The sequence below is a fragment of the Podarcis bocagei genome (genome assembly GCF_964188305.1).
Source record: "Podarcis bocagei genome assembly, chromosome: 10".
Classification (NCBI taxonomy): domain Eukaryota; kingdom Metazoa; phylum Chordata; class Lepidosauria; order Squamata; family Lacertidae; genus Podarcis; species Podarcis bocagei.
In genome coordinates, this window is record NC_138135.1 from 45,763,892 (window position 1) to 45,904,892 (window position 141,001).

Consider the following 141,001-nt stretch of genomic DNA (forward strand, 5'->3'; position numbering starts at 1 on the left):
TCCTCCCCAAAGAGGCAACTTTAGCATAGCTTTTTCAGTGGAAAAGGCGAACAGGGGGATTATGTATGTATTTGTTGCCAGTCAAAAGCATATTTTCCCCACTTTTAAGGAAATCTGTTACAGTGGTGCCTCGCAAGACAAAATTAATTCGTTCCGCGAGTTTTTCGTCTAGCGAATTTTTCGTCTTGCGAAGCAAGCCCATAGGGAAATTCGTCTTGCGAAGCAACTCAAAAACGGAAAACTCTTTCGTCTAGCGAGTTTTTCGTTTTGCGAGGCATTCGTCTTGCGGGGCACCACTGTATTTATATTGTGTAGGTCTATTTGTTTCATGGATTGACTAATAAGGTGGTTTCCAGCTGTATTTCTAAGTAGTTGTGGCTGCTGGTTGTCTTCTTCCCACTGATCCTCTCCACAAAATCTAACTACTTTGAAAAATTCTATGTATTAGACTTCGACATTTCAGGATCTGAAAGGCTGAGGTTCTTGACTTCTCAGTTCTGTGTTGCCAGGGACTATAAATGAATTAATTATATTGTGTTTTTGTTAGAAGTGTAACTCATGCTGATGAAATAAAGAGATGAAATCACACCACTAAGGTCTGATGTGATTTCTTTATTAAGTCATGTGAACTAAATTTTGCTCTTCCTTCATTATGAGTAATTGTTTTAACAGTTGCTCTAAGACTCATGTTTTTTAATCCACTCAACCCAGCAATGTTAAGAGAATGGAATCTACTTTGTGATAGAATAAATGAATGTGCCCAACTCAGCAACAGTCCCTTCTACTTTTGTTAATCAATCTTATACAGTACTGAAGATCTGTTGGCTGAGAGATTACAGCTGGAACACTCAGCTGGCAGAAAATGGACTCATGAGTGTGTCATGATGAAGTAGCAGGCCTCTTAAACACAACTGTCATTTAGTGCTATAAAATGAGACTGCGAAAAGGGCCTCACCTTGGAGCTCTGAGGCTTGCAAAGCACAGGAGCTAAAGAGATTCAAAAAGCATTACAATGAAACACAGGATCCCCTGGCATACATAACACCGAGTGGCACAAGGGAGGAGTACACTAACATGGGACCCACAAACGTTCAGTCTTCAGCCACACCCTCATCAAAAGTATGACTTTACATTAGCCCCAGACCTAGGAGAAAAAAATTCAATTCCAAATCATTGCATTCAGTGCATTGGGAGATATTCCTCTCTTTTTCTCTTTTGCTCCAAAGTTGTGATTGTGAGAAGCATGAAGAAGATTGGAATACTTGTAAGGGTGCTTTGGAATTGGAAGCAATATTGTTGGCATTGCCACTAGGGTTGATGAATTGTGGGTGCTCTGGCAATATTTGCTTGCTGTGTGTTATGACAAAGGGGACATGTTCCCACTGTTAAGAGTTCGTTTCAGTGTTGCATGTGGGCTATGTTGCTGGAACAGTCCCTGACTGGTGGGCTGTGGAAATGTTTGATTTTCTGGTTGATGTGTTTTTATCCTCCTCTCCCAGACTTAGCATGCATTGAATGTAAGAGCTGCTCATCTGGCATTGTGCTTAGTGTATGTCTGGTTCTGGTGCAACGTTAGAAGAGAATTGCTCTGTCTGATTTCTTGCTTGCTTTTGTTCTGATCGGTTTCACTTAAGTAGTATGCTTAAGTATTTAGGTCTCCAATGAAGTTTCATAAACATTATTATTCTCAATTAGAAGATTAGCATTGCATCACTTGAGCTACTAGATGAGAGCAGAACACCCATGCAGATGTTTGTCAGCAACTCCTCTACAATTTACTTACCAGTAAATGTAAATAGATTAGCCAAAGCTAAACACCATGGAACTATTTTTAACAGCTTTTTAATTTCAAAATATATGTACAATTTATGTTAAAACTTGCTTGTAGTGTCTCCTATGGAACAGGATCTGAATGAATTCCAAGTATCAGTGGTTGCTGGGCTGTCCAATTTTCTCCTTAGGTTGAACTGATACAGTATAAACAACATCTAAATGGCATCCAGCACAACAAAGTGAGCCCTGCCCAACTATTTTCTCAAAAGCCCTTTAAAAGCTCACAAGTGAATATATTTAGCAATTTCTACTTGTGCATCAAACAGTCCATCCTTGTCTCACACCCTCTTGAGAAAACAGTACAGTGTTACCTTGGTTCTCGAACTAAATCCATTCCGGATGTCCGTTCAATTTCCAAAACGTTCGAGAACCAAAGTGCGTTTCCCAAAGAAAGTAATGCAAAGTGGATTAATCCGTTCCAGACGATTAAAAACAATCCCTAAAACAGCAATTTAACATGAATTTTATTATCTAACGAGACCAATGACCCATAAAATGAAAGCGATAAACAATGTACTGTACTGTAAAATAAATAAAACGGTATTGTACATGATAAAAAAGAAAATTTGTTTTTTTCTTTCCTGCACTGATGATAATTGTTGTTTGGATGGGGGGGTCGGGGTCCTCTTCCAGAATCACAATCGGTGACTCCTCTCCTACCATTCCTTCCCTTGCTTTTTTTAAACCACTGACATCTGGTTCAGACCCGCTAATTCTTTTCCTCACTAAAAAATTTTCAATTGAGAGTTGCATTTTCCGATGTTTTAAAAATTGTCTAAAGTGAGACATCACATTTTCATTGAAAGTGTAAGTGGCATGAATTGCAGCAGCTTTATCAGGGTGATATTTTTCAACAAAAGTTTGCACATCAGCCCATTTTGCAAGCATTTCTTTGATCACTGCACTGCATACACTTTTTCTGCTCTCCTCCTGCTCTGAAGATATTTCCTCACTTGCTGTCTGTTGCTGCTCCATCAGAATGTTTTGAAGTTCTTCTGTGGTGAGCTCCGTTTTGTGGTCCTTCACTAACTCCTCCACATCATCACTACTCACTTGCAAGCCCATGGACTTGTTGTTCTGTTAATGGTTCTCTTGGCTTTGCAGCTTTTATCCATTTCCGCACAGTCACACAATCAAATTGCAAGAGTGCTTTTGAAAATACCGTAGCTGAACTGGGTTCCACAGAGTCACAAAAACAAATAAACCGAAAAAGTTGCAAAAACAAAATCACTGAAAAAGTCGAAAAACAAAAGCACCAAATATAAGCTCCAAATATCACCTCTGTGTTGCATGGGTGCTCGGGACTCGCCAGCTGACAGACTTCAGCAGAAGCACTCAGAACAGAAGCATAGCACGTTTGGCTTCCGAAAAAAGTTTGCAAACCAAAGCATCTCCTTCTGGGTTTGCGGCGTTTGGGTTCCGATTTGTTCATCAACTAAGCCATTTGAGAACCAAGGTTCCATTGTATTCCACTTCCATCTAGAAAACAAGATAACTGGGACAGGGAAGGTAGATTCATTGACCATCTTCTCCCCCTCCATAGCTCACAAGCCGAAGCCGTTTAAAGATAGGGAGTTAGCAAATCTATTGAAATCTTACACTTGGAGAGCATTTAATGTCTGACTCTTGGGAATATTTCTTTTATGTAGGAGTTTTATTTATAGAGGTTTGCTCTAAGGGAAGAATTATTAATAAAATACACCGAAGACAGCAAAACCTGTCTTCAAGGAACAGAACTGTGATGTAAACAAACATTAGAATCAGATAATGAAGCTTTTGTGCTGCAGTCATATCACAAAGGGAAAATGGGGAAATGCTTACTGAAAAGGTTGCTGAGCTGGAAAGCTTGTTATAAAGGCCAAAAACGCAGAACAGTTTTCTGAGTTATGAGTCTATAGGTGTCAAGCAACATTTTAGTTCACAGTAAAAGCTGTGACAACCCATCCTATTAAGCTGTCCAGGATGTAATTTTCTATCTCAGCCTTATTCAACAGGGACCCTCCAGATGTTTTGGACAATTTCCATTGCCCTGACCATGCTGGCTGGGGCTGATGCCAGTTGTAGTCCAAAACATCTGGAGGGTACCTGGTTGGGGATGCTGCTCTAACTGCAACCTGGCATGGTAGTTCATTTTAACACCTCCTACGAAAGCACGTCAAAGTGCAGGTAGATAAATAGGTACCACTTTGGCAGGAAGGTAAACGGCGTTTCTGTGCGCTGCTCTGGTTTGCCAGAAGCGGCTTAGTCATGCTGGCCACATGACCCGGAAGCTGTACGCCGGCTCCCTCAGCCAATAAAGCTAGATGAGCGCCGCAACCCCAGAGTTGGCCACGACTGGACCTAATGGTCAAGGGTCCCCTTTACCTTTACCACTGCATTTAGATCCAGCCTCTCTTCTACATGTTATGTAAAGCCAGCGTCACTTAAGCTAGTGCTTGTGAGCAGGGAAGGAGCAGTTTCTTAATTCTTTCCCTTCACATATTAGTGGAAACACTAAAAACACCCACTCACCTTATATGCTTTACAATCAGCTGGCACTTCCTTGTCTCTATATTTCAATTCTGTATAGCTGCTCTCAGCAGTATATGTTAGCCCAATAAAAGTGGTAAGAAAGCAAATTCTCTTGGAGCTCTCCTCCCCCTTTTGGAAGCCTTCTACAAAAATTCAACTTGGTAGCCCATCTCGAAGAAGGAAAACTCTGTGAAACTTTATTCCTACAAACTGCACCACAGTAGGTGGGTGTCCAGTAACTAACAACCATCAGTCACCAGCTATGGTGTACAATCCAAGCCTATCCTATCAAGAGAGGTGTGCCTAAACCCGCTGAACTCAATAGGCTTAAGCACACATAACTCTTCTCAAGCGTTTAGTCTTAAGCAGCCATCACTAAGCCATCCATGTCCATTACACAAGTATATTTAGCTATTAAGCTACATATAAAAAGTAGGCGTGGGGGGCAGTGTAGAGAATCACGCATCCAAAGAGTATGCTTCCAAATTAGTGCGGCTTGTCCGAAAGATGCAGTGTTTTAAGAAGTTTCTAGGGAGGGGGCTGCAAGATCAAACACGAAGAACTCCGATAATGATTTCAGCTATGTATAGGAAGAAGCAGCTAGCTGGATAGTTGCAAAACCAGACGTTTTAAGTTGTTAACATTATTTCAGGTCCCGGATGAATGAGCTAAAATTTGCTTTTAGCAACAGTTCAGATCTTACATAAAACATTGTTTTAATGGAAGGAAACTAATGGAAAAAAGATTACGATTATTTGAGCTTATTCCACATCTTCCCTAGTAATGCCGTTCCAGAGGTTGCAACCCTGATGGGAGGGAGACGGGGGTGTGATGATCTGGGTTAAATATCCTGCTGCGACGACTGCAGCAAAAGCTAAAAAAATTGCCTTTTCTGTCTATGGGGTGGCGCCCTGAACGCGCACGCCCCCTAACCCGAAGTCCTGAGCTGCTTGGCCCTGGGGAAAGAAGAGAGCGCGCGTGTGTATATGCGTGCGTGTGAACTGAGGCCAAGTACGTATTCTCTCGCCAGGTTGTTCTGCGCAGGGACCTCGGGAGATAAAAAGGGCGGGCCCACAGCGCGAGGCCTGCATGTAGCTCTGCAGAACCAGCGGATTAAAAAAATAATAAAAACCCAGAGGGCGGCGTCTCCGCCTGTTACCTCAGCGCCGTGCCCAGGATCCCCTATCACGTGATCCCCGAGGAGGGCGTGGTTGCGCGCGAAAGGCTCCCCTCCCGCCCTCCGTGCGCCGGTCCCCTTCCACAGCAGGGTCTGTGCGCAGGAGGCGATAGAGAGGTAGCGCGGCGGCCGTTGATGAGAGCATCAAGCGGCGACTCCGAACCTGCAACGGCAGCGAGTCCGCGAGGGAGAGTGAGGAGGGGAGGGGGAGAAGAGCGAGCAGGCGCGCGCGCGGCCGACCGGCTTCAGTCAGCGCGAGCGGCGGCGTGAGGGGGGGGGGCGGCGGAGGCAGCGCTTCCCTCAGCGGCGTTCCGCTTTTCTCCTCCTCAAGTCATCTCTGGTCGCTCTGGCCCGGCCCCTTTCTCCGGGGGTGGCGGGTCCGGGGGACGGAGGGGGTCACTCCGCCCCTTCGCCCGGGGACCCCTGGGAACCGAGGTAAGAAGGACGGGCGTGGGGTGGGGTGGGGTGGGGGCGTTGCCCTAGCCAGCCGTGGGGCGCCGTGTCCCACTGGGCGTTTGCTGGCCCAGAGTGAGGATGCGCGGCCGTGGGGAAGACGCCGGGGTGGGGGCCCTGCGCATTCAGACGAGCGTCTGTGGGAGGGGGGTCCCGGGTTGGGCGCTGGCGCGGCGTGACCTTGGGCACGTCTCCCAGCCCTGGCGGGTTTTGACAGCAGTCACGGAGGCGAGAGGGGACTCCGTTCCTGCCGGTGCTGCTGTCATAAAAAAAGTTAAAGAGCTGTTGTGGCCCAAGGGAGCGGGGGTGGAAGCGATGGAAACTGGCAACTACTGGGAGTGAGTCCTAATTCTTATACCTGCTCTCTAGTCTTGCCCACGTGGGTTCTATCTCTGTAACAATAGGTCAGGTGGATAAAGGTTCCTGACAAGCCACATTTTAATGTGCCGTACTCTACTTGAATTCATCATATTTATATATTAGGTTTAGAACACGTGTTTTCAGTAACTTCCTGTAAATAGAGGGCAATCAGGCAGTTTTTCTCTGGTTTCCTCCACCTATAACTAAGGGTGCCAGTTACCCTGCCCCTCTACAGAGCTGCTGAGGGATAGCTATATAACCAATTTGCGGGCGGAGGGGAATTGAAAGGTGCTGCAAGAGGCTTAAGCAAGAAAACCAGGCAATAGGGTGGTGCCATATAAGTTGCAAAGTAATCACACCCTACCTTGTTGTTCTCATTACCAATAATTGGCAGGTCCCACAACTTGACATGGATTTTTCAGTACTTGCTTTCCTTCCTCCAATTAGTCAACCCTATGCAAGTGGGTTGGTCAGTTGTTTACTAGGAGTCTGAGTGTATGGCAGCAGCTGGGTTATTTATTCTGAGGATAGGTATGTATTATGTGCTCCTAAATAATTATGAATGCAATTTCTAGTTGGTTCTATGCAAATTTACCTGCCAGCACACCCCTCTAATTTATATAGTGCTTGTTTCTGAAGGGGTATATGGGGTGTTGTGGTGGGAAATACTACCTCTAGTGGGACATGTTGTGCCCTTTGTCCCCACCCCACACTCAGTTCTCACCTGTGGCTCCTAGAAGCTGTCAGCATGTGACAGTGGCCACACCCATGGAACTTCTTCAACTGGCCTGCTAAACCAGGTGAGTATAACTGATGTGTCTCAAACCTTCAGTGAGTTAGGGACTTCCCCTGCATTCAAAGACAGGCTCCAGCAGATTAAGAGGATGAGACCAATAACGGGTCCAGTGGTCAAGAAAGTGGTTTCTTCATGTGCTGCAGAGGGAAGTGAGTGACAAATGGGGCTTGTCAAGGGAAGGGAAGGGAACCCATCTAGGAGGAGGAAAACTATGATTCTAAACTTCTGCTGCTTTGCGGGATATAACACAAATCTGGAGTGGAGTCCCTAAGACAATTGGATGGCGCCTTATACGCCTCCTTCTGTCAACTCCTGCAGCCAAGCTGGTGCCAAACATATTGCTTTCCTTTCCTTTGGACCACATCACCAAGGCCAAAAGGAGGGATCTTTTCTTCTGGACAGCCCAGGACCTCCATACACACTGCTCAGGCTTGCATCCCAGGGAGGTCACTCAGGTGCTGCTAACACAGTGGTTTGATTTAAACCCCGGAGGTGCACTTTTTTGTCTCTGGAGACAGACAGATGCCAACAACATGTTTCTAAATAGGCCATGATTCTGTTCACACTTTAGATTTTGTGATTGGTGTTATAACATAGAAACAGTTGAATCAATAGAAACTCTCCCTCAGTTCTGCGGTGCATCCTTGCACCATTCAGAAATTCTACAGCTACAGAAAATAATGGAAAAAATGAGTTGTAAAACATCTGAGGAAAGGATGAGTTGTTGCAAGGTCAGAGGACCAGCTAGACTTTCTGGATATGGCCTGCAGTTGTGTTTGGCAAGATTGGGCAATTTTTTAGTACCAAGGCAGGTTTAAGAATACTCTCTAGTTGGTTTGACTGTTTAAAATAACCTCCCCTGTGCTGATGCCGCCTCTATCCTAGCAAACATCAACATGTCTTTTGCACTCGCTGCAGGTGCAGGAGGATATATTTTTGTGGTGAATCCAGCATGATGCATGCATACATACATAATTTGCCAGTTGTCGTGGCAATGAACAGGTCTCTGTTTGCATGAATCTGTAGAGGCAGGGCTGTTTTTACTGGCAGTGTCACCAACTTGAGGTAGGTTGCAAGTACAAGAGTTTTACAGCCTTTTGTTTGGGAACCTCACCAGAATCTAGCTTCTGGATACTTTGCTGTTAAAAAATAACATAAATGCAGTGGGCATATGAAAGGAAAAAGACAAAAGAAAATTTAATAGGGGTGGGGAAAAGAGAATTATCAGCAGTGATGATAGCAGGTAAGGAGTATTGGGATCTTTTAAATCCCATTTTCCACATTGCCGACTGCTCGTGCTTGACTCTGGAAATGAGGCTAGCTCCAGTTTCTGGTGGCTCATCGCCACTGGCTCACCTTTTATAAATTAAACAGCATTGATTACTGTATTGTGTCCATGATCCAGTGAATTCTTCTGTTACAACATCTAGGATGTATATAACACCAAACATTTATTTATTTGTGGATATATCACCTTTCTTCCCTAATAATGGCCCCAAGACAGGTTACAAAAGTTAAAATGAAATAAAAACCAATTTAAACTATATCAGGATTAGAATATCAAAAACCAAAAACCAAAAGAGCAGAGTTAAACTTTCAGTCTCAAATTAAAAAAACAAAAGGCAAGTAGAATAAAAAATACATAGCCCACCCTAATGTCATGGGGGCCAGTGATGGAGACTGTCTAACTTCCCTAGTAAGAGAATTCCATAGCAATGTGCTGCCACAGAAAAGGCCCTGTCCCATATTTCTGCTAACTAACCCTTTATTGGTGGTAGGGTATACAGCAGTGTCTTGGATTATTATTTTATCCGACAGGCAGGTTCATATGGAAGAAGGGAGTGTTTCAAATATCTTGGCTCTGTTTAGGGCTTCAGTGGTAAATACCAGCACCTTGAATTGGGCTGTAAAAAATGGAGCTTATTTACATACACAAATCTCTTTCGTCTGGTCAACTAATACTGTTTTGTGAAGAGGCCACTTTAAAGTGATTAAAACCTTAATCCTGATTTTTGTGAATTTGTGATCTAGATCACTTCTGCTTCATGGTTCTGTGTAACTAAAAAACTTGCACATTTCCATGCCAACACAAGTTTATTGAATTTAATAAGGAGACTGCTTTGTCTGTTTTGTTTTTTGTAACTACAGTGACCATACAGCTGTGGAAGAATACTTCAGCATAGACATTTATAATATATGTGGTTGTCTTCAAAATCATTGTACAAGAGACAGGATTTTGAGTGCATGCATGTAAGTGTATAGTTCTGTTTCTGTGATTGCCCAGGTGCTTGAGGGCTGACTGCTGGAAAGAGCTATACGTCCTTCAGTAATATGTGCATTTATCTCCTTTGCCCCTCATTTACTGTATTCCTTCTGTTCTCCCTGCTGCCTCGTTTCTTTAGTAACAGTTATTGCAGTAAAGATTTTTTCGTTCTTTATTGGATGTCTTTCTGAGGTATATCTTTCCCCACTGGGCTGCCTTTCTCAGAAAACTCAGTGATTTTGCTCCCGTATAGCAAAAAACGTATTTCTTTCCCATTTGAGAGCAGACAGGATTTCCTTGTACAAATTCAGTTTGAGTATGATTTAATCTGTGACTCTACCTCCAAAATCCTTTTTCCAAGTTCTACTTTTTCAAGTATGTCGGAATCAGCTTATGATTGGAAAGTTTGTCTGCTGACATTTGCTTTTCTATTGCACACTACCTTTAATATATCTGGGAGTCTTGACAGATGCAGGGCTTTAAAAAAATCTTTTTCACTGTAAAATGATTCTAATTTCATTAGAAATTTTGCAAACATTATTTTTGTTTCCTGTGGAGTAATTTTACTTTTACATTTTTTTCAAGGGCCCTCAGTCCTAAAAAATCTCATGAAAACTAGTCATTTTACATATGTTGCACATATACTACAAGTGATTTGTTTTCTTTATTTACGTTGCTGGCATTTTTGTGAATCCCCAAAAGGATGCAACTGGATCTTGGCTCTCTGAAGAACAGAACTCTAATCCAAAAACAAATATTGGTTGGTATCACTGCTGTGCAAATATCTGTAGCAGCCAACAGAACAATATGCTAGTTTAATTTTAGACTGCAGCTCAGTCGTCTAGGGTGTGCAATTCAAATATGCATTTAAAAAAACCCTTTCACTGAATTATATAGATCAGATTACTATCTGATATAAAATGTAACATTGCATTAAAAAATATGTAGTTACCCAGATTTGTTCCTGATTCCCTAAATATGATAGTTTTCAGATAATATTTTTGCATAATAGTTTTCTCTAGTGGTCAGAGATAAATTAGTGTGCCACATATAGCACCACTGTTCTATTGTTTACTCTTTTTCATATGCAGAGTTACCAGGCAAATTTTCTTCAAACTAGAGTGTATGAGTGCCTTTGGAACCATGCATTCCTTGTCTTAATATTATTTTGTATTTCTCTGTTTCCTCCCATCCTTTAAAGTGTTGATTTAGTTTCAAATTTCTCAGTGTATGCTTGCAATTCTCAAATGGTTTTTCCTTTGGGGATTCTATCTGTACAAGTGCTTTGAGGACTGTCTGTAAACTTACTTTACTCTATTTATCAGGTCTTCAAGATCTTATTCTGCTTTTGCCGCCTTTGGAAATAATTTGGAAAATGATTGCCTTGGCTGACTTGCATAGATTACTTAGAAAAATTTACACTTGCTATGATATCTTATCAAAGATTCTGCAGCACTGTTGCTCAAACTGCAGATTCATATAGCAGTAAGCAGGCTTGTTGCCAGTTTAAGAACATTAGTTTTAAGTGTGGAAAGCGGAAAAAGGCGTGTGACGGTTTGCAAACTGAGCTGCATGTGCTGCAATATACACAGATAATTTTATGTTATGCTAATAGACTCATCCTATTTATTTATTATGTTAACTAACATGGAATATTATTGCAGTGGCTTACAAAAATAGTGACATGCTTATACAAATAAACAAATAAAATACAGTAACTCTAAACTAAATCACTTACAAGTAAAAATGAACTAGCTGTCTATAAAACTCATTAAAATGTAGCAACTGACAGCCTTCTTGATTTTTTATTTTGCTTTATCAACTGTGTGAGAGGTAAGAGAAGTAAGGCAAGTGGATCTCACAATTGAGGAAGCTACCACAAAGAAGGCCCAAGACCATATGGTGTTTTGAGTCATCTGGAGAATTCCTGGAGAAGGTGGTATCATTCAGAGGAAGAATGGGAGGAGCTCAGCGACCTGGAGGAATCCAATCTGGACAAGAGCCCTAGTGGGTTGGGGATTGATGATTCAGGAACCCAAGAAGAAGATGATTCAGGAACCCAAGAAGAAGGAACCCAACGGGAAGTTGGGGGATGAAGAGGTTCAGATCCACAGGAGGGCTCAAGTGAATTGCCTGTAGGCCTTCTGAAGGCTTCAGTACTTGCAAGTGAGCTGGCTTGAGACCCTTTTCCTGTGAGGGAGTGGCTGTCTGCTTTGAGAGAGGCACCTGGGTAGAAAATGGATAGTGAGCCAGCTTGATGCCTTCATCTTCAAGGGCACCAGCACCAGCTCATGCCAGTGCTGCATGCCCAGTCTGCTCAGAGGCGTGCCCATTTGCTTGGCCAATCTTCAGACTGGGCTGCTTGCTGCACAAATAGTCATGCCCATGCATTCAAAAGCAGAGTCTAGGATATGTGTCACTTGTTGGATAAACGTCTTAGCAATACCTAGTCATGCACCTTAGAGGTCGTCTGTGCTTTATGACATTGTAACCTGTAGGCTCAAGTTTGTGCGCTGTACTGAGTTGCTAAATAAAACCTTTAAACAACCTGCTTGTGGTGACAGTGTGAGTTCCAAGTCCAATGATGGGGATCAGGATATATAGCTGCACTCCAGAAAAAGTGCTCCAAAGCAAGTAGCTTTTAGACAATCTTAAAAGTATGTCTTGGAGGTTCTCCTTCTAGTGAAGTCATTATGTGGTTCTGTTCCTCTGTTTAAAATTGTATAAAGCTAGTTGTTGACTAAGGATTTGTAAAGTTGAAGGCAGTGGTGACTACCTTTTGCTTCCTCCTATCCTGTTTCTGCTGATGGTGTCTTGTTCTGCATATGTTAGCTGCTCTTGTTTCATTTCCATTCTCTCATTTTCATCTTGACTCTGCTTTTATTTTACTGTCTTTGCCCACTTGTTAGAAAAGTGAAAGAAAGTGGTTACTGGCCATTTAAAGGATCTTGGTGTGTATTATTGGAGGGAGGCAGAGTAGAATAAATCTATAATTTGTAGCATTTGCAGTAATAGTGATCTCCTAATCCTACACATTAATTCTCCCTCCATTTCCCCAGCTGCCCTTTATCTGAAGGTTTTTGCAGCAGAGGTGCTGTGTGGGGTATTCTCTCCCTGGATATGCTAATCTGATGTCAAATTTAATGACCTTTTGGTACTAAAGATCTTTTATTTATCTTGATCTTTAGAAATCTTTAATTCTTACAATTCTGCTATCTGCTGATGGTTTTATTTATCTATTATTAAAATCCTCAACGGCTAAGAGAAAGGCTGTGTCAAGACCTCACTAACATAGTGCAATATTTTGTCAGTGGTATTCAGTTTCTGCTAAGAAAGACTTTCTGAGTTGCTCACTAGTTTGCCCACAGCTATGTATTTTCAGGAACAAGCAGGATCAAAGGTTATACAGATTATTTGAATTTGTCTAAAATGTTCGCAGGTTGCTCAAGAAACTGCCTAGAGGTATGGTTGTTTCTTCTTTGCAGAAAGTCTCCAGTTCACTGCCAGAGACTTCCATGTTCTTTTTTTGTTGTTAGTGAAACTTTTCAGCATAATAATAATAAATAATAATAATAACAATAATAATAAACTTTTACTGTCACTACACCACCTGTGTGCAGTGAAATTAAACAATACAATAAAAAAATGGAGACTCACTTAGGCAGTTCTTGTGCTGTCTTGTTGCCATTATATCTCTTGTAGCCTTCTCATCATGTCTACAGCTTGGACTTTACTCCATAGTAAGGTAAAGGTAAATGACCCCTGGACGGTTAAGTCCACCCAAAGGTGACTATGGGATGCGGCACTAATCTCCGCTATCAGGCCAAGGGAGCCAGTGTTTGTCCACAGACAGCTTTCCGGGTCATGTGGCCAGCATGACTAAACTGCTTCTGGCGCAACAGAACACCGCGACGGAAGCTAGAGCACGCGGAAATGCCGTTTACTTAATTTTATTATATTATTATTTTTTAATTTCTATACCGCTTTATATTTTTAATAAAAACCTCAAAGCGGTTTACAGCATACTAAATCAATAAATCAATAAAACAATAGTCGGGTGATGTTCCTCTGGCCTCATGAGGAGCCTCTTTTGTGGGGCTGGTAAGTGTGGGCCCCGCCCCCTAGGCCAGGTGGAAAGGGCCTTGCAGGGAGCGGCCTTCCCGCCGCAGTGGTACCTGTTTATCTACTTGCACTGGTGTGCTTTCGAACTGCTAGGTTGGCAGAAGCTGGGAAATAGCAATGGGAGTTCACCCCTTTGCATGGATTCGAACTTCTGACCTTTCGATCAGCAAGCCCAAGAGGCTCAGTGGTTTAAACCACAGCACCACCCACGTCCCTTACTCCTTCATAGTATCTCTGTATGGTGAAGAGTAAAAAGCAGTGTGATTTGTCCTGAACTCTGAAATATGAGAGGAGCTCATTTTTGTTTAACTGAAGCAAAATGGTTGCTTAATGGGGTAAAACCTATTTATCTGGTTCACAAACAGTATATACTGCTTGATTGTATTTTTTTTTAAAAAAACACAACCCTCAAAGCGTATGAGTATGAGCTATGGGAGTCAAAGCAGTGTGCTTTGCAGCTGAGCAATCCTGAGACATTAAGTTTGGCATTGTCTCTTTTCTGTTCAAACATTTATCTGCGAAATGATTTGGCCTGAAAATAGAAGCTGCATATTGCTACAAGCCTCCCGGTCTCTCAGCTTATTGTGGGAGCTGCCGCATGCCATGCTGGAGTTGTTATGAAGAGTCAGTTTACTGTTTGGCAAAGGAGATGTAAATGTCCTCCTGGAATGTCCCTTTGCCACTTGGTTGCTAAGTGATCATCTTTATGGGCATAGGAATTCTGCTCTCCACCTTCATGACAGGGTAGTGGAGCTCCTAGAAATGGGATATTGTGAATGTGTGACATATATACAAAGTACTTCCTTGCACATAGCATATGGGATGCCTTTTTGGAATGACTGCTTAACATTATTGCCACAAAGTACCTCTGTGATTTGGTACTCTGATTCATTGCCCAATTAACACATGACAGCCTCTCATTCTTACCTTTTTATTTGACTTGATAAACTGGAAAGCTTGATTTTCAGTAATTCCAAAGAAGCCCAAGGCTGTAACAGGGCTACCTTAATTAGTAGCCTTTCCAGTAGTTTATCCAAAGGGGTGATATCATTTATTGGTAATATTACCGTATTTTTCGCACCATAGGGCGCACCGGACCATAGGGCGCACCCAGTTTTTAGGGGGGGAAATCAAGAAAAAAATCTTTCCCCCCCCCCAGGCCCAGAGAGCAGCGGAGGGGTTGCTCGCAGCTATGGAGCAAGCCAAGTTTTGGCTTCCCCTTTAGCCCCATGCAGCCTCTCCTTGCCGGGAGACGCTGCGCAGGGCTAAAGAAGCCATAGCCCCGTGCAGCCTCTCCTTGCGGAGGGGTTGTGCGCAGCTATGGAAGAAGGCAAGGCAGCGAGCGGGATGGATCCCGCTCGCTGTTTTGCCTTCCCCTTTAGCCCCGCGCAGCATCTCCTTGCCGGGAGACGCTGCGCAGGGCTTTCCTGGCTATGGAAGAAGGCAAGGCAGCGAGCGGAGTGGATCCCGCTCGCTGTTTTGCCTTCCCCTTTAGCCCCGCGCAGCGTCTCCTTGCCGGGAGACGCTGCGCAGGGCTTTCCTGGCTAGGGAAGAAGGCAAGGCAGCGAGCGGGGTGGATCCCGCTCGCTGTTTTGCCTTCCCCTTTAGCCCCGCGCAGCATCTCCTTGCCGGGAGACGCTGCGCAGGGCTTTCCTGGCTATGGAAGAAGGCAAGGCAGCGAGCGGAGTGGATCCCGCTCGCTGTTTTGCCTTCCCCTTTAGCCCCGCGCAGCGTCTCCTTGCCGGGAGACGCTGCGCAGGGCTTTCCTGGCTAGGGAAGAAGGCAAGGCAGCGAGCGGGGTGGATCCCGCTCGCTGTTTTGCCTTCCCCTTTAGCCCCGCGCAGCGTCTCCTTGCCGGGAGACGCTGCGCAGGGCTTTCCTGGCTATGGAAGAAGGCAAGGCAGCGAGCGGAGTGGATCCCGCTCGCTGTTTTGCCTTCCCCTTTAGCCCCGCGCAGCGTCTCCTTGCCGGGAGACGCTGCGCAGGGCTTTCCTGGCTAGGGAAGAAGGCAAGGCAGCGAGCGGGGTGGATCCCGCTCGCTGTTTTGCCTTCCCCTTTAGCCCCGCGCAGCGTCTCCTTGCCGGGAGACGCTGCGCAGGGCTTTCCTGGCTAGGGAAGAAGGCAAGGCAGCGAGCGGGGTGGATCCCGCTCGCTGTTTTGCCTTCCCCTTTAGCCCCGCGCAGCGTCTCCTTGCCGGGAGACGCTGCGCAGGGCTTTCCTGGCTAGGGAAGAAGGCAAGGCAGCGAGCGGGGTGGATCCCGCTCGCTGTTTTGCCTTCCCCTTTAGCCCCGCGCAGCGTCTCCTTGCCGGGAGACGCTGCGCAGGGCTTTCCTGGCTTCTCTGGGAGGTGGGGGGATTCCCCCACCTCCCGCAAAACCAGCAGAAGCCGCGCGCACTTTAAAAGGGCTGCACGGCTTCTCCTGGCTTTCCTGGGAGGTGGGAGAAGGGACTGATGCGGCCAGTCAGTCCCTTCTCCCTCCTGTGGAAAAGCCCGCAAGAGCGCACGGAGCTTGTGTGCGGCTCTTGGGGGCTTTTCCCACCTGCCTCCCCCCCCTGCATTCGCTCCATAGGACGCACACACATTTTCCCTTGCTTTTTAGGAGGGAAAAAGTGCGTCCTATGGTGCGAAAAATACGGTATCTTCCTTAAAGCTAGTTCCTGTTTATAGTCTTCTTTTTATCAGTAATATTTTTTTCATTAATTACAGTAATAAATTGAATTGCTCATTTATGAAGCATTGCTGACTTTGATCTGTGATAGTGTAAAAGCTTTAACATCTAATACTTCAGCAGTTATTTGTGTTGAAAATGCAGTTGTGTTGAAAATGAAGCTATGCTGCATACTATAGCCACAATGTAGGAGTTTTGTCAGAAATAACTACTTTCTGACTTTCCCACATTTACTCACATTGTTACTGCTTCCATTATAACAGTTTGAATGGATTTGTGGGGTACGACTCCAAAGACACCATGTTTAATCATGTATTTAACTTGTTTGCGGCACTCAAATCAAGCTTGCGCATTGTAGTTTCTTGGGTCATTTTGAAGCCCATAAGGGACTGACTTTAAATAAACTATAGTAGTGAGAAAAACAAGCAGCCATGTCTTCTTTACTGAAATTAGGGCTGCTTATTTCTGAATTAACTATATCAGGTTGGCCCAACTTTTCATACCAGGTGGACTGCAAGAGTACTTTGACACAGAATTTGTGATTTTTAAGGAAAGGGAAGTAACATTATTGCCAGGTAACAGGGAAGGTTATATTATGGTAACTTTCCTTCATGTGAGACTGTTGGATATCATTTTTAGATTTCTGTTTTTCGTATGTTGTTGTTTAAAAGCTCAGTAAAAAACATTTTAAAAATGGAAGATTGTGAAGAGAGAAGCAACTTTTGCTTGAAAACTACTCTGTGTAAATGAGCTTATACGTCTCATCTGAGTGAATGAGAAACATTGTAATTATGCAGACTTCCGTAGTGCTAAATGGATAAGATGACCATGCAAGTTTCATAAACGTGGTAAGCCATGGGATTCACAGTAAATACATATTGCTACATATTGCAACCTCTGGTTGACAAAAGGTGTTTTTACTATGGTGTTAGGAATTGGCCCGAATAGGGAAAGAATTTAAATATCTGTTCCTCTGCTTCTGAAGATACAATATGACAATTTGCATTTTCATGTTTTGGACTGAATGATTATGCACGTTAATTATAAACAGTATATAGAAATAGGTGGCAGTTGCATGTTGAAAGCGTTGGAGGTGTTACTTCATTTTCTTTTCACTTAAGCCTTAATTGCTGAATGAGGAAAATACTTGTAAATGCCCATCTGTTGGATAAGTCCCCCCCCCCCATTTATAAACTTGAATTTTACATTTCTAAGTGAAGTTAAGCATAAATATCTTTGGCTAAGAGAACATGTATCATTGTTTAGAATTGTATTTATTTTTAGAATATACAGCCAAAAATTTTGCCTGCAGAATCTTCTCTCTGTAACTGATTGGAGAAGAAATATGTGTTATATGACCGAGCAGTGACTATTTTGAAGTCCTTTGCTGGGGATGGTGGAGACTTCATTTGACCCACATTTTAAGCAAATTGACTTAAATCACAGCCCCTGGAATAATACACTGATTGGAATATAAGTATCTTCAGGTTTTGCACTTCTTTAAATATTGCGATACAGTTCTCAGCTTTATAAAGTGTAAACATATTTTATAAATGCATGTTTTAAAATAAAATATGTTTAGAATGCATACACTGAGATTAAATACATTTTAAAATACATATTTTGGTATAGATTTTGTGGTTTAAATGTGAGGCTGGAATAAATCAATGAATCCCTACGCTTTGCTGTCCCCAAATGTGTAAGTCCTGTGTCCTAAGCAAATGACTAAACTTAAAACTTTGAAATAACATGAAATTTGGCCATTCTATTTTAGTACGTATATTTTAATTCAAATTTCATTTTGGTGGCCATGTAGATTTGGTATATTCCAGAAGGCAGTATCAAATTCACCCCCTCCTTCTTCTTTTACATAGATAACCTATGGGGGTAGATCCTGTGGTTGAACTGTGGTGGAGTTACAGCAAAATGCATGGATGCATGAACTTGTAGCCTTACACATTGCTGGGTGGGGTGGGGGAGTTGCTAACATTACCATGGCTTCCACTGCTGTTCGGAACAAAATAATCAGGGCTTTGCCTGTTCTGTGCAGTAAGTATGAGGCCTTACCTCTAAAAGTTAAATTCAGCTGAAGTTTTCTTTAGGCCCAGTGCAGACATTAGTATCTTCATCTGATAATGATAGTGTTCACATATTTTTCCTAACGCTTCCCTCTCCCTTTGTGTGTCCACCATTGATGGAATCTTCCTGGTTTCTTTAATCCACAGTTTTCTAGGAAGTTTGAACAACAAAAAAACCACCTCATTTCAAACCAGGATCTGATTCTACTTTCAGGTCTTGATCTGGGGGAAGCCTTAAAACTACTGTTTCATGGTTCAGACAACACAAGAAACTGTGGCTTCACAAACCAGGTATCTTAATGTTGAGTGTATGATGGGAGGTGGAAAGGAATAACTAGAAAGGTACAAGGCTTGTTCCTGAATTGATAAATAGTGGTTCATTGGAGTGGGATCTTTATACTGCAACTGGACCTCGATCTGCAATGCTATGTGCACTGGCACCTCGGAAGTAAATGTCTTCAGAGTAAATATACATATGATTAGGTTGTTAGTTGCATAGATTTTTATTGATTTGTTTTTGTCCTGGCATTGCTCAAATACATTGATGCAAACAGGCTTTTGATATCTGTCTCTATCTAGAAGTTTGTGTGTTATTAGAGAGAATGAAATAAACATTTCCTCCTGGGATGTGTTTCTTTTACCATCTTGCTTCTTTGATCTTAAGGATTTAAAGAACCTTATTTCTGTTATGGCACTTCTGTTGTTGCTAACATCAATAACAAAATTATTTTGGCTTCTTTTATAGGGGAAGGGTGGATTTATAAACTTTTTCCAGCACTAGTCACTGTCAGTAGTTCTTGTACAACGGCAAAAAATTTCTGTGTGTTGTGCTTTCAGAACTATTGGATAGTACTGTTTATATTCAATACAGTGGTGCCTCGCAAGACGAAATTAATTCGTTCCGCAAGTTTTTTCTTCTTGCGAGTTTTTCGTCTTGCGATGCACGTTTTCCCATAGGAATGCATTGAAAATCAATTAATGGAAACTGCCTTCAGACCAGGTCCGGGGACAGTCTGTCCCCCGACCTCTTCTGAAGGCTGGGGGGGGGGACAAGGGCTTTTCTTCCCACCGCCAGCCTTCAGAAGGCTGTTCTGAAGGCTGGCGGTGGGAAGAAAAGCCCTTCTCCCCACCTCCCGCCCCGCAAGCTCCGGGGACAGGAGGGCTTTGCTGCCGACCGCCAGCATTTTAAAAGCCTCCGCTGTCCCGGGGCGATTTTAAAATGCTGGTGGGTGGCAGCGAAAGCTCCGCTGCCCCGGGGGCTTTTAAAATGCTGGGGGTCGGCAGCGAAGGGTTCGCTGCCACCTGTCAGCATTTTAAGATTGCCCGGGACAGCAGAGAAGTCTCCGCTGCCCCGGGGGCTTTTAAAATGCTGGGGGTCGGCAGCGAAGGCTTCGCTGCCGCCCGCCAGCATTTTAAGATCGCCCGGGACAGCAGAGAAGTCTCCGCTGCCCCGGGGGCTTTTAAAATGCTGGCGGTCGGCAGCGAAGGCTTCGCTGCCGCCCGCCAGCATTTTAAGATCGCCCGGGACAGCAGAGAAGTCTCCGCTGCCCTGGGGGCTTTTAAAATGCTGGGGGTCGGCAGTGAAGGCTTTGCTGCCGCCCGCCAGCATTTTAAGATCGCCCGGGACAGCAGAGAAGTCTCCGCTGCCCCGGGAAGGCAGGCGGGGGGAGCAAAGACTTTTGCCCCCCGCCGGCCTTCAGAAGAGGTCCAGGACCTCTTCTGAAGGCCGGCGGTGGGCGAAAGTCTTTGCTCCCGACCGCCAGCATTTTAAAAGAGGTCCCCGGAAAGTCTTTGCTCCCCCCCGCCTGCCTTCAAAAGCCGTCTGGGACAGCGGAGAAAGGCGCTGCCTTTCTCCACTCTCCCGGGAAGGCAGGCAGTTCTCCGCTCTCCCGGGAAGGCAGGCAGGGGGGAGCAAAGACTTTCGCCCCCCGCCCGCCTTCAGAAGAGGTCCAGGACCTCTTCTGAAGGCGGGCGGGGGACGAAAGTCTTTGCTCCCCCCCGCCTGCCTTCAAAAGCCGTCCGCGATAGCGGGAAGCGCTTCCCTGCTATCCCGGACTGCTTTTAAAATGCTGGCGGTGGGGAGCAAAGCCTTTCGGCCCCCGCCGGCCTTCCTGGACCTCTTCTGAAGGCCGGAGGGGGGGGGAAGGCTTTGCTCCCCACCGCCAGCATTTAAAAGAGGTCCCCGGAGATTTCCCTATGGGCTTTCGTCTTGCGAAGCAAGCCCATAGGGAAATTCGTCTTGCGAAGCGCCTCCAAAACAGAAAACCCTTTCGTCTTGCGGGTTTTCCGTCTTGCGAGGCATTCGTCTTGCGGGGTACCACTGTACAGAGAATTTAGTGGGAACCACAATTTCTGCAAGCAGTTCACATCATGGCTGCAGATACTGTAGACCAGTTGTTGAGGATGGCATATACAGGATTGTGGGAATTTAATTGGCATTGATAATGATGATGAAATGGTACTTCGAAACTTCTTAAACAGAAGTGATTTATATGCAAATTCGTTACAGTAGATATGGGAATCCTTTTTCAGCCTGGGGGCCACATGCCTGTTTTAGACGCACCCAATGCAAAAAGTCGATGGGGTCATTCCCTCTCTTGTACACACACATGCATTCATACAACCCCCCCCCCCCCCACAGCACCCATTCACCCATCCTCTCTCTCACTTACCACACCACATGGAGCTTTAGCTTTTTTAAAAAAAAACATAATTGCTGGAGGGCTGTGTTATTTTCATGGAGGTTGCATCAGATGAAGAAGGGTTGACCTTTCCTTCCTCAGTTGTAACCCCCAACTTCCCAGTGCACCAATTATGGTTAAAACAGCTTTCTATGTTTCCCCCCGTTTTTGCTCCTATCTTGAGGAGAGGTCCTTTCATGATTTCCCAAAAGCTAATAACATCAACTACAATAGTGGTTTTCAAACTTTTTTCTCTGGGCCACGCTTTCAGAAAAAAAAATTTGCTCGTGCAACACCAACTTTTTTATGGATAAGAAATACATTGGAAAGCAAAAAGAAACAGCTCCTAACAGTGCTTGATTTACAACACTGGACACAATTACTTTGTAATATCCTGGGACACCCAGAAAGTATAAAGCATGAATCATTCCCAAAATATAATTATAAATGAGCCTCTTACATATGTACCTTAAGTATTTATACAAACTCAATGAGAGATGTGAGCTTGTAGCATCACTTGGTTAGGGTTGCCATATTTCAAAAAGTTAAAATCCAGACACAAAAATTGCTGAGGTTTTTTTGAGTTATTTTTTAGGAAATTCACCCCCCCAAAAAGGGCTGCCATGTGCCCAGATTTTCCTGGACATTTTAATCGCTTTCTGAGAAATCTGCCCGGACGCTATTTTTGGAGGATGAATCCCAAATGTATGGCAGCCCTGCACTTGATGTTCTTGCTCTCATTTTGAAAAGATATCTATCCATATTCTGCAAATTAAAAAACAACAACTATTTTGATACTATATGCTATATTAAATATTTCTTTGATTGTCCTTCAATTTTCCCGCCACACTTGCCATCCCCTCCTGCCACACCATTGTGGCTTGCCACACTCTTTGACAACCACTGAACTGCAAAGAATTCTGAAATCAATTCTAGCTTGTTCATTGTATCATCAGCTTATTGTCATCAACTTACTGATTTAAATTGAGAGTCAAATAATCTTCACATAGCCTATTACTGAATATCGATCTGTATCCAGTTAGCTATTGTGTAAATACTTTGGAGAACAAAATTTGCTCACCTATCTACCTTTTCTTTATTTTCTAACAAAGTCAGCAGTATATCATCTACAAATACTGCTTTCTTATTTATTTTTAGAAATAAATTGTATTGGTGGTGAACAATATGTCCTGCTGTGTTACTCATCAAAGGTAATTCGTTCAGTTGCAATCTGTTACCTATATTCACAGTTAATTTTAGGTGTGTTTTTTCTTGATAGATACAGAATGGAAGGACTTTAAGTGAAAGACAAATTCTGCTTCATTATGGAGACAACTAGCTTTGAAGGGGAGCCGGATAGAACTTCGGTAAGTAATTTTGTACATAGTGACTGGCAATGGTTAAATCTTAAACAAAGGGCATTTCCTCAGACAGCCATCTAGCTTCACAACCAACTAATACTGCAATCCTAAACATGTCTACTCAGAAGTAATTCCATTGAGTTCAGGGGGACTTAATCACAGGTAAGTGGTAATAGGAGTGCCCCTTCACTTTTACAATAAACATCAACAATTTTCCCCACTGGGAAGGTGTGTAAAAGAGAGTTACTTGAGGTTTGAGCACATATCGTCAGAAGAATTCCCTACCCTCAAAAAAGAAAAAAAGAGGGAAATGCTTTGATGGTTTTGTTCTTTTGGTAGTACCTAATTTAAACCACAAAAGCAGTTGAATTTTAGTAGAAAGTATAGAGTAGAGCCTTGCAGTGTTTCATAACTTGCGTGTCTACAATGTAAAAACTTCCCAACAAATTGAATATCAAATATACTTTTTATAAACTCTTGCAGTTTGCTTGCTTTTTCCCTTTTCACACTTCTGATTTAATTTAAACCAGCCGCTACCAACCTGGTGCCCTCCAGATCTCTTGGGCTAAAACTCTCATCAGCATGGCTGGGTTGGCAGGAGCTGTAGTCCCAAACTTCTGGAGGGCCCCAGGTTGGTGACAGCTGGTTTAAACTGGTCCAGTAGAAAACTCATGTTGAACCTGGTAGGAAATAAGAAATAACAGGGTTACACAAGAAGCAGAATATATAGCAACTGCAACAGGAAATGGTAGTGGTAGATAAAGAATTGTGAAAGCAACCGCCTTCCATCATGTGGTAGTTTGCAAAGATTTGGAATATTGTTAGAACAGAAAAAGCATAGAAGAAGCATAGAAGATTTCAGTGTTAAACAAAATGCCATTCTGAAAATGGGGCTGCTTTTCCTGAACTATGTGGAAGGTAAGAGTGTGAGATAACACAACCAAATTGGAATATACTTCTTAATTTCAAGCTTCGATTTAATGATATTGTGGCCAGGACAAAAAAAATCAAAGTCAAATAGATGCCATTGACTAGTGAAATTATTCATTTTTCCTGTCTCTAATGGATGTGCCTGTATTCTAGGCTCACCAGAATCAGCTTGAGATTTAGAAAAATGTTTAAATGAACAAGTGAAAGAAATAACTAAATCTCTAATTAGGTAAGCAACATGATAGAAAATGTTGAATCCCAGTTTTTGAAAAAGTCCTTTTCTTCTATATAAATTGTTATATTCAACAAGTAAACTGCTACATTGTGAGAGTTTGAAAAACTAAATTCTAGCTTATTTCCTACATAATATGAACTGTGATTTTTATATGTCAAATTGTAGTTTAGCTCTTTTAATTAGTTTGAGGCAGTACAGTATATATAGGGATTTTTTCCACGAGTACAATATAGCAGTAGCAGATCTCAGTAGACTTGTGTGTTAGCCTGTTGCTTAGGAGCTCCTTGAAAGTAATTAGCTATGCAGTGCTGAAATATTTACATACTGGCCATTACAATAATCTTGGACGATCAGCTTTTATCTGCTTCACTCAGCTTTCCCATTTCAGTGCTTCTCTTGTTGGCATTTGCTCAGTTGTACAGGCTTGTGGAGGTCTTAGTGGCTAGTTTATCCTCTGCTCTATTTTATCATGTAAGTACTGATAATATAGTTGCTCCATTGTAAGACTCATCTGAGTCATTTATGCTTAAGATGCTATTTCTGTCTTTCTCCTCCTCTTTCCTTCAAAGCGTTGCATGAGAGATGACATGTAGTTTTCACAATGAGCTTGGAAGACATTCATTTAGCAAGTGATTATTCTAGTTGATTTGGAACACTTGATCTATTGTTTCATGACAGTTTGACTTACCATTATTATTATTTAAATCCATAACTGTAAAATAAAAGTCCGTTAAAATGTGTAGCATTGCTCTCAGATGTGTTATGCTAACTTCAAACAGTCCCAAAGTGGCTCCATAACATTATCAGCGCAAACATATTCCATAATCTTGAACATTGTTTAATTGTTACCGCCAATGCAAGGCAAAAGTTCTCTTGTAGCGAGTTGTTTTTCAAACTTTTCAGTTACTGAACTTGCTTATAACCTTTTATCTGCAATATGGGACACAGTCCTGATTGTTATTTTTATTTTTGACTGTGTGCAGATCTTCCTACTTTTCTTAGCAAAAGTGTTGCTAGTTTAACCCACTTCAGAGTGGGTCATGATCCATTCCCCATGTTTTTCAAACATGGGGAGCTGCCTTATACAGCCTGACTAAGAACCACATAGCTCAGGAGTAACCAGTGTGGTGTCCTTTAGATGTTGAACTACAACTCCCCACTCCCCCAAGCCCTCACCAACAGCTGGAAGGCTACCCCTGATCTAGCTCACTGTTGTCTGCACTGACTGACAATAGCTTTCCAGATAGAGATGTTTCTCATCCCTCTCTGGAGGTTTTAGGGATTGATCCTAGGACCAAAGTACACAGTCTACCACTGAGCTATGCTAGCCCCCCACCCCACCCCACCAACTTGATTTAATATGGTACATTTTCTTTTCCTTTAGTAGAGATAACAGACAGGAATCTTTAAACAGAGAAGGAAGTATTTTAATAGATTCGAGGTAAGGTTTTTAGTTAACACCATAGTTTAAGCATAATGAATTTCAGATGCATACTGAATATTATTATTATTATTATAGTAATTAACATTCATGTCATAGTGATGTTCATTGGTTGCTTCAAAGAACATGTAAATATTCAGTCATGCAACTATATAGACAGTTGCTTATTAAGGTAGGTACGAATCAAGTTTAGACTACATAGCAGATCTTTCACTTTTAACAAAAGAACACCTCCAGAAGGATGCTATTTTAAAAATCATACATTTCTGATTTTATCATGATTTTTTTTCTTTCTCCACTAAAGTGCTGAATGACAAAGAACTGTTAGACACATGTGTTTCTGGCTTTCCCATATCTGTAAGGGCCATAAGAGACGTGTGTGATGGTCTGTGTTTCTTTTTATATTAAAAGTAACCATGGAAGAAAGACTACACTACCCTCCCTTCAGAATGTATTGTTCAAAATCTCCCACAGCTAATTTTCTTCCCTAAGGAAGAACTCCCCCTACCCCTGTACTCTACTCCCCCTCCCAGTGGAAAAGCAGCTGGGGGAGACATGTTTGATCAAGGGGAGGAGAGGCGAAAATGAAGGCCAAGCAGCTCTTCCTCTGCTTAGACTGACAGCCATTTACAGCAACTCTTGCTAACAGTTTTGATGTACTATTAGTAGTGGTTTGTGCCTGTCAGGTTTTAAATAATTTAAATGCATGGTGCAATTTTAAAACAATGCTTAATAATAACAAAGAATATTGTATAATTGTATCAGTATGTAATTTTATATCATTTAAGTGTGAACCCAAAGGCTTGTAGAATATCCCGTCTATAAGAGGAGTTCTATTCAGAGCTCTAGCTGAATGGAAATGGGAATCTTCTCATGATGTTCAGGTTGCATTCTTCATCATGCTAAGACAACATGCCGGTTTAGAGGTATACCCAGGAGAGGTTGTGTAGCAACAAATGGAAATGGGAGTTGCACAGAAAGGACATTTGGTGGTGGTGGTGGTACTGCTGCTTGGAGCAGTTGCCTCACTTTGCCTAATGTTGACTTGTCTCACTGTAGTTGAAGGAAGGGAGTATTTTTTAACCTTCATATTATTCATCAAACGTTTTTCTCACCCACTTCCCCAAGGCTGCCTATGGACTACTCCCCCACTTCACCCCCCATTTTTTGGGTTACCCTGTTTTGCTTCCAAATTGATATTCATTCAGCTACCACAGTTTGCTATTGGAAGAAACTATTATGCCTAGTTGTAATCCATATTTTTAATAATATACTTGACAATATTGTATGCATCTCCCTCATTAGAACAAGATTCCATTCTAACTCACTATATTTGATGTAGTATTATACAGTATAATTTAGTTAGCTGTTGTCAACTGAAGGTAAAGACTTGATTATAAGTTCTGCAGCTACTTTCTACTATTAATAGATTGAATGAAAGTTAAACTTCCTTTATTGTAAAAGGCATCCCTTTTACAGTGAAGTTGGTGTGTTATGTGATTGGATAAATGAAAAATAATTTTGAAAAGTATTTGTACTTCTGGAGAAATTAGTCATTCATTAACTGTAGCAAAGCTAATAATGGCCTGTTGCTAAGCACACTTGTTTTGTTTTCTCTTGTTTTTTTGGTGCTGTGTTGTTCTTAAGAAAATTAATCAGGAATGATGTGCATTTTTTATTTTTAGTTTCAAACTAACATGCTGTTTCCCTTTCTCTCTCTTGCCTTTAATTGTGGCTGCCTCCTCTGCTATATTCTCCCTCTCCATTTTTGGCCTTGCTGCTTTTGTCTGCTGTTCTGCGTACTCAATTGCACGTCACCTCAAGCATCATGATGAGATCAAAGACTGCCAGGGATCCTCAAGTAAGTAAATGATTTCTGCTACAACATGTGAAGAGCTATATTATCACATTCCCAGATCGTGACATGATTAGGTTCTTCCACTAGACACTGTCAAGTGCCGAGCTTTTAATGAATGATCAGACACAAAGTAGCAGAGGGAGGTGGAATAGCTGAACTACAGAAACTGTTCATTTGTGTGCAAGCACATGTGTGTGTACATGCGCACAAGCTTAAGTCTGCTGTGCCTTAAGAAAATAAACAAGAATGTGAAAATAGATGGGGCCTTAGGTTTTTTTTAAAGTTGGAAAACTAAATTTAAATCATTCTCAAAATGGAACACATATATATGGCTGTTGATTAGAGTATAATTTAGTCTGTACTATAGTGACTAGTAACCTTGTTCTGTTGGCGATAATCTCCCTGTTTTAATAGCAAAGTGGAAGCTAGTAGCCATCCATGTGATAGTAAACAGATAAAAGATCTTGCAAATAGATAAAGCACAGAATTGTGTTGTTCCATATTGACTTGCTGTCTTAAATATCTTTAGCTATATTTGATTAGCTATTTTTTATTTAATTATTTAAATTTACTAAGGTTCTCTTGTGGGGTTATATCTCAGTATTCTGATTTTATTATAGCAGTGCTGTTGCTTGATGAAGGAAATCTTACTCAATTAATCATCTGAGTTTTGCTTTAAATCTGCATAAGTTTGCATGTGAATAATGCAATAGTTCTGAAGAAAATTTCATTGGCTTAGTTCACATGACCCAGTAAGCCGAACTATGGCTGTGGGTCACAGATGCTTTGCTTCTTCCAGCCTTTTTTATTCGCATGTTTAGCATGCCACCGAAACCCAAGTGTGTGGTGAAGTTCTCTCCTAACTAGCCATGAACTGTAGCCAGGGTTTATTCTTGTCTACAACTCAAAATTAACAAGATGAGAGCTTAACTGTGAGCCCAGGTTTGAACACCACACTTAGCCAAACCGTGGATTAGCTCAGTGCAGTGTGGGAATAAAGAAGGACTAGAGAGAGAAGCAAAGAGGGATGAGCTCCTCTCCAGGAGCCTATGCAGTCCTGGTAAGCTCTAATTGGCTTACTGTGTAATGCAAAGAATCATGACATTTTGGGGGGGCTAAACAGTGTGTTACTTGATTTAAGCTTTTTTAAAAGTGTGCATAATGTTGCTGCTCCTATTTTGAAGAGAAAGCAGCTGAGAGGCCTTGATTCAGTAGTATGTTCCTAACCCAGTCAGGGATTCTTGCTAGAACCCAATATTGGAGAGATAAATGAAAAATATATAGGCAGCTATCAAATGTTTCTCTTGGGGCTATAAATAAGCAATATTTAGCACTACTCCTGTTGGAATACAATTAAAAGGAACTGCCTGCTAAAGTCTTCTCAGATAGCTGACACCATTCTGTTGAAGAGCTGTTCTCTTAACTAATTGTAACACACTACTATAGTGAGCAAGGTTGGCAAGCTCCTTTTTGTACTGGAAAAGTCTTGAGACATCATATGTAGAGAGTGAGATCCAAAGTTCCACACAACTAGTTCCATTGTGTGAATTTCTGTATTGAATTTGTACTTCTTAAACAGTTTAGGCACTCTGTAGTCATTTTAAAAAAGCAAAGTATATAGTTGCGGCAATCAATATATCTGCTCTTAACTGAATTTCTGCTGTGTGAACGTTGCATTTACTCAACATTCAAACACCAGTATTTTGTCACTTGTTCTCGCCCAATCCTAGCTTCTCAGTTGAGATTGCCAGGGAAGTGCTTGAATGGAATGCAGTCATAAGTGCATTGTGGGGCTCCTGTTGGATAGTGTCTAGTCACAACCAGGTGGGGGTGGGTGGGGATGAGATACAAATTTTAGCCTTGCACAGGGTGCCATATTTTCAAAGTTTGCCCTGCTCGGATGTTGCTTCAGCAGCAGTTAGTCTTAGACTGAGCCCTATATAGGAGCAGCAGTTTTGTCTCACCTGGAAGTTCCTCCTTCACTGAAAGGTGCCTCTTCAGTAAATCATGTTACTGGAATTGAAGGGTGAGAGTTTGGACTCCTATTTTTCTGGTTTATGTTAGTGTCTGGGATCTCTTCTCAGTGTCCACATTCAGTGTGTGTGACTGCAAGTTGAGAAGAGGATTTCCCTTTCTTGCCTAGCAGATTGTACCCCAAGGAATGGGGAACCTGTTAAACACCAACTCCCATCAACCCCAGCGAGCATAGCCAGTGGTCAGGTATGATGGCAGTTGTATAGTCTAGCAACATCTGAAGGCCACAGATTTCCCACCAGTGCGGTAGCTCAGCTCACTTGTTCTTTGAACACAAGTGGGTTTCAAACAACTAAAAGCTTTTATGGTTGCTTAATAACATATCCGAATGAACTCCTATCCAAGACTTTACCTCATAACTAGATACTTAATCCTTCTAGTGGGCTAAGCCTTCTCCTTTTAAGTATGAGACTAAACTAGGTGTATTTCTTATTATAATTACTGCCCACATTACGCTTATATTAAAGAATCATGGGAGTCATTCTGTAATTAAGGTGTGAGACAATCTATTAAAACCACAAATTCTGTTCCTTTTTAAAAATCAATATGACTCATATTACCCGTATGAAATTTGAAATGGAGGATTCAGGGAGGGGGGTGGGCTGCAAGCCTTTCAAAGTTCAGAATGAAAAATCAGGAATATATTTTAATTCATTTCCCTTCCCTAAAGTCTTGTGTGCTCAGTGTTATAATGTTTTTCATTTGCCACGTTGAATCAATGAAGAAAAGTGTAGTTTGTGTCATATTTACAGAGTGCCAACTGCCACTAGGGGATGCAGTGGGTTTATATTGCTGTGTTTATAACTGGGACAGGGTTTGGTAGTTTAGTAAGAAGAGAACAGCTATTTAGGACCAGCTCAAGTCAACCTAGGCAAGATAAATCTCTACTGGCCCCCTGCTTTCCCAAAGGAAAGAGGTTGAACTGAGTGGGAAGCAAAGGATAGGTGGTTGCTGTGTGTAAAAAGAGGCTGAGGAAAAGAGATTTTGCTCAGTCTCCTGGAAGAATAGGAGGCTCTGGCAAAGGGAGATCTGATGATTCTTTTTAAAATTCTGCAGATAAATCACTGGCTTAACCTGTCATGTCAGGATCTTCTCTACGGTAGAGTAGTCTTGGTAATTACGCCCTAATTATCATTGAGGGGGTAAAATCTCTGAGATGTTCTGTTTCTAAGTGCATGTGGTGAATTGCAGAATCAAATGTTCCTCCATCTGAAAAATATTTAAAACCCCATGCAACTTTCTCCCTGATACCTGCTTTTCTATGTGGATGGGATTTATTTGTAGCCTAAAATATTCAACATGCGAGTTTCCACTTGGAAGTGGTACATCTCAGATATTCTACTAACGCTTTGAGAACTAGGATGCTTTTATGCCTATGTGTGTTGGACAGCTGTATGTTGGAGTAAATTAGATATTTTGGTGGGCTTGTGGAGGATCCAGCCTGTATGGTTGTATACCTATATGGTTGAAGCCTTTGGGATTTTATATCCCAGCAAGTATTTTATATAAAATGGAGCTGACCTTCTAGGTAGTTCAGCCAGTTTGGGCAATCATTTGCCAATAAGCTCCAGCATAAACATTACAAAAAGAAAAGGAAGATGTTCCACAGAGTCTACCTCTTGGTTATTATGAGTAAAAGCCACACTGTGTTTAAATACATGCATATTCCTAAAATACTCCTAAAATAAGCAGCTAACTGAAAAGGAGCATAATAAAAAAAGTCTAAGGAACAAGATGAGCAGGTTGCGGATGAGTAAGCCAAAAGGTCTGGAAAAGAAATATCCCATAGAATTTGCTTTACCCAAACTTTTGCTTTGCATTTTGCCCTATACTTAAGAGTATGGTACATTATATGGCTTTATTTTTGGTCTTATCTCTGGTCTGTTAACCACAATAAATTTATGGTGAATATTTTAATATTGAGAGTGTGATATTTTCCAAGAGCAGAACAGAATCACTACTGATGAAAAAATGGAAGAAATTTGCACTTTCATAGTGTAGTCTCTAGAGGGCAATGTAGCAGTATTGAAAGATTTAAAAAGTGGGGGCTTTGAAGCAACATGGCATGACATTAGAATGTGCAATTCTTATTAACAAAAAGACAGCAGTATCTAAAAAATAAACAGGTATGTTTTCTTAGATTGGAAGTTGATCCTCTATAAAAGCTATACTCTTTTGGGATTGAATCTATGAATGGGTGTTATGATGTTTTGGGTATTACTTAAGCTGTTAATTAAAACGTGTACAACTCTAAGACATAACTTTTTCAATTTTTGAACATGGAAGGATCTGTCCAATTTGTTGGTACCACTATTTGGTTAGCTTTAGAAATTTAATATTGGGAATGTTTGGTCTAAAGGTTATAGGAAGATGTGGTTAATAGTATAGGTAGGACTGAAAATGCTGCACACAAAAAATTCTGAAATTGATATGGGAAGAAGTTTTATAGACCTCTGGATTGGGAAGCAGCTGTGTTCATATGGTTGTGCCTGAAATGATATTTTAAAGTTATCAGAGTGGCATGGGATGACCACATGGGGCAGCAAATCCCATTTTACTCTTAGTAACACTGGAAGACATTCATATGTCTTTACTCATGAAATGTTGTAGGGAGTGAGGAATAGCATGTCCATTTTGAAGACTAATGTGTCCACCCTGATCTTCCCGCTCTTATATCCAGTGCATCCCTTCCCTCAAATCCCACCATTTGTGTGAAGCCATTGGTGTAAGCCTCTCATTCCCATGCCATGCTGTAACTTGGCCTAAGCTCAACAACTCCGGGGCATCCTCCCCCCAAAAAGCTCAACTCTGGTAGACCACTGCCAGCTTTTTTAAATTGGAAGTAGATCGCAGTGTCTTGGGAATTGGACTGGCCTCCTATATACCCTGCCTTCGGTTTGTCCCCCTCCTTTGCTTCTCCTCGTGCATGGACGTGTACTCTGTAAAACACCGTGTGCAGTGAATAATTAATTAATAATCCTCTTTGTTTTTCAGGTGTGGTAACAAACAATGATGAAGCTCATGTTCTGAGTCCAGGAAAGATGAGCCAGCGTCAAGGAAAAGAAGGCTATCTTACTCCAACCAAAGATATACAGCAGCCATCATTTAGTCCAGGAACAGTCCATGGCCATGGTAAGAAGCATTTCATTAGATGACTGGAATGTCAAACTGGATAAAGGGTGGAATTCAACCTAGCCCTAAATAGATTGTTTCATCAGCAGAAGCATTTCTGCTTGTCTGATTGAATAATCCCCTCCTCTCCCATTGTCCCACGCTATTCTGGGAGTTCTCCCAACCTTCCAGAGCAGATCTGGGATAAGAGGAGGGAGGAAAGCTTCATTGTACCATGCTTGCATGATCTCTGTCAGAGTAAACATACTGTAGGCTGTAAGGCTGCTATTCTGTGCACACTTACCTAGGAACAAGCCTCACTGCCCAAAATAACACTTCTGAGAAAATGCTAAGGATTTGGGCTGTAAATGTTTAGCTGCTTCCAGTTGCCTCAGAACTCTTCTTTGAATTGAGGAAGAGCAATTCTACTTTTGGGGAATCTTTTCAGCTTTCTGATGCACAGATTGATAAAGAGAGAAACCTTCACTTGTGCTGTTGTGCTGCTCATTTTTTGTAGCAGAGATTATGCTTGCCAGGTTTCCAGGCCAAATGCAAGCTGAATAAACTACCAAGAAAATGGAAATATTTCAAATTTTCTAATTCCAATTACTATAGTTTTTGTTTCTTTTCAAAATCATAGTGAGATGGGTTGTAAAGCGGCATTATGACGATTTTAGAGAATATTTAGCTTGAATGTGTTTGGTGCCATTACGTGCCCTTTCTTCCTTTTATCAGTTGTCACTACTAGCCCCTATGGCTAGTTACCCGTGGCTTTTTATGGCAAGTTGTCTGTAGAATAATGTGTGTGTGCATATTGTTGTAAACTTATGCAGCCTTTTTGGGCAAAACTTGAAGAGAATGGGCAGGTAAAGCAAGCTGAATTTGGTATATAGAAAGTTGCGTTTCTTTCTTCCTGTAACATTTCAGATTACTTAGAACAGCGATAGTCAACATTGTGCTCTCCAGAGATTATTAGACTCCAACTCCCAAAAGCAGCAGCCAGCATGACCAGTAGACAGGGATGATGAGTGTTGTAGTCCAACAACATCTGGAGGGTTCCATGTTGGCATCCCTGACCTGTATTATAATTTATTTGTAGCGTTCATCATGGTTCATTATTCTTAAATAACGACAACTGTTTTGTCCCAGCAACCTGGTCTGAAACTCATTGTGTTGCTTAAGCATTTCCTGGGTGAGGACACTTCCAGTCTGTTGCCATTTTCAGGTGACCCTTCCAAGTCTACAATTCCATGATTCTTCTTTTCAAAGCTGTTTCTTTCTTCTTCACTCTGCCTTGGCACAGCCCCATCCTCACAAAAACAGAGTATCAAACAAAAATGAAATGCCTGTGAGTGATAGGTCGAAGTAGGGCTTGATATTTACTGAGCAAACCAGAACAATTTGTTTTCATGAGATGAAAATGAAATGCCTGTGTAAATATTAACATTTGAGAAGTGATCAAATTGGCTCATCACTTACATACAGACGCCTCCTTAAACTATGTCTCTGGCAGAGGTATTGATCAGTTGAGATGTAAACTATATGGTTAACATCCTTATACCATATGATACCAAAATTTAATATTACCATACTTAATTAAAGGAAATTTAGTATTCACAACATTTTGTGAAAATGTCATTCTGACATAATTTTTTAAAAAATTCATTGAAAAAATACTAATCATTGATTTTTATTCCCCCTGCTTTTGGTCCCTGGATCCTCTGGGACTGACGTAGAGCCGTAGGAAGGACACACAGCCATATACATATGGATACTCAAGTTCATATGGAGAAACGTGGTTGCTTTATTAACAGGCTCTCACAGCTTAGAGATGAAGTAAACATCTGCCAATTTTCCAGAATTGTATCCTCAATGTCATACAACTTTCCAAGTGGTACAGTCCAAGGGAAGATTACATCTATTCACCTTCCACTGCATTGTAACATTCCCAGACCCAGTGACATGTCTCATTTTTGTAACCACCCTCCCTGTGTTTCCCTCTTTAGATTGCAAATTCACTTGTGATACCAATTATGTTCTCCTACCCAAAATGGCAGGGCCCCCCTTCCCCTCTATCCACGGTACTTTCATGGGCTATCCTATAAGCTTTTTATTTGCCGCTGCTCTCAGAATAGGTCATTTTTGGATCCATGCATTATGGAAGAACTAACTTTGCTCCTCCCCACAGTAGTGGGAGCCAAAGGGGCATGCTGTGTTCTCAGAGGGTAGTTTCATTTCAGTTCCTTCAACCATGCTAAGCTTATTCTTTGGTGAAATCCATGTTTACAGATAGCAGGACAACTGGGTTTACTGAGAACAGCTGTATTGGTGTTTATGTGCTGGAAGTTTTCATTTTCTGTTACATTCCTCTCAAGAGGGTTTGGTATGTAGACACTCACAAGTGTCATTTGTGCATAGGTATTTTTGATTTGTTAAGTACAAGAAAGGCTGATCAAGTCCTCCAGGATTGTTACAGACTCTGAGGCAGTACCATACTTTTTCAAATTCAAGTATTGCTAGCTTACTGTGGAAGGAAGGCTGAATGTAGTCTTCTAAGAGAAAAATAGAGCTGATGTTCATTGGTTCTTGTTTGCAAGCTTTTTTTCCTCTGACTACTTTATTATTTTTAATCAAATCAAAGCACATGCCACATTTTAAGGGCACTTTTTCTTTAGCGCCAGCATAATCAATTCAGCACCATATTGTGAAAATGATGGATTTCCCTATCTGATAATCCAGCTGAGTCAAAACAACCTTGATCTGCATCAGAAAAAAAAATCATCAAGTGCAGGACCAAGCACTGTTCTTCAACCTTTTATGGATCACCTGAATTGAGTTTGTGATTTATAGGCCACAGTTTGAGGACATCTACATCAACTCTTGCCACTATCTGCTTTTCAGCATTGGACCTTTTGATTGCATTTAATACAACAAAAACTGATGTTTGGAACCGACTTGACACAATTCTGATTCTTCAGAACAATAAACAACTTGAAGTTAAAAGCTGGCAATGTGGATTCAACCCTGACTTATTGTTACACATGATGTGGCAATGCCAGTAGTTGCTTTCTTCTTAGAAGAGATGTGCTTTCAGATAAATCATGTGAAAACTGGTCTAAGATTCTCCTACATGAATCTCTCTCTAAAATATTGAGTGGTCTGAGGCCTTTCAGAAGCCCACAAGAGGTAGATGTTCATGCCCTGCTATAGTTAAAATGGCTAGCACTCCAATACTTGAAGAACAAATCCTCTGCATCTGCTTACCAAAGAGTAGAAGTCTTGAGTGCTGCATCCTTTTGAGTACATGGCATACCACCACCCATTGTCTCATAGGTACCTCTTCAATTCTGTGAACAGTTTTTTTCTTGTTGTAACTATTTTTGGCTCCTTTCCCCTGATAAGTGAACTCTTACTCTTCTTTCTTCCTTCCTTCCTTTCTATTGGCTTTGTTTATTTGTGTCCTGTTTGTTTTATAAAAATATTGGAAATAAATATGACAATAAACTTAAATTCTAAAATGTTAATTTCTGTTGGTCTCCTGTTTAAGTTTTTCTTAGAGATTGTGGCTGCTGAACTAACCATTTTGACCTTCTCTAATACTTTAAGTAGGCAGGAACATTCATATTGCTACTGTACAGCTGATGTCCAACATTTTAGACAACTATGTTTGTAAAATGCCTGCGTATATATAGCTATTTTTAAATTGGTAAACATTTATCAAGCTAGCAGAAAGCCAGCTCCATCTACTATATGGAAATTAAGAACAGTTTATAGTTGATTCACATGTCTTTGAATGTAGTACAATGCCTTTGAGTCGTTACATGTTGCCGCATTTTCAATCTCAACAACCTCTGTACATGCATACCTGACTGGTCTATAATGTAACACAGCAACTCATTGACTAAAGTGTATTTTGCATTCTAAGTGAAGAAAATGATTTTACTGTGAGTAGAATTGTGGATGCCAAGGGATAAGGGAACAGTCCTTTAACTGGTAGGAACAACAGACCTAAGGAATTCTTACAGTATTGTAGTTTTGGGTCAATCTGTCTAAAAGTACTATAGGGGAATGGAATGGAATGTGTTTTTTGTCAAATGTAGGTATTTGGGGAAATTTTATTTAAGGACTTTGTATGCCACCATTTCATTAAAAATATCAGGCTGTCTACACTCTAAAACATAGAAGATCAGAATTTAAAATACATGTGCAGATAATCATTCAGGTGACAGACTAATAAAAAGTAAACAACTGTAGGCACAAAACATCTCTGTTGGAACAGTGTTCCATGGACTAGCAACACTAAATGTTCTAACTGTAGTCAGTCAGTCCTTTGTAACATTGGGGACAATTAACAGTGCTCCTCCAGATGATTTCAGTGGTTTTGATGGTACACTGGACCCAATTCTTTAAGGGCTTTGTACAGGCAACTCGCAACTTACGTGGGGGGGTCTTGTTCCAGGGATAGCACATAAAGCCAAAATCACATGCAACTCAAAGATTTTCACCAGTTCCTAGAAAAGTGTGAAAACTATTTTAAATACCTTCCTTTTTCCTTTCAACTTGATGTTTTATTTCCTCAAATCCCAGAACATTGGGGCAAAGCATTGGACTAGAATATTTTTCATTTTCCTTTCAAACCATTATATCTTACTTTGATTGGGGGAGGGGGACATCCGTGTATTGTACCAGTACATGTTTCTGTGCTTGCACAGTGTAAAATCCATTTACCACTAAAATATATGAAGGTGGTATCCACACGTCCTGTGACATGTACAGTTCATAAGCTTTCTGCAGCTCTAACTATTCCATTCTTCTCAGATGGGATCCCTTTCATATACGGCTCTTTAAAAGATTGCCATCTTATGGGTTTTTTTGTTGATAATGACGGGAGTGGAACCAAGTTACAGAGTAGTCATTTAGATGCTGTGCAATACAGAATGGAGCATTTCAGACACGGCACAGCAAGGATCTTGGATTTCAGCTTTTTCTTAATTTTGTAATTAAGGTTACCAAGACCTGCACTTTAGTAGCAGTAGTACTATATATATGAATCAAATCAAATCAGGCTGCAGTTTCCCTTGCCTCACTGGGTGACAGGGCAACGCAATGGTAGATGAGAAAAAACAGTGTAAGCACATTGTAACAAAAGTCTAAACTGAGTCAAACACAAGTTTATAGAATTACACATGGTTTGGAGGAAGTAGATAGAGAAAAGTTTTTCTCATTACTCTAGAACTCCTGGACATTCAGTGAAGCTGAATGTTGGAAGATTTGGGACAGACAAAAGAAAGTACTGCATGCAGCACACTATGGAACTAGCCCCTACAGGAGGCAGTGATGGACACCAACCTAAAAGAAAATTAGACAGATTCATGGAGGAGAGGGCTATTAATAGCTGCTATCTATGATGGCTACGCTTTGCCTCCACAGTTGGAGGTAGTAATGTTACTAAATACCAGTTGCTGGAAACCACCGGAGGGGAGAATCCTGCTTGCAGGTTTCCCACAGGCATCCGGTTGGCTGCTGTGAGAACATAATGCCATTGGCTTAATCCAGCAAGCTCTTCTTACGTTCTTATACCATGCCTCATATTCTATCTAACCTCCCCTTCATGGTAAGCAAGCTCTCTGTGGGTTATTTGGGGAATTGTCTGTTTTGCTGAAACTGTCTAAACTAGTTTTAAAGTATCTACCAGAATGCATTGAGCAGAATTGTGTGTGCTGTGTCCAACCATTTTGATTGGGTATTAGCAGAGGAACCCTATGTGTTAAAAGGCATCTGAATATGCATAGAGCAGTGGCAAGGCTGCTGCTGAGATCCTGTTTTCCTCTCTATATGTATTTGTTCATCCTGGATATATAATTAGAATAGAGCTTTTTGTCTTGGCTTATTGTTCTCTTGTTGTAAAGAAAGGACCCGTCAACAAATCTTTCTTTAGGAATTTTTGGCCAGTTTGACCCATTTGAGCCTAATCTGTTGTCCTTGTAATTCAGAGGTCTTGCTTGGGATAAAATAACTGAAACCTGAGTAGTCAACAAGTGTGTGGGAGGAGCTGTGGAACAGAGCAGTTTGAGATGCAAGCTGCTTTTATAAAAAGTGCCTGAGCTGTAACCCGGTGTACAGAGAGGAACTGCTTCAGGAGAAATTTAGATTGCATTGATTCTGTCAACCTTGGGGATACTAGTTTTTGGGTTGTAAAACAGTTTGCCATTCTTGTAATATACAGTTGTTTTGTGTTTTGGATTTCCATTCATGTGAGTTGGAGACACATCTCTAAAGGCAAGTATATCTCTAAATATATTTTAAGTTGGATTGCATATTACACAGCAGTAGCTTGATAGCTACTAGCAGCTGACTTTGTTTTCCAAACAAACTCATTGCATGAGGAAGGTCACATGTTGCACATAGATGTAGGTAATGCAGATTTAATTACAGGTTTCTTTCTTATGGTAGGTTTGTTGATGTAATAAGTTTGTGTGTTGTAGTGTTTAATCATATTAACCAGAAAAGTGGCTTGACAGTAGTGGGACTAATAAGCTGACTCTCCACAACACCACCACCTCAGGATGAACACAGAGTCACAAATTGATTTTGTGAGCTGTCTTGGATATCTAACACATTCTAATATCTGTTGCTGTTACAGCAGCAAAAGGATTAATTTTGGGGGGCCGGTTTCAAAAAGCCCTTATATTTCAAGTTGAGCATATGTCAAGGTTATGTCCTATTTTGCTCTTATTTCAGCTTATGTTTATTATTTTGAAGTAGAAAATTTGCCTTTTTAACATGCAATTGAACTTTAATGTATTTCTAGATTAAAATTCATTGATAGCCAAATTAATGAGTGCGGCATATGTATAGCAATATGCCATGTTACAGTACAATTAGCGCTATATGTTAAAATAACTAGTACTGATGGAATTCAAACCCATCTGAATAGCTGTCGGGAACAGAGCACCAAATATATTTTGAAAATGAGCAATGATGTTTAATTTCAATAGTTTAAAAGCATCAGTTATTGGGAAACAACTAGGAGGAAGAGTTGTTGTACTCACGACTTGTTTGTATACTTCTAGTCAGCCGCTGTGAGAACAGAATACTGGATTAGGTAGACTTTTTATCTGTTCCAACAAGGCTCTTTAATTATTCCTGTAATAATAATAATGACTAAAATCATGCTGAATATCAAAACTGGTAATGTTCAGTAATGACCCCCTAGGGAATAATTTTTGGAAGCTGTTCTTTTAGATACAAATAAGCAATGAACCATAATATGTGAATATTATTTCTACGTAACTGAAAACCCAAAAAGTATATAAATACGTCAGAAACTCTCAACATTTTCAGCTACACTGATTTTTGTAATACTTAAAGGGAGAAACAAAAGGACAAAGAAAGATCAGTTACTTAAGCTTAGTGTTCTAGCCAAATGGTTAAAGTGATTTTTGTGGCAAAGCTCATGCCAAGAGAGTGACTTAGCAATGCTGAATACCTTTGTAATAACCTTACTTTGTATATGACACCAAAATGACTCTTCTTGTTAGGTATTCTGCATCAGTGTTGCTCACCCCCATAGCCAAGACTCTTGTTCTTGATCTTGTTAGCTACAGTCTTGTAGCGAAGAATCTCCATCAGTTCAATTTTTGTGCAAGTACCAGGCAGTGTTGGGTGGGCATTCCCAAAGCAGGACTTGCAGACATCAGGGTCTGCAGTTCCATGCCCTGATTACCTGCAAAGGCTGTTTCCCAGTCACATAACTCCTCACCCAAGTGAGTGGTGGCACTACTGTATGGGGGCTGCTTAGCTCCCATATCCTTTCAAAGTGGGCATTATAGAATCCCCCAAATTCATTGTGGTTCCCATACAGAAATGCCACTTCCACCTGCTCTGGCAAGGACATGGGGGCAGCGGGTTAGGACATGGGGGTAGGGGGAGGTGAAAGTAATGAGGGGGAGGGGAGGGAAAGTTGGAGGAGGGAAAGGAGTGACCATGATTGGTACAGTCATGATAGAGTTGATGGGGAAGATTCTGAGAGGGTTTTTTTTTGGGGGGGGGAGTTAATCTGGAGAGGGTGATCTTAAGTGGGAGGCAGTCATTTTGTGAATGGTTATGCATCAATAGCAGTGATTTTGTGGTTGTACCCTTGTCAGTTTTTCAAAATTCTGAATGTGTCCTCAGGCCCAAAAATGATTAGGGAACCCTGGTATAAGGCTTTGAAAGTAATGGCTAACACATTTTGATTATTTTCACTGATCGCCTTCTGTATTCATAGTCTTAATGACCCTGCAATCCTTACAATTTCTTTGCTCTTTGGGCTTCATTAGAATCTTGTATGGTTTTGTCTCACTGGCTGAACAATACCATCTTAATAGTGAACCTGAATTTTCAAGGTAGTAGTCACCAGAGTGGTTGAAGGGTTCCCCCTCCCCTTTTTTCTTTTACCAACAACCACTGCAAACGTTTTTTACTTGAAACAGATTATTTCTGTGCATACAATAATTGACACCCATTTGTTTTTTCCCAGTATCCTGTGCAGAAACTATACTGCTAACTGTGTTTTCTGTGGAGTTTAACCATGCCTCAGTTGCATTTTAACGAGGTTTTGGAACAGTAGCCTATTTTCTTACAGCACAATCCTAACCATGTCTACTTAAAAGTATGTCCTATTGAATTTAAGGGGGCTTACTCCCAGATAAGTGTAGTTAGGATTGCAGCCTTAAATGATCCAATGGTAAGATAACTTGTTTTTTGGTTCCTGAAACTTTGCATTGCTTAAGTCACCATGTTTCAGTATTTAAATCTTGTACTTTTACTGGAGTAAACTGGTGCACATATAAATGTAACAAATAAAATAATAATTGTTAAGTAGCTATCATTGTTGATTACCTTCTTGAATTTACCTTGGAGGAGCATCGATGGTTATTTTTGCTGCTCTGCATGCATCTCTGTCTCAAATTGCTGTTCTTCTGGCTCTTTCTTCATTTTGTCCCCTGCCAGACCACAAGATAGAGGATGCTTTATCTTTACTATTTGTAATGAAGATTTTTCAAAATACTAACCCTTTCCCTATAACATTATATTTAATTGCATTGAATAGGCAGCATATAAATGTCAAAGAATGAAATAAGTTTTGTTGTGAAAGAGTGCTGAGCCCGTTTTCTCCTCTAGAATCTTATGACTGCTGTGAGGTTCTTATGCCTTTCAATGCACCATGCATGAGTAAGAAATATGAATTAACAGAGGAAGTAGCAAAACTAATAATCAAAAAATCCCAAGAATGGATGTTTACCAAAAGCTGTGTGTTGTGGGTTATGGGAAAGAATAATAGAATATTGTTGGCACTGAAATGTGTTTCCACAGTGTAAAAAACAGTCTGCAAAGAGAACCATCATATTGACATAGGAATACGCAGTGGAAACAAATCACATTGCACTTTGTTCCTGCTGCCTTCCTGATGTAGAGAGTGCTCAGGAGGGTGGGGCAGCAAAAGAGGAAGGGGAGATAGAGATCAATAAAGAGATCAGGAAGAAGAAAAAGATAGTGAGGAAGTTAGGCCTGGGAATTTGGAGCAGGGATATAAGGAAAGGGAGAAAGATATGTAGGATTTAGAGGTAAAGCTGATTGATATAAGGCTGATGTAAAAAAGCCTAGACAATGGAAATTGATACAAGGAGGATATATGTAAAAGTTCATACCACTTTATACCTGACAAATTTATTTATTTATTTAATAAATAAATAAAAACTAAGTTTGGGCAGTAGTGTTCCACTATCAGCTTTGGCCTGGAGATTTAAAAGTGGCATATTTGTGTCTTTGATGAACTGTTTCAGACTTCAAGTGAGGGCTCACGTGATGGGAAGTTGCTCAAGTTTAAAAAACACACACACCCCTTGCCTATAGAAAGTTAGATGTTGCAAAGAAGGATCACAGTATAGCTTTGCCCCTGGTATGGTGCCTTTCTGTGTGTCAGAATTTTTTGTCATAATGGAACATTCCATCTTGCAAGTAAGTCTGTTTCTACAGCTAAAAGCAGAACATCACAGGCATGTATGTATATATCTCGGCAAAACTAGGTCCGAGTGCGAACTGCCTTTCCAAGCAGGCATGCCAAATCACCAAGTGATTAGAGACCTCTTTAAGCAGAAATAAGCTACAGTAATAGGGATTAGTATGAGTGTTCAACATGTGATGCCTGGGAGAAAATCTGTAGAAAATATTGGTGCTGTAGCATAGATGTAAAAAAACAACCAAACCACAACAACCCTCTGCTTCAGAATATTGAATCAAAATTACATTACTTAATAATGATTATGCTTTCTCACCAGATATCTTCTGATTCATGTTTATCTATAATAATAATAATAATAATAATAATAATAATAATAATAATAATAATAATAATTTATTACTTGTACCCCACCCATCTTGACTGGATTGCCCCAGCCACTCTGGGCAGCTTCCAATAGAATATAAAACATACACGATACACCAGACATGAAAAGCTTCCTGATAGAGGGCTGCCTTCAGGATATCTATTGGAGGTTGTACAATTTGTTATCTCTTTGACATCTGATAGGAGGGTATTCCATAGGGTGGGTGCCACTACCAAGAAGGTCCTCTGCCTGGTTCCCTGTAACTTCACTTCTCACAATGGGGGAACCGCCAGAAGGCCCTCGGAGCCTGGACCTAAGTGTCCGGGCTGAACCATGGGGGTGGAGACCCTGTTTTTTTGAGTAGTTAAACCATATGACAGATTTGGGGTGCACTCCTTGTTGAATGTTTACCATCCATTAGTGTTTGCATGGCTAACAAGTGTATTATAGGGTAAAAGGCACTTACCAAGAAGGGCCAGTGGCAAGAGGGAGGGGAGGGAGGGGTGCTTAATCCTCCCATACTAGGTGATTTATTTTCACAAAGTTTCTTGGTTTTCTCTCTGTTGAGTTTATTTCCAGTTTCATGGCCTGGCTGGGGAGATACAAATTTTAAATAGCCAGTTGGGGTGTGTGTGTGGATTTGTAGGGTAGAACTGGTGGATAGAGAACTAGATACTTAATACTACTGTTCCCCCACCCCACTGATTTTCTCCTTCAGGTGCCTCCCTTTCCCACTTTGGTGTTGCTATGGAAACCATTGTTTCTCTTGTAACCTCTAGTTCCGTCCTTAGATCCCTACGCTCAAGAACAGGTTCTGTGGGTGTGTTAATATTATAATATGTATCATTATAATAAATAGTGAAACCGCACTTTTTTTTCTTTTTAAATAGCATGACATTTCCCATTATTAAAGTGAAAAAATATAATGTGAGCCTTTGTGGTACAAAGGTTGTAACAGATTGTACATATGAGAACTAAGTTCTGTCATAGCTTTCAGTTAACAGTTTTCTAGCTGTTAAGGGGATCTAAGCTGTGTCCGTATGTAGAGTTATATGGATTTCACATACAGCATGAGAAATTGAGAGTGAGATGCATGAAGAGTATCCAAAGCAGAATATCTTATTGCGGAATGCTGGCACTTTCTCACTTCTATACTGGAAAAGCAGGCAGGAGGGAAAGGAGTCTAACAGGATGTGTGTGACCTTCTGTGTGAGCTCAGAGGATGAGGATTCCCCATCAGGTCAGGGAGGGATGTATTAGTGGTTTGTGTTCTGTTAATGGGTCAGAACATTTGGTATCTAGTAATGAAAAGCAGGAGATCCAAAAGAATATGAATAGGATGATGGTGGGCCCTTCTTTTACACACATGCATACTCTCTCTCTTTGCAATTTTGGGAGACAGTAATTGTGTGAAAAGCGGGGTAAAAATATAGTAAATTAAATTAATATATTTTTATTGTATAGCTTAAACCTGACAGTTGCCAGATTTAAACGGAATTTTTTTTTTGAAAAAAAGTCTGTTATATGGTACAAATAGTTGGATCCAAGTCATTTCTGTTTTGTTAGTCAATGAGATTAAATAGTTTGAAATCTTAAGAATTTTCTTGATTCCCCCCCCCCCCCCCACTGAACAAGCTTTTAGATTTCTTGCTATATTTCATTTCATGAATTCAGGCAAAATGATGGCTTAAAAAAGCAACCTTGGATCTCAGCTATAGAATATCTGTTGGTTTTTTTAATGACTCATCAAAGGAAGGAGAAATTGACTTGAAAGGGGATTTTTTGAATTAAAAATGTTGTATAAAGTTAGACATTTCGAATGGAAAGCAGGCAAAACTGACCACCTAACTAATTTGCATGATGAGCAAGTGAAGCAGTCAAATGCTTGCAAAATTTTGAATGAAATTTAATTTTAAGCGTAAATTCTGTTTCAATTGTTTCCATCAAAAGAGTTAGCCTGTGGTTTCTGAAGATAACATTTTTACTTATATTTATTGAGTATTGTTGTTGTATAGTGTTGAGCAAATACCACAGCTTATATTTAAACATGTTGAAAACATGTTAAACTATTTAATGAAAAAAGTGACCCCCTTTCTCTGGAGTTGTTAATTATGTTAAAAAGCAAAGTCATCAATAAACACTTTACACTTTTTTGATACTTGTTACTCTGTGCTAAATTCTGGAAATTGCTGACGGAAGTTCTGACTCCTGTATCAGAAATTATTTTGGCAAGGGTGTATTTGGTGGTATTGCTTAAATGATATGAGTTAGTGCCTGCTTTCTAAAATGTACCCTAATACTGCATTCAGAAGCAGTGCCTTTTCTTTCACAGCCATTTATGTGAGTTCTTGCCGGCTAATGCTATTTAATCCACAATAAAAAGTACTGAAAATAAATGGGTTTCCATTTAATGGAAATTCCTTCTCTGATTCTCAGTAGTACTGTTAATTTTCTTGAGTGAATTTTAGAAGTATACTCATAATTGTTCTGTGTGCAATAAAATAGAGCTTGAATGATTAGGCAGCCAAGGAATTTCTTGAATAACTCCTCCATTCTGATGTACTTTGTCATGACAGTTGTCTGGTGCCTGCAAAACAATGAAGAGTAACAGCTTGTCTCAGGGCATGCTGACTGAAATATGACATGTTATTGATGGAGGAATGGTAGCAGCTTGGATTGAATTCATAAACATCTCTTAGCTTGGTTACAAAGTTCAACAGCCTCTGGCATCTCTCCTTGTTCAAAGTGTGCACATGGCACTTGATCTTTGTGGGTCTTGCATGCTGCTAATCTGAATGTGAAGGGAAAAGACTTTCTGCAACGTTCTTATTCCCGTCATCCTTCTGAATGAAAATAATCATTATACAGAGCATCTAACTCATGAAGGCAGAAGGTCCACAGCGACGTAGGTTTTCTTCATGTGCTGGAGTTTCGCTGCCTCCACGGGCTGATGGTCGGAAACTTGTCCGGAATGCTTCATTCGGAGGATACAATGCACTTTCACCAGTCTTCCGAGGTTTGTTTTGTCTCACTTTTTAATGTTCTCATGAAAATATTTCTTGTAAAAGCTTCTACAAATACTAATTTTTTTTTTTTAAAAAAAGCAATTTTCTAAGCTGAAAAAGCACCTGGATTCACGTTGAATAAAATAAAATGAGATTTGGAAATAATGATTCATGGTTGGCATGTGTTCTCGGGCAGCGCTTTCTTTAAGTTCAGCATTAAGAACGGAGTGCTTCATTGTAGATTGCGTGTGATTGTACATGATGATGATGATGATGATATTATATAATGAGAATGATACTTGACTGAATATGGGTGGTGTTTTTCTTACCTGCAATTTAAGAGAATTTTCAACATACTGGAATCTACAACCAAATGATTTTCAAGTAAACGGAACATGGCTTCTAATTAGGTGCAGGTCCTTTTGAAATCTGGAGTAGACAACATAGCAGGACTTTTGACTGTTAGAAGTAATCTTAAAATGTAAAATTTGAGGCCATGTTAATCAGTGTTGTGTGCTTTAATCCTTACATTCCTTGGAAATACTCATGTTGTATATCTAGTTTGCATTGGTTCTAATGGACTTGATCAGTCTTGAAAATGCACAATTGCAAGATTACTGTAAATGTGTGAGTTAGTACTACTGTAAAAATTGATTTATTTAAGACAATTGCAAACTTCAAGCTAATTTTATTTTAATGTACCTATTAGTTGTCTACCTCTTCTTTTGTAGTTAGTAGTTTCAACACAAACATGATGTGAATCCCCTGGAAACTAGAAATAATGCTCCCTCTTTTCATGTTTTTGTGTGTAACTAATAAACGTTTATACAACAAAACAAAGGACAAGTAGATTTGCTGTACTTGTATAACTGCAGCTTCAGTCACTTATTGCAGAGTTCTGAATGTAACCACAACATCGCATGTTTCCTTTTCATAGTTTGGTTTTCAGGATATCTAAACCAAGCCAGTAAGTTGCATAACAACTCTTGTAAGGAAGTATGTTGTTATTTTTACTGAGTTTTTGCCATATCTTACTAAAAGTCCAGTTTGGCATTTAGAGTGGTTTAATATTCACAGATGACAAAGTGAGATGTATGTGTGCTAGTTCTCAAATTCAAGACAGTGTAGTTAACTTAGGTACTGCAAACTTACCTTAATTATAGCCTTTTACATGAATTATCTGGGCGAGGGAAACACAATATCTGTCATTATGTATTTCATGCTGTTGAATATGTCAGTAGTTGGCATTTGATTCACATTCCTTCTTTCTTTTTTAAAACCAGTTTATGTGCGTGTAACTTGCTCACTGACTTTGTATGAAGAGTAGAGCACCCTAGACATTAATTGTGGTGTCATGAGCCCCATTCTCTAGACATATCACAAGGTACATGAATGCTTGGAGCAGTAAGATGTTGCGCACTGGCCCTTGCCCCTTGGCCATACAAATGTCCAAAGAAAGGCTGTGCATGTAGAAGTTGCTGCCAAATCTCAGTTAATCCCAAATTGTTCTAGGGAGTTTTCCAAGTTCCTGGTAAGTTTACCAGGAAGCTAACATTTGAAATTCCTGAGGAATTTCTGATTAAGATAAGTGAATTCACTTGCCGCTTTGAAGAATGTACAGTGGTGCCCCGCAAGACGAAATTAATTCGTTCCGCAAGTTTTGTCGTCTAGCGAATTTTTCGTCTTGCGAATCACGAAATCCCATAGGAATGCATTGAAAATCAATTAATGCGTTCCTATGGTCAAAAAAAGTCCAAACAAAGCCAAATTTGGTACAACAACAGTTTATTAACTGCTCTTTAAAGTCACACATACTGTAAAGAGCAGTTCAAAAATTGAAGGGAAAATAAATTAACTTTATAAACAAAACATGTCTTTGTTTTTAGACAAAGGAAACAAAGTCGCGAGACGTTTTCATCTCGCGAAACAAGCCCATAGGGAAATTCGTCTTGTGAGGCAAATCGAAAACGGAAAAACCTTTCGTCTAGCGAGTTTTTTGTCTTGCGAGGCATTCGTCTTGCGAGGTACCACTGTAGTTACTCCAATCTGGCTTTATTAACGCAATGAGTTGAAACGGCTTGTTAGCACTACTCTCCTTACTTGGCTTTGCACAAGCTCTGCTTCATTCTGTTTTATGCTCCATTGATTAGTTCACATCCCTGGATGTGTGTGGTGGTATGGTGTGAATATGACAATGCCTAATCCTAGTGGCTTACTCGATCATGAATTTATTATTAGATTCCACTTCCATCTTATTTTTCTGATGCCTGATGAGAAGGCTTTGCATTGTTGGAACTGCTGTAACCTGGGGATGGGCTGGCAAGCCAGTTCTCCTATGGACTGAAACTCTCTGTGCTTATCTATATTGTGCTATGTGCTACTAGTACTGTAGTTGGATATTTTCATATAACTGAGTAACTGAGGTACCTCTGAATGCCTGGAAGGTAAAATACAAATGTATTAAATTGGGACAGGGTTGATAACTACCATTCATGCTTTGAACTTTGTAGGTTGGGAACATAACCACTTTTGGACCCTAGGTCTCACACAACATGGCTTTAATATTAAACAAAAAAAATCCTAGTTGTAAAGGAATTACAGAAACATTTGGTGAACAAATGGTGACATATACACCATGTCCCTAAGTATATTTGGTCAGAGTTTTAGTAGCTTTGTCTTATTTAGGATTAATGGCAAATGGGATACACTGATTTTTTGCAACCATTTCAATTTCTCTTCAAGGTTTTGACAGAGGGAAGGATGATGCCTCACAAAGTAAAGATGATTCTACGCAATCAATGTCAAAAAGCAAGGTGAGCACCTTAACCTTCAGACGGCATAGTTCAGTTTGATGCATCTAAGTGAGCTTGGATACGTAGTTGCAATTAATTTAATCTTTTCCCTACCTATCTCATTTGTGGCTTAGTGTAAATAGTAAGGTGAATTATGTTTATGTGTAATCTTTGATTATAGCACAAAAGCAAGCACTAATATTTGTTTTTAAAGCCAGTTTGTGAAAAAAAGTGAGGGCTGCTCAGGAGATGCAGTGGGCCTTTGTTGAATTTTATTAGCTACTCGGTTAAGTATGAGGCATATTATTTTAGATGAACTAGCCATAGCTGGCAATAGGCATTGGAGCCTCCAGTGACAAGGCAGAATCCACAAGTAAACCTGCAATTTACCGTATTTTTCGCTCTATAACACGCATCTGACCATAACACGCATGTAGTTTTTAGAGGAGAAAAACGAGGAAAAAATATTCTAAATGAAACAGTGGATGTATGATTTTTATGGTTCATGCTGTGGCCACAGACATGTGATCTGACAGTGAGTTTGGGGTAGCCCAATGCAAAAATCCTGAGGATCCATGTGGATCCGTGCTTTGTAACCATGTTTTAAGTGGGGAGGGAAGGAAAAGAACTCAAGGGACAAGGAGCCTTTCCGCGGGGAGGAGGGAGGGAAAGAGCACTGTTGCTTTAAAGGTATACTTAAGGTATTTGCCCTGTGCCTCGGTTTTTTTTTCCATTTAACAGTTTGCAGCCTTTTCCTTCCGCTCCTTGTTTTGAGGCGGAATAGATTTGAGCAAGTGAGGAGGACTTGGAATCCAGGGGATTCGCCATAGAATGGAGCACAAAAAAGCGGTAGGGGCACTAGGACCCAGACATTGCTCAAATCTATCCTGCCTGAAAACAAGCTGCTCCATCCCAGCCGATCAGCTGAGACGCGGGGGATTTGCGAAGTTTTCCCCTCTCCCTCATGCCCTCCCCAGCCCTTTTTTTTAATTCCTGGTTTTCACTGCGTGGCTCAGAGCTCGAGGTTGGTTTTATTTTGCTGCTGGTTGCTTAAATTTTATCTTTCCTGCCGTCTCTCTGCAGCCTCATTGCTCTGTTTAGAGAGCGCGCAGACCTTTGCTAGCGTCTCTCCCTCCTCCCGTGTAAGCGGCTGCTGCCGGCTTTGCTGCTATGGCTCTCCTTCCCTCCCTCCTTCCTGGCTCCAGGTCGCTTTAAAGAAAGCAAAGTGAGAGCCTCGTAGAGCGTGTAAGTGGCTCCCGCTTTGCCTGACTGACGGCAGCCATGGCTCTGATCCGTGCATTCGCTCCTTAACACGCACAGGCATTTTCCCTTACTTTCTCGGAGCAAAAAAGTGCGTGTTTTGGAGCGAAATTTACGGTATGTGCATTTCACTTGTGCTCATTCAGCTTTACGTGCATGTCAATTAAAAAATAGAAAGGGGGTGGGGTTCTGGGGAAAATGACTTTGGCAATCCTCTCTGCCGTTGAATCCAATGAATTTTGACTATGCATGATTTTGGTTTTAGGCGCAATCCCCAGAACATAGCCCCCAGGTAAGTTGCGGGTTCTACTGTACTACATGCTATATGTTTTATGGTGAGTGCAACTCACACTTGAACAAGATACAAACTACAAAGCCATAGAACCCTTCTCAGGGTTCAGGCTTGGTTTTTGGCTCCCATCCAGACCACCCACTCGTCCCGTCCCCCCAGGCACAAGCTCAGCTTCTGAACAGCTTCATCTGCTTCTGTTGGAAAAGATATAGAGCAGAGTGCCTTGATGATGACTCATCCAGAATCCTTTGATGATGGCACCCAATGACTTCACTTAGGTGTTAAACAGCATGGAAGACAGAATTGATCCCCACAATATAATTCCCATGGGAACAAACAGAAATCTCCCAGAGCGGTTCTCTAAACTTGGGCCATCAAATAGGGACAGAACCACAGTAATACACTGCCTCCAACTTCTGTTGAATGGAGCCAGTCCATGAGGATACCATGGTCAATGGTATGAAAAGCCATTGAGAGCTCAAGGAGAATCAACAAGGTTGGAGTGCCTCTCCTCATACAAATAAAAAGCCAAGGTGACCAAAGCTTTCACTGTGCCAAATCCAGGTTAAGAAAGTATGTACTTTCGTATGTGTACATGTGACTGAGCTTGGTGGATTAGAGCTTCTGTCTCATTTTCTTGAGATTGGTGGGTGTTTATGTGTGTGCTCTCTCTCTTTCCCTCCCTCCCTCCCTCCCTCCCCCCCTTCCTCTGTCTGTCTCTGAAAACTTAGTAAAATAGTTTTTTGGGGGGGTAGCCTTAATTTTAGCCAGCAGATTTGGCTGGTTCCTGGGCATCTCAGTATTAAACAATTTGTGTCAATAAAACATGTTTTGCTATACAGGGTAACAAATGCCTTGTAACTCATCCAAAGTTTATTTTTAGTCAGTACAAGATGCTGAGACGTTCCTAATGAGTTAACTTGGTTATATTATCAACCAATGTTGAGTGATGATAGACTGCTAGAATAGCTCTGCAACTCTGCAGGGTTCATCTGTCATTCTCAACCAGTACCCCCCCCCCCGCCAAGCTATTGGGTGGCACATGCAGAGAAACCATTTTTAGAACTTTCAAGGCAGGATAAATAAAAGCCATGTGATGCCACAGCAGCATGTTTAATAAAGAAATATTTTCAGTAGTAAAGGCACTTAAGTGAGGTGAAGTTATGGATCTCTAGAATTAGGGTGTTTTGGGGAAAGCAGGCTGTAATAATGTATTTGAATAACACCGATATAACAGATTCAGGGAGCAGATCTTAGTCTGGAGAAATTCCATGTTTTCCTTGAGGGGCCAGGGGGTAAGTAATTGCGTAGGTAGCACTGGACAAGAAAAGCTATTTGTGTTTGCATGTGTAAAACTCAGAGGACAATGCCAAGTTTTTGACTCCTTTCTTCAAACTGGGTTATTGTTAAATGATATGACAGAAGAAGCCAACGTTTTGAAGTACCACACGAAGGATTCATTTACAAGCTCTTTCTATGCCTTGATTAAATGAAGCAACATAAAGGGAGCAAGCAGCAATCTGAAAAACTTGTGGCTTCTATGTTTCGCTTGAAGTTTGACTGAACAGCAACTGCTCTAATCCTTCATTAATTATTTCCTTGTGTTATGTATATTTTCAGTCAGAATCTAAGCTTTATAATGGCTCTGAGAAGGACATCACTGCCTCCTCCCCCAGCTCCTCTACTACCAAGCTCACAAAGAAGGAGTCTCTTAAGGTGAGTTGCTTTCCAGAATAGAAAACCTACCATCTCCAGCCTTTTGGCTATGGAATACGACACCTTTCAGTGGCCTCAGAAGATATATGTGAGATACACAATAACTTTAAAGAAATGATAGAACATTCCAAGATGTGCTGCTGTTACTTCAACCAATGTCGTAATTTTCTCCAGAATTCACTGTGTTTTTCTAGCCCCAACATAGCCCTCTAGTTCTAGAGTGTGGGAGAGGACACAAAAGAAGCTAAATTACTTTTTGCCCTCTGCAGGTCTGGTTCTCATTGAGTTTGTAAGCCTGTTTATGGGCTCACTTTCATGCAGGTATTATTCAACCTTATTAACTCCCACCTGTGGTCTAAAATGGTGTAGCCCAGACATGACTTCACCACCTTTGTAAAAACTAGGCTACAGATAAAGTATATATGGTGTGCTGGTTGTTACTGCTAGGGATGCACAGAGGCTGTCCACCACTTTGAACGTGGCATGACTTGTTTCTGCTGGAAATATTAAATGTGTTACCAGCCCATTACTACTTTGCTGAGTGAAAAGCGTTCCATGGGTTCTTCCACCCCACTGCCTCTCATATTATTTTATTTATTTATTATATAACATATTTATATCCTGCCAAGTTGAAATTCAAGGCGGCTTAACACATTTAAAAACACCAGTCATAGTATAAAGAATAATAAAAACAAACTGCTTAAAAAACAATACTTAAAATGCATCACTATATCTAAAACCAGCAATTAAAATTTGAACTGGCAGCAGCAGCCCAGTCATCAGCATCGTCCGCACCTTAGTTTCCAAATGCCTTTACTGCAAAAGTAAATTGTTGCTTCCTTGCCTGAACAGAAGCAGGAGCCAAGCCAAGCCACACTGATCGTATCAGGAAGAAGAAACTTTGTTTGCTGATTCTCTGTCCGCAGCACTACTTAGGACCAAAGATTCCAATAAGCAAGCAAATAAGATCCAGAGGCTCTTGCTAGGCAGAGTAGAGACTCTGATGTCGTGCTTAGCCTGATAATATGCTGGGTGTCTATTCTGCCATGTGGATCTTATGAGGGGGAAAGAAACATTGTTTGCTTATCAGATCAGCCAGGAAGCTGGGTTTCTATTCTACCTAGCAAGAGGTGAGGTGTGTGCCTTAAACCAACCTGCATAACAAAAACAAGAGCAAATCCACGTGGATATTTGCTGATCAGAATCTCCCTGCCTTGGCAGGGAAGCTTATTGCTATTCTGGGGCTGTCTTACGCCTTACAGATTGTGCAGGCAGAAAGCAGCTTTTACTTCAAAGTAAAGCCTTTTACTCTGCAACACCAGCTGGGAGGCGGCATGGGCTTATGCCTTGCAGATTGGGCAGGCAAAAAACCTGGCCATTTACTTTGCAGTAAAGTGTTGCTTCCTGCCTGCAAGCTGGGCAGTGCATTCTCAATATATTACAGGGTAAAAAAAATATGAAACATTTATTGCGATCGGTCTGGAGTTCATAGCAGTAAGAGACAAAATATCAATATATCATAACCCACCCCTACTTCAAGTCTCCAGATGTTGCTGATGTTGCTGAACTCCCATCATCCCTGACCACTGGCCATGCTGGCTGGGGCTGATGGGGGCTGTAGAGTTAATATCTGAAGGGTCTCAGGTTCCCCATTCCTGTTTTATATGAAATTAGTTTGAAGGCAATATTATGTAATGCCACTTCTTCTGATAGATAAACAGCTGTCCTAAAACTGTTTCGTTTCGTTTTCTTCATACTACTGTGGATTGAACTAAGCATGTTGCAATTTGTTTTGACCTTTGCATTTATGGCTCCACGACTTCCATTTTCTTAAATTTCTTACCCTCTGAATTTATTGTTTGTTCATTATTTACAGGTTCAAAAGAAAAATTACAGGGAAGAGAAGAAAAGAGCCACAAAAGAACTACTTAGCACGATCACAGACCCATCAGTCATTGTTATGGCTGACTGGCTGAAGGTCAGGAATTATGTGTAATATTGAGTAGAAGTTGTAGCTGTTGTTTATTTGTCAGAATGTAAAAGAATTCAGATCCTAGTTGGTTGCTGATTGATGTTTACCACTAGGATTAATTATATCCCAGAGGCTCAGTACTTGATGCATAGGGAACCAATGGGGATACCTTGCCACTGCTTTACAGTGGTTGCCATGTCTACGTCTGTCTGCAGTGACTAATTGAATTGGTGATCACTTTATATTCAATACAATGTGAATTATGAGTGATTCCTCTGGAAACAGGAAACTTTTACTTTAAAACAGATTCCTTCTTGCAGACTCACCAAGCCACATTTCATACATGATAGCATAAAGCTCTGGGAGTTTCAAATGTGTGAATTTCAATGATGATATGAATAGCTCCAGGAAGAGGACGTAAAAGTAGCACGGGTATCAAATAATCTAAGCTGCTTAATGTCAGTGTGTTTCTTGCACGTCACAGGAGAATTAAATTACTTCTGCTGATCAATAAAATATTCCACCTGAACTTGTTGTTTGTACCTTGTTTTCCTGTATTGGCTAAAGTGTAAGGGCTGTTAACATACTACTTTTTTTCATTGATTGATTACATTTGTATCCTGCTGTTTTCAAAGGCAATGTTTTATCCTCACAAACCCATGAAAGTTAAATTAGGTTGAGAGAGTGTGATTTGTTCAAGGCTACAAAGTGATCTTCGTTTCTGATTAGGGATTTGAACTTGCATTTCATATTTCAAGTACATTCCCTAACCGGTAGGCTCTACTGGTGTCTGTTGAGACATATTCTGCAGGCATGGGAATCATCCCAAGTTTCTGTATTTATTTACATATGTAAAAGCTTCTGACATAGTAAATTGGTTTTCATTTTAAAGGAATACTGTCTGCATGGTGCAGTTGATATCCTTTGGTAATTTGATTTACTAGTTATGCTCAATTAACAGTATACAAACATTAAGATGTGTTGTGCCTATAAGTATTTGTGTGAGATTTGAATAACTCTTCTTCATTTTTGCAATTCTGAACTGGTTGTGTATATTGTAAGAAGGGTCTTACTTCTTGGCCAGGAGGGATTGGGACTGAAATGTTCTTAAAATGTACTTAAAATTAAAAGTCTCTCTTTTTTTCTGTTAAGATTCGAGGTACACTGAAAAGCTGGACCAAACTTTGGTGTGTGTTGAAACCTGGAGTACTGCTTATTTACAAAACTCCCAAAAATGGCCAGTGGGTGGGAACAGTACTCCTGAACGCTTGTGAACTCATTGAGCGGCCTTCAAAAAAGGATGGATTTTGTTTCAAACTTTTCCATCCTTTGGAGCAATCCATCTGGGCTGTTAAGGTAAGTGAATATGTATTCTTAATGCAGGTGGCGTTGAATAGAACATTACACCAATGACACATTAAACCTATCTGCACTGTTAAATATTAATGATCTCAGTGTGCTTTCAGTTGTCAGCTCAGCTATCTCTTTGCTAAATTTGCTTGATTTTCTGACATCCCAAAGCCCTGAGTAGTGTGGTTGCATTGGAGAAGTATTGGCCTTTTGCATAATCCTGTGTGGTCTTTATTGTGAAAGCAGCCACTAATCATAATCTTTGCCCATATAAAATGTGCACAGTAATGCTGTGTAACAGCTCCTGAATCCCTAATGGTACCTATTTTATTATCTTGTAGGCATTAGGATAATATATTTTCATTCTCTCAGGCCTTTTAATGATTTGTGCTTTAAAATCGTATTGGGAAGATTCTCTTTTAAAACATCAAAAATTGCCACATTTTTATTTTGCTGTTTTAAGTTCCTATTTTAGCCTGTGTATTGTGAGAATTATGTTTGTTACTTTTTATTGGTCTTATGTATATTTGTATTGTTTTGCTTAAAATTACATTGTAAACTTACTGGGATTACCAAGAGGTTATATAAGAGAGATTGGATCCAACAGGAGGATAGAAGATTGTACCTGGAGAGCACAAAGTGCCTCCATATCCCACCTAGAGTCCACTTAAAAATGGGTTAGCAGCAGAAATCAGCCCAGGATATTAGGAACAAAGGCATCACCTGAATTACATGTACCTCCATCCCCAAGACAACCAAAAAGGGCCCAATCCATTTGTGGATGGATCTCTTGTGAGAATCCATAATTACACTTAATGATGTTTGGATCTCTTGATACATGAGGCAGTATAACTTCTATGCCTTTTGGCTCTGCTACTGAATATTCTGGATACTAACCAGTAAGCCCAACCAAAATGTCTGGGCAGTTGGATGGGGCAGCTCCCTTATGAGGAAAGGTTGACTTCTTCACACAGCGTATCATTAACTATGGAACTTGCTTCTACAGGATGAAGTGATGGTCATCAATTTAGATGGTTTTTAATGAAGATTTAATTAATTAATTAATTAATTAATTGAGGAGAAGGCTGTCAATAGCTACATGATGGCTGTGTTCCACCTCCCCTGCCAGACGCAGCAGTTGTTGGGAGTCGCAGGTGGGGCAGCGTGATCTTGGGCTCGGGTCCTGCCTGTGTGCTCCCCACAGGTAGCTGGATTACCACTTTGAGAATAGGATACTAGATTAGACGGCCATTGACCTGATCCACAGACTCTTCTTATGTACTAAGTTGTAGCGTCCTCTGTCCACCCCCTCTTGTTTATCTACACACATTTGGGAGTCCGTGAGCTTCAAATGAGGATCATTCCAACTCTCCAGACCGAAATGTGTGACGTTTTTCTTGTAGCTGAGCTACCTTCCAATTTCTCAACAGTGATTGAAGAAAGGAAGCGTACAGATGGTGTTGGCTGTGCCTTTCTTCTTTGCCAGCTGCATGTTCTACTTAAATGTATTCTTGCTGTCATTTCTTTCTTGCTTCCCACCCCAACATGAATGAGTAATTCATGTTTTTAATGCCACCAATATTTTGGCCTCTACAATGTTTTTTTTCTTAAAAAATAATAATAATACAGGAGTGAGTGGGAGAAGCACCTGGAAATTTTTGTTCTAAAGACCTTTTAAGAGGAGGGGGATACAAAATAGGGGATATTTTTAAAATTAATCTGAAGAGCAGATTCCAGTGAAGTATGACCATTGGTCACATAGAGTTATTGCAATAGCACTTGCTGATTGACAGAGAATCCTAGCTATTTCATTAAAATTGTGCCTTCAAATTAATCTAAAACTATTCCATCTATATTGTTTGTATTTTAAGGGTCCTAAAGGTGAAGCGGTTGGATCCATAACACAACCATTACCCAGCAGCTACTTGATCATCCGAGCAGCTTCAGAATCAGATGGTAAATAAAAGCACATTCTGTAAATAACATTTTCTCCAAAGGGTAACACAGTAAATCCTAATGTGATTGAACAGTTTCAGGAAATATTTTTTTACCAGCAACACCATGTGTAGCCCAGATGTTTTTTGTCTCCAGATTTCTTTCTCTCAAAATATTCACAGTAGGATAAATGTGGATTAAAAAATATGAAAACCAGAGTTTGGTAATACAAAGACAGTGCAATATAGGTACAGCTTCCCTGCAGAAGACTTCGGCCTTATAAGACTTATAAGGCACAGCTGGTCGAATGTACATGACTCATTGATTCTGTGGCTATATATTCAGACTCCCCCACCTGTGCAGTGAGACTTCCTCTTCTCCCACCTCTGCTCCATAGGGTATTTTTGCGGGGAGGGGAACCTTGAGAACAGATGAGAGAGGGGGTGTGCAGAAAGAGAAGAGGGAGAGGAACGCCTTGTGCTAACGGGGGAAGACTTTTTTGGATACAGACCGAAGTTCAGTGCCTTTCCCACACCAGTATATCAGAAGCTACTGGTGCTGCAGTCCCAAGCATACATGAATAAAAACATGTCCTATTGAAGTAAATGAGACTTAACCAAAAATATGGTTCGAATCTGGCTATGTGTTGAAAGAGCACAGATAATCATTTCTGGTCTTAAGAGGTCAGATATAAAATCCTAGTTCCGCGCTTTAAAGGTACATCCATATGAAATGCAGATCTAGCATACTGTTCAAATGGTGAACTCAATAACATAGGGTATTATACTAACCAAAAATATGTATTTTTAGGTAGGTGTTGGATGGATGCATTGGAGCTGGCTTTGAAGTGTTCAGGTTTGCTCAAGCGCACAATGATTAGAGAAGGTAAAGAGCATGAAGTGACCTTAACAGATGGTGCACACGTGTCTTTCTATGGTCTGCTACGTGCAAACAACGTGCATAGTAGTGAAAGCTTCCCGTAAGTTGTTCAGATTTATAACCTTTATTGTGGTGGGGGTGGGGGTCATGAAGCCTGTTCCAAGGTTAAATTCTTACTGTCGTTTAAATAGTTTTCCAATGTTTTCTTTTATTGGTTACTTTTTTCACTGTCTTGGCAAACCTGCTGCTTGCTATAATTACTGAAAATATCACTAGAATTTTTAAATAAGCACACAAGAGGCACATGGTATGAAAATAATGGTATCTAAAAGTAACTTTTTAGTTTCTTTATATATTCACATGTTAACCTGTTGAGTACAGATATGCTTAAGGATGCAATTGTGTTCTTATATGTGCTAGTTTATGGTTGTGGAAGGACATAAGATGGAGGGAAGAGACGTTTTCATCCTTCCCTTTTTCTTTTACACCATCCACCTCATAGTCTTCTCATAGGCTGGTGAAGACCTATGCTAGAGGGCAGTGTTCGAAACTCCCATTGTTCTGGGCACATTTTGTGACAGGGAAGTTCATTAATGCTCAAGCAGTTTCTGACCTCTGGGTGCAGTACTGCACCTAAGATTTTGGATTAACACTGCAGAGTGAAAAGAAAGGAGGACCTTTTTCTGCCTCCCCACTTCCAGCTACCCTCTGAAGACTGGAGAAGAGACCCTCTTAAGAATATTAGGGGCAGGGGAAGGTTACAAGACCATGTAAAAAATGAACAGAATATTTTAGCTGCAGTTCATTCATTTTCAGCTTTGTATTTTTATTTTTTAAAAATGTGCCTAGACATTCCGTTGTTGCGCCCATAAGCTAGGTTTAAGGTGCTTCCATATCTCAGTTTCTAACACTGCTAGAGGGTCCATGTAGACAAGGTAGATGGGAAATGAATGACTTAAAAGCTGCCTCCGGCCCTGCACCCTTCAATAATGTTACAATTCTTTTTTGCTGTTCCCTGCAAACACAATAATGATTTCCTTAACCCCCCCCCCAAAAAAAAACCAATTATCAATATAGAACTGACTTGTAGGGGGACCTGGGAAATAGAATTTCCTGGCCATTTCCATCATACCTTGAGGCTATACAGGTAGCCCCCAGTTTACACAGGGGTTACGTACCGAGGCATCACACACGTTGGTGAAATTGTGTATATTTGAAAGCCATTGGAAAAGCCTGCAAACACCCCATTCTGCCCCCTGCCCTGCTTTTTTAGTGACATTTCAGTGATGTCTTTATGACGTTTCCTGGTCACTTCCATATACACAGTTCCATATACACTTCCACATACACAGTTGGACACATATTGAATGTGCATAAATGGGGAGCTGCCTGTAATCTTCTCCCTCCCAAAGACATTTAAATAGCTGAGTACCACCAGTTCTGGAATAGGGTTTGCACCTGTAGTAAACATTCATTATGATATGGAACTGGTTTGCTATTGTTTTGCCAGAAGTTATGAAACAGCTACAAATAGAAACTATTGCCACACACCTACTACTCCTCTTCAGCTCACTTGTTATGTTTCAGTCACTCAGTACAACTGCAGGAGCAACAAACTACAGGGCGGTGATTGGTTGAGTTAGCTGTGAGTCACAATGCTGGTACTTAACAGTGGCTTGAGCTGCTAAAAGACCCCACACTGTGACTGTAGCACTCAATTCAAAGATAAATTATTGCAATGATTCCTTTAATTGCAGTGTTGTAGCTGTACAAACATTTCTGTATTAACTCATATTGATGTATTTTGCAAGAAATGCTATATATTTTAATACTAAAATGTTATCTACAATTTTAATTGGCAAGCTTAGTACATTCTTAATTTGATCACTACCTATGTATGAGTATAAATGTAAATGTATTTTAAACAGCTAAAATGGAAAGTGTGGATTGTTTCTCTGAGTCTATGGGGTAAGGTCTGCTATAAAACCTAAGCAAAAACATACAATTGCAGTCTAAGCTGTAGTAATTGCAGTTCTTTTTATATGCATAGTTACTTGGTTAGTGATAAAGTAATGATGCTATAGTATAAACAGAGGTAAAACCATATGAAAAAGTTTAGGAATTGATGTTGCATAAATTAAAACTTGGGATAGATCCCAGTCAAATTTAAGTGTTCCTGTGTCCCATTCATTTAAATGTGCTTTTAATTTTTCCATTGAGACTGAAAAGTGCTTAAATTTGACTTTATCGTACCTAATGTTTACTGAACTGACCACTCAAAAGCCATAAGCTGAGTTGAGTTGCTAAATTGTATAAAGGAAAGCCCCAGGACTGAAACCTATCTCTTCTTTTTTAAGGCTAAATGATAGTGAAATCGAAAGGCATCACTTCAAAGATCCAGATTTGTATTCTGATAAATCAGATAGGGAAAATGATCATGATCGCGATGAATCGGATAATGATGGCTTGGGAGAAAGTGACACTGACACATCTGAGCGGCAGGATGACTCGTACATTGACCCTGAACCTGATCATATCAAGGAAACAACGTATTTGGAAGAAGTTCATGAAGAGCTTGGAGAGGTTAAAAAAAAAAGGGGTTTTATGCAGTAGTAATGTTTAGGTTTTAATATTTTGAAACTAAAATTGTACCTTGGAAAGGCAGTCATTCTGGCAATATTTGAATTGCAAAATGGTTTCCTTTGCCTTTTTATCACACACTTTCTTGTCTTATGTCCCTCTAGCTGTAGGTCAGTTTTCAGACCACTGGTAGATTAATTGCTTTGGTAGGTTAATTTTTAAAGCATATATAAGCATAAGAGGCCACCATAAAAAGCAAAAGAAACTGGTAGGATTTGGCCAAGGGACTATGGTTGGCTAAAGTTGATGCAGATTTAGAAATAACTTGACAAATCGAAACGCTAAGAGCCAGACAGTCACCTGAACCGACCCAAAGGTAAACAGAGATTATTCTAGATTGACAACTGATAAGAGCAGCAAGGACATGCCCAAGGGCATTAATCAAGGTGAAACAGAAATTTTGAATCTCATGGTTGAGTCGGAAGTTGTAGTGTGTTGCAGGTTATCTAGCCTTGGTTTGATAAATAGCTATTTGGTGTTTTTTTAAAAAATAGTTCACGTTTCCTAAGTGCAGCATGTGAATTGCTTCACATGTTATATTTTGGCCCTTGCTCATTCAGGGTTGCAGGCTCCGGGTTTTAATTAAAAAAACACAAAAAACTGCTTAGGGATAAATTGCCCAGACTTGAGTCAATTGGAGTGCTTTCTCTTAAGTTGTTCTTTGGAGCATTATGTATTTTTGATGGGTGGGTGAAGCAAGTTTATGGACAAACACGGGCTCTGACCAATGCAAAATAAATATGAATTCGTCCCGCGTCATAGAGAAGGCATTGGCAATTTTGAATCACGGTGACTGAAACCAAATACCTTCTGCAAATGTGCTCTTTCAATTAGTATCATGTTTATGTTCTATTCTGCTTTGTTGTTGTTGAAGGCAGGAGAAGCTTCCCAAACAGAAACAGTATCAGAAGAGAACAAAAGCTTGATATGGACATTACTAAAACAAGTACGCCCAGGAATGGACCTCTCCAAGGTGGTGCTGCCCACGTTTATTTTGGAAACACGTTCTTTCTTGGATAAACTCTCTGATTACTACTATCATGCAGACTTCTTATCTGAGTGAGTAGATTTCATTCCTCTACAATAAAAACTAACTGGATGTATCCACTCAGTATTTTGTTTTCAGAAGCATTTTTTAACATTGCTTTCTGAATAAGTTGTAAAACATGTCAGGCCTGCAATAAGTCATACTTCTAGCCCCTGGAATTTTCCCTTCTTTTGTGGGGCTTACCTTTAAAGTCCTAAGTACCTTGGGATTCATGTACCTGAAGGAGTGTCTGTACCCACACCAACCTGTCCAGGTCTTGAGAGCACCAAGAAAGGTGCTGATCCAAGTACTGCCTTTAGTTAGGGGTTTGTTATGGTTTTTACAAGGTAAAAAGGTAAAGGTACCCCTGCCCGTACGGGCCAGTCATGTCCGACTCTGGGGTTGCATGCTCATCTCGCTCTAGAGGCCCTGAGCCGGCGCCGTCCGAAGACACTTTCGGGTCACGTGGCCAGCGTGACGAAGCTGCTCTGGCGAGCCAGCACCAGCGCAGCACACGAAAACGCCGTTTACCTTCCCGCTATAAAGCGGTACCTATTTATCTACTTGCACTTAAGAGTGCTTTCGAACTGCTAGGTGAGCAGGAGCTGGGGCCGAACGACGGGAGCTCACCCCGCTGCGGGGAATCAAACCGCCGACCATACGATCGGCAAGTCCTAGGCACTGAGGTTTTACCCACAGCACTACCCGCAGAGGGCCTTTTATGCTTTAGACTTTGCCTCGACTTTAGAATTTCTTTCTAAAGGACTTCACATAGCAAATTTTTCAGTGTTGTGAGAAGGCTTTCTTATTTGCTCAGGCATTTTAGCGTTGTTATTATTTCTAGTTTGTACACAAGATTTTTTTTGAGTTTTAACTTGTTTTGTTTGTCTTCTGCCTTGTTATATATATTTACTGGCTTTAAATTGTATTTCCATCTTGTATTTGAATTAGTTCTTATTCACACTTTTGTACACTGCTCTTTATTGTGTAGACAAGATCTGCTTTTTACTCTATCCACATGTTAATAGTTTTGAAATTTTATTGTACATTGTTCTTTAATTAAAATAAAGACTGTGTCCAAAAAAGTACTTAGATTTGCTTAACAAATCTTGTTTTCTAGAGCTGCCCTTGAAGAGAATGCTTACAATCGTATGAAACAAGTTGTGAAATGGTATTTGTCAGGATTCTACAAAAAGCCAAAGGTAACACTTTCCGAACACTTTTTGTGGTAGCAAATCCCTTCCCCTTTCACTCTTTTTCCTTGCCCCCACCCCATACACTTTGGTGCAGATCAAAATTTGCCTATATACTCATGTAGACTATTTCTGGATACTAGTATAATAAGCCTGTAGGATGGTAGGGTGGTGGCTTTAATCATGGTGTTTGTTGGTTATATCTGTGGCTGGCAGGGTGGGTTAAAGAGGGCCCCTTTCTGCCACTCTTCACCTTCTTGAATTAAAAAATTAATTTAATTATAAAGGTCTTCTGTGACCATGAACACTTTGGGCCATGACCATGCTCACTATACCATGTAGCTTCTGGAGGGTGGGCCATAGATCAGTTTTACCCTCAGCCCCAAAATAGTGACAGCTCTTGTGGGAGCTTAAGGGTGAGAATAATGGTTGTGCAGTGTAAAATCTAGCACAATAGTTGTGTTAGCAGAAGCTTGTTGTGCAGCAAGTTGTACATCAGAAAGTATCAGGGCTTCAGCAGTCTGTTGCACAGCTACCTGCGAGAACCATCCTGGTTTTCTATCCTCCTGCGCAAATCATTCTGCTAGCACAACTAATACACAGTAATCAATACATATAGTCCTCTGTGTTAAGAAAGGCATACTTTTTGCACATTATTTTTTCTCCCTAAACACTTGTAATCAGTCATCTCTGTGTCTGGTTGACTGACTCCTCAGACACCAAATAGCAGCTATGGCAAAGGTCCCTGTGAAAGACATGCCATATGGAGAGTTGGCGTGGCATAGTGTTGAACTGAGACATGGGAGACCAGGATTCAAAGCCCCACTCAGCCATGAAGCTCACTGGCGACCTTGGGCCAGCCACAGTGTCTCAGCCTAACCTACCTCACAGGGATGTTGTGATAATAATATGGGGAGAGGGAGAACCATGCACAACACTTCGAGCTCCTTGGAGGAAACGTGGATTAAAAAGGTAGTCAGTTAAATACTGAACTAGTATGTGGTCAAATAAACACACAGTGCTGCCTCTTCTGCTTTGGATGTGAGCACTGTGGTACTACAGTGCAAAGTTGGCAGGCAATGTTGTCTAGTGATTTGACTACTGGACTGGTTTAATAAAATGTAATGTGAATCACAGAAATACATTTCCATAGTTGCTGTGCCTCTATATGCCCTACAAATATGAAATTTACCATAGCTTATCCTGAGAGAGAATGTCACCGTAGGGCTTTCCTTTAAATACTTACAAATTGAAAACTATTAGGCCCTTCTTTTTTCAGTTGGAATGTATTTTCTTAGCAAAAATTGTCTCTCTTTTCAGGGACTTAAAAAACCCTACAACCCTATCCTCGGTGAGACCTTCCGTTGCTTGTGGGTTCATCCAATAACAAATAGCAAGACTTACTATATAGCTGAACAGGTATTACCAAAGATGTAACAAATACGTGTGTTTTTTTATAACTACCAGCATTTCTTCAAGTTTTGTTTTTATTTACAGTGTCATCAAATATATGAAGATGACCAGAGGAGAGCTTGGCATAATAGAACCATAACACTTCTATTTTAGCATGTTTTATTTTTCATTCTTTCCTTTCCTGTTTTAGGGATATCAGTTAGATTGCGGTTCTTATTATCTTAGGCCTAGGGCTCTTTCCTATGTTGAAGGAAACACCAAAAGGACAAGTGACTGGTTTCTCTTCAGATCATATAAATCTTTCATACAAAGGTTACAGGACTGCAATTTTTATGGAGGAAGACCCATTAGACTTGGGATATACATCAAACATATTTTCCAAAAGAATCTTAACTGCAGAGATTAGACACATTCCATTCCATTCCATAGACATTGATTCCAAAATACTCCATGTGACACTGTGGATATCTCCTTCAAATGTCAGCAGGAATCTCTCAGCCAACGTCATCCCAAGTCTTTGTTGAGGACTTGTCAGGAGTTCAGCCTACACTCAAGTAGGACCCTGGCAGAGACACATGCCCGACTGGCATGTTCCTACCCTCCTGGTTGATCGTTCGTGAGCTTCAAAAGCTTTCTTTTGCCCGAACATCACAGCGACCGATGCCAACCCGCACACTTAGGGGTCCACAGAGTTTGCACATCATGCGCATGAAAGACCTCAGCAACTCAGCATTTCGGCTAATCTACTTTATTTACATATAAACACACACGGAGCACTGCAACATGGCTCCCTCTCTCTCTGGCATCAGACAGCAAAGAGAAAAAGAACAAAGGACAATAGTCCCACTTCACGGAACACAGTAACACAAACATCCTGTCTCCGTCACTTCCCACTTTGTGGAGTCAAAACATATACCGTCATGTGAAAGACAAAAATCCCATTACTGCAGTCATGCAGCTGGGAATTCTAACAAAATTTGAGCTTCTTTCTGATACGCTAGGTGATGCTTCGAGACCCGTAAATTTGTTTCACAAAGTTTGATAATCTGAAGGCAAGCGTTGTGGTGATAATGTGTCTATATGCAGGACATGCATAATCAACTCATTTGAGAACTGACTAATGAAGTTTGAGAATTGTTCTCTATATTTGGATATGACTTGTTTGTACTTCCCACCTTAATTAAGAATAACATGTTACAGTTCTCAAATTTTCTAGCCCATGTGTAAATATTCTTTTCGGATATATGTTTGAGTATCTCAAGTTTGATGGGTTCTCCACAACAGAGAAACTCTACTCTGAGTGGAATGCTAATTTAAGGGCAAAATAATAAGTAATGGTTAAGAAAAGATGGTGGCTCTGTCTAGTAGTAAAACTGGTGCCTGAAATGCAATAGTGAGGTATGTGCATGTGTATCTCAGTTTGACTCACTTGTAACTATTACTTTCTCTTTAACAATAAGCCAGTTATCAGCAGTCATAACTACTGCAGGTTTCTGGTTAGTTCGTTAGTTTAATTATGTTGATGTCATGTTTTTGCACAAGTATCTTCAATAATACTTGGTGTGTAGCTACATACAGTGGTGCCTCGCAAGACGAAAAGAATCCGTTCTGTGATTCTCTTCGACTAGCGGTTTTTTCGTCTTGCGAAGCAAGCCCATTGGCGGATTAGCACTATTAGCGGCTTATCGGCTTATCGGATCAGCTGATAAGCGGCTTAGCAGCTTAGAAAAAGGGGGGGAAAGGGGAAAAAACCCGCAGAAACTCGCAAGACATTTTCGTCTTGCGAAGCAACCCCATAGGAGATTCGTTTTGCGAAGCACCTCCAAAACGGAAAACTCTTTCGTCTAGCGAGTTTTCCGTCTTGCGAGGCATTCGTCTTGCGGGGCACCACTGTATTTGGTGAATTACATCCACTTGCCTAGTGATTAGGATTCCAAATTATAATTCTTCTGCATCCTTTGTTGCCACAGATTTTCACAGCAACTCACCTTATATTGAATTATGTTGCTTTCAACAGGTATCTCATCATCCTCCAATATCTGCCTTCTATGTAAGCAATCGAAAGGATGGATTTTGCCTTAGTGGTAATATCTTGGCCAAATCCAAATTTTACGGTAAGATCTTGTGTTACTTGTTTTCAGTGTCTACAAAAATGTGCCTATTTTTTAATGATGAAAGTGTGTTAAATAATAAGAATTTGATGAATGCAGTGATAAAAATGAATTGAAATAGCTTTCTCTCCACAAAAAAGAGTGCCATAGTTCTTTTAAATTAATATTAGTCTACAGAATTTTCTGTGAGGACACTATTTAGTCTTGTAAATCTTCTGTACGTTCTCCGGATGTGCTTCTTTGAATCTTAACATTTTATTTTCTTTCAGGAAATTCATTATCTGCCATTCTGGATGGTGAAGGACGACTGCTGTTCCTAAACAGAGGAGAGGAATATGTAATGACCATGCCATATGCACATTGTAAAGGTAAAAATACCAGTTTGGCCAATCCAACCTACTTACTATCCATTCTTGTTACAAGTGCTTTCCCTGCCTTCTGGCAAGCACAGATAGTTTGAGAATGAGACAAAGTCTGGGCCGACTTGTATGGGGGTGTGATTAAGTGAAGAAACTGGAGAAGAAATGACTACTGTTTCTTCGTTTCCTCATAACCATGACTCAGGGAGAAAAATGATTGCTAAAAAATAACTGTTGCTTGTTTTGGCCCGTGAGAAATCATGGACTAGAGTATGACCCAATTTTCACATACAAAAAAATCATTTTTTTTGTGGGAATTTGGTCCTTCCCTAATTTGGAAGACACATTCTGTCTGCAAAAATCCTTCAATAAATATTTAGTTGTGCTGCACAAAGGCCACTTCTTCATTCAGCGGTGTCCTTTATTTCATGTAAGATTGAATAATGGGGTATACATGATAGATGGAACTTAAAATATGCTAAAACCCTCCTACTCAATGCAAAAGTGAGCCCTCTCTGTGAAAGAACAGTCCAGATAGTTTGCATCATTTCTAAAAGAATATTAGGGTTGTGAGTCTCCAAGGGGAGAGAAATTGATAGCTGTAGGTCATACTGAGCTTTGCACAGTGCTGGGACATTTGGAGGGCATTCTCTGTATACCTAAGAACAGGACAATGAAGGACACAGTGCTACATACAGTGAATTATAGCAAACATTGGTCACACTCAGAGCAGACTCATTAAAATCAGCAGAGTTACTCCGTATATGGTGCTGTTGGTTATCACACAGTAGTTATGCATATTTGAACTTATAAACAATTGGAATGTCTGCAGAGAAGATAAAGCAGTAGAATAAATAATATCTTCTAAATAATTACTTCTTCCAGTGAAGATTTTAGTATTTTTGAATTTAACCAGCTGAAGATTTCTGCTGACTTTGTTTGTTGCTTGAGGGCTTATGAGCCTTTGATAGATAGTGGCTTTTTAAAGAAAAGGATTAGCCATGTTGGTGGAATTTTCCTCTTGTTATCCATATTGCCGTCAGTTAATTTTTCTTGGAATGTAACAAAAGGCATGGGCTTTAGTATACCATCTTTAATTATACTGTAGGTAGAAATGGAAGTACAAAATGGAGGTAACTTTGTAACAGAATTAGAATTAAAACGAGTTCTTTCTTAACAGGAATTCTGTATGGCACAATGACTTTAGAGCTTGGAGGAACTGTTAGCATCACATGTGAAAAAACTGGATACAGTGCAGCACTTGAATTCAAGCTAAAGGTTAGTCAAACCTGTTTATAGGCACAAGAGGATTTAGCGTTAGAAAATACAGAGTAGTGCATTCATTCTTTTGGTTCTACAGAGGAAATGAGACCTCTTTTACTGGCCTAGTTTATATTTTAAATGCTGGAAGCAACCTTTGAATATTAGTGGTGATGGTGATAATCATCATAATAAACCCTCTAGTACCTTGCAATTCTTTTCACACTTACCTATTGAACTCAGTGAGACGTATTTCTCAGTAAACAGTACAACCCTAAGCATATTACAGTTTTGGGCAAAAAAATCACTCTCTGTTTTTTTTAAAAAATATGACCCAAAGTTAGCTGTATTTATTAATCAGCAGAATAGTTCATAACATTTATTTAGAAACTATGCAGAAAAACAAGACTTTTATATTAATCCATTCATTTTACCCAGAGATGGGGAACCTGCTGCCTCCCAGATGGTGTTGGACACCAGGGATTATGGGAACCGTAGTCCAACAGCATCCAGAGGCCATAGATTCCCCTAGCACTGATTTAAATAAAAATAAAGTAGTAAATTTAATACTTCTGTAGCTCAGATATAGTGCCATAGTTATTAGTTGCTCTAGTCATGATGTGTTCTATGCACTTCCAGCATAATTTTTCTTTGTGGATAATTTTCTTCAGATATTTCTCAAGGAATGGAAGAAGAGTTCAGTATTTGATTCTACTTAGTTCTGGGGGAATGATGACAGATATTATCTTTGAAATACGTTAGGCTGACATTTCAGAAACCTCTTAGCAGCTTTTAGTAGCCTACCGTATTTTTCGCTCCATTGGACGCACCGGATCATAGGACGCACCGGACCATATTAGGGGGAGAACAGGGAAAATTTTTTTTTCTTGTTCTCCCCCTCTAAAACAAGGTGCGTTCAAGGTACATTCACCAGAGCTTGTGGGGCTGGCGGTGGGGCGAAGCGCTGCTTTCCCCCACCGCCAGCCTCAAAGATCCCTGAAGCCTTTGGAGCGCAGCGTCCCGCTGCCCTGCAGAGGTTTGTGCACAGCAATCCCCAAGCTAGAGCAGCGAGACGGAGCCCTCCCTCTTGCTGTTCTGGCTTGGGAACAGCTTTGCTAGCTTCTGCAGGGCAGCGGGGTGAAGGCACCCCGCTGCCCTGGAGAGGTTTGCGCGCAGCAATCCCCAAGCTAGAGCAGCGAGACGGAGCCCTCCGTCTCGCTGTTCTGGCTTGGGAACAGCCTTGCTAGCTTCTGCAGGACAGCGGGGTGAAGGCACCCCGCTGCCCTGGAGAGGTTTGCGCGCAGCAATCCCCAAGCTAGAGCAGCGAGACGGAGCCCTCCGTCTCGCTGTTCTGGCTTGGGAACAGCCTTGCTAGCTTCTGCAGGACAGTGGGGTGAAGGCACCCCGCTGCCCTGGAGAGGTTTGCGCGCAGCAATCCCCAAGCTAGAGCAGCGAGACGGAGCCCTCCGTCTCGCTGTTCTGGCTTGGGAACAGCCTTGCTAGCTTCTGCAGGACAGTGGGGTGAAGGCACCCCGCTGCCCTGCAGAGGTTTGCGCGCAGCAATCCCCAAGCTAGAGCAGCGAGACGGAGCCCTCCGTCTCACTGTTCTGGCTTGGGAACAGCTTTGCTAGCTTCTGCAGGACAGTGAGGTGAAGGCACCCCGCTGCCCTGGAGAGGTTTGCGTTCAGCCGTTCCCAAGCTAGAGCAGCGAGACGGAGCCCTCCATCTCACTGTTCTGGCTTGGGAACAGCTTTGCTAGCTTCTGCAGGACAGCGAGGTAAAGGCACCCCGCTGCCCTGGAGAGGTTTGCGCGCAGCTGTTCCCAAGCTAGAGCAGCGAGACAGAGCCCTCCGTCTCACTGTTCTGGCTTGGGAACAGCTTTGCTAGCTTCTGCAGGACAGCGAGGTGAAGGCACCCCGCTGCCCTGGAGAGGTTTGTGCGCAGCAATCCCCAAGCTAGAGCAGCGAGACGGAGCCCTCCGTCTCGCTGTTCTGGCTTGGGAACAGCCTTGCTAGCTTCTGCAGGACAGCGGAGTGAAGGCACCCCGCTGACCTTGAGAGGTTTGTGCACAGCAATCCCCAAGCTAGAGCAGCGAGACGGAGCCCTCCGTCTCGCTGTTCTGGCTTGGGAACAGCCTTGCTAGCTTCTGCAGGACAGCGGAGTGAAGGCACCCCGCTGCCCTGCAGAGGTTTGCGCGCAGCAATCCCCAAGCTAGAGCAGCGAGACGGAGCCCTCCGTCCCGCTGTTCTGGCTTGGGAACAGCTTTGCTAGCTTCTGCAGGACAGCGAGGTGAAGGCACCCCGCTGCCCTTGAGAGGTTTGCGCGCAGCAATCCCCAAGCTAGAGCAGCGAGACGGAGCCCTCCGTCTCGCTGTTCTGGCTTGGGAACAGCTTTGCTAGCTTCTGCAGGACAGCGAGGTGAAGGCACCCCGCTGTCCTGGAGAGGTTTGCGCGCAGCCGTCCCCAAGCTAGAGCAGCGAGACGGAGCGCTCCGCAGTGCTCCGTCTTCCTGTTCTGGCTTTTGGCTTAGCGGCGCAGCCTGCATTCGCTCTATAGGACGCACACACATTTCCCCTTAATTTTTGGAGGGGAAAATGTGCGTCCTATAGAACGAAAAATACGGTAATTTGCTTGTCACACAAAACCCTACTTTAAATAAACAGTACATTGATGTGAATGAGCAGCATGCTGGTGCACACTGCTCAGAAGTTCCCAAAGAACTTCTCTCCTACTGCTGTCATTTTCTGCAGACCAAAGATGCCAGAATCTGGCTTGTTGTGTCCTCTGAACATGAGCTTTTGGTTTCCCACCAAACAAACCACAAGCAGTAGAACAAATACTGGTTTCCGCCACGTGCCTGGGTTCAGAAGACGTGGCAAGCCTCCCTTTGGCTTACTTCATCTTCAGCACAATAGGTGTAAGGAAGGAGCACTATGGGAACTTTTACGTTAAACCCATCATTTGTTTTAAAATATTGGCATAATGCAATGTGTTAACTGAGACATTATCTTATAAAGTTCTACACAGCATTATCAAGCATCTAATCTTTTTTCTTTAATAGCCATTTTTGGGCAGCAATGACAGTGTTAATCAGATAATGGGGAAAATTAAACTTGGAAAAGAAGTGCTAGCTACTCTGGAAGGCCACTGGGTGAGTAGCATGTTTATTTTCAATTGTTGGGTAGCCCTTTAAAATTTCTCTTACATTCATTGAATTATTGGTACATAATTCTGTTAAGAATGACACATTCCCCCCCATCCCCCTTTGATTACCCTAATTGCCATTCACATCAAATATTTATTGTACCTTTTCAGAGGCCTTTCAAAAATTTGAACTTTCACTTCCGATTCTTTGTTTTCTAGATTCCATTGGTAGCAAAAAGTTTTGCAGAAGTACTGCATCTGAGGTCAAAACCTGACTGAAAGTAAATCAGGTTCCCTTAAATCAAGTTCCTCTTGCTGAAATAAGAGATCTATTTTCAGATTTGACTTTAAATTGTCCCCAACCACGTATGCCAAACTGGCAAAACAAACCTCATGGTTGCAAAAAGTGACTTTCTGAAGGAAGTCTTTGTTCTTATTGACTTTGTAAGATTGTTTACTCTTTGACTACAAAGTAATCTAATATGTTAAACATTACAGGACAGTGAAGTTATTATTAGGGACAAAAAGACAGATGTTTCAGAGACATTCTGGAATCCAACACCCGAGATCAGACAGCGCAGATTAAGAAGATACACAGTGAAGTTTGAGGAGCAAGGTGACTTTGAGTCAGAGAAGTAAGTTCATATTAAACCTGTTTTCTTATAGATTAATACATAGCAAGCATCATGCAGCTAATGGCTGGAAGCAGGAAGGGTGGAGGGTGAAAAACATAGTGCAGCAAAAAATACAGGAACTTGAGTTGGAGTAAATTGGAGAAATAATTTCTAAAATAGGTAACAAATTGAAATCAAGCTTATGTGGTAATTGTAAGTTTTGTTCAGATGATACAGCAGAAATAAACTTGCAATGAATATATTTGGACCAGTGTCTGATTCTTAACAGTTGTATTACTTGTATGTGCTAGACTTTGGCAACATGTGACCCGAGCTATAAATAACAAAGACCAATCGGAAGCAACTCAGGAGAAATGTATTCTTGAAGAAGCACAGAGAAAGGCTGCCAAAGAAAGGAAACTTGCAGATGAAGAGTGGGTATGCAAACTGTTTGAGCCAGATCCACTCACAGGGGAATGGAACTACAGATTTGCAGAGTAAGTTTTGGTTTGCTTTCCCTTTCTACTTGGGATACTAGCAAACAATTTTGAAACAGCTTGTCACATACTACATAGTTGGCTATAGTATGTAGTCTGACTGGTAATATGATCCTTCTTGCAGATATATCAGATAATGTTTTTCTTTAGATGAAGAGACCCTCCAGATCAGACAAGATGCATATTCCATTCTTGATCTTCATGAAATGCTAGTACCTTGCATTTTGAAAAGAAACAGGATGATTTTTTCCCTCTTTTTGAGTAGACTTACTTAACTTGCACTGTGTCCATTCTCTGTTGCCCACAGCACAAGACCTTGGGATCCACTGAATGATATGATACAGTTTGAAAAAGATTGTGCTATCCAAACAAAAGTCAGACATCGGACACCAATGGTAAGCTCTTGTATGATATTACATGGGCAAGTAAAAAACAGCAGATTATCCTTTAGAATGCAGAGTCCAATATTTGTCTCATGGCCAGTTGCCTTGGAGAGATTAAAACTGTAATGAAATCCTTCCTTCTTACCTGAGGATAAGCAAGGAAAGTTCACTGTTAGCAGAACTGAAGAAGCTAAATGGCAGTCAGCATAACTCCTTCCCATCCTTACCTTGCATTTCAAACATGAAAGCTGGTTGTTGATTTCTCCTCCTTCTCCCTGGGTTTAATGGTATTGCAAGGCCAAAAGGAAAGGCCCCATTACTTGAAACAGTATTATTTCACTTCCTTCACATTCTTTTATAAATCCTTGTATCTCTCAAAAATATCCATAGAATCTCCAACACCAAGCCCCAGAGGTTTTGGTCTCAAAGAGCAGCCCTTAAGAACAGATTAACAGTACCCAGATCACTAAACCTGTGAAACAGAGGCTCTCTTTCGTTCATATACCTCAAACAGTCTCATATAACATGGTCAGATGTTTCTTCCACCCCACAAAGTTCACAACAACCAGAGTCAATCCCTCCAGCCTTACAGAGACCACTCTAAAGAGCACAATGCCTCGTCAAAATTATGAACAGACTGAACCTTTTTCTAATATCAAAGCAGGTTGTCACAGCAAGTGTTTTATCTGTCTTGTTACTGAGCAGATAAGTCTTATGAATTGCAGGTTAGTGTTGCAAAAATAAAGAGGTCTGCAAAATCGAAGAAAGGGGAGAGTGGCTTCTCATCGCCAGAACCTGATAATCAGGACTCCTCTGGTAGTGAAGGTAAGTTCACACTATCCATTTTTCTTTTCGGATAGAATGCAGTAGTAGTTACATGCCTTTACTTCATTCTCCTTTAGACTAAAGAGGTTGTGTTGTAAAACGGTGCATTTATTTTAGGATTGGGAACAGTATTTTTGTCCTGAGTTATGAAAGGCAGAAAAAGAGAAAAGTTGCGTGATTTTGTTTGGTGAACTAAAAGCATTTACCGCCTTTAAAGATTTCCATTCTTTAACCTATCTTGCATTATTTGAATTACTTCTGAAGGGCAACACAAACACAGTGCAAGAATCCGAAAGAAGACGCTAGACCTTGGTGAACTGCAAAGTGCCATTGAATCTATAAGAGAGACGCAAGAGGACATTAGAAGGTGTGTATTTTTGAAAGTTTTTCTGTCTGTTTTTACCGCAAGTGCTTTGTTCAAAATAAAAAACGCCACTTATATATATGTGAATCAACTGCTAAATAAATACATTATATCAAATCATCCTCGTGGGTCATCAGTTCTCAAAGGTGTAAATCAGACTTCTTTAGTGAGGCATGACCGGTTTCTTAAATGAACGCAATATAATCTCCGAACTTTCTTTAACCAGTTTCTTTGTACTTGTGGGGTGGACCAGGAATGGACCAGGAATTCACTAGTTTTATTGTGTCTCTACCCGTGTTTTGTTCAGTAGTAGGAAAATTCCATGTTTGTTTCATGGAGTACTTGTCTCAGGTGCCTCAGTGCATCCTTTAGATCTGCACAATATTCATCCTCTGTTTTGTTTCTTGTGTTTGTCTTGGCCAAAACAAGACAACATTCGATCATAAGATCTCTTACGTTCTTAAGAATAGTTATCAGGCATTTTTGTCTATGGCATGAGAGTTAATATCTAGGTCTAATCTTCCACATTGAAGAAGTGGATTACCAGAAATTTCTATATTATTATTATTATGGTAGATTAACTAAAACTTTAGTTGATAGATCTCCTACTGAAACACATTAAAGATTCACAGACCAAAAATGTGACACTGTTTTAGCTTTCTAAATAAGGAGTCGACCTAATGTGTGTTTCTTGCCAAATCCCTTTGAAATTAATGGCAACTGTATAGGAGCATTTCTTAGAGCATCAGTCATTTTGTTCAGTTTTTACCATCCCTAAAACAGTTGTCTTTTGCTTTAATCATGCCCCAAATAGCCAAATATATGCTTTTGCAAAAGTTACTTTGGAGCAGAAATTTCCAAATATTTCACTGTTGGAGCTTGTAGAAGTTGGGCCCACATATTTGTGCCAGCTCTAAAGTGAACCCCACCCCCTTTGGTCCCCCATTTTTAGATCTTGGGGTTTCATCCCAAGGCTCTAATTGTGGCCTCTGATGCTGGTGAAAATCAGTACTGTAGTAATTTCTAAAATAGCTGGAACAAATCCTGATCTAATTGCCATGTATTTAGTATGTGATATTTTAATAACTTCTGTGGTGGTGATTTCAGAATTAGCAACCTTTTGAATTCACCTCTTTTGTTCATACATTTTTGCAGAGACATCACAGCTCTAAGAACCAGAATGACTTCAAGCTCACAGACTCCAGATAATAACTTCTTTAACTTCAAGCACTATGTCTTCATTTTACTGATGATTCTCCTGCAGCTTGCAATCAATTACTGGTTTAAATAGAATGACTGGACAGATGAATATATGAAGTGGAAATATCATGTTCTTCGTGGGACCATATTTTCATCTTGGTTTGGCGTCAAATAAGGCAATATTATCTAAAACACAGGGACACAGAAGATTTAAGTCTTGGCCTTAAAAGGCTGTGCTCACATGGAGCAATGTCCGTTATATTCCGTCCTATCCAGATGACATGGACAATGCTTACATACCAGTACCTTTCTCTTTGCATCTTTAAAACGCTGGATAACTGCCTTGCATATTCTAAAGTGTTGTAGACTGCTCTGATAAACACCAGTACAGAATATAGCAGTCTGGGAATTCAAAAACACATATCTTTCTTCACTGTAATCATATAATCTCCAGTGGTCATATTTACAAAACAAGTGAATTCTAACCTAAAACGTCTTCAGAGTTTAGTGGGAATTATGGTCTTCATACATTCATTAGGAAAATTATATCCAGTGATACTCATTTGGAAACTTAATAGTGGTAAAAAGATTAAACTACTCAGTTGTTCATTGCCATTAAAAGATGTTTACGCAATTAGTCCAACATTTCATTAATCGCACATTTCTGTGATTGTTACTTATCTGCAGTTTTCCTTAGTTTATGAAAATGGAATTCCATTGATCACATTAGTGAATTTTGGAGAAATACCATTACAACAGTCCAAAGAGAGAGCTTTGTGTGCTCAGCAACATTCAATTCAATTCTTCCAAAACAGCATCGTTTGTTGGCAAATTGCAAGGTGCTGTATTATACAGTGAACAGTTTCAGAAACTCATTATGTTGAGGTGCAGACAGTGGAAGCCGTGGTTACTGTTGGGGTGGAAAAACTGTTCTGTTTGATACCAGAAAAGACTTTCTAGGGTAATGAAGCATCAGCATGGTTTTCAAAACATACATTGGGTTTAATGGCGCCATTTGAGCCATCTGAATGTAATTGTGTCTGAACAGTTATGCTATAATATACAGTCTTGGGTAGCAACCTCAGCGTTTCAAGAATAAATCCCAGAAGCCAGGTAATTCCCACACAGTGCTGTTTATTAACATTCGCTTTGAGGGGGCCTAGATCCTAGCACTCATTGTAAATGAAAAAAACCCAGTCTTCAAATCTTACTGGATGCATTCAAATTTCCAAAAGACAAATCTGTTCAAAACCAATTTTTAGTCCTGCTATTCTGCTAGTTTACATGACATATATAGTACGAATTTAAGATTCAAGGCAACATGCGGAAAAGTAGGATGTCCCAATTTTCAGTGATCTTATTTTACAGCAAATATAAATTCTTTCAGTAAGACATGTGTATGTGGCACGCTGTCGATCGATTTAGCAGTCAAATGTTATATAAGAAGCTGTCAATTTACTACTTTTGTTATGTAGTCTAAAACAACTTAAGCAGAGGAAGATATCCTGGATTCAGCTCATTCTGGTTTAATATTTGCATATGTCCAGCCCAAGATGGACAACCTGTGGCCCTCCAGATGTTGTTGAACTCTTAACTCCCATCATTACTGACTGTAAAAGTGAAGAGTTAAGAGTCCAGCAATATTTGGACAGGCTTCCCATCCTGGTCTTGCCTGTCTTTCTTTCCCTTTTGTTCTGCCTTGTGGACTTTTTGCCAAATCCAAATTTTAAAATTCATCTTTAAATACGCATCAAATAGTGCACACTTAACACACAATTCCATAACAGTGTATTAACAGGTTTCTAGTGCTGCAAATCAAAAGTTAAGATTTAATGTGGTTGTAGCAGGCAGTTCAGTCTGCCTAGCTGGATGCTTTACAGATTGCCTGGGATGCTGTCATAGTTACAAATACAAATTGGTAAAAGATCTCCGGTGACAGTAGCACCACCAAATATTTATGCTGAGGTTGATATATATGTATTAGTGAGCATTTGGGACAACTAGCTGTTCATACACTGCAATACCCAGTGGTCAAAACTGTTAAGTTAACTTGCTTTCACTGGACTTTCGCCCCGTCTGCTTAATGTGCATACCTAATATATTCTATTTCTGCCTGCTCGCACATGTCTGTCCGTGCATTTTTTTGGTAGAGCTGGAAAACGTATTCAATTGCTTTATTCTTTGGGGCATTTCTTTATTTATTTGCTTTTAAGAAAACTTTCTGTGGCAAAGTTAAATCACAAGAGTCCTGTCTTCTCCTGTCTCAAATATAAAAAGCACAGCTCTTAAAATTTAAATTCCTGCTTTGCTCCTTTACAGAATTCCTTGTGTGAGCAAAACAAAGGAATTTATTGCCTGATTCATTTTTTTTATACTATGTGGTTGATTATAGGCCTAGTTTGTTCATATATAATATTTAGCTTTGTGTATACGACCTTAAATTCCTTCAGACCAACTGTTTTCTGGACATAGTTCTAAAAACCCTGATTGTACAGTTTGTAGAACTCTGAAGGCAATGACGTCCCTGTTAATTTTTAGTATTTAAAGCAGAGCACTTGATTTCTCACTCAGTTGTGTATATTTTATGTACAGAAGTAGAAAATATTCAGAATTGCTTGTTACTGCCATATTTATGGCTGTTTGTTTAAAAGAAATGCACTATAAGCCTTTAATATGCCATGTAACCATTAACATACCTAAAAAGAAACTAAATGTGTTGGGTGTAAAGTAGTAAATAGAGTTCTGGCAATACACAAAAACTTGTAACTCACGTGTTAGGTTAGTTTTTAACTATTAAGCATCCCTTATAGGAGTACAGCATGCTTCCTTTTCATGAAAAGTTCATTCTAACAGCTAATCTGTATGTATCAAAGGATGTTACAGTTCACTGCCCTCCTGTGCCTTTGGGGAAAAACTTCTTGCCAATTCAATGTTAATGAAATGGAATGAGAGTTAAATACATTCATCTCATCTACCACGATGGTAGTTACTTGCTTTAACAACTCTTTCTTCATGGTTTTTATCCTGTTGTAAATAGAATACTTAACTGCTAAACTCTTGTGACTGCTATGTTTCTACTGTATCCTCAATTTTGGGGCATCTTTTGAGAGCAGGCCATCAGAAACTTGAGTATTGTAATAGTGCCTTGATGGAATTCACACAGAGATGAGGTGTGTTTATGATAACAATGTTGTCAAGGTTGTGCCATATCTATTCATTAAACTTGGAAGTTGCTATATTTCCAATATTAACTTTCAGACAAACAATTTGAAAAAGATATGGTACATTTATTGAAGAACACATCAGATATTTTTTTCTTAGAATAATTAGTAATGACTAGGATCCAACAAGATCTCCAGATTTTGGAGTGTTGTCTTCTTATACAATGAAGCTGCAATGCTTTGTTTGTGATACTACAAAAATAGCCATAATAAAAATCATAACGTCACAGACAGATTATTTTGGCTTCACTTTGGTTTTCATGGGTCAAAATATTCTGAGGAAATAAACTTTTGTGAACAAAAGTGTGTGTGGGATGTGAGGAGGAAAATTACTAAGAATTGAAAGAAAACTAGGTCTCCAATTCTTGATGGAGCTTGTGGAAAAGAACACTTCTAATCAAATAGCTTCCTTGTGTGAACCAAAAAACACTTTTAGTGGATTTAAACTTTGGCTCAAATCTGGAAAGCACTTTTAAATATAAAGCATTCTGCTATTCTTGAGCTCTTGTTCACATTCTTTAGTTTTTGAGCTTCACACAGTTCCCACCACATTTTTTTTTTACTTTAACACATTGCTTGGATTTTTATACTGTTACACTTTTTAAACTGAAAATGGGCTGTTTTACTAAAGCTGTACAGACCAGCGGTTAATCCAGTGCATACAATATATGTAAGGAAAAGTAAGAAGTTATGTCAGACAATGTGAATGTTAATGCACATATTTTATATATAGAGAGAGAAGAAAACCCTATTCATGAAAGTTTTTTGTTTCTACATATCATGTAAAGTAGCATTATTATTGCACTGTTTTCTTTTTTTAAAAAAATCATGCTGCATGCAGTGTGATAAGAGAAGCAAGTAATTCCTTTAAAAGAAGTGGAAATTGTGTGTTGCATGCTTAAATGTACAGCTGAGTTCCAACTTGTTCAAAAGGCCATTTGTAAATTTAAAGCTCTACCATTGGTCAATAGTTTTGTACACTTGAAGAAATAAAATAAAGAGCTGTGATCAAGAACAGTACACTTGAGTTGTTTTGTATGGCTGAAACCAGCACCTAAAAGTCGTTGCTACTCTTGAGAAGACTCATTTATAATTCAAAGTTAAAATATTGAGTTAAAAAAAAAAACCTCCTACTACACATTGATATAAAAACTGAAAAGCTACAGTGAAATATTCCTCTTCATTAGACCTCTCCTCCTTGTGCACCCCTACATGAATTAGTCACTAAGCCACGCTTTAGTTTAGGGTTGATAATTGGTGAAAATGGGCTTCTCCTGCCTTTAAGAGCTGTGTGCCAGGCAGAAATTCAACAGATTAAGCCTTTTTCTGATATGGAAGCACAATTATCGGTCAAGCTTCAGCCAGGTACTCTCTCATTGTACGTTGTGCCATGCCTTCCTTCTGGGCAGCCATGTTGCATCGAGCCATGCCATTTTGTGACTGGAGCCCACAGCAGTCTCAAAACTTGAAATGTCCCCACTAGCCCCCAGAAGCTGGCCCATACCTGTCCCAAAGCAAATGGCTCCCCCATTTCAAATAAGACCATTCTGGCATTTTTCAGCAGAACCATTTCAAAGCCTCCGAACGTGGATGCAATAGGTACCTCGAGGGGTCGAGGGGAAAGCCCAGCATTAGAAGTTCCAGTTCTTCAGTGCAGTGCTTGGAGATAATGGCGCCATCTTGCCCACCTCCTCAGCGGCCCCTGGGACAGAAGTTAACTGGGCTGGAAGACGACAGCGTGGAAGCTCAAGAGCCTGGTTTGTTGTAAAAAGGTTGAAGAATAGGCAATTTGGAAATGTAGTACTCCGACCTGGCTGCTGCTGCTTTTTTTTTAAGTAATTATTTTTATTTAGTTTTTATAACAGCAGTACATTAAATAATAATAACCAACCTTTGTAACAAATTGGATCGCTGAGGAACCAAGAAAAGTCATGCTATTATACAAGAAAGTAAATCATTACTAACATTGCAAACATCCCTTTGCTTGCTGTTATATGATGAAAAACTCATAATACTAATCATTTTTTTAAGTAAGTAAAATTTAATACAGCCTCCGAAAACAAACCCATAAGCATTCACTTATAGCGTCATTTTACATAATATTAAAACAATAACGGTCAGAGAAACATATACAGTGCTTTTTTCTGGGGGGATGCAGAGGGGTGCACACCCCTAAACCTTTTTTGACTCTTAACAGGACAAGAAACTTTTTTAAAAAAATTCGTTTCTTCGCTAGCACGGTGAATCGTCACTTCCATTGCTACCCCTGATGACGGCCTCATTCCCTGTCACGGTGTTTCCTGAGTCTCAGGCGGAAGCGAGCGTTTAATGTGTGAAGCAGTGTGGTATATGGATGTGTAGTGTTTTACTGATGAAAGTTTGGCCTCATTGAGGGGCAGTATTTCAATATGAGTAATGCATGTTCTTTGTACTTTTGTCCATTTACTGTATTTATTTCCCCTGATTTGAACTATAAAATGGTGGCTTTCTTGAGTCAAAATGAAAGTACCCCTAAATATATTGTTTTTTTATTTTTAGAAAAAAGCACTGCATATATAGTACTAAGAAATAACAACAACAAAATCATCAATAATATTTACAATAAATCACCAGTGCTCCCACCATTTTTCAACGCAAGTGCTGCAGTGCTGCTATCCAACCAGCAGGCTTTCAAAGCAAAGGCCTGGGGTGCAAATCCTGAAGAGACTCCACATTGTCAGGACGGGAGTCTTGTCATCACCAGGCTTTTAAAGGTTTATATACCTTTAAAAGGTTTATATAAAGGTTTATATACAGGAATCTTGCAAAAGGGTGTGGGGTAAAGTTCCATGTTTGCCTTTCTTTCCATCCCTACCCCTCATTGTGGAGGGCAGGTGGCATTAATTTAATTTGTTGCAATTGAAAGGATCCTTGAACCCTGCCTGGTATTTTGGAGGGTGGCAACATGAGAACGGGCCTTTTGAGTGGTGGCTCCCCATCTGTGGAATGCTCCTCGCAGAGAGAATCGCCTGGCTCCATTACATGTCTTTAGGCGCCAGGAAAACACATTCCTCTTTACCCAGACCTTCAGCCATTAAATAATCTATGGTCTATTTAAGGGGACGTCGACGACTGTTATGATTATTTTATTATTATGCTCTTTATTATTATGCTATTATGTTCCTTAAAAGATGTTTCTAATGTTGTCTACTGCCCTGGGAGCTTTTGATAAAGGGTGGTATATAAATCTAAAAAACAACAACAACAAGGTAGGTTAGGCTGAGAGGCAGTTACTGGCCCAGGGTCACCCAGTGAGTTTCATTGGGATTTGAACCCTAGTTTCTCAGGTCTTGGTCCAACTGATGGAAATGTGCCCACTGAGCAAAACCTTATCTAGCCTGCTCTTTCTGGGAGAGATTTGCCCCCCTCAAAATCAGTCTTAGGCTTTTCGAATCTGGACTGCAGAAACCAATGAAACACACAAAGAACAATAACATCGAAATAGTACTATGAGGTGTGAAACGACAGGAAAATGTTAATGACTGTGTAAAAGAAAAGAAAAGTACGGCTTATCCATTTTAGAGTGTTTGTCAGTAGAGGAGAGCTTTTTGCAAGTCACAGGAAATTAATTGTTCAGGCCTTCCTAGGCTTCTTAGTGGCTGGGGCAACTCAGATGGTAGGGGTACAAATAATAAATTATTATTATTATTAGGGCAATGTTTACTATGGAACTACCTCAGGATTTTGCCAGCTTCTACTGCCTGCTGCTAAGAGAAGTGTTTGGGTTGGTTTGATGAAGTGGCCTGCTCTTCAGCTGCACTCTGTTACTTGCTTTGGGTTGGTATTTTGTGCTCTTGAGCAAAGTGCTTGTGCTTTCCAGAGCACTGAAAATGCTACAGAAAATGGTCAGAATGATAGATATGACTCAGGGCTGTAAGGAGAAAGTATGAAAATCGCAAGGTATGCATGAGAGTTGCGCAGCAGCATTTAGTGAGATACACAATGCCTCTAATTAGTGTTCAAGCACATACTGTATTCTGTAGTGAGACACTGTTGTGTTAACAGAAAACAAAACAAAACTAGGAGAGTTAAATCTGCTAGGAAAATAGTATGTGCATACACAGATAATCAGAAGTTCTCCTTTACTGCTCTGTCCTTAGCAGATTTACAACATGATCCTATGTACTCAGTGCTAAAAGACCTGAAAATGGCCATGTCTGGAAGGCTTACCAAGCTATATCAAAGTATGAATATTTAGCAGGAATGGATGAGAATGAACCATTTGTACATGCATCCTTATACAGCAGTAGTAACAAAAGATGCCAGTTCCAAACTCACAGCAGCCACTCCCCAGAAAAATAGCTGGAATGGAAACATCCATGCATATGCACTTAAAGTAAGATAATTGTAAAAGCAATATCCAGAGCAATTCCCACAAGGAAGCTCTGTTTTGCCAGTAGGGGGTATCTTTGAGTTGCTGTTACATTGCTGTCTGTCTTGCTATGCAAAGCAGTGCCGGTTACCAAATGCTGGCAACTGCTGATATGCCGCTAAACATTTGAAAAACATCTAGAGGGTGCAGAAAAGGAACACTTAGTGAGCTTTGCCTCAAAGTCAGCGGTGCTCTTGGAAGATAATCAACAGATCTGGACACATTTTATAAATACTGTACCTTTTTTATTTAGCTTATGTATTTCCCTCATCCGAGCTGCGCGCAAGCAGGCAAAGACTACGCCTGCGTGTAACCTGCTACTGCTTCTCCCTCTTCAGTTCTCGCCTGGTCCTAGGAGACAGTGGAGCAGTGAAGTTGGGGGCAGCAGCAGGAGGAGGAGGAGGAGGGGTGGAAGCCTTTACACCAGCCTGACCTATCTTCCCCTACTTCTGCGCCCATTCTTCACTCTCCAGTCCTGCAGCTTCTCCTGCCTCTGGCTCTTGTCTCCTGGCTGTCACAGGCTCCCCCACATCACTGATCCCTTCTTCCAAGTCAGGATCCAACCTCCCTTCTCCCAGTTCCCACTCCTCAGTATCCAGCCAGTCTCTGACAGGCATTAAAGGGGGGGAAACCCCTATCACGCCTGCAGTACCTATCTGCTAATTAATGGCAGGCATCAGTGCCCCTTTTGTTCAGGAGAGGGGACATTATTTATTTCCTTTTTGAAGGCATGTTATTTGATGAAATATGCTAAATTGATTTGGATTTCCCCATCTAGTGTGTGTGTGTGTGGCCTATGGAGTTGAGCAATGAAGATTCAGCAGTAGTTTATTATTTATTCATTTAAAATTGTATACTGCTATGCCATTAAAATATATATATCAAAGTGGTTCACAGCAATAAAAAATGTAAAACTATACAATAAAAAACTAAATTTAAAATTTAGCAGTATTTATGCCCTGCCTTCTAACCAAAGTTTTTTGAGGCAGCTTACCATATATTTAATACACAATAAAACAGACAACTGTACAGTAGTCACCACAGCAGGGCAAAGGTGTATGCAGTGCTTTTTTTCTTAAAAAATATGTTTAGGGGTACTCTCATTTTTCTACTCATATTGAAATACTGCCCCTCAGTGAGGTCAAACCTAGGTTCACAAAATTTTTAAGGGTATGCGTACCCGTGTCCCCCCCCCTAGAAAAAAGCACTGGGTGTATGTAAGTTCCTCTTCCCGTTGTTTGCCAGTGTCCCAGCAAATGCCATCCTGCAGCTGAATCGCCTGGCTTTTGAAGCAAATAGGTGTTAACCCCACATAGGCCATGCCTTCTTCACTGGCTGGGTTAGCAAATGTGTTACATCCCTTCCTCCCAGTTATCAGATCTAAGAAGGGAAGCCTCTCATTAAATTCTGCTGCCCCTCTGTTTTCTTTATTACTCTCAGGAGAAGAGCAGCCTTTCGAAAATTTTCATTCTACTTACCAAGCAGCCTCTTTGCCTGCCCATCTGAGCTGTCACTTATCCTTCTTCTCTACATAAGCAGAGCAAATTCATTAGGATGCACAGAGTCTGCCTTTCATATAGCATCCTATTTGTTTCTTCACCTTCACTGGAATTAAGCAGCTCTTGAAATCTAGGCAATTCAGAACAAGCTGTAACGAGGATATCTGGCACAAACATGCACTCGGGAGGAACACTCCCATCTGTTATCATCTGCATTCACAATTGTTTTGAAGCGGAAACCGCTGCGGTGTTAAATCTTCTGCCTCGGTTCTGAAATGAGCAATATAAGTCAGGGGACCATTGCACACCGATATAGGAAACTCCAACAATGTGGATATAATCAAAATTCTACGAGCTTCATGCTAGCAGAATCATAAGGCAGGAACAAAACAAGGATGCAAGTAAGTCTGCTTTCCATCAAAGGATCAAAAACAGTTTTCTCCTTTGAAATTACTCATATCAGTCCCAGAAAAGAAAAGTTTGACTGCCTTCTTGGGTACATTTGTTGTTTAGTTGTTTAGTCGTGTCCGACTCTTCGTGACCCCATGGACCAGAGCACGCCAGGCACTCCTGTCTTCCACTGCCTCCCGCAGTTTGGTCAGACTCATGCTGGTAGCTTCGAGAACACTGTCCAACCATCTCGTCCTCTGTCGTCCCCTTCTCCTTGTGCCCTCAATCTTTCCCAACATCAGGGTCTTTTCCAAGGAGTCTTCTCTTATGAGGTGGCCAAAGTATTAGAGCCTCAGCTTCACGATCTGTCCTTCCAGTGAGCACTCAGGGCTGATTTCCTTCAGAATGGATAGGTTTGATCTTCTTGCCGTCCATGGGACTCTCAAGAGTCTCCTCCAGCACCATAATTCAAAAGCATCAATTCTTCGGCGATCAGCCTTCTTTATGGTCCAGCTCTCACTTCCATACATCACTACTGGGAAAACCATGGCTTTAAATATACGGACCTTTGTTGGCAAGGTGATGTCTCTGCTTTTTAAGATGCTGTCTAGGTTTGCCATCGCCTTTCTCCCAAGGAGCAGGCATCTTTTAATTTCGTGACTGCTGTCACCATCTGCAGTGATCATGGAGCCCAAGAAAGTAAAATCTCTCACTGCCTCCATTTCCCCCCCTTCTATTTGCCAGGAGGTGATGGGCCCAGTGGCCATGATCTTCGTTTTTTTGATGTTGAGCTTCAGACCATTTTTTATAATATTTTTTATTACGTTTTTCAGATACAGATATAAAGTCAGATATAAGAAAAAAGTAACAGAAAACAGAAAAAAGAAGAAAAAAATCCAACATTCTAAGACATTTTTTCATAACCAACCGGACTTCCCCACATCTCCCTCACCCTGCATTCTTTACAATAAAAATATCAGCAAATTATTACCTTGTTTTGTGCATTCCTTTGTACTTCTCAAATATTATATTTTAAGTTTAAGATACTTATTATCAATTCACTTATACCTTAAATTAGATATAATATTACTTTAAACTTTAACCCTTTCATACTTATAACTTAGATTTCTGTATCTCCAAATCCTGATTGCTGAAGCTAGATTTTCCAAATCATGCAAATTCTTAACATTCATATAACTTATAATATTTTTGTAAATAGTCCTTAAATTTTTTCCAGTCCTCTTCCATTGTTTCTTCTCCCAAGTCTCGGATTCTGCCAGTCATTTCATCCAGTTCCATGTAGTCCATCAATTGCGTCTGCCACTCTTCCAGTGTGGGCAAATCTTGTGTCTTCCAATATTTTGCGATAAGTATTCTTGCTGCTGTGGTTGCATACATAAAGAAAGTTCTGTCCTTCTTTAACACTTTCTGGCCGACAAAGCCCAGGAGGAAGGCCTCCGGTTTCTTAGGAAAGGTATACTTAAATACCCTTTTTAACTCATTATAAATCATTTCCCAGAAGGTCTTCACTTTTGGACATGTCCACCAGAGGTGAAAGAATGTCCCTTCAGCCTCTTTACATTTCCAACATTTGTTATCAGACAGGTGATATATTTTTGCAAGCTTGACTGGGGTCATGTACCACCTATATATCATTTTCATAATATTTTCCTTCAAGGCATTACATGCCGTGAATTTCATTCCGGTGGTCCATAACCTTTCCCAGTCCTCAAACATGATGTTATGCCCAATATCCTGCGCCCATTTTATCATGGCTGATTTGACTGTCTCATCCTGAGTGTTCCATTTAAGCAGCAAGTTATACATTCTCGAAAGTACCTTGGTTTTTGGTTCCAACAATTCTGTCTCTAACTTTGATTTTTCCACCTGGAATCCTATTTTTTTGTCCATTTTAAAAACCTCTTGAATTTGAGCATAATGTAACCAATCTCGCACCTTATTCTTTAATTTGTCCAAGCTCTGCAACCTCCAATTGTCTCCAATTTTTTCTATTATCTCCCAATATTTCGGCCAACCGGCCTCCATATTGAGTCTTTTTCGGGCCTTGGCCTCCATTGGTGATAACCATCTCGGGGTCTTATTTTCTAATAAGTCTTTATATTTGGTCCAGACAATAAATATTGCTTTTCTGACAATATGGTTTTTGAACATTTTGTGAACCTTTACCTTGTCATACCACAGATATGCATGCCATCCAAAAGCATTATTGAACCCTTCCAGATCTAGGACATCAGTGTTTTCTAAAAGAAACCAATCCTTCATCCAGCAGAAAGCTGCAGCTTCATAATATAACCTTAAGTCCGGCAGGGAAACCCCCCTCTTTCCTTTGCATCAGTTAGAATTTTAAATTTTATCCTGGGCTTTTTGCCCTGCCAGACAAACTTAGAAATGTCTTTCTGCCATTTTCCAAAACATTCCACTCTGTCCACGATCTGTAGGGTTTGAAACAAAAACAACATCTTCGGCAATACATTCATTTTTATAGCTGCAATTCGACCCAACAAGGAAAGTTTCAATCTTGACCAAGTTTCTAAATCCTTTTTGATTTCTGACCAACATTTTTCATAATTGTCTTTAAATAAGTTCAAATTTTTAGCAGACAAGTTTACCCCTAGGTATTTCACTTTTTTGACCACATTTAACTCTGTCTCCTTCTGAAACCCATCCGTTTCTAAAGCTGTCAATTTCCCCCCCAAAACCTTGGTTTTTTGCTTATTCAACTTAAATCCCGCCACCCGACCAAATTCATGAATCAATTCTATAACTCTTTTTGTACTAGATTCTGGCTCCTGTAATGTTAAGACCAAATCATCTGCAAATGCTTTCAGTTTGTATTGTTTCACTCCGACCTGTATTCCTTGCACCAATCGGTCCTCCCTAATCATGTTCAAAAGTATCTCCAGGACTGAGATAAATAACAGAGGGGATAAGGGGCACCCCTGTCGTGTTCCTTTTTCAATTTTAAACTCTTCTGTCACCACATTGTTCACTATCAATTTGGCTTTTTGCTCTGAATAGATTGCCTCTATACTATTTTGAAACCCCCGTCCCACTCCCATCCCTTCCAAATTTTTCTTCATGAATTTCCAAGAAATGTTGTCAAATGCCTTCTCCGCATCAATAAAAATTAACACTGCTTTCGTGTTAATATTGGTTTGCAAAAGTTCCAAAATATCAATAATATTCCTAGTGTTGTCAAACAAATGTCTACCTGGGAGAAAGCCTGCTTGGTCTTTATGAATTACTTGATTTAGCACTTTTTTAAATCTACTTGCCAAAATGTCTGCAAAAATTTTGTAATCCACATTAAGGAGTGAGATGGGACGGTAGTTCTTAAGTCGAGTCTTTTCAGATTCCTGTTTAGGTATCAATGTGATGAAAGCTTCTTTCCACGATTCCGGTGCCTTCTTCCCCTCCATAATCTGGTTACAGACCTCCATTAGTGGTTGTATCAAGAAGTCTTTCAATATCTTGTAGTACTTGGAGGTAAGTCCATCTGGGCCTGGAGATTTGCGTGGACAGGCGGAGTCCCCAGATCCTGCACGGTCCCCCCGTCATGTGGAATAACGACTCAAGACAACGTGCTATGGGATTAAATTGGCCACAACTTTATTAAATTTCAAATGTGGGTAGACCTTGGCTCAGGCATTGGGCGTTCTCCCTCCCTGGTCCCCAGCCGGGGACCTAGGGAGCATCAGGGTTATCCAGTGTGTGTGTGGGGGATGGGCCAGCTCTGGAGAACATATGTTCAAGCAGAGATGGCCACCCCCGTAACGCCGCCGCCGCAGGAGAGAGCAATGACGACCTTTCGGTGTACGGCCAAAGCCTCCCTTCAGAAAACCCCTTCAACGGGGAACCCTGGTATCGCCGCCGCAAGAGGAAGATGGACAAAAGGATTCCGCCCAAGGCCTGATACCGCCAAAGTTGTGACGTTTTGCTACGGGAAAGGCGAAACCTGCCAATGCAGGGAAATTCCTTTCCGGCCCTTTAACAGCGACCTTAACGTAGCAGCGCCCGCATACCTGTGAAGAAAAGTTAACCTGCAAAACCTGTGAAGAAAAGTTAACCTGCAAAGTAAGACATTAACTGAGGGTGGGTAGGGTGGGAGAAGCTCTGGAGCCAAGTGAGGATTCCTAGGTAAGATCCTCCCTCTATTGTGTGGGCAGGTAATCCCTCCCCTACCTGGCCTGGTCTCCTTGGCAACGCTTCCCCCAGGTGGGATTGGACAACTGACTGAGGTAGGCGGAGACCTCCAGGTATCCCACCTGAGGGAAGGCAAAGCCAAGCCTACGCTGTTGGGGCCGCTCCAGATCTAGGGGCTGCACGCGCCCACGCAAAGGGCGCCCCCCGTTTTAAGCGGGGAGCGGTCATTGCGTGGACAGGCGGAGTCCCCAGATCCTGCACGGTCCCCCCGTCATGTGGAATAACGACTCAAGACAACGTGCTATGGGATTAAATTGGCCACAACTTTATTAAATTTCAAATGTGGGTAGACCTTGGCTCAGGCATTGGACGTTCTCCCTCCCTGGTCTCCAGCCGGGGACCTAGGGAGCATCAGGGTTATCCAGTGTGTGTGGGGGGGATGGGCCGGCTCTGGAGAATATATGTTCAAGCAGAGATGGCCGCCCCCGTAACGCCGCCGCCGCAGGAGAGAGCAATGACGACCTTTCGGTGTACGGCCAAAGCCTCCCTTCAGAAAACCCCTTCAACGGGGAACCCTGGTATCGCCGCCGCAAGAGGAAGATGGACAAAAGGATTCCGCCCAAGGCCTGATACCGCCACCCGAGACCGCAAAGATTGCGGTCTCGCCGCCAAGACTACCTACATCTGAAAAACGCCTTTGCCATCCTCCAACCAGTCCATCAGGCCATGCCTGATGTCGCTTAGCCAACGCTCGTTGCCAAGGTCCGATAGGTGCACGCCATCCGGTCGAAATAGCTCCTGCATGTAAACTTTAATGTTGGGGTGTTTCACGACCCGACCTCCCATGCGAGTGGTTGCAGAGCGCACTGCCCTATTGATTTTTTCCACAGTGTAATTGAGTCTAGTGGGTTTGATGTTGCCACGCCAATGCAAGCGTGGTAAAAGTTCGGACCAGAAAATTGTGATACTGGGGTGAGTGGCGTGTACGCTTTCCAGGTCTGCGATCGCTGTTTTGATCAGAATTATGCTTTTTCGCACGACCAAGTCATTTTCGCCGAGGTGGAGCACAACCGCGCTTGGCGGGTGGCGGAACGCAAGTTCGTGACGCAACCGAGGGAGCAGGGCATCCCACCGCATTCCACGTTGTCCGAACCAGGTAATGGAGATCTTTGGCTGCAGACCCAGATGTTCACCGCCTGGACCAGTAGTGGCGTGGATGGCCGCCCAGTGCACTATGCTGTGGCCGAAGATCCACACATGTTTGGGGGTTGAGTCTGAAAGAAAGGATTATATGGTATCTGTCAGTGCCTGCTGGTTGTGTCTAATGTAGCCTTTGAAGGCAGCTGAACGCCACCGCCCCATTGTTTTTATGTGTTCGGCCGGGAGGCCGCTCGCAGCTGCCGTGGTTGCTGCACCAATGCGAAAAGAATGCCCAGAAAATTGTGTCGGGTCGCCTCCGCAGGCATGTATGGCCTTACGCAATATTGAGACAAATTGGCAACGGGTCATGGGGCGGCCTGATGCATGAATGAGGAGGGGGCCTGGTCCCGGAGGGTGTACCTTCAGGAATTTTCGTGTGTCCGTGACAGGGCATGGTCCAGTGTGTGGGGAGGAGGCTAGACTTAGCGTGGAACCCCTACCCAGTTGATCGGTTTTGGAGGTTCGGATTTTGACTTGTATCATGCGCTTGTCAAGGTTGATATCAGCCACAGACAAGCCCCTGTGATGAGGTGACCGTGTGCCCCCAACGCACTCCCCGATACGGAGCGCACCAAAGAAGGCCAGGGAGAAGGCCGCCCTGAAGAGCCTAACCTCATAGTTGGACCAGCAAATGCTGGGGAGCGCATCCCATATCGTCTGGAGGATCTCAATGGTTACTGGCCTCCTCTTATCTGGAATGGGCGGGTGGGAGCGACGCCACCCTGCAATAAGCTTCCTTACGTGGAAAGTGTTACAGGGGTCTGGGAACCAAAAACAGTTGCTGAAGTATGAGATAGCGGCCTTGTGCAAGCTGATGGTCTTAAGGGCCATGCCTCTACGCTTTAGGTGAACCAAATATTTTAGAACATCATGCTCCTTAGCAGCACGTCTGCGTCGTAAACCAAACTTATCTCTGAACCCCTCGAATTGGGACCATGCTCTGGTGTAGGACTGCAATGTTGATGGTGCAAGGGCGCTCAGCACTCCTGCTGTCACTTCTCTCGTCCAAGTTCCCAGAGGTCCTCCGGAAAGGCTTCTGGGAGTTGATCGGCCTCGGGTGCTAGGTCGCGAAAACGCTCCATCTGAAAGCGAGACAGGGCATCTGCAATGTCGTTATTGAGGCCGGGGATGAACCGCGCGGAAAAGGAGATGTTACCTTTCAGACATTCCAGCACGAAGAGGCGGAGCACGCGAATTACCCTGTTGGATTTTGCAGATTGCTTCGCGATGATTCTTACCACCGCCTGGTTGTCCGACCAGAAGCACACCCTGGTGTCCTTGAGGAGGTGCCCCCAAACCCGGAGAGCCACTAGGATTGGGAAGAACTCAAGAAAAGTTAAATCGCGTGTAATGCCCTCCGCGTGCCAAGCTGTCGGCCACGGCTGCGCACACCAGTGACCCCTGAAGTAGACACCAAAGCCAAAGCGACCAGAGGCATCAGAGTGCACCTGTAGCTGTTCCTTAGGCAGCAGCCAATCTTGCCAAAAGGACACCCCATTGTAACTTTCCAGGAAGGTCAGCCATATTTTGAGGTCCTCCCTTATGGTGTGTGTGACCCTGATGTGGTGATGGGGGGCACCACCGCCAGCCGTGAGGCGGGCTAGGCGTGCGCAAAAGGCGCGGCCGGGCGAGATAACCCTGCATGCAAAATTGAGGTGTCCTAGGAGTGTCTGGACCTGACGCAATGTGGTCTTCTTCTGGGCCATCATGGTAGTTATCAATTCCCGCAGCGTGGCGAGTTTGGCCGGGGGCAGGCGAGAGGTTTGACTGACAGAATCCAGTTCAATGCCCAGATATGAGATGACAGTGGTTGGACCTTCGGTCTTGTCTGCTGCCAGTGGAATGCCTAGTTCAGCCGCCAGCTGAATGAAGCATGCCAGCGCCCTAGCGCATGCGTCTGAGCCTGCTGGCTGCACGAAAAAGTAGTCATCCAGGTAATGGGAAATGCGGTGGGACCCCGACCTGCGTTTCATGGCCCATTCCACGAATGTGCTGAAGGTTTCAAATGCAGCGCATGCGATGGAACAGCCCATGGGCATAGCTTTGTCAAAGTACCATTGGTCCTGGAATTTGAAACCTAGCAACCAGAAGTCCCTGGGGTGGACTGGTAACAGACGGAAGGCTGATTCGATGTCGCATTTTGCCATGAGTGCGCCCGGGCCACACTCCCTAACCAGCCTGATTGCCTGATCAAGAGATGCATATTTGACTGAGCATTGTTCTTCCGGAATGGCATCATTTACTGACCCACCCTTTGGGTAAGAAAGGTTATGTATTAATCGAAACTCGCCTGGTGCCTTCTTAGGTACAATACCCAGTGGGGACACTATGAGGTTAGGAAATGGAGGTTCTGTGAAGGGACCTGCCACTCGCCCCAGCAAGCGTTCTTTGGTGATCTTCTTCTCGGCAATGTGTGGCATATCTCGGACAGACTTTTGGTTGGGAGGATTGGTGCATGAGGGGGTGCCTACCACTGGGATGCGGAAACCTTCCTTAAAGCCCTCCTCAATGTATTTTGCTGCCTCTTTATTGGGGTACTGGTGTAACAATGGCAGCATTGCTGATAGAGATATGGGTGAGGGGGCTATGGAAAGGAGAGCACTATTTGCGGGCATTGTTTTTGCTTTGCTGAGCGCCAGAGGGGCCTGTAGAGGCTCCGGCCTCTCTTTTGTCTTGAGATGTGCCTGCGCCTGATCCGCGGGGGCCTCGAAAAAGCTTCTTCCCCCGAAAACATTTCATGGTGGGGTGAGATCCACTACAGCGCTCGCATTCATGAGCAAAGCGACATTTTTCTCTGAGGCAGGAGCCATTGTTATACTCCCAGCAAGATCTCTTGGGGGCCTTGGATTGATATTTGGGCTGTTTCACATTGTCGGGCCCTTTCTTGAAGAACGGGGCAACCAACTCAGACCACACGTCATCATCTTTGATATCCCATCTAACTGTGTCGTCCTCTGCCGCCCGTTCCCTGAATGCCTGGTCATAGGCGAGTGCCGCCTCCCCCCCAGACATGGCTTCAGCCTTTAGGATGATGAGTAGGTAGTTGGACAAGTGCCAACCCCTGTCAGGGTAACTAGCGACTATAATACCCATGTAAGTGGTGTATGCGGTGAGCCAATTACGAAAGGTACGCTCAACACTCACTTTTTTATCTTTTTTCCTCTGCTCGGCGGATTTAGATTTTAGGGCTGTCGAGGCGGCAGGGGATAGCAGATCAAACAAATCCACAAACTCCCCATTAAGGATGCGTTCCCGAAACTTCTCACGCAGGCGAATGCCCGGGGGCTGGTCGGTTCTTTTGTGGTTGGATTTCCTAACTCTACCTCTGGAGTCAATGCCCTCCTCCCCGCACGGCGCGATAGCACCATGTTCACGCCTGTGCCTCCGGTTGCGGCGCCGCCAGACCCAGTGTGGCAGCCCTGGGGCGTCGGGGCCTGTAACCCAATAGCCATTGATGTTCCCCCCCTGTTCACTATCAGTGGAGCTGGACCTACCTGAGGAACTAGGTGATCCAGATGAGTCCCTCTTGGACTTGTGGCCCCTCCTCCTGGATTTGTGGTGTTTCCTCCCGCGATGACGCGATCTGCGCGACTCAGGGCTCTCGTCACTCTTGTACCTGTCAGAGGAACTAGGTGATCCAGATGAGTCCCTCTTGGACTTGTGGCCCCTCCTCCTGGATTTGTGGGGTTTCCTCCCGCGATGACGCGATCTGCGCGACTCAGGGCTCTCGTCACTCTTGTACCTGTCAGAGGAACTGGAACGGGGGGACCTACCCCTGCGCCTGGTGGATGCGGATGATGAACGTGACCCGCCTTCCTGAGCACGGTGGTCAGAGGAGCTGCTACTACGCCCTCGCCTGCGGCCGTGAGGTGACCCGGAGCTCCCTCTGCGTGAATCCCGCCGCTCCAGGCGGCGCCTCAGCCGGGCAATGGTCCTATCCCTACTGTCTCCGCGCGCCAAGTGCGAGGGACTGCTACTAAGGGAGGAGCGGGTAGAGGAGGAGCTCTCTATACATCTCGGCTTGACAGCCGACCCCTTGCCGGTACGGCTTGCCAAGGCTAGTGGGCTTATGTACCCAGAAGACCCTCTAGGTGCCGCTGCCCTCTTGGGCGCGGTCTTCATGGGCTTGGGCTGCTCCTCCCTGGTCGCACGCACCTTCCGCTGTCCAGAGGCCTGACCTTGGGCAGGCTTGGTGGGCGCACCCCTTACAGTGCCCCTTCTGGTGCGGGGAGGAGAAGCAGCCTGACGCTTTGGCGGCATGGTGTGGGGCTAATAGAGTAGGGTAGGCTAGGGAATCCGTAAAACAAGGGGGGGCAGTGATTGGTAGGAAATGCCCGCTATCAATTTGCAAACACACACTAGTGATAAAGGTAAGGGTACGAATAATGGGAGGGGAGGAGATAAGGCAAGAACTGAGTCGCAGCAGGAATCGCTACTGAAGGCTGCAAAATAAAACAAGCAATAGTTTAGAAAATCACTGCACAGATTTCAGATGAGGTCCATGGGCAGTCTCCCCTCGCCGATAATGAGCGCGATGCCTGCTGTCCGCTGCACCTGCTGGCAAGCCATGATGGTGAGATGTAACCAATACGTACCTGATGAGGCCATAGGTGTGCCTGAGGACCACTGAGGCATGACCGCCCATGCAGCCAGATCCAGGGTGGCCACCGCCATGTGGCCACCGGCGCAATGGCTGCCGCCATGTGGTCGCCATTGAAATGGCTGCAAACATGGAGCCACCACCAAGAGGCCCTGCAGGCCCCCAACAGGGACCAGTCCTACAGCAGCCTGGCAGGGCCCCGTGATGCGGCGCCACCCCCCGCCCCACAGTTCGGGGGGGGCCGAGTATGCCCGCCGGCTGCAGGGGTCCCCCCCAACCACCAAGGGAAGGATCCAGGATCGCCAGAGGCCTGGTGTAGGACGTGCGAGGCGGCAGCGCCTCCCTGCGGCCTTAAAAGGCCGGCTAAAGCTGGGGGAGGCAGCGCGGCATGGCCCTCCCCCCCATGGAACGTGGGGGCGGCAGGAAGGCCCCCGCCACCCAGGGGAGGCTCCAGGGCCGCCGGAGGCCCGACTAGGCCGCGGAGCCCCCCGAGGCCCAGCCAGGCCTCCCTGAGGCCCGGCTAGGCCTACGAAGCCAGGGGAGGCCGCATGGCGCGGCCCGCGGCCCCCCCAGTGATCGCGGGGGCGGCAGGAAGGCCCCCGCCACCCAGAGGAGGCTCCAGGGCCGCCGGAGGCCCGACTAGGCCGCGGAGCCTCCCGAGGCCCAGCCAGGCCCCCCCGAGGCCTAGCCAGGCCTACGAAGCCCGGGGAGGCCGCATGGCGTGGCCCGCGGCCCCCCCGGTGATCGCGGGGCGGCAGGGAGGCCCCCGCCACCCAGGGGAGGCCCCAGGGCCGCCGGAGGCCCGATTAGGCCGCGGGGCCTCCCGAGGCCCAGCTGGGCCTCCCTGAGGCCCAGCTAGGCCTCCAGAGCTGGTGGAGGCCGCATGGCGCGGCCCGCGGCCCCCCCAGCGATCGCGGGGGCGGCAGGAAGGCCCCCGCCACCCAGGGGAGGCTCCGGGGCCGCCGGAGGCCCGATTAGGCCGCGGAACGCGGCGGAGCCCCCCCGAGGCCCAGTAAGGCCTCCCCAAAACACCACAGGCCTCCCCGCGGACCAGACAGGTCACCCGGAGGCCTCTGAGGCCCCGGGGGTGACCGGGGACCCCCTCGCCACCACCCACCACACCCCAGGGCCGCCAGGCCTGGCGGGGGAAGAGAAGGGGCACGTGTGGCGTTGCCCTCCCCCCCGTGGCCCACACGCCCCCAAAGGCATGGGGGGGCAGCCAGAGGGGCCCCCGTGCCATCACCCAAAACCCTGGGGCATCAGGGCTCGCCTAGGGAAAAAAGGATCCCCTTTTAAAAGGGGATCCTGAAAACCATTACCCCCCCCCACTATCCTTTGGGAACCCGGGGGGGGAGGCCAAAGGCCCCAGGCTTACCTTTAGGAGCGAAGAAGTCCAGCAACGTCCTTCCTCGAGAAGCTCTGGAGCCAAGTGAGGATTCCTAGGTAAGATCCTCCCTCTATTGTGTGGGCAGGTAATCCCTCCCCTACCTGGCCTGGTCTCCTTGGCAACGCTTCCCCCAGGTGGGATTGGACAACTGACTGAGGTAGGCGGAGACCTCCAGGTATCCCACCTGAGGGAAGGCAAAGCCAAGCCTACGCTGATGGGGCCGCTCCAGATCTAGGGGCTGCACGCGCCCACGCAAAGGCCGCCCCCCGTTTTAAGCGGGGAGCGGTCATTACCTAGTTGCATATTCTGAATGGCACCCTCAATTTCTTGTTGTGTTATTCTGTAATTCAGGATTGTTCTCTTTTCCTGAGATAGCTTTGATAGTCCATTAATTTTCAGAAATTGGTCTATCTCAGTCTCTTCCTGCGGCCCTTGCGTATATAGTTTTTTGAAATATCTCTGGAAGCACTTTCTAATTTCTTCTGGCTTCTGAATGTTTTTTCCTTCGACTTCTAAATTGGTAACAAAGTTCAATTTTTGTCTTTTTTCAACTGCCATGCTAGCAGTTTTCCACACTTGTTCGCTGATTCAAATGATCTTTGTTTCATCTGCTTGATTTTCCATTCAATTTCTTGATTTATCAATTTTGCATATTGTGCTTGATGGAATTTAATTTCTCTCAAAACCTCTTTTGATTTTGGTTTTAATCTCAATTTTTTCTCTCCATCTCTTATCTTCTCTAAAATCTTATCTTTTTTTCCATTCCAAAGTCTTTTCTTGATCGTGTTCTGTATCAGAAACCCTCTCATAACTGCTTTACTTGCGTCCCAGATTGTTCTCTTTTCCACCGAGGTGTTCAAGTTTATTTCAAAATAGTCTTTTAAAATTTTTTGGGCCTTCTTAACAGTCTCCTGATCTCTTAGTAGGGTGTCATTCATTTTCCATCAGAAAGAACCAATTGGAGTGAGTCTCAATTCCACTTTCATTGCATTATGGTCGGAGCAAGTTTTTGGGCAGATTTCCGCTTTTCTAGTCTTAGGTGCCAGCCCTCTAGTTGTCCATATTTGGTCGATTCTTGTCCATGACAGGTGGGCCTCAGAAAAGAATGTTCCTTCTTTACCTAGGGGGTTCTTTGTCCTCCAAATATCAATCAAATCCATACTGTCAGTTAGTTCAAAAAAAGTTTTAGGCAGTCTGCCATCTTTTGTTAAGTTTTGATTTTGTGACTTGTCCATATTTGTAGAGACCACCCCATTCATATCTCCCATCATAATGATGTTGGTGTAGTCTAGATAGTCCAGCATTGTCTCATGCAGCTTTTTATAAAATTCTGATTTCCCCTCATTTGGTGCATAAATTCCTAATATCAAAAACTTTTCTCCTTGTGTCTGTATTTCAATAGCCATAATTCTTCCTTGCTCATCTTTAAATAAAAATTTAGGTGACAGGCTCTCCTTTGCATAAATCACTACTCCTCTTTTCTTGACTCTGTCCGATGAAATGAATTCTTGGCCTAATCTTTTGTTAATTAACACTTTCCTGTGGAGCCTAGTCACATGAGTTTCTTGCAAACAAATAATGTCCAATTGTTCTTTTTTCAATATATGAAAGATTCTTCTTCTTTTTTCCGGGGAATTTCCGCCATTTATGTTCCAACTAAGTAGCTGCAGAGACATCCTGGATCAATCTGTTAGTCTTATAGTGGCGTCTCTTCCTTTTCCTCTGATCCCGAGGGTACAGGTGTTGGTGCAGGTACAGGCAGAGGTGGTGGCCAAGCTGCTGCCGCTCCCTTCTGAAGGTCCTCTCCGTGATCGTTCAAAAACTTTTGTTGGTCTTCTGCTGTTCTAATTTTAACTTTCTTTCCTTTGAAGTTAAAAGATAATCCTTGGGGGAACTCCCACCTATAGGAAATTGAGTTGCCTCTCAATAGTCTTGCTAGTTCTGTGTATGTAGCTCTAAGATCCAAAAGTTGTTTCGGTATGTCTCTGTAAATTTCTGCTCTTTTGCCTTGAATTACCAGTGATTTTTCAAAATGTAGGCCTAGTATTTTGTCTCTTTCTTGCCTGGATAAAATGATCAAACAGTCTCTAGATCTGTCCTTCCTTACCACTCTTCCCAATCTAAAAGCAGTAACAATTTTAAAGTCCTTTTCTTCCTCTATGCCCCAGAACTTTTCTTTTCTTGGGTACATATAGAACAACTAATCAGCAAAAGACAGAAAACTTCAACAAATATCCAATTCCCTATGTTCAAGACAACACATACCAAGTTAGATGGCATGTTATAGATGTTCTGAATTTCTCCAAAAATGTATTTAGTCTGCCGACACAACATCTGTTGATGGATGATGGGGAATTCCTTTTCACAATCACATTCCCTTAAGAACGTGGTGTTTCATAGGTCAAGTTTCACCATATCTAGAAGAAGAAAAAGGAAGAGTGCAAGGCTACCAATGCTTACATATTAAAAACCGTTTCAACTTAGAGTGTATATCTACTCCCCAGCTCTAGATCTAACATCACATGGGATTAAGGAAAAAAAATTAAAAGAGATAATTCAGAGATAGGGGGGCGGAATAGCTCCCTCTCCAGGGATATTCCTAGATACAGTAGTTAAAATATTTGGGGCACAGATCATGACATAAATTTGCATGTATCCATTTGTATGTATAGATGCGAATGTAAGCTGATTTTCTGAGTGGGTGGCAGGGGAGTCCAGCTGTTAGGATGTACTCTGAGCTATAAGTATCTGCAGATTTTTCTGGGCCTGGTACACTTTGGGTGTTTCCAGGCAATCTATTTATTGAGCATTATTCTTACTTGATTTAAGAGATGTTAGGTGATGTTATGTCGGAGCGAGTGTTATTCCAAACTTCCCAGTGCATTTCCCCCTCATTTTCCTTACCACAAGAAGCCAGATCTTTGGGGAAAGTTGGTTTGTTGCGCAAAAGCGTCAAATTCATTCTAATTTTGCAACCTGAATTTCCTTCTGTGTGATTGGATCCCACCCACAAATAGTGACAAGTCTGGAAATGTCCTGCATGTGGTGGATTGAGCCTTCCACATGACCTTTCAGTCTATTAGCAAGAACTGCTGCTAATGCACATGTTAGAACTAAAGCAAAGGCTTCTGGGTCAATTAAGATGGAGAGTGGCTGTCATTTCACTGACATTGCAGTTAGTAGTGCACTCAGATTCCCTATAAGCAATTTTTTTTTTTTCGGAGGGAGGGAGTTGGAAAACAGGAAGGGTCAGGAGACCTCAAGTCTAGCAAAAAAGATCTGGGTTTTGAGAGCACTGGACCACCCCAGAACATGGCCCCTGTTCTCCTCCATCATTGCATGTTTACTTATACAGTAGTACCTCTGGTTACAAACTTAATTCATTCTGGAGGTCTGTTCTTAACCTGAAACCATTCTTAACCTTAGGTACCACTTTAGCTAATGGGGTTTCCCGCTGCCGCCACACGATTTCTGTTCTCATCCTGAGGTAAAGTTCTTAATCCGAGGTACTACTTCTGGGTTAGCGGAGTCTGTAACCTGAAGTGTTTGTAACCTGAGGTGTTTGTAACCTGAGGTACCACTGTACTACTTGGAGCAAGTTGAGGGTTAGAGGCACTGTAGCAAGAGATGGAAAATTATCCCCATATTCAAGTACTTGTACGAAGCTTAAAAGCAGATACAAAATCTCTCTTTGAAATGATGATGGAGACTGGCTAGGTCATTCGGAGATAGCAGCATCACCACAGCATGATTTGCACCTGCCATTTTAGTGCAATACAGAGCTCTAAGTGTAGGTCCTGGAATGAGATCTGAGATCTCCCGTGTCACTGAGATCTATTAGAAGCAAATATTCCTAGGGCATAAGAGATACCAGAATTCCCTGTCTGCGTATAGGTGGATAGGAGATGCATCTGCAGTGGTACCTCGGGTTACATATGCTTCAGGTTACATACGCTTCAGGTTACAGACTCCGCTAACCCAGAAATAGTGCTTCAGGTTAAGAACTTTGCTTCAGGATAAGAACAGAAATCAGACTCTGGCAGCGCGGCGGCAGCAGGAGGCCCCATTACCTAAAGTGGTGCTTCAGGTTAAGAACAGTTTCAGGTTCAGCACGGACCTCTGGAACGAATTAAGTACTTAACCCAAGGTACCACTGTAAAAGAAAAGCTATCAGGGACGTTTCCCCCCTGCAAGTTCAACTTGTCAGTATTTTGCAGGAGGGATTCAAGCATATACCAGAACTTAAAGCACATTTAAAGTTAAAGCACTCTGTCGCCCTAGAGTAGCAAGTCCACTTTTTTAAAAAAAGATCTTTTTGCAGTTTGGAAAGTGTGGGATAAATGGACAGCAAGGAAATGGGTAAAAAGTGGGACTTATTCCCAGGTACATGTGTGTGCGCAAGACTGCAATCCTATGCACACCTACCAAGAGGTAGCAAGTTCCTTTGTACACTGTAGGACTTATTTCTAAGGAAACCTCCACAGGACTGTGTTGCAAAATCCACTAATGCAAACAAATCAATAACCACCAACTTGGATGGCTTTAAAGAGAATTAGGCAAATTTGCAGATGACAGGCTATCAATTGCAAGCAACCGTGATGACTATGCTCTGCCTCCATGGTCAAAGGCAGCAATGCTTCTCAATACTAGTTGCTGGAAACCGCAGGAGGTGTGGTCTTGTGTTCAAGTCCTGATTGCAGGTTTCCTTACGCATCTGGTTGACTGCTGTGATACAGGACGCAGGATTAGATGGGCCATTGGCCTGATCCAGCAGCTTCTTCTTATGTTCTTTTCTCTATTTACTGTACTGGATGCGGGTGGCGCTGTGGGTTAAACCACAGAGCCTAGGACTTGCCGATCAGAAGGTCAGTGGTTTGAAACCCCGCGTCGGGGTGAGCTCCTGTTGCTCGGTCCCTGCTCCTGCCAACCTAGCAGTTCAAAAGCAGGTCAAAGTGCAAGTAGATAAATAGGTACTGCTCCAGTGGGAAGGTAAACGGCGTTTCCGTGCGCTGCTCTGGTTCGCCAGAAGCGGCTTAGTCATGCTGGCCACATGGTCACATGGCTGTACACCGGCTCCCTCAGCCAATAAAGTGAGATGAACGCCACAACCCCAGAGTCGGCTACGACTGGACTAAACGTTCGGGGTCCCTTTACCTTTACTTACTTTTTATTCTAGGGATTAATAATATTTTGAATTCAATGCAAAATATGCATCAGAGGGGAATTATTAGCAATTCACTAATGTGTGAACTCCAATAACCAGCTTGAGACATGGAATTCATAATAGTATGGCAAACAAAAACAAAAAAATATTCCAGGCAAGTCTTCGCAATTCAAACAAGGGAGGAACAAAGACCGAACGCAGAATACAAATATCCATTACGGTTTTGAGAACAGAGATGAAAAGGCTCAATATTTGCTAGGCATTAAATTGTATGATGATTGTAGAAGGAGCGATCGTAAAAGGATTGGTTGCAGCAGCTGAAAGTGAAATCAGGTTATGTAACGATGCTGTGATTTGCTAAGAGAAATGCTTTCAAATCCCTCCCTCCCACCAAACTTAATGGTGTGATCTTTCTTGTTGCTATGCATCAAGGCTACCGTAAAAGAATTGTGAGGAATGAAAAAGCTATGGCCTAATTTTGCTAATGATCACTGGAGTCCTCCTAGTGACCTCTCTTTAGCAGTCTGTGCCTAAGTTCTGCTCTGATCCAGATTTTTTAATAGCAATCCCACTCCAGCACAACAACGCAGTATTTATCTCCTTAGCTGCATTAAAAAATAAATAAATCTGACAGCAGAGTCACAACAACATCTGTTTAATAGATGGCTGTAGTATGATAGCACTCTAAAGCTAACCTATTCATCTTGATTAAGTCACTCTTCCAATAAGAAAGAAGAAGACCCAAAGTCCTTTCAATATACAGTATATATTTGTCTTTTCTTGAAGGTGTATAGATGAAACTCACTTCTAGACAACCTGTTTACTCTGCACTCATCCTGATTTATTTGTCCAAAGTTTTCAGGGAGGTTATTGAGCAGCTAGTTCTTTCCAGCTGTTAATTCAGCATGCAATCTGATTTGTTTGTGGGGAGGTTATACAGTGTCACATCAAGCAATTTTTATCCTGCATTTTCCTGCCACCTACCTGCATTTTCCTGCCACCTACAAAATCCACTCTAATGAATTCATCCCACTTTAATACTTGAATTTAATACCTGAATTTTCTTTAATTGCTTTTGTAAAATAGTGACAGTCTTTAAACCCCTTAGGTTTGCCACAGGGGAGCAATTTGATTTTTAAGAGGGGCAATTCGAGAATGAGTTAGACCAAGTTAATGGCCTTTTAGGCTTCCTCCATGTGAATAGGAGTTCACTTTTTGAATAATAAAAATTATATGTCACAGGGGGAGGGCATCAGGATTTTAGAGATGCTTAGGTGGGGCATGGCCAAAAAAAGCTTGGGAACCACTGATCTAAACTGTTTGAGAAGCACTGAAACTAGATATGTATCTTCCAAGTGCTTGATATAATCACCCTATGGCTGTTATCAGAGTTAACCACATGCTTATTTAGTCACATTCCTTATAGTGGGGTGGGATTGCTGAAAATAATGCCAATATATTTCGCATCTGGCAGGCAACCAATGCACCACTTTGGTTTCAGATAGTACATAGGTAGATGATTTTTTTCAGCTCTCCCACTCCACCATTAGATACAGAGAGGCTGACAGAAGTAAACTATAACTGGCAGCCCTTGATACAGTAGACAGGACCTTTTCTCTAAACAACTGTAAAAGAAGCTGTTATACAACTGCACCTAAAGAAGAAAAACTGCTGGACAATTGAAAAACTGTGCTGGACAATTATTGGCCAGCTGCTAATAGTGATGGTGGAAGTACAACCACAGACATTCTTGGAAGACATCGACGATTTTGAACCATTTCAGTCCAAATTCAGGTCTGCTTTGGGACCCAATCAGTCTTGGTCACTGTGATGAATGGCTTTTATCAAGAGAGGGGTGCTGCAACCCTGTTAATGACGCTTGACTTCTCGGTGGTGTTCAATACCAACGTTCTCCTGGATTGACTCTGTAGGATGGGAATTGTTGGCACTGAACTTTAGCGGTTCTGTTCCCACCTGCAAAAATGTTCGCGGAGAGTAGCTTTGGATCGTGCTCCTCACAACCTTTTAGCAAGAGTAGCCAAGGGAGCCACAACAAATGTAAAGGAGCCCCTTGACATTTGAGAGCTGGACTTTGCTATGACATGGGACTCGCTTAGCCATGGATTCATTCCATGGTGTTTCCACAAGGTTTCAGGCTGCACCACCTTGGCAGCTGCAGACATATGAGCCATACAACTATCACTCAACCTGGATTGGAGGCAAACATTGGCTAGAAAGGCCCCAGGTCATTGGCAGGTGTGGTCTTTAACCATTACAGCAGTAGGATGGATGAAACCACAATCCAGCAGGCTCCATATGAAATGCAACACTGATGTCAGCTGATGGGGAATAAGTCTGATATGTGCAGACTAGATTCAGCTATATTCAGTCTTGTAGGGTGCCCCTTCTCAAGCGCTTTCCCACTTGACACCCCACATCCTGGCAGTCCCAGATTCAGGATTTGGGCTTCAGCCAAATCCAGTGCATGGCCCAAGTAAATCTCCCAAGCCCAAATTAAGTGAAGCACATTGAACATGTATCCCTCATGTGGGGTTTTCTTTTCCCTGCACAGTTTAGGTTTAATGATATCTGTTAGGTCATGGAGCCATTTTGAAAGAGCAAGCCTGCTTTGCAACCCCAGTTTAGGACACAGTGTTGCTGTTTCTAGCAGCTGAAATAGAGAGATCCCACAGCTACAAAGTAGAGAAAGTTAATATACAGATAAAAACCTCTCCTACGAAGCTCAAAAGGGAGATCGGGAGCTTTGAAATGCTAATAATTGGATAGGATGTAAGACAAGTTCCAGGGGAATGCATCTCTAAAGCCATCGAGCCTGATCTGATTTTATATTGCTTAATAAATTTATGAGGCACCAATTTCACCAGCTAAGCATTCTTTTTTAGCTAATTTGCTGAGAGAAAGAATTCATGTCTGGTACAGCTTAAATTGAAAAATATAAATGAAACTGAAGCCATGTTCTATGTTATTTTGTCATTATTACTGAATGCTAAATATTATTCAGTGCTTACAATAATTGCCCTGAACAGTATCCACAGGGGAAGAAAATGCTCTAAAGTGTTGATTCTGCGTCCCCCCCCACAAAAAAACCTTTGGTTAGATTAGTGCAGGGGTGCCCTCTCTTTGGTATGATTTCAAGTCCCCCAGAATAGCAAGTTTAGGGCAGAAGCATAAAAAAGAAGGGCTGTGAGAGATATGAGTTTAACTGAATGAAACTAGTAATGCTATCTCTGCTATGAAGTTTCCAGAATATAAAAGTTTATATGACCACCACAATGAGGTTGATCAGATGATAAGAACAGGACACGAAGGAGAAAAGTACAGGACTAGTCTTTTGTAAGTGTCCATTATGACCAATTTGTTTATGAAGATATAAATTAGAAAATTTCTATATTGGAAATGCTTTAGGAACATTGCCTGCCAAAATAAATAAAATAGTGGGTTGTGAAGCTGTTTCCTCTAATGCCTCACAATTTCATTTTGTGGAAGTAGAAATTGTTTTGCATGTCTCTCAAAATAAATGAAAACTCTGTATGGTACATGGTGATGCTTTTGTGGTTGGCCACAGAGTGCTGGTTCAGAGTGCTGCAATGAACAAGACGTCCTCACATTTTTGTTCCACAAGACACAGGAGTAGGGAGGGACAAGAAACTCAATTCAGTTTGCATTTAAAGTAAAACTGAATTCACCTGCTCTTCCTGAAACATGATGCCAACCAAAATGCAACTGCTCTTTAAAATTCACGCTTCTCCAAATTTTGCAATGCGGTTCTGCAGGCAAGTTATATGGAGAAAAATGAATTTACTAGGGAAGTGTGCATAAAAATGTGCACGTTGGATAAAAAAAATACAAAATGCATCGCTTTAGGGAAATTGCTTGCAAAACTGTGTATTAAGCAAAATTGCACTCCAAAGCGTATATTAAGAGAGATTCACACTAAAATTCAAATGCATTTTCATTATGACTTTTGGAAAAGATAACAAACAGATGTAGAGAATTGAACTTAAGTTTGGAAAAATGAGGAACCCTGAAAAATAGAAACAGGGGTTTGTCCATCCCTATACAGGAGCCTTAATCTCCGCAACAATGCTAGTTTGCCAATGGAGGGAGCTGTTGGTCTGCTCTTTTCCATGTTTCAGTGCTGTCACTGCAGGTGGCAAGAGGGTGCAATTGCATCTAACAGCTCAACTAGGATAGACACTGAGTCAACCAGGTCCCATTTGAGCCTATAAACCTGCTCAGGCCTATAAGCACAAGAAGTCCAAGAGAGGAAGCTGCCTTATGCCATTGAGCTATCTAGCTCAGTATTGATATTGACTGGAAACAGCTCTCCAGGACAGACAGGCATTTTTCTCATCCTTATCTGGAAACAGTAGGGATAGATAATAGAACTTTTTGCAAAACTCTAGCAACCCTCTAGAGCAGGAGTGGCCAATGTTGTGCCTTCCAGATGTTGCTGGCCCCCAGCACCCATCAGCCCCAGCCAAGGGTCAGGGGTGATGGCAGTTGTAGTCCAGCAACATCTGAAGGGAACCACTTCTGCTACCCTTCCCCTAGAGGCAAACTGCTTAGACAATGGGTTGGATTCAGGCCTAGTCCTGTTTATAGTGGGCCTACTGAAATCAACGGGATTTAGGCTAATCACAACTAGTTTATATCCCAAGGTTATCAGTGGATCTGTTCTGACTAAGTTGGAATCCAACCTAAAATGGGCTCTAGTACAATAGCTTTTTACATGCACAGCAAATATTCTATTTCAGCTTCTTCCCAGATGCAACTGAGACGCTTAAAGCTTACTGACTAGCTTACTGTCATTTGTCTCTGTATTGATAGTTTTAAAGGTCTTCTATTTATTTATTTATTTATTTAGGTAGCAGCGTGCCTGTTTTAACAGAATGCTCTCCATTTTATGGTACATTTTATGTTCCTGCCTTTCTTTGACCAGGGTACAGAGATTTGGGAATGTGGTGGTATAATAGCATGGAATAATAAGGATTAACAGGCTCAGGTTCTCCAGAAGGTCAAGTACCTTGGGTTGATTGAGTGTCCAATCCGGGCTTGTCTGGGCTGCAGAGAATCCAGGTGGTACAGAGGAAAGGGGGAGCAGGAAACGGGAGGTGGGAACTTCATGGTTTATTTTCCCTATCCAGCCAGCTACTGTTAAAATATTTATGTTGAAGTGCTTTGGAAAGAGAACATTGCTTTGCATTGAGGCATTAGAGAAAGCGTCCTAAATCTCAAGAAACTGATGGTGCTGGCAGGTTTGTTTGCAAGGACTGCATTCTCAATAAGCATGCATTTATCTTTTTCCTGACTATTCTCTTATTTAAAAGGCCATACTGGTTGTGCATTAGCCTGGTAGGAATCGTGACTATTGTGCTATCATGCGTTGTTTCTTCAACCCACAAATATATTATTACTGTTATGTCAAGTATATTCCTATGACTTCTTCGGCTTTAGTTTCTCGTCACCTTGTTGCTCCTGAGGACAAAGGAAACTTTTCAGCAAGATAAATGTAATTGGACTTGCCTCACTTGCCTGACCCAGCAGAAAGATGATTCCTGTTTCCAGCCTGCAACAAAGAAAATACCTAATTTAGCAGTGATGACATAATCTGCGCCAACTCTGAAAAGGATTTCTGAAACCAGGAGGCTTGAATATGCAAGGGGTCCAATTCATTTATTGTTCTAGAGCAGCATTTCTCAAGGCGTGAGCCTCATGGCTCACAAGCCGACCCAGGCACTACTGTATTTCAGATTTCAGGACCTGGCTAAGCCTTCCAGATGCCCTCCAGATGTTTCTGATTGCAATACCCATCAGCCCCAACCAGCATGGCTGTGCAGGCAATGACTGGTGGGAGGTGCAGCTGAAAATATATGGATGGCAGCAAACTGGGCAAGGCTGATCTAGAGGCACAGCTGCCCTTAGTCTACCACTCTATCTAAAACTGCCAAATTTCATGTAATGATGTGGGTGGCACATATGGCCCTAGAACCATATATTCTCTTTCTTGATCTTGTCTCTCAAAACTACCGAGAAGGCTAACAATTCGAAAAGTATACTAGCATTTAAATCTCTTCACTGTAAAGCATGCATGCATGCAAAAGACAAGGAACCCTCAAGTGGTACTGTGCTGCCTCATTTTACCTGCTTTTGAAGGTAATTCTAAAGGAGAGGTGGGTGGGTGGGGGCGGCACCTCAATTCTCAGTTGAGAGTGAGCACACAGAAGGTGCCATTGTGAAGCTACCCTCCACTAACTGCAGGCATGACACTGAGAGAAAGGAAAGGGAGCAATCTCAGAGTTGCCGAGTGGAGAAGCCATCTGGGAATCTATAAGGTAAAATCAGAACGGTGACTGGAACGCTACTGCAAAGTAATATGCCTCTTAAATCTGCCTTGTTAAAAATTGGATTGACACACTAGTTGAAGTCTCTGAACAGATTTCGAGGGCAACCACACCTCTAGCCGCAATAATTTCTGGAGAATTTAAAGGCATGAAGGATTCTGATAGCAAGGTCGTTAAAAATTGAAAGCCGATATCTCGACTTTCTCTCCGAGTTGACTCTGTGGTGCTTTTATCTACTGCTGCTTTCAGATGGTCAAGATGGCTGAGGAAGCACAATGGGTAACTTCTGTTATGCAGTCATAACATTTCTGTCAGGCCTCATCAAGATTATGCTTCCAGTTGTCAGATGTCAAGACATGGGTGCAGTCCAAAAAGGCAAGGCTGAGGCTGGAACCAGCAAGACAGGGGCCAAAGGACAAAGGCAGGTGTAATCCAAAGAGGCATAGTCAAAAGTTGAGTCCCAAATGAGGCAGGGCACTAGGAGTATGAAACTATTCATAACAATAAGTTGCTGTGGGACTGATGGACCAACTCCTGAAGCCAGGGCTTCATAGGCTAAGGTGAGTCAAGATTGGCCTGTTTGAGGGTGGGGATATCACCTGATGATTACTGCTGCCTAGGTGACCCTCTTTCCCTGCAGTACAGTGGTGCCCCGCAAGACGAATGCCTCGCAAGACGGAAAACCCGCTAGACGAAAGGGTTTTCCGTTTTGGAGGTGCTTCGCAAAACGAATTTCCTATGGGCTTGCTTCGCAAGACGAAAATGTCTTGCGAGTTCCTGCGGAGTTTTTTCCACCCCCCCTTTTTCCCAAGCCGCTAAGCCGCTTATCAGCTGATCCTAAGCCGCTAAGCCGCTTAACAGCTGATCCACTAAGCCGCTTATCAGCTGATCCGCTAAGCCGCTTAACAGCTGATCCGCTAAGCCGCTTATCAGCTGATCCGCTAAGCCGTTAAACCGCTTATCAGCTGATCCGCTAAGCCCGCTAAGCCGCTAATAGCGCTAATCCACTAAGCCGCTAATGGGCTTGCTTCGCAAGACAAAAAAACCGCAAGACGAAGAGACTCGCGGAACGGATTCTTTTCATCTTGCGAGGCACCACTGTATATAGGTTTGCAGGAAAGGCAGAGTACTGGCAGGTGCTAATTGCTGAGTGTGCCAGTTCAACACTCATCCCTCTGTCACCCTCCAGTTTCATGGCAGGAATGTGCTAGATTGTGTAAATACACGCATCCTTTTCCCAAAAGGTTTAGTATTGTTATGGGCCACACCAATCTCCAAGCGGTGTCAGATTCCAGGGGTCTTGGCACTTCACCAGGTTTTGTATTTCCTTTGGGAGAAATGAGGCACAGCGGAGACTACAGTGTCTTTAAGATTATATAGTTTTATTAACACATATATGCACCTTAGCTTTGATGGAGAGTGTTCAGAATACTGCACCCCAATAGTGTCTCTTATTGCATCTCCCATAGCTTCAGCAAGCTTGCGTTCAGAGGAGAAGCCAGCCATGCTCCCTGGTCTCTGGGTACAGCCTCTCCCTGCCAGCCCTCATGGAGATCTGCCCACTTCCTGCTTCTTCTTCCCCAAATCCCAAAGCAGAAGGCATAATGATAACAGTGACATATGACCAATAGAGTTTACCAAGGTATGCATGCATCATGTTAAGTTAGGTAAAGGTAAAGGTACCCCTGACCGTTAGGTCCAGTCGTGGAGGGAGCCAGCGTTTGTCCGCAGACAGCATCCGGGTCATGTGACCAGCATGACTAAGCCACTTCTAGCGAACCAGAGCAGCACACGGAAATGCTGTTTACCTTCCTGCCAGAGTGGTACCTTTTTATCTACTTGCACTTTGACGTGCTTTCGAACTGCTAGGTGGGCAGGAGCTGGGACCAAACAACAGGAGCTCACTCTGTCGCGGGGATTTGAACCGCCGACCTTCTGATCGGCAAGCCCTAGGCTCTGTGGTTTAACCCACAGCGCCACCCGCGTCCCTTCATGTTAAGTTACCATATCCCAAATTCTCAGTATTTGCCCATTCTCTAGGTTCACTGTACAAGTGCTAGTATATGCACCTTCTAGTGATGTTTTCTACACCGATGTGCCTCGTGGTTTTGTTAGTGTATAGCTAGCAGTTTCTTACAGAGAAGAGAAGCAGTTTTAAAGAAATGAACACCTCATGTATCTGCTTAAAGGAGTGCTCATGTGATGACCAGGTGGTAGGGCCATGCCACCTGGAGACCTCCATGCAACTAGGACTCATCCTGTACTCCATCACACATCTGGTGTATTAAATGGGCTTAAGAAGCTGAGGAGTTCCCAGTTCAAAGCTTGGACGAGGAAGTAGCCATACGCAATTCACCGTCTCAGCCTCAGAATCCCACCACTGAACCTGCAATATGGGGAGCATAATATTGACCTACCATACAAGGTTGTTGAAAGGATTACGTAGATGATACACGTGAAATGCTATGAATATTCAAAGTACTGTATGAATGCTAACTTTTGCCTAATCCATATCCTTCCTTAATTGGGCTAAAAATGGATCAGAGAGGGAAGGGCTGCTCTTACAGAAAACGCAATTGATCCAAAGGCACAGGACACTTTAAAACAGACCACAGCAAAGCACTTGGATTTAGCATTTGATCCATACTGTTACAGAGGATGAACTGTGCGAGTTGACTTCAAAGCCCTATTATTGCTCATGCTTTTAGGAAGACAACTCTGCGGCAAGTGCTTTCAGCTTTTGTAGCAAGGAGAGGGTTTTTTTGGCAGATGTCAAATAAAAGAAGACTGCATTTTTAAATCAAAGGAACTGTTTCCAGCATGGAGGGGAAAGTAGGCTAATCAGTTAAGTATCGGCAAACAACTTGGCCCAGCAGTCTTAATGCTCCCAGGAAGATGAATCAGTAAAGTTTGATCTACTTTCCCATCCATCAAGTAGAGAGCAAAACAACCACTTTGACAACAAAAAGCAGAGTCATGACTGCAGATATGTCCTACTTTATTGCTCAGCCTCTACATTAATAGTCTCAGATTCGAGTTGTAGGTGAGAGAATACATAACTAAATGCAACTGATGCTAAGACTAATTGAATGACACAAGTGACATTTTTTCTTTTTCATTGGTATATGATTTCAGAGATGCACATACATGCTGGACATTATAACCCCATCAAACATGCTCTGATTATAATCAGTTTTAATTAGAGTCATCAACTGTCGACACAATCTCTTACATGAACTCATGTTCAGAATGATGACAATGCAAACCGATGAGCTTTGAACTTCCCACCTTCCAAGCCATTTTTGCTGAGGGGTGCAATGGCAAAAAAGAAAAAAACAACCCTCATTAAAAATAAGTGATGAAATATGACCTTCCTTTCTAACCACCAGTGGTTGACAAGCCTCAAGAGGGTTCCTGTTTGTCTCTCCATGCAAACAGTTGTCTATGGTTTCTGAAATTATGGCTTCGTAAACAAGCACCATGACCACACATTCCTCTTTCACCCCTTCTGTTTCCTCCTCCCATTGCATGGATTTTTCTTGAAAAGAGTTAATCCGAATTAAATGGAGGAAAATAGTGGCTGGCATTTTGATGTCAATGACATTGTGTGGACTCTGAAAAAAACAAAAACAAAAAACCTTTCATGTGTGAAAAGCACCAATCCCATAATTGGCACTCATTTGAAAGCACCTGTAGTTACAATCGAGATCTCTGTGTCACAACGAGAGTAGTGCTGTTTGGACAAAGCTGGTTAAATATTATATTAGTTTGGACTGGCCGTGTATCAAGGATTTCCAGTTTCACTGGGAAGTCAGTTCACAAAGCAGCTGAAATAGCTTTTTATCTGGAGCTGCACCAGTTTTTCAAAGGGGCATTTAGACACCTTAAGGAGATTAAGCTAGCATCACTTTGACAATCAGAGCAAAAAGTTTTTGAAAACCTGACAGGTACCGCTTGCTCTCAGAGTGGCAGTGACTAAGGAACTGGATTGACAACAAAGACTGATAGGAGTGATTGGGCAACACGACTGGACCTTAACTGTCAGGGGTACCTATACCTTTTTATTATTCCTGTTATGAAGAAAAAGTGGATCTGTGGTGTTTTCAAGGTGATAATAACAGTGCTGAGAAGAAAGTACAATATATTGCTTACTTCACATTGAGGACTTTCCCCTTTCATTTTGCCAGAAAGAAGCAATTCAAAAGTTTGGATCTGGCAGAGTCTTATCACCAAATGCAGAGCCCCCAAAGTGTGATTATTCTGGCAAAAACACTTGGGCAACTTAGAATGGCTTTCATCAATGATTGGTAGGGAAAGGGTTACACTCTACTGTTTCCCTTCTCTTCCTTTATTTAAGAAAGGCACCTTACCAAAGCTGCTTTTCCATTTAAACAAAAACAGAAACATGCATTGTGATGTGTGCAAATGGCACTTTGTCCCTGAGATCTGTGGATATGCTAATACACAGAAGGTGAGACCTAGTGATCCATGCAGCTGTTGTCATGACACACCACCCACACTGAGCATTAATTTCCAAGGCTATTGCTCTGCATCAGGGGTTGCTTATGCAATATGTAACCAGTCGCTCCTTCTCTAAATAGAGCTGTATTGGGACTGTTAGATGGCAAGAGCTTCCCACTCTTGGTTCCATCATGATGATCAGAACAATGTATGGCCTTGCCCATTTGGGATTTGTTCTGTTGGGCAGTGAATATTCAACATGTATGGAAATGTAATATAGGATTGTGCTGCCTTCTGGATGTCTCGGGAGTGAATGGCAGGTGCTAGCAATTGTTAATATTTTCACCCCTCCCATTGACAGAATCTCCTGATCTGATGTTTTGAGAAAGGAGGGGGCGGAAACTGCTCTTCTACTCTTTCGCTCCTGCCTGACTGCCTGGCTCTGTGTGTGGAGAGAGTCTTATCTATGTAGTGACTAGATGGCTGTGTGGGAGAGGTAACACTCATGCAAGCCAGTAGTTCTTTAGTTCATAGCAGCTATTAGAAATAAAAAGAGTTATGCTTCACAGCTAGCTTCCGCATTATTTATACTCTGCATGAGTCTGGTGCTCACAATGCACAGTTGTGGGTCCAGTGCACTGGGACCTGTTTTCCAGGATTGGAAGGTCTCTGAAAGTGCTCCAGTCACTTAGCCCAGTTGGGGCAGAACCAGTTATTGAGCCCAGTTGCTGCGATCGGTTGAAAGGCGTACTGACAGCAATATCACTCAACTGAATGTGAGAATTCAAGCAAATAGAAACCATCTCTTTGCTCTCCTCTGTGATCTATCCTGGTGAATTCTATTTATACATTTTTATTACTAAGTCCTGACATTTAAAACAAGAGAGACTGAACTGTGGTCCAGGATAGCGCTTTCTCTCTCGCTCTCTCTCTCTCTCTCTCTCTCTCTCTGTACACACACACACACACACACACACACACACACACACTCTCACCCCGTCGGCTTTATTCACAACATGTGAAGTCAAAATTAAAAGCATGAATTCCAGGATCTTTCTATGGCAGCTGCAAAAGCAAAAGCATCCCATAAGCAGCTTTTTGTTAATGGCCCACATATCAGGAATCTCTCTCTCTCTTTCTGGTCATGTCCAGATGAGTTGTTTATTTCTGTCTGCAGGAAGGTTAGATGACATGGTGTCAAGCAAGGGTTGTGCACACTTTGTTCAGTCTATTTTCCAATCCCTTTCCCCATCTGAAAATGCCCAATTCTTTTGGGGAAGCAGGCTTGTTGTGCAAGTGTGACACTCCAGTTAAGGAAGCCTTTAATTTTACTCTCTGACTGAATTAGTCCTGCAGTCTAACAAAGGCTTAAACAAAGGACCTTGTAGTTGTATAATTCCTTCTCAGATGCCCTAGAGGTCCACAGCTCCCTCTTTTCTCAGCGTTCACTTGAAAAGCTGAATGCTAGGAGCTGCAGACATAAGAGACATGCCTTGCTCTGTGCTGGGTTCAAAGCTGTGACGAATGGAGAAGCAAGATCCTTTGGGGTGTTAATGCTGTGTTAATACTCCCATCTGATGTTCACTTTGTATATATGTGTAAATAAAACCATACATCCTGAAGACACCACAGTCTCCACTGACCTTCATTCCAAGGAAGGTGAATGCTGGGTAAAGTACATGGAACTTCTGGAGTCTCTCACTAGGAAGATTGGGGTAGAGTGTAATGGATACTACTGGCAAGAGGACAAGTTTTATTGCCATTTTCCATGGTTGTACTGGGGAAGGGACGAAAACCGGGGATGGGAGGGAGGGAAGAATAGAATTTTAAAAACACTCAAGACCTTTGGGTTTAGTTAATATGACCTTTATTTAAGACAAAATGGGAAATCGATGGAAGGGAATTTGAGTCCAACTTAGAATTTTTTTTTTTTTTATGAAAGAGGTAATATTAAGATGGTTAAGAGGAGAAATACCAATTTGCTGACATAATTCTGGGAATTGGGATGCATGAAGGGGGGTGGGGGGAAGTCAGGGAACAAGGTTAGGAAAGTAGGATTTTCTGAAATTATATATGTTTTTGTCTTTTGTCTTTTTTGTGTGTATTTTGTCTTTATAAAAGGTGAAAAACCAATAATATTTTTTTTTAAAAGAAATTCATTAGATTGCATTACAAACAATGGTTCTTAAACTTTGGGCTACAGATTTCATCATGAAGGCATCCTATAGCTGATTGGTAGTTAAGGATGGGTGAATCTGTCAATTTTGGTTTCTCTTTGTTTTTCACTTTTCTAATCTTAAGTTTTGGCACTCCATGTTTGCACATCCAATTGTGATATATTCTTTTTTTTTGTTTAAAAAAATACTCACCAGCATTTTAATGCAAATTTCTAATATACTCATATTTGTATGTGACTTCGCCTAATATACACATTTTTTGCAAATCATTTTCACTAATACATGCATTTTTATGCACACTTTGCCTTAGTATGTGCATTTTTTAACCCATTGGTAGGAGAACTGAATTAAGAAATTCAGACAAGTACAACTTTGGAAAGATAACTTTTTTCAGTTCACATATTGTTTTGAGAAAGGAAAATTAAATACATTCGCCTTTAAATGCTAACTGAATCCAACCCCCCCCCCCCCGTTTATATTAGTTTGGACTGGCCGTGTATCAAGGATTTCCAGTTTCACTGGGAAGTCAGTTCACAAAGCAGCTGAAATAGCTTTTTATCTGGAGCTGCACCAGTTTTTCAAAGGGGCATTTAGACACCTTAAGGAGATTAAGCTAGCATCACTTTGACAATCAGAGCAAAAAGTTTTTGAAAACCTGACAGGTACCGCTTGCTCTCAGAGTGGCAGTGACTAAGGAACTGGATTGACAACAAAGACTGATAGGAGTGATTGGGCAACACGACTGGACCTTAACTGTCAGGGGTACCTATACCTTTTTATTATTCCTGTTATGAAGAAAAAGTGGATCTGTGGTGTTTTCAAGGTGATAATAACAGTGCTGAGAAGAAAGTACAATATATTGCTTACTTCACATTGAGGACTTTCCCCTTTCATTTTGCCAGAAAGAAGCAATTCAAAAGTTTGGATCTGGCAGAGTCTTATCACCAAATGCAGAGCCCCCAAAGTGTGATTATTCTGGCAAAAACACTTGGGCAACTTAGAATGGCTTTCATCAATGATTGGTAGGGAAAGGGTTACACTCTACTGTTTCCCTTCTCTTCCTTTATTTAAGAAAGGCACCTTACCAAAGCTGCTTTTCCATTTAAACAAAAACAGAAACATGCATTGTGATGTGTGCAAATGGCACTTTGTCCCTGAGATCTGTGGATATGCTAATACACAGAAGGTGAGACCTAGTGATCCATGCAGCTGTTGTCATGACACACCACCCACACTGAGCATTAATTTCCAAGGCTATTGCTCTGCATCAGGGGTTGCTTATGCAATATGTAACCAGTCGCTCCTTCTCTAAATAGAGCTGTATTGGGACTGTTAGATGGCAAGAGCTTCCCACTCTTGGTTCCATCATGATGATCAGAACAATGTATGGCCTTGCCCATTTGGGATTTGTTCTGTTGGGCAGTGAATATTCAACATGTATGGAAATGTAATATAGGATTGTGCTGCCTTCTGGATGTCTCGGGAGTGAATGGCAGGTGCTAGCAATTGTTAATATTTTCACCCCTCCCATTGACAGAATCTCCTGATCTGATGTTTTGAGAAAGGAGGGGGCGGAAACTGCTCTTCTACTCTTTCGCTCCTGCCTGACTGCCTGGCTCTGTGTGTGGAGAGAGTCTTATCTATGTAGTGACTAGATGGCTGTGTGGGAGAGGTAACACTCATGCAAGCCAGTAGTTCTTTAGTTCATAGCAGCTATTAGAAATAAAAAGAGTTATGCTTCACAGCTAGCTTCCGCATTATTTATACTCTGCATGAGTCTGGTGCTCACAATGCACAGTTGTGGGTCCAGTGCACTGGGACCTGTTTTCCAGGATTGGAAGGTCTCTGAAAGTGCTCCAGTCACTTAGCCCAGTTGGGGCAGAACCAGTTATTGAGCCCAGTTGCTGCGATCGGTTGAAAGGCGTACTGACAGCAATATCACTCAACTGAATGTGAGAATTCAAGCAAATAGAAACCATCTCTTTGCTCTCCTCTGTGATCTATCCTGGTGAATTCTATTTATACATTTTTATTACTAAGTCCTGACATTTAAAACAAGAGAGACTGAACTGTGGTCCAGGATAGCGCTTTCTCTCTCTCTCTCTCTCTCTCTCTCTCTCTCTCTCTCTCTGTACACACACACACACACACACACACACACACACACACACTCTCACCCCGTCGGCTTTATTCACAACATGTGAAGTCAAAATTAAAAGCATGAATTCCAGGATCTTTCTATGGCAGCTGCAAAAGCAAAAGCATCCCATAAGCAGCTTTTTGTTAATGGCCCACATATCAGGAATCTCTCTCTCTCTTTCTGGTCATGTCCAGATGAGTTGTTTATTTCTGTCTGCAGGAAGGTTAGATGACATGGTGTCAAGCAAGGGTTGTGCACACTTTGTTCAGTCTATTTTCCAATCCCTTTCCCCATCTGAAAATGCCCAATTCTTTTGGGGAAGCAGGCTTGTTGTGCAAGTGTGACACTCCAGTTAAGGAAGCCTTTAATTTTACTCTCTGACTGAATTAGTCCTGCAGTCTAACAAAGGCTTAAACAAAGGACCTTGTAGTTGTATAATTCCTTCTCAGATGCCCTAGAGGTCCACAGCTCCCTCTTTTCTCAGCGTTCACTTGAAAAGCTGAATGCTAGGAGCTGCAGACATAAGAGACATGCCTTGCTCTGTGCTGGGTTCAAAGCTGTGACGAATGGAGAAGCAAGATCCTTTGGGGTGTTAATGCTGTGTTAATACTCCCATCTGATGTTCACTTTGTATATATGTGTAAATAAAACCATACATCCTGAAGACACCACAGTCTCCACTGACCTTCATTCCAAGGAAGGTGAATGCTGGGTAAAGTACATGGAACTTCTGGAGTCTCTCACTAGGAAGATTGGGGTAGAGTGTAATGGATACTACTGGCAAGAGGACAAGTTTTATTGCCATTTTCCATGGTTGTACATGGTTGTTTATACTTGGAAAAAATACACATACTGTATGCTTTTTTTAAAAAAAAACCAACACCCAGCATTTATAAATAAATGCTGTGCTATGTTGCTCACACCTGATGGTCTGTTAATTGATATCTGAATAAGGAAGGAAAGAAGAACGCCTAATTCTGAGGTATTGAACACCTTGGGCCCAACTCTTCGTTGTTGGGCAACAATGGGACAAAACTAGTGTTAACTGTGCACTTCAAAACCGGTCATATAGATGGCTGTCTAAGGGGCCTCCCCTTCAAGGTCACGTAAATCCAGGGTCTAAAACTACCTAGCTGTGCTGCTGCTTCCAGTGTCAATGGAGCAACACTGATTTTTCCTCTACCAAAAAAAGCTATGCAAATGTTTAACAGGAGTCCATAGAGGATGTGGCTGCTGAAAGATGCTTCAGGCTGAACTGTGTCCATGACAGGGCTCTGTCAAAATCTTTTAATGTTAACAGTTGGAAGGGGAACTGTGCAGCTGGTAAAGCCTTTCATGCTAAATGCATTTTCAATGAGATAAAAGTAAGATTAATGTACGATGATTTTGCAAAGCTCCTCATAATTCTGGAATTGTAAGAAGAGGCCTCTTAGAACACAAATAACCCAGCAATTTTCCACGTACGGCAACAACCATTTCAGCAACCCATGAGAGTAATCCTAGTGAGAGGAGATGTGAGCTTAGTTTCCCCTGTGAAATTCATTAGATTGCGGGACTTCCGGGTTGGCGCGATCTGGAAATGGCAGATTCCCTCCGAGCTGCGGAGGGAATCTGCTCAGCTGAGGACGGGTCTTGCCGCGCCGGCGACGCGGGGACCCTTAAAAACCGCAGGCGCTGAAGCCTGCGGACTGAAGACTCGGTGGGCGCCTTAAGCGCCCCCGACTCACGAAGAGCCTTTTTAAAGGCTGCGGAGAGGGTACGGAGGGTGGCGTGGCGCTGAGAGTCGATCGCTACCTCGGTTGAGCGAAGCCGCGAGCCATGACTGGAGAGCGCTGACTTCCTTCCTTGAAATTCGGACTGAAAAGAATAACCTGTGAGTAAGACGGAATTGGATTTTAAGAATATTATCCCGTGAATTTGAGACAACCGGGGGGTGTGCTAAAAGGAAGTCCGCACCCCCCCTTTTGCAGACGATCTAAAGCAACGACTTAAGAACTAAGCTGGAGAGCCTACCCTTTGTGGGGTGAGTTAAAAAAGATTTTAACTTCCAAGATTTGGCAAAAAGAAATTTTGAGCTGGAGAGTGGAGTTTTGGAAGCTTTCTTTCTGTTGTAAACAACCCCCCCTCCCGGGCCCGGGAGCGTCCTGTTTTTGAGCTTGTGGAAGAGGTGCGGAGTTTGACAGCTGTCAAAGCTGTCAAACGGACAGTTTAGAGTGGAAAAATTTGTTATTTAAGATTCCTCTGGACTAAAATGAGTTACAACTGAACTAAAATTGTTGGAAACAAAGTAATAACAATAAGTTAGAGGATTGTTGGAGAAAGATTACCAAGTAACCAGATTCCCTCTAGGGGGAACTCTGTGAAACTACAATGGCTGTGGATGGAAAGTTACTAGTGGAAATCGAAAGAATGTTTCATTTTGTGGGAATCTTACAAGAGCAGAGTCTGGCTATGAATAAACAACTTATGACCTTGACTTCTGGAACAAGCAGCTCTGCTGAATGTATTGAGGACCTGAATGAGAAAGAATCCACAGCTGAATTGGAAATGATATCAAAAGAAGTGGAAGAGACTAAACAAGAAAAAGAGGAAATAAAGTTGGAAAGCACCAACCAGAAGCTGACATCTGTGGAATATAAGCAAGGAGACTTTTGGATCATATCTACCACAAATCTGCGAAAGATGCAAAAGAAGAAGGAGGAGGCCCCGGGAGTTTATGGAATACAGGAACTTAAAATAAAGAAATATGATTGGGGCCTCCACTTTGACTTTGACTCTGAAGATGCAGGCCTTGTGGAAATTTTCCAGCAGCTGTTTCCAAATGCCCTTGTGGGAAGAGAATATGGTTGGATGGTGATAGAACTCTTTCGAGATTCGACGACCGACATAAAGGACTACCAACAAGACCGGCGGAGAGGGACTGAAAGAGACTTGAAAGCCTCGGACGTGAGGAACCCAGGCTAAGAATTGCTATTTTGGACATGTACTGGGGAAGGGACGAAAACCGGGGATGGGAGGGAGGGAAGAATAGAATTTTAAAAACACTCAAGACCTTTGGGTTTAGTTAATATGACCTTTATTTAAGACAAAATGGGAAATCGATGGAAGGGAATTTGAGTCCAACTTAGAATTTTTTTTTTTTTTATGAAAGAGGTAATATTAAGATGGTTAAGAGGAGAAATACCAATTTGCTGACATAATTCTGGGAATTGGGATGCATGAAGGGGGGTGGGGGGAAGTCAGGGAACAAGGTTAGGAAAGTAGGATTTTCTGAAATTATATATGTTTTTGTCTTTTGTCTTTTTTGTGTGTATTTTGTCTTTATAAAAGGTGAAAAACCAATAATATTTTTTTTTAAAAGAAATTCATTAGATTGCATTACAAACAATGGTTCTTAAACTTTGGGCTACAGATTTCATCATGAAGGCATCCTATAGCTGATTGGTAGTTAAGGATGGGTGAATCTGTCAATTTTGGTTTCTCTTTGTTTTTCACTTTTCTAATCTTAAGTTTTGGCACTCCATGTTTGCACATCCAATTGTGATATATTCTTTTTTTTTGTTTAAAAAAATACTCACCAGCATTTTAATGCAAATTTCTAATATACTCATATTTGTATGTGACTTCGCCTAATATACACATTTTTTGCAAATCATTTTCACTAATACATGCATTTTTATGCACACTTTGCCTTAGTATGTGCATTTTTTAACCCATTGGTAGGAGAACTGAATTAAGAAATTCAGACAAGTACAACTTTGGAAAGATAACTTTTTTCAGTTCACATATTGTTTTGAGAAAGGAAAATTAAATACATTCGCCTTTAAATGCTAACTGAATCCAACCCCCCCCCCCCCCGTTTGTAATAGAAGATCTGGGTTCATCTTAATTTTTGCCCACCCAGCTCCCCAAATCCTTGGCTATCCTGCTAGAAAAGTAGGCCATGTTCCTCCTAAATGGAACTCATCAGAGGGATTTCCAGATGATTGGTTTAATAAGCCCTTGTGGCAGTTCCCCGCAAATCACCATGATGCTCTGTAAATATTCAGAACTTAAAAACAAAAACAGGAATTAAATGCTAATGGCAATACACTCACATCCAAAAGTCTACCTAAAATGCTCCATTGGCTTTTTCATTGCTCATTTGGGTGTGCAGAGTGTCCAACTGCATTTTTGCTCCCCACAATCCTCTCCCTTTGCTCAGCTTGTATGAGTTTCTGCTTCTCAGTTAAGCAGGGATAGGTTGGAGAGGGGAAGCTGAGATGAAACATCAGCTGCTCTACATTGCAAAGTATGATAAGATAATTATTCAGCATATATATGGTATTTTTACAGGTGTACACTTAGGGATGAGAAATTCCATTCAGTTAACATATAAAGGCAAATCTATCCAATTCTCATATTTGGAAACAACACGAGAACCAAAACACAACCATTTTTCGAAATTCATTCTTATATGAATTCTGCAATTCAGTTCTCCAGCCAAGAAATATGTACAAAATTTCAATATCTCCCCCTGCTGTGCAGCCTCATGGAATGTCTGTAGCCAGGTGACCATTGAGGAAAAGCCAAGCCCCAAGTCGATGGAATAGCTCTACTTCCACTCTCTCCCTTGCTACACAGCCTGATAGAATGCTTCCCCATTAACATAGCATGTCATTGTGGTTCGAGGACCCGACCCCCGCGATGTGGAATGAATACACAAGGACACATGATATAAGGTTAATGGGCATGGAAAGGCCACAACTTTATTGATTACAGCAGTGGAAAAGGTATTGGCTTAGGCACTGGATCTCTAAAGCAAGTGGGTTTATTCACCAGTAGGTGGAGAGGCACCTGGTTGGCTGCCTCCCGAGGGGCGTGGGCGCCAGCCAGGTGAGGTGGAGGCAGGGGGCTATGCCCCCTGCTAGGGGCGGTGCTCGGGCTCCCGTCCACAACCACTCCCCTCTCTTCCAGGGAGGAGAGTCTTTACATTCAAAATTCTCCCACTCCACCTCACTGGCTGCTACTTGTGCAGGGAGCTCTGAGTGCAATGATGTCACCATAACATGAAGCTTCTTCAACTAAACATTATTGGGGAAATATGGGTAGGAGATAAGGAGCTATTGTTCTCTTAACCTCTAGTTTTAGGGCACTAGTTCAGACCTTATAAAATCTAGTTTAGGTCTCAGGTTTCAGCCACTATTTGAGACTTACGTAATTGTCCTGTACTACTTTTTTTTTTTTTTAAAAAAAATTTTTTTATTGCGTTTCTTTCCATAGGTGAACAAATTTGTTTGGACAACAATATACAAGAAACATTTTCCATATATATAAAGAAAAACATAGGAAAAAGAAAAGATCATTATAAAATTTTTTCGACATCTTTTTGGACCTCCTCGCATCCTCTCAGCATTGCGTTCATCATTCTAACCAATTCAGCAATTTATTATCTTATTTCCCAACTTATTATACCTTTGTATTTATTATGTTACCAATTTCAAAAATTTGTAATTTAATTTTAACACTCTTAATAAACATAATATTTTGTTTCTAGTTTGTCTCATTTTTTTCCATCAATACTTACTTTATCATTTACTTAAAATAAATTGCAGAAGCATAACGTTTCTTAATCGTGCACAATCTTAGCACTCAAACAACTTATAATGTTTTTGCAAATAGTCCTTAAATTTTTTCCAGTCCTCCTCCATTGTTTCTTCGCTCAGATCTCGAATTCTGCCGGTCATTTCTGCCAACTCCATGTAGTCCATCAGCTGCGTCTGCCAGTCCTCCAGTGTGGGTAAATCTGGTGTCTTCCAGAACTTTGCGATAAGAATCCTAGCTGCTGTGGTTGCATACATAAACAAAGTTCTGTCCTTCTTTGGCACCTTCCGGTCCACCATGCCCAGAAGAAAGGCCTCTGGTTTCTTAGAAAAGGTATATCTGAATACCTTTTTCAACTCATTATGTATCATTTCCCAAAAGGCCTTTACTTTCGGGCAGGTCCACCAGAGGTGAAAGAATGTCCCTTCTGCCTCCTTGCATTTCCAACACTTATTATCAGAAAGATGGTATATTTTAGCCAACTTGACTGGGGTCATGTACCACCGGTATACCATTTTCATAATGTTCTCTTTCAAGGCACTACATGCCGTGAATTTCATACCGGTGTTCCATAACCTTTCCCAGTCCTCAGACATAATGTTGTGTCCTACATCCTGTGCCCATTTTATCATAGCAGATTTAACTGTCTCATCCTGTGTGTTCCATTTAAGCAGCAAGTCATACATCCTCGAAAGTACCTTAGTCTTTGGTTCTAGTAACTCCGTCTCCAGTTTCGATTTCTCCAACTGGAAACCCACTTTTTTGTCCATTTTGAATACCTCTTGAATTTGAGCATAATGTAACCAATCTCGCACCTTACCTTTTAATTTGTCCTGGCTTTGGAGCTTCCAATTGTCTCCAACTCTTTCAATCAGTTCCCAATATTTTGGCCAATAGGCCTCCATATTGGGCTTTTTTTTAGAAATCTTGGCTTCCACAGGTGATAACCACCTCGGGGTCTTGTTTTCTAATAAATCCTTATACTTCATCCAGACGGCAAAAATTGATTTTCTGACAATATGGTTTTTGAACAATTTATGAACCTTCGCCTTGTCATACCACAAGTATGCATGCCAACCATACACATTATCAAACCCCTCCAGATCTAGGACATCGGTGTTTTCCAACAGGAACCAATCCTTCAACCAGCAGAAGGCTGCAGCTTCATAATACAACCTTAAGTCCGGCAGGGCAAACCCCCCTCTTTCTTTTGAGTCGGTTAGTATTTTAAATTTTATTCGGGGCTTTTTGCCCTGCCAGACAAACTTAGAAATATCCTTCTGCCATTTTCCAAAACATTCCATTCTGTCCACGACCTGAAGGGTTTGAAATAAGAATAGCATTTTTGGCAAAACACACATCTTTATAGCTGCGATTCGGCCTGACAAGGTAAGTTTCAATCTTGACCAGATATCCAAGTCTTTTTTAATTTCCAACCAACATTTTTCATAGTTATCTTTGAAAAGGTTTAAATTTTTGGTGGACAAGTATACCCCCAGGTATTTCACTTTTTTAACCACACTTAGCTCTGTCTCTTTCTGATACCCCTCTATCTCTGTAGGTGTCAAATTTTTGACCAAAACCTTAGTTTTTTGTTTGTTTAACTTGAATCCCGCCACCCGACCAAACTCCAAAATAAGTTCCAAAACTCTTTTTGTGCTAGATACTGGCTCCTGTACTGTCAAGACTAGGTCATCTGCAAAGGCTTTCAGTTTGTATTGTTTCGCTCCGACCTCTATACCTTGCACCAACTGGTCCTCCCTAATCATATTCAGCAATACCTCCAGAACAGAAATAAATAGCAGAGGGGATAAAGGGCACCCCTGTCGTGTCCCTTTTTCAATTAGAAGTTCATCCGACACCACATTATTCACTATCAACTTGGCTTTTTGCTCTGAATAAATTGCTTCTAGTCCATTTTCAAACCCCCGTCCCACTCCCATCCCCTTCAGGTTTTTCTTCATAAACATCCAAGAAATGTTGTCAAATGCTTTCTCCGCATCAATAAAGATTAAAGCAGCCCTTGTGTTTCTAATTCGCAACAGCTCCAATATATCAATAATATTCCTGGTGTTATCAGACATGTGTCTACCAGGGAGAAAGCCTGCTTGGTCCTTGTGAATTACTTCGTTTAAAACGTTTTTAAGTCTACTTGCTAAAATGTCTGCAAATATTTTGTAATCCACATTCAGGAGTGAGATGGGACGGTAGTTCTTAAGCTGAGTCTTTTCCTTCTCTGACTTGGGAATCAATGTGATGAATGCTTCTTTCCACGTTTCCGGTGCCCTTCTCCCCTCCATAATCTGGTTGCAAACCTCCAGCAACGGTTGTATCAAACAATCCTTCAGAGTCTTATAATATTTGGAGGTGAGACCATCTGGGCCTGGAGATTTGCCAAGTTGCATATTTTGGATGGCACCTTCAATTTCCTGTTGAGTTATTTTACTGTTGAGAATTGATCTTTTATCTTGACTTATTTTAGATAGTCCATTTGTCCTCAAGAATTGGTCTATTTCCGATTCTTTCTGAGGCCCCTGTGCATAAAGTTCCTTGAAGTATCTGTGGAAGCACTTTCTTATTTCTTCTGGTTTCTGAACTATTTTTCCTTGAATCTCCAGGTTTGTGACTGTGTTTAGCTTTTGTCTTTTTTTCAATTGCCAAGCTAACAACTTTCCACATTTATTTGCTGATTCAAACGATCTCTGCTTCATTTGTTTAATTTTCCACTCAATCTCTTGATTAATCAATTTCGAATATTGTGCTTGATGGAATTTAATCTCTCTTAGCACCTCTTTTGACTTCGGATTAGTTCTCAGCTTTTTCTCTCCTTCACTTATTTTCTCTAGAATTTTTTCCTTTTTTCCATTCCAAAATTTTTTCTTTATTGTATTCTGTTGTATCAGAAACCCTCTCATTACAGCTTTACTTGCGTCCCAGATTATTCTTTTCTCCACCGTAGTGTTCAAATTTATTTCAAAGTAGTCCTTTAGCGTTTTTTGGGCCTTCTTAACAATCTCTTGATCTCTTAGCAAGGTGTCATTCATTCTCCATCTGAAGGATCCAGTTGGGAAAAGTCTCAATTCCATTTTTAAGGCATTATGGTCGGAGCAGGTTTTTGGGCAGATTTCCACTTTTCTCGTTTTCGGGGCCAGTCCTCTAGATATCCAAATTTGGTCGATTCGTGTCCATGACAAGTGGGCCTCAGAAAAGAAGGTTCCTTCTTTACCCAAGGGGTTCCTTGTCCTCCAAATGTCAATCAAGTCCATATTGTCTGTCATTTCAAAAAAGGTTTTAGGGAGTCTGCCGTCTGTTGTTAAATTTTGATTTTGGGATTTGTCCATATTTGTAGACACCACCCCATTCATATCTCCCATCACGATAATATTAGAATAGTCCAAATAGTCCATCATTGTCTCATGCAGCTTCTTATAAAATTCTGATTTTCCATCATTTGGCGCATAAACTCCTAATATCAAAATCTTTTCCCCTTGTGTTTGGATTTCAATTGCGAGAATTCTTCCATGATCATCTTTAAATAAAAATTTTGGTGATAGGTTCTCCTTTGCATAAATTACAACACCTCTTTTTTTGACTTTGTCTGATGAGATAAATTCTTGGCCAAGTCTTTTATTAATTAATACTTTCCTGTGGAGCCTAGTCACATGTGTTTCTTGAAGGCATATTACATCCAATTGTTCTTTTTTCAAAATATGGAATATCCTCCTTCTTTTTTCCGGAGAATTCCCGCCATTTATGTTCCAGCTAAGTAGCTGCAGAGACATCCTGTTCTATTTTAAACGTTCTTAAGATGGGGTGCCTTCCTTTTGCTCAGATCCCGAGGGTGCAGGCGTTGGCCCGCTTTCAGGCAATATTGGTGCTGGTACAGCTGGAAGCCAATCCACTCCTTTTTGGAGATCTTCTCCGTGGTCGTGAAGGAACTTTTGGTTATCTTCAGGTGTTCTAATTTTAACCTTCCTTTCTTTGTAGGTGAAGGATAGTCCTTGTGGAAACTCCCACCTATAGGGAATTGCGTTGTATCTCAGCAATTTTGCTAGTTCTGAATAGGTGGCTCTAAGATCCAACAGCTGTCTCGGAATATCTCTATAGATTTCCACCCTTTTGTCTTGTATTTCAATTGCTTTTTTGAAATGAAGACCTAGGATCTTATCCCTCTCTTCCTTTGATCTTAAAATTATCAAACAGTCTCTGGATCTATCTTTCTTTACCACTCTTCCCAGTCTATATGCCGAGACAATCTTAAAATCTGTGTCTTCCTTTAAACCCCAGAACTTCGAAAATTCTTGTGTTAAGTATCCAATCAAATCTCCTTGCTCTAGTTCCGGGATGCCTCTCAATTTGATGTTATTCTCACGATTTTTCAGTTCCACCATTGACAGATAAACTTGTTGTTCACCCACCTGTTTGTGCAGGGGCTTAACTTCTCCTTTTATTTCTTCCACTTCTTTTTGTAGAGCTCCCACTTTCTGGATTGCTTCTCCAGCCAATTCCCGATTTTCCGCTGTTGCTCCTTGCAAATTCTCTATGGCTTGTGTGTGCTGGGAAACTTGATCAGTCAATTTTTGAATCGAGGAAGTTGCTTTATCTATCTTCAAAGACTGGTCGTCCACCTTCTGGTTTAAACTTGATAGTTGCTCCAATATTTGTTTAAGTAGTGTATCTGACCCACCTGCTGCCATATCTTCCTCAGTGGACTTCTCAGTTGTTTCCCCTTGTTCCCTTTGGGTCACCAGTACAGCTGGAACCGACGATCGGCGTCCTTGGGTCAGTGTTGTTTGTACAAATTGTGTTGGTTTTCTTTCCTTTTCTTTCTCCTTGGCCTCTTTAGATTCCTTAGCTTTAGATGCTCTTGTTCTCCCTGCACCACTCATTACACATCTGTCAGTGTTCAAGGTCAAATTGTCTATTGTTCCATGGGAAAGACAAATTCAATTATAAACAACCGGTAAAGTGGAATTCAAAACAAAAGTCAGTTCCCAGGATTTTATAATCCGAAAGCCCTGTAGGGGGAGTGCCACCAAGTTTCAAAGACAAAGAAGGAAGTAGTCCGCCATTAAAGTTCCAAATTTTTTTTTTTTGACTCAATAAGCTCAATATCCAACAGTCCCTTCAAAGATTCAAAATTCCCCAGAGCACCTTTTAAAGTTCAACAAAGTTTCACAGGGGGTGCTTGCAACAATATCACATCCAAACTTTCCTGCTCAAATGTATCAATTATACTCCAACAAAGTTTTTACAAAGTTTGCAACTGTTTCCGCAGTTTAGCACAGTCTCTCTCTCCGGCAGCCCGACGATCTGGCTCTTTAAAGATCACCCCAAAGGGAGGGGGAGGTAGGAGGAGACCCCCCGTTACTCGTTCTTATAATCAAAGTCCCTTTCCACCTTCAGTTCAGCAGAAAAAAGAGCAGATTTAATAGCACGAAAAAGTTAAAGCTTCCCAAAGTCCCGTTTCAAGCGCTTCCGCTTTTTAAAGCTTTGCTTTGATCTTGTCAGCAATGTCGGAAGACGGACTTCCCTTTTTTCGTCTCCCGCTTTCAGCCAAATTTACGAAATTCTTTGCCAAATTTTAGTCCCCTTTACTCACGGGTATGTTACTTGCAGTTTGGTGTTGATTTTAGGAAGAAGGATCAGCGCTCATCTGTAACAGCCGCGCGGCTTCACTTCCGCGGAAAGAGCGATGAACTCACAGCACCGCTACCCCTCCTTCACTCCGGGTCTCCTTACGGGGTCCCTTCTGTGTTTTCGGAGCAGCTTCTGGTGCCCGCCGAGTCCCACGGCCACGGGCTCACTCTACCCGTGGTTTATCTTGATGGGTCGTCGCTATGCTGCAGCGAACGACCCTTTTCCGCGGAGCCCCTCTTCAGAGCTCGAAGAGGACCGCCATTACAGTTTCGCGCCGCCCCCGGAAGTCCTGTCCTGTACTACTTTTCCCTGTACAGTATCTCTGTATATTGCTTTCTAAATAGAGATTGTAAAAGCTTTGAATGCAGCATAAACAAATTAATTTTGCCTCTATTGCTCTAATGCAAGGGAGGGAGATTCAGCAATAGCTGAATATTCTGAAGATTTTCAACTGAATCCTTACACTTGCTGTGCCTGAACCAACTCACTCTAATTAAGCAAATGCCTCTTTGCAAATGAATAATGAAGGATTTTATATGAAAATTAAATTTTAATATCTGAGTAACTAAAGGCAGTGTTTGTGTAATGAGGGATTACATGTTCAGTTCTTAAGCATTAAGGATGTAATGTTTGCTTAAAATACAGCAAAAAGTCTTCTACATGATTTGCTACAATCAATTAATTAAATGGGCTTTCGTAGGATTTACCTGCAGCATATATGGGGTGGTGGTGTTTAAAATCCCACAATTATCTGCATGCTTAACTAGCCAGTGAAGTGTTCAATACAGTCAGCTACTTCATGTTCATCATAACTGAAAAGGGCTGGATGCCTAACAAAGAGCAAGAAAGTATCTGAAAATGTGTCTCAAGACAAATAGGATTCAGCACACTCCTGTTTCTTCGTTGGTGTCTATTGCTGTTGAACAGCATTGCTCAAATAACTCATTCCCTCCCCAACCCCTTCTACTGCCTTCTTAGCAATAACACTCCAGATCTGGAAAACTCCCCACTGTAAGCTTTGGTTGTCCCCGACTCTGAATATTTTTTGGTGGCAACTGAAGGCCTCTGTCTTAGCAGGCCTTTGGGAAACAGTGTGCTCAGAATGAACGACTGTAATGCTTTGTGACTATTGGTTTTAAAATGTATTTGTTGTATCTGTTCATTGCCTTTGTGCTGACCTGCTACAAGAGCCCATGTGTGTGGAATGAGGCAGGGGGTGGCGGCTATAAAACCTATAAACAAAAAGACATCTTACTTGGTATTGAAGCCAGCATATCTGCATTGGTCAAAAGTTCATTTTTTGTTGTGTATTCTTAGGAAGGGTGTAGCTGTGGGGATTGCCATGAAGAGCAATGGCGCTTCAGAATTTACCACTGCTCCAAAGAGGATATGTCCTCTGAAGTGATAGCGAGACTCCAGTGATGTGATATCAATGTGCTGCCCTTCAGATGCTGTTGTGCTATAGCTCCCCTGTTATCCCTGACCATTCACCATCTTGGCTGGGGCTGGTGGGAGTTGTGCTCCACAACACCTGAAGGCATCACTGGCTTGCTCCATAGCCCCTCCTGATATTACCTCACCAGTGTGGGACAACCCTGTAGAGAGAACTGTGCTGTAATTATAGTAACTGTTTTATTTTATGCTTTGATCCCTCTTCTTTACCTAATATGACTGCAGGTGCACGAGCAGTTTATATAATGCTTGCTAGAAGTACACCCACGTATTATTTTATTTCTCAGCTGCTTCAGATGACTGGGCATTTTTCTTATCAGGTTTCTCCTGATCAGAAGTGATAGAACCAGATGGTTCTTCCACGCTGGAGACCTTTAGCACTGCTGAAGCATTGCTTTGCTTGAATTTGCTGGAATGGGCCTATGCTATAAGGATCTTGAAAGGCAGGTTAGAAATATTATAAATACATAATATGAGCATTCAACACAGCACTTAATAAAGATGGTATTATCTGATTCATTTCCCCATGTTGAAGAGCTTTCTAAAATAAAGTAAGTCCCATTCAGCAGAAGTCCTTTCTAACAATCATTTAAAAGTTTCCTCTGTGCAGTTCTTGCCTATTCTATTTTTATTTCTCTTGATCATGGTTGGGGTAGTGATATATAGCATATAGCAGCAATATATAGCCTTTTAATTGCCCTAATCCACCTTTATAGCTATCTAAGGCGATTGCACTCAGCACATCATGTGGTAGTGAATTTCACAGCTATGTGCTGTGAGAAAAAGTACTCAATTCTGGCTGTCCTGAAACTCACACTATCAACACTATTCAGCTTCCTTGGGATGACCCTAGGTTTTACACTACAACAATTACGAGAAATTATTCAGTTGACAATAAAAAGACTATTCATCAGTAATCCACCAGCCATCGCCAAGAATTTCTTTGCTCATTAGAATGGGCTGAACCTGCAAACAGGAGACTTCTAATCCAAGGTACAGGAGCTCTGAAAGGTACAGGAGCTCTGAAACTAACAGCTTGCTGCTTGCACTGGACAGGCTAATGCTACAATTGTGTTTTATTGCACACACAAATAACACAGGAGTGCAACACAGAAAACACTGGAACTGTAATGGTTTGGTAGCAATGTTTTCATACTCCATAAAAAGCGAATGAGCTAAACATGGCAACTTTTGAGAAAGAATCCGTGGGGAAGCAACCCTAGTTGTAAGATTGTTTGATGCACCCAGTTTCAGAGAGTGATGTATCTGTTGCGGAGTGCGAGGCTTTTATGGTGCTTGTGGATTGCTAAGTTTAATACTAGTTCCCAGAATACTCAGTTACAAAAAATAGCTCTAGAGAGAAAGGCAGCTATTATTCATATGCCTGCTAAGTAGGCCAAGACAGAGGAATGCCAAAATAATGTATTCTGTATATTCTTGCCTAAAAAGAGAGTTTTATAATTGGGGTTATCTGTAAAAGAAGAAACAAAAGGGGTGTGTGGGTGGGTGTATATATTTAATACAATCAGCAAATAACTGCTATAAAACTATAGGAAATACATATAATAATATGATTCTGTTATTGCGAACACATTTTTTAAATAAAGTGCATGCATTGTTGTGCGAGATCCTAATAGTAAGTTCTTCTCTCTCATAATTATTAGTAATCATTCAAAAGGAACACAGTTACATTTTGCCACCACACTATGAATTCATTTCAGAAGCTAGTATCACAGCTGGCTGATAGCATATTACTACAGTGGTACCTCGGGTTACATATGCTTCAGGTTACATACGCTTCAGGTTACAAACTCCGCTAACCCAGAAATAGTGCTTCAGGTTAAGAACTTTGCTTCAGGATAAGAACAGAAATCGTGCTCCGGTGGCGCGGCAGCAGCGGGAGGCCCCATTAGCTAAAGTGGTGCTTCAGGTTAAGAACAGTTTCAGGTTAAGAACGGACCTCCAGAACGAATTAAGTACTTAACCTGATGTACCACGGTATAGGATCATCATTATTTCATATTTAAAAGCAAAAGCTATGCCAAATGCAAATATACCTATTCTTGAGTCCTATCACTAAGAATTCAATCTTTTTATAATACAGTGGTGCCCCGCAAGACGAATGCCTCGCAAAACGAAAAATTCGCTAGACGAAGGGGGTTTTCGGTTTTTGCGTTGTTTCGCTAGAAGAATTTCCCTATGGGCTTGCTTCGCAAGACGAAAACGTCTTGCGAGTTTGTTCGCTTTTTTCTTAAAGCCGCTTGAAGAGGCGCAGTTGCGACGGACTGTGCTTCGCAAGACGTAAAACATCGCAAGACGAAAAGACTCGCGGAACGAATTAATTTCGTCTTGCGAGGCACCACTGTACAACTGTGCGGGAAAGTCAAGGCTTTCATCCATCCGTTACTTCCTTGGTTGTTGTAAGAACATACCCAGATTTTAAAATATGGCCATTTGACAGATGCTTGATTTCCTTTATAGGCCATTTGATGATTTTAGTAGACATAATAGCATAGCTTTACTGAAGGCATTAATTGCATAGTCTTCTGTTATATCACTTATAAATTGTCTCTCCAGATGTGCAAACTCCTTGCAACCTGTGGCTTAGGTAGCCCAATGCACAGAATACCTCCAGAGGCACTGTCTGTAAAACAAACAAATAAAAAAAATCTGCTTTTTACATTGGCACTGAGACCATGAAGATGTAATGCCCTGCTTTGTCGCTTTGTCTCAGTGGTCTGTCAGATTGTATTTATGCATTTGTTTATTCTGGAATAAGGACTCCCAAAGCGGTTTATAAATGGCAGTCATGAGACAGTCCCTGCCCTCAGAGTGACAATCTAAGAGACATGGCACAAAAGGAAAAGGGATTGAACAGGAGGAGAAAATAGGCAAACTCAAGACACTGTTCCTTACGTTTCAAAGTTTGACCAGGTACAATTAAGTGATTTCAAGGTGATAAGCCAAAAATTGCTGGTCTTGCAGCAGAGGGGGTCCTACAGTGCCATCTCTCTCCCTCTCCTATTCAATTTTAACCCATACTGGAATATCACTAGTTCTTCTAAAAACCTTAAGGCTGTGTGGTACTGTACATGCAGGAGTGGGAGAAGAGAAACACTTCCCAGGCCAGGGACTGTGTGTGCATCATTGATTGGTTACACACAACCACTGTCTCTAAATACTATTTTCAGCGTGAGCTTTCTCTTCACACTCTCTGTGGGATCTCAGCTCTTTTTAAGATAATTCTCAGAAAACAAAACACCTTCTTTCTTCCGATTTCCAGATATTTGTCAAAAAGAAACATAGTCCACAAATTGCAAGCTGACAGGTGAGCAGTGACAGTGAACCCATTTCGACTTGCCTGGAAAACATTCATTTATTTATTTAAATGGCTGCCTTGGAAGCTCTTTTGAGGGAGAAAATTGAGGCTTTCCCCATAGAAAGTTGCAAGGTAATCCTGACTGGCCCTACTGTGAGGTAAGGTGAGGCATCCACGTTAGGCAGCAGATTTTGGACGACAGGAAAGGATAGCAAATTGTCAAGCTCTTTAAACTGTAATTATTGTACTTCATTGCCAGGGAGTAGGATGATTGTGGGGTTTTCTGGCTCAGGTGCCCAAATAAATTGGTCTGGGCTGAGGTACTATGCACCTTCATTTGCTGTGGGGACATGGTACCATTTGCTACTCTGCCTCAGGCAGCAAAATACCTTGGTCAGCTCTGGCTCCTCACTTTCCCCTCAATTTGCACCTTCCTCCTCTGTAGCAAAGGAAGGGAATGGGAGCAAAGGAAGCTCCTAGCCTGGACAGTACCCAACACATTCAGGTATTTATTTCAGTAATGATTTAAGCATCTTATTTCAAATATATTCTTTGTCCATTGGGCAAGCAGAAATGCTTTCACTGATGGAACAATCTCCTTAAGTTGAATTCTACCCAATATTCTTCCTTGTGTAAGTGATCCCAGAGTTTGCTTGCTTTTGTCTTTGGAGATTTCTGAAACCTCCAAACACTTAAAATGTGAGCTGTAGTTTGTTATTTTAATCATATGGGTCAATAAAGTAATAGTGGTTTCTCCTTACTTCCCCCCACCCCTTCACCCTTGCAGAATACATATGCAGATCCATAATAACAAACTGAGGACCAGTAGAGGTCCAGAAAAAGTAACTGGCAAATCCAAATTGATGATAGACTGGAACCAATAGGGTTCACACATCCATCCCACAATAATACATTTGCAGAGCAAATATTGTGCGGACTAGAAGTTAAGTGAACGAACCCCTCGCTTTGATTTTGTCCTGCCAAACAGCCTCCCTGGCTCTCTGTATATGTGTGGTCACAATGGGCAGAAAATTGCTTGCACAGCAGTTAGGATTACAGTTGTAGTCCAGCACATCTTGAGTGCGTGAGAGTGAGGAAGTCTCTTCTATGGTGTGTACTTTCTTGGCCCCTTCCAGCTTATTTTGCTTCTCTCCATGGCTACAAAAATAGATTCCTGCAGGGTTATTTTCTATCAGCATAGGTATCTGATAGCCAGAGTGAGTCAGAAAGAATTGCCATCCTTGACATTTCTGATATACCGCATAAGGATACTGAGTAACATCAATTAGCTTTATTACAGGCAGACGATACACCTTAAAAATGCATTAGGATAAGGTGAATCTTAATGCAACAGCTATTTTATTCAAGTATACTAATGTACACAAAGGAGACCACTGCTTCAGGTGCAAGGTGTATATGGCATAGATCCTATGCCATAACTTACTAAGTGAGCACATCTGCGAAGACTCTAACTAACCTACCCTATCTCAACTTAACCAACCACATAGATTGTTGTGCTAAAAAAGGGCTAGAGAGAACCATGTATGCAATGTGTGGGGAACTTTTTGCCCTCCAGATGTTGATGACTTACAACTCCCTTCATCTCTGGCCACTGGTCATACTTTCTGGGGCCGAGGTCTAATTCAGCAACATTTGGAAGGCCAAAGGTCCCTCACTTTTGAACTTTATGGAGTAAGACATATCATGTTGTGTGTCACCAGTCAATGATACGAAGCGGGCAATCATGCATAGAAATATAATCTTTTTATTCTTAACTATGTAAAATGAAATTTGACTTGAATACAAAGCTCCATTTGAGAATAAACTTCAATATGAAAGACTCCACTATTTCAAACTGAATACTCAGAGAATATTCAGAGAAAATTAGCATTTAAATTTTGGACGGTGAACTATTTTAGGAAACCCTCCAGATTGCCTTTAACTTATATACCGTTCTGTAAGACAACAAACAAATTTTCTACCACCAAGAGAGGAGTTAAAAAGCTTTTTATTCCACTGTGTAGTTTCTTCAGTTGTAAGCCACCTTAAGGACCACTTCAATGAAAAGATGGGATATAAATCTTTTAAATAAAAAATAAATCTTTGAACTCAGTTTGAGATGTGATGCCAGAGGGCTGAGATTTCAATGCTAAATATTAATCTGAGCATGGCTCACTGCAGTTAAAATAATAAAGCAAAAAGGCAGTGAATTAATCAAACTTCAAAAATAGAGCCTACTGAATTATAACACCAATTAATAATTTATGATAGCAGCGCACGATACGACAGTTCCCAGATCAGAGAGACCAATGAAAAGAAGAGGCATTTGATAAGCTTTGGATAAAGATAGAAACTGATCCAGCAAGTTTTAAAAGGTGAACTTTCCACACAATAACAAGTAGGGGTTGGGTTTTTTTGCCGAGTAAGAGCCACAGAGCCAACTGAGCTTTCTTCCTGAGGAAATCTTAAGGATCTACAGTTCAGCCAGTGGCTTCTTAGTAGTCTGCAGCCAAGAGAAGGTGGAATGTTTCAAAGACAGTGAAAGAAAGGTAGAGTTCACCCACTGTTCCTATTCAATGTTTTCAGGACTCCACAGGAGTACGTATATGAAAATGTAGCTACTGTACTTCTTGCGGTGTATTTGAAGCCGCAGAGTTTATTGTCTGCCAATAAGCATTCAAGTCTTGAACCTGTCCATCCAAACTTACCGGTAGGTGTTACTAGAGAGCGAAGGTGGGCATGTGCCTCCTGTGAAAATGCCCCCCTTTCTTCCCCTTCTTCTGGAAAAAAACACCCTATTGGTAGCAGATGGCCAAAGCGGGAACCACAACTGCTGATTGAGCCCAACAAGCCATATCTGCTTTCTACCTCTTTCTTCTGAGACATGCTGCAAGTGGCAAGGTTTTGTGACTGTAAAAACCTATTTGACATGGAAAGAGTTTTATGACATCATATCATATTCATCCCACCCACCCCTAATATTACCACTGAATCTGACATAACTGAGACAAGGTCAATGCAAGCATGTGGAGGTTCTTGAACAAGGATATGTCTGTCTTTTGTAGATATTTGTCAAAGCATTATCAATTGGATTTTAGCACAACAAATGCAAATTTGCTTACTCATTTGCTGTGCATAGTCTAGTGCCTTCTATCTTGAGGTCATTCTTCTGTTGCAGAGATACTGCATTTTCTGAGCGACAGATGAGCTGTATTTTGTACATGATGAAATGGGATGCTTTCCTTAGACAGTGCATCCATCGCTGTTGCACAATTGGCATACCATTTAACTAATACTGTCTATGATGGCATAACACTGAACGATATCTGGAAAAGTTTACAGCCAAGGGAACTTTACAAGGTGCTGCTTATCATCATCTGAGCTTTCTTTTCTAACTAGTTGTACTAACTGCAAGCTGTACACCAGGTGTGGGAATCTTTGGGCTCCCAGTTGTTGCTGAACTATAACTCCCATCATCCCATGCCATTAGCGTGTTCAACAACATCCGGAGGTCCAAATGTTTCCCACACCTGCTGTTCACCATAAAGTAAGTTTACTAAGGAGAAGAATATTGCAACCCAGTCCCAGAACTCAGTCCATTAGACTCTGAATTTTCAGCTTGATAAATTCATGTTTCTGCGCAACTGCAGCAGAACTTGCAAATGGAAATATGTGAAACAATTGTTGTGGGTAAGTTACTGCATGTCAGTTCATCTTATATGTCAGATTCTTAACAGCTCGTGACAAAATGTAAGGCATTACCCCTTTCCCTTGCTCTCTAGCATTTAAACTGTACACATAAACACCGAGCATGTTTCTATATTATACATGCCTCACCAGCACATTGATCTTATATTTTTTTTATGAACCACTTTCAGTTTATTGTGTAATATCTGCAGTTCCAATTGCAGTAATTTGGACTATACTGGGATGATATAGGTATTGATCCTGAAACACAGTAAATATTTTGTATCGTATGATTTAGATGAGTGTGTTTTACACAGACTGAATAGCACTGTAGACACTGAGAAAACAAATTTATGCAGCAATTTTCTTTCAATCAATACTTTGTCATCTAGAACTGACTCATATCTAACCCATGACCTTCAGCTCAGTCTGACATGGAAGTCTCCCAGTCCTTTTCTATGATGTCTGCTACCAACTTATGCTGTAAAGGTAAAGGGACCCCTGACCTTTAGGTCCAGTTGTGGCCGACTCTGGGGTTGCGGCGCTCATCTCGCTTTATTGGCCGAGGGAGCCGGCGTACAGCTTCCGGGTCATGTGGCCAGCATGACTAAGCCGCTTCTGGTGAACCAGAGCAGCGCACGGAAACACCGTTTACCTTCCCGTCGGAGCGGTACCTATTTATCTACTTGCACTTGGACGTGCTTTCGAACTGCTAGGTTGGCAGGATTAGGGACCGAGCAACGGGAGCTCACCCCGTCGCGTATAGCATCTTGTAAATAACTGTTCAGGCTCTGTTTCTCTAACATCTACAGTACCTCTCCAGTTACCCTTTATCCTCCTATCATATTACTATCCCCAAACCTGACTAGAACAGCCGCTTGTAGCCCTGTGATCATTCCAAGGCAAATCTGTTTCGACTTGGTTTTCATTAACACCCAGAGACCATGCTAGTGCCAGGCTCGCTGGCTACCCCCACGCCTTCATTCAAAAATGCATCCTTCCAATGCTTCCTTTCATTAAAGAAACAAACAAACCCTGTCAAGCTTCATCAGAGGTATTTGCATACAACATGCAGTTTGACCCAGAAGAGGACTGTGTCACACTTTAGCATTGTTATCCAAAGCTACTAAAATGCACTGTTTTGCATCTTATGCCACTTTCTGATTTTCTCTATGCACTGTACTCCCTGTGTGCATAATTAATCCTTGTGGTGTTAAGGCAAGAATCATGGTTTGTCCCTGAAGAGTTGAAAAACTAGTGAGAAATAGATACTTTAAAGAAACTCATATTTATGTCAAAAAAATGTATAATCACATTTCAACTTTTAATTCCACCCCATACCACATTCTTGTTCTCTTTTCTTTTCTTCTCATGTTCCAAGAGGTTCTACCTATATTTCTCTACTTGACTGTTGTGTCCCCTGGGTGGAAAACTACTCTTTTTTCGCTAACACAAAAGAAACAAGTGAAAACAGAAAGATGGGTGGGAATCTCATTTAAACTTACATGGAGAACTGAATCCCCTGCAATGTGATAGTATCACTGGGGCTCTATTAAACTATAATCTAACTCGTTTCCTGATGAATCACTAATCTGCCTCTGCTCTAAAAATATCAGTCAGGAAGTAAAGAACAATAGGGAAGGTACTGTGAGTCCTTCACTGAATTACTGTCCTGATTATATATGTAACATTTTCATTGCCAAGAAAAAGTGAGCATGTCATGTTTGATGCCCCACAACTGCCATAGAAAAATATATCTTCCAAACAGACTATTTACTGAGCCATCAATTTCTCTAGCACAATGCTGCCGCCATTTATTACAAATTACAATATAAGATCCAAAGAAACCCTAAATAATCCATATGCTAATGTCACCAAGCTCAATGAATGAACATTCTCTGATCCCGCAGCTTTAAGAATTTTGTTAGTGGAAAAATTCACTAAGTGGCACAGCTTTTCCCATCACAAAGTTGCAGTGATGGAAGAAGTCACGCCCGTGATAGTTGCCTATCCACTGTATCCACTCATGCCATATTAAGTTGGTAAGTCTTTCAGGTGCCACAAGACTCCTTATCTTTTTTTTGCTACAATTTAACTAAAACTGGGAAGGTATTGTATGTTGCAGTTGTGAAAGCATCTAAATATGTCTGTCTGCAGTCAGTTCAATTATGAGTTCTGTAATATATTCAGTCCTATTAATACTCACTTTATTCTGGTAAAGTCTCCCGTAAGGCTGTAATCCTACCTGGAAAGTATAAGACTCATTGAACAAAATGGTATTTACTTCTGAGTTAAAATGCATAGAATTTGGTGGATACTTGCTGGTCCACTGTAGAAAAAGCAGGTTTTTGTTTCAAGAGTGCACAGCATTCTTCATTTTTGGGCACTTCCATGCTAGCCATTTACTTCATGCTTGCAGTGTCCCAGGCACTCATTTTTAGGTATATTTCCACATGATGTCATGCTGGAGTTGAGCATGTCTTGATTCAAACCCTTCCCCCACCTAACATATTATATAGCTTTACCTAACGGGGGGGCGGGGAGATAAGACCAGTAAAATCACAAAAACTGGACAATTCAAAGTGAAACTATTTTATATTGTTGTAAATTGCCCTGTGATCTTTGGATAATTCAGGTGCAGCTGACACACACACACACACACACACACACACACAGAGAGAGAGAGAGAGAGAGAGAGAGAGAGAGAGAGAGAGACTTGTGTGAGTTATTGTGCAACCAATAATAGAGGCATGCCAGGCTTTTCAATGAAGCATAAGTCCTACTCCACCATGAAAAAAACCCTTTCAGGTCCAGCTGTCACCTCCATCCGCTACCATAGGTGCTGCATGAGTTATAAGTGTGGGCAGACAGTGACAACTGTACAACAGTGAACTTCATGTGGGCATACAATGCCAAAATCCCTGCTGTACTTTGTGATTTGTACATACACTCAATGAGGGGAAGCAGATAGTCAGTGGGAAACATTTAGAAAGGGAGAGGGCCTACATATGCAAAACAGGCGCACTGAGTCATGCACTGGTGTGGACAAGATACAGCAGATGTAAATACATAAAATTCACAAAGGTGTGTGCCATTCCCGATCCTGAAACAAAGTCAATGCTGGTGCTGAATCCTACTGCAAATTAAGGCTTGGTGGAGTATGTCAGGAGTATTTTGAACCTAGCTGCTCAGTAGTAGAAAGCAGCAGGGCTCAAGCTTGCTTTGAAACCATCTGGTTATTGCTCCTGATTCACCAGATGTGAATTAGGCTGTGGCTGTTCAAGGGGGTGAAGGGAATGAACTCTTTGTGCTCACAAGCACTCTGTGATGGTGGTATCAGCATTGTTAAGGCATTTCTACAACAGATAAAAAGCTGGGCATAGTACATATGCAGATCAGGAAACTGATCAGAAGAAATGTCTGAATATGAGACTCCCCCGCAAGACCTAACACTAAAAAATCAGGATGTTAAGTCTGAGCACTGCAAATTTCTCCTGTCTTCTGTTCTCACCTTGGTCCCCTCCAGTCTATTCAGCACTCTGCTTTGACATGCAACACCTCTGCTTAGAATCTTCATAGCCTCACCCCTTTCTGATTGCTCTGCTTTTGAATCCTGTACATCCCTGCCTGTTTATTTACTTATGTCCAGGACAAAGTATCTAGTTGAACATAACATATCTATAAAACTGCAAAAAATACTTAGCCAATACCTGGACAATGATGCACAATAACTGATTGTTGAGCTATACATCTTAAAAATCCTTAAGTAGACTTAAGTAGCCATCTGAAATGAAATGATTCTTGCTAAGGGGTAATGGGCAATAGGTTTAGTGTGTGCAGACACTAAATGTCCTCAGCTTTGTAGAAGCAAGGCAAACATCACATGGCACCCTTAACTGTGCCTCCCTGGCTGAATGTAATGATGGAGCAGATTTATATGGGGCAAGGCAGTGCCTCAGTTAACTGGTCCCAACCTGTTCAGGGTTTTATATATTTCTAGCAATACACTGATACCTCGGGTTAAGTAATTAATTCGTTCCAGAGGTCCATTCTTAACCTGAAGCACCACTTTAGCTAATGGTGTGCTGCTGAAGCATGATTTCTGTTCTCATCATGAAGCAAAGTTCTTAACCTGAGGTACTATTTCTGGGTTAGCGGAGTCTGTAACCTGAAGCGTATGTAACCTGAAGCGTATGTAACCCAAGGTACCACTGTACCTTGAATTTGGTCCATTAACATTTAGACAACCAATGCAGATCCTTATGCAGAAGCGCTATATACTGTTGATGGGAATCCCCCACCAGTAGCCAGACTGTTGCATTTTACACAATTTGTAGCTTCTCAACCAAACACAAGGGAAGTCCCACATAAAGTAGTAGTGTAATTTTGAGATCACCAATGCATGAAGCACAGAGACCAAGCTATCTTGATCCAGGAATGGCTGCAGTTGTCTTACCAGATGAAGTTTATAGAAGGTGCTCCTAGCCACTGAGACCACTTGGGCCTCTAGTGATAAAGATGGATGCAGAAGGACCTCCACACTTCAGACCTGTTTCCTTAGGATAACCCCATTGAGGATAGGCACTTTACCTGTCTCCTAAACACAGAAACCACTCACCCACTGTGCCTCCATCTTACCGGGACTCAAACTCTGTTTATTGGCCCCCATCCATCCCACCACTGCATCCTGGCATTGGTCCAGGGCTTGCACAGTCTCACCTGATGCAGATGTAATAGAGTAGAGCTGTGTCATCAGCATACTGATGATTTCCTACCCGCAAACTCCTAATGAAGCTTCCAACAGATTTATATAGCTGTTTAGAAGCATTGGCGATAAAATGGCACCCTATGACCTTCACTCGTCCATCTCCATAATCCTCAATTGTCCCAAGTCTCCAGCTTCCTCAAATGAGTCCATCCTTTGTCCTTTGCTGACCCTTTGGCCTAGAACTCAGACCCAGAAGGACACCTGCGTTATTTCCTTTAAATCTTTCTCAAACCCCCCCTTTTTTGAGCGAAGCCTGAACAATTTATTTCACACTGACCTGAAATCAAGCTTAAGTACTGAAATAAACACATTTTATACTCCTGGCTCCATCTTCCTCTGCCGCCTGCCCTGTATCAAACTGGAAACTCTTCGGGGCAGAGATCTGTCTTCTTACACTTTGTAACGCACATTGTTTGTGGATGGTACAGATGATAACAATGATGATGGTGAACAGGTCAACATGGCAATATTGACCAAGTCAGCGCCAAAATGGGACAGAATGGAAGATGGGATCTCTCTCTCTCTCTCTCTCTCTCTCTCTCTCTCTCTCTCTCTCTCTCTCACACACACACACACACACACACAGAGTGTATATACTGTGCACAGCGCGTGTGCATATGCTTGAGTGTGGCCCCTTCCCACCTCCTCTCTGCATAGGCGCCGACTCCATGGGGCTTGAGGGGGCCCGAGCCCCCTCAAAAAATTTTTTGGGGGGGCTCAGCCCCCCCAATAATCTCGGGCGGCGGTGGGCGCGTCCGCGGCTTTTATAGGGCGCCCGGCGCGCACCAGCTCGATAACGGGCACCGGCGCGGCGGGGGGCGCCGGGCCGGGGGAGGGGGGCGGCCGGCCTGTCTCCTTGG

General features: G+C 41.9%; 2 protein-coding genes and 3 long non-coding RNA genes across 17 annotated transcripts; 1 reads left to right on the forward strand and 4 right to left on the reverse strand.

Annotated features, from left to right (window-relative positions):
- Positions 1-597: 597 nt before the first annotated feature.
- Positions 598-5,636, reverse strand: LOC308596347. The gene is made up of 2 exons (XR_014012474.1): positions 2,145-5,636; positions 598-1,988 (listed from the first exon to the last, which is right to left on the reverse strand). It is a non-coding gene; the product is annotated as an uncharacterized lncRNA (long non-coding RNA).
- A 102-nt stretch (positions 5,637-5,738) lies between these two features.
- On the forward strand, positions 5,739-78,754 carry OSBPL8 (oxysterol binding protein like 8). 11 transcript variants are annotated; one of them, XM_081211219.1, is made up of 25 exons: positions 5,739-5,956; positions 22,223-22,310; positions 26,735-26,771; positions 31,797-31,934; positions 48,031-48,101; positions 49,606-49,632; positions 51,253-51,348; positions 53,225-53,326; positions 54,473-54,676; positions 56,542-56,626; positions 57,416-57,584; positions 59,842-60,067; positions 60,999-61,183; positions 62,272-62,353; positions 63,665-63,763; positions 65,775-65,871; positions 66,138-66,236; positions 67,408-67,505; positions 70,548-70,637; positions 71,129-71,265; positions 71,556-71,741; positions 72,049-72,136; positions 72,850-72,949; positions 73,214-73,316; positions 74,469-78,754. In XM_081211219.1, the coding sequence occupies exons 2-25, from the start codon at positions 22,269-22,271 to the stop codon at positions 74,602-74,604; spliced, it is 2,697 nt and encodes an 898-aa protein (XP_081067345.1). In that variant the 5' UTR covers positions 5,739-5,956; positions 22,223-22,268; the 3' UTR covers positions 74,605-78,754. The 11 variants fall into 11 exon arrangements, with proteins under 11 accessions (XP_081067345.1, XP_081067349.1, XP_081067348.1 ...); XM_081211222.1 differs by lacking the exon at positions 5,739-5,956 and adding an exon at positions 18,503-18,553; XM_081211220.1 differs by lacking the exon at positions 5,739-5,956 and adding an exon at positions 24,854-24,910.
- Positions 35,227-43,027, reverse strand: LOC308596343. Of its 3 annotated transcripts, none has more exons than XR_014012467.1 (4): positions 42,750-43,027; positions 40,811-40,900; positions 36,353-36,424; positions 35,227-35,374 (listed from the first exon to the last, which is right to left on the reverse strand). It is a non-coding gene; the product is annotated as an uncharacterized lncRNA (long non-coding RNA). The 3 variants fall into 3 exon arrangements; XR_014012468.1 differs by having other exon boundaries at positions 40,797-40,900; XR_014012469.1 differs by lacking the exon at positions 36,353-36,424 and having other exon boundaries at positions 35,231-35,374; positions 40,797-40,900; positions 42,750-43,025.
- Positions 76,646-83,816, reverse strand: LOC308596357. Its single transcript, XR_014012487.1, has 2 exons — positions 83,624-83,816; positions 76,646-79,488 (listed from the first exon to the last, which is right to left on the reverse strand). It is a non-coding gene; the product is annotated as an uncharacterized lncRNA (long non-coding RNA).
- A 3,793-nt stretch (positions 83,817-87,609) lies between these two features.
- LOC308596829 (uncharacterized protein) lies at positions 87,610-95,389 on the reverse strand. Its single transcript, XM_081212125.1, has 2 exons — positions 95,374-95,389; positions 87,610-93,955 (listed from the first exon to the last, which is right to left on the reverse strand). The coding sequence occupies exon 2, from the start codon at positions 93,656-93,658 to the stop codon at positions 92,000-92,002; it is 1,659 nt and encodes a 552-aa protein (XP_081068251.1). The 5' UTR covers positions 93,659-93,955; positions 95,374-95,389; the 3' UTR covers positions 87,610-91,999.
- Positions 95,390-141,001: the final 45,612 nt, after the last annotated feature.

Bases quoted from the DNA above. Each gene is read 5' to 3' on its own strand.
- OSBPL8 (XM_081211219.1), top strand. From the start codon at position 22,269: ATGGAGACAACTAGCTTTGAAGGGGAGCCGGATAGAACTTCG. The intron at 26,772-31,796 runs GTAAGTAAATGA...TTTGTTTTTCAG, and splicing joins AGACTGCCAGGGATCCTCAA to GTGTGGTAACAAACAATGAT. The intron at 54,677-56,541 runs GTAAGTGAATAT...TTGTATTTTAAG, and splicing joins AATCCATCTGGGCTGTTAAG to GGTCCTAAAGGTGAAGCGGT.
- LOC308596829 (XM_081212125.1), bottom strand. From the start codon at position 93,658: ATGCCGCCAAAGCGTCAGGCTGCTTCTCCTCCCCGCACCAGAAGGGGC.